General features: G+C 42.9%; 4 protein-coding genes and 1 long non-coding RNA gene across 6 annotated transcripts; 1 reads left to right on the plus strand and 4 right to left on the minus strand.

Annotated features, from left to right (window-relative positions):
- The first annotated feature begins 20,476 nt into the window (after positions 1 to 20,476).
- LOC146577954 (uncharacterized) lies at positions 20,477 to 74,602 on the plus strand. 2 transcript variants are annotated; one of them, XM_085268463.1, is made up of 12 exons: positions 20,477 to 20,531; positions 28,020 to 28,135; positions 28,220 to 28,321; positions 28,490 to 28,588; positions 30,117 to 30,293; positions 33,987 to 34,160; positions 34,313 to 34,486; positions 52,396 to 52,569; positions 68,938 to 68,984; positions 69,133 to 69,671; positions 69,761 to 69,807; positions 73,744 to 74,602. In XM_085268463.1, exons 2-12 carry the CDS (start codon positions 28,047 to 28,049, stop codon positions 73,835 to 73,837), a joined length of 1,716 nt encoding a protein of 571 aa, XP_085124589.1. In that variant the 5' UTR covers positions 20,477 to 20,531; positions 28,020 to 28,046; the 3' UTR covers positions 73,838 to 74,602. The 2 variants fall into 2 exon arrangements, with proteins under 2 accessions (XP_085124589.1, XP_085124588.1); XM_085268462.1 differs by lacking the exon at positions 73,744 to 74,602 and adding an exon at positions 71,348 to 73,595.
- On the minus strand, positions 36,718 to 45,453 carry LOC146577955 (uncharacterized). Its single transcript, XM_085268485.1, has 2 exons — positions 44,849 to 45,453; positions 36,718 to 40,606 (listed from the first exon to the last, which is right to left on the minus strand). The coding sequence occupies exon 2, from the start codon at positions 40,320 to 40,322 to the stop codon at positions 38,760 to 38,762; it is 1,563 nt and encodes a 520-aa protein (XP_085124611.1). The 5' UTR covers positions 40,323 to 40,606; positions 44,849 to 45,453; the 3' UTR covers positions 36,718 to 38,759.
- LOC146577956 (uncharacterized) lies at positions 46,261 to 50,185 on the minus strand. Its single transcript, XM_085249753.1, has 2 exons — positions 49,029 to 50,185; positions 46,261 to 46,272 (listed from the first exon to the last, which is right to left on the minus strand). Exons 1-2 carry the CDS (start codon positions 49,998 to 50,000, stop codon positions 46,261 to 46,263), a joined length of 984 nt encoding a protein of 327 aa, XP_085105879.1. The 5' UTR covers positions 50,001 to 50,185.
- A 4,889-nt stretch (positions 74,603 to 79,491) lies between the features above and the next one.
- Positions 79,492 to 94,931, minus strand: LOC146577957 (E3 ubiquitin-protein ligase TRIM21-like). Its single transcript, XM_085268484.1, has 2 exons — positions 94,815 to 94,931; positions 79,492 to 82,179 (listed from the first exon to the last, which is right to left on the minus strand). The coding sequence occupies exon 2, from the start codon at positions 82,168 to 82,170 to the stop codon at positions 80,512 to 80,514; it is 1,659 nt and encodes a 552-aa protein (XP_085124610.1). The 5' UTR covers positions 82,171 to 82,179; positions 94,815 to 94,931; the 3' UTR covers positions 79,492 to 80,511.
- Positions 94,932 to 113,782: 18,851 nt separating this feature from the next.
- LOC146577958 (uncharacterized) lies at positions 113,783 to 117,114 on the minus strand. Its single transcript, XR_014891459.1, has 3 exons — positions 117,046 to 117,114; positions 114,538 to 114,582; positions 113,783 to 114,456 (listed from the first exon to the last, which is right to left on the minus strand). It is a non-coding gene; the product is annotated as an uncharacterized LOC146577958 (long non-coding RNA).
- Positions 117,115 to 124,080: the final 6,966 nt, after the last annotated feature.

Genomic DNA, 124,080 nt, shown 5'->3' on the forward strand with positions numbered 1-124,080 from the left:
AATTAAACTCAGGACCTTCTTGCTGTGTGGCAACAGTGCTAACCATGCTGTCCGGGATTAAGAATTAATTTTGAAAAAATGATTTAAAAATAGTGTTTGGATAAATAAAATCATAAAAAATAATTTGCAAATGCATAATTTATTTTAGATTAAGCACAAAATTCTTTATTTTGATGTGTGGCTCTTGTCATCCTCCAGAGTGCTATGTCAGTGTAATGGATCTAAAACTGTTAAAATCTTAAAGAACAACTTACAGTTGTAGATATTTCTGATATTAACAGCAACTCTGGCCTTCTTCTGTAAAGAAGAGTGCAACTGGTGTCTTCTCTGTCTACAAAAAGATAAGAAAAACTAAGGAGTGCTGAATCATTCCAATATGCACACTGAGAAAAAGGGATTGGCCAACTCTTGGATTTACGTAAGCATCTTGCGTGTATTTAACATAAGTGCCTCGTGCTTTAAAGTTAAGTGTAACTATATAGTGTAGAAACTACATGATATGCAGAGAGGCAGATTAAATTGTTCATATCATGTTCGAGTGAAGTAAGTCAATAACTTTCTGCGACACTGCACGGGATCTCAGTGGTTTCAGGAAGGCATCCATCTCAGGCAAGTCGAGCAGCCGCCTCTACTTTGTTTGGTATACCGAAAAAAGTAAATTGGGCGGTTGTTACATTAAAAAAGTCTAACTTGTAATTTAAACACAATAATTTCATGTTTCTATGAACGTAATTAAATCATGAAGGATCTGTATGAAAGTCAACAACTTAATTTGTTCTTGTTGAGATGACCTGATACAATCTAGTGAGAGTGGTTATTTGCTGAACTCATGAAATTCACAGGATCGCACAAGATGTCAAACTGCAGGAAAATCACTGGCGTTATAAGAGGCAGACAGCTACACACACACCACGTGTTTGCTATCGCTATTTATTGTGGTTTAACCTGTCAAGAACAAAAACGTACAAAAAAATTCTGCATCAAGCCTTGAAATCATAGCTTTCCTACTACTGCCTGTGTAGCATGCAGTTCAGAGTAAGGATGAAGTCAAATGATTCAGTAAAATTATTCTGTGTTGAAAGTAGAAACACTAAAAGCTTTACCTGTCTTGTTTCCATGCTTGAAGATGCAGATCCTTCCTGTTGAGGTAATTGAATGAATTTAAAGTGTGCTGCACTCTCTTTAGTGTTACAGACACAAAGTGAAGGTGATTAGTCTAATTAAGAATGAAAATGAAAACTTGCAAATCTCATAAACACATTATATTCACAGTGAATCGTGGAAAACATAAAATATTTAACCTCAGAAAATAGTCCATCTTATGCAAATTATTATTATAAAAAACCACAACGATAAGCTCAGTGCTTATCTGTAATATTTCGTCCTCCTGAGTGGAGCAATACATCTCAGGTTGAAAACTGCACTGGATTCACCTTCCAATCGTAGTCTAAGGAGCCTGGAAAGAAAAGCGTCTGGATGTCTTTAGGTTGCTTGAAGACTTGCTTCTCGGATGAGAGGGTTAGGGTGGTGTATGCTGTACAGTGCAGCGAGGAATGCCCAGACCTCTACATTGGAGAGACCAAACAGCCACTTCACAAGCGCATGGCACAATACAGAAGAGCCACCTCCACAGGACAAGACTCAGCAGTCCATCTGCATCTAAAGGATAAAGGACACTCTTTGAGGATGCCAATGTTCACATTTTGGACAGAGAGGACAGATGGTTTGAAAGAGGAGTGAAAGAAGCATCTATGTCCACTGTGAGCGACCATCTTTGAACAGAGGCGGGGTTTACGACCAGCGATGCGAATAACGGCGTTACAAGTAACAATGTTACTAAAGGCATTAGTTTTTTCAGTAACGAGTAATCTAACTAATTACTATTCCTATCGTTACAACGTCGTTACAGTTACTAAGAAGAAAATGCGGTCCGTTACTAGTTTTCAACAATCAGACGTTGAAGCTGTGTTCAGCTTCCTGCAGCTTATATCAGCTGCAGGAAGTAGCTGTAAGTAATCTGGACGCTGCAGCTTTAAGCAGCTGCGCGCTCCCGCGGACGGTGATCACGAGCACTGTCTGGAGCTCAGGGGGCAAAACAGTTACATGAGTGCTGCTGTTTGACTGAAGCAGAAGAATAAAGTAGTCGTGGTAAGTCAGTCAGATGACCACTTAAAGACGAAACAACAAGGTGATATATACCAGTTTATAAATTGTGTTCATAGGCCACGTAAAACCAGAGTCATGATGAACAAGATACACGCGGCATTTTCTGTGATGTTTACTGTCTAAGGAAAGCACCAGCAAGCACTCTCTGCTTATGATTTCCCCCTCACATTATAACTCATCTTTTTGACCTACTCATGTTGTTGTAGAGACCCACCTTTTAGCACATCCCAGCACACCCACTCACTTCACCAGATGCACCTTGTTTAGTTCTCTCACCTTTGATTGGGTGTGGTGCTTGTCCTTGATTGCACTCACCTGTCACACATTATATGTCACACAGTATATAAGGACTGCATTCACTTTTGGCTCACTCTTTCCGCACTTCCACACGGGGCGGCAGCTGAGCATTGGCAGTCCATGTGTGTCTTTGTTTCCTTCCTTTTTTGCCTTATTTATTTGAGAATAAAAGGAGTACCCTGAAAATAATTCTGCATTAGATGGCTGCTTTTCTTATTCTAACCAGATGAGCCCATGAAGCTGATTGCTTCAGCCCTGAACCTTCCTCCCTTCAAAACACATGTTAATTATTATGTTCTTGTATGTATTTGTTTTTATTTCCCTGATTAAGAATAAAAACCTGCAGGTGAGAAACAGGTGTCAGCTGTCAGGCAGGTGATGAGTGAAGAACAGAACAGAATCCATTTGCTCTTCAAACTGCTGTCAGACATTATCTACTGATCACATCACTCAGACCAGCTGCTTTCTACAAAGTCTCATCAACAACATCTTTAGAAACAAGCATCAACAACCAGGAAGCAGCTTCACCTCTGATCACACACACACTCACCTGGAGGATCAACAACACTCAGGGTGGTGGTGTTGATATACTGCCATAAGTGTGTTTCTGCCATGAAGACACGACACTCGTATGTTCCAGCATCATTAATCGTCACATCCTTCAGAATCAAAGACACGTCTCCATCCTTCATCTGTCTGTGCTGCAGATCCACCCGGTTCATAAAAGATGGATGCTGGAGATCTGGATCAAATCGGCCATCTCCCAGGTCAGCTCGGCTCCACTTTACAACTATGATGTTGTTGTTTGGAGCTCGACGTGTCAGAGTGACGTCCTGTCCAGACTCAGCTGTGATGGTTTTCTGCTCTGAAAAAGGAAACACGGAGCAGAGAGGTTAAAGGTCAAAGTACAAATATTCACTTCTACTGCAGCCAATTAGAGTGAGGCGAGTGAAATAGTGATGGGATTTCCGACTCCTTCGGCTCAGAGCTGGCTTTGTTTTTTAGTGTATACACCGATATTTGTTTACGTTGCTTTTTCCCATCTCGGTTTAATCCTTGAAAGGGAGACCTGGCCAAGACGGGCAGCAGCAACTGTCTCACAGTTATAAAAAATGACTCAATTAAACACAGGCAACAACAACACACATGCAAAAATAAATGAAAGAAATAAAATAAAATCAGAATCGTGTTTATTGGCCAAGTATGTGTGCAGACACATACAGGGAATTAGGTTCTGGTAGATGGAGGCTCTCAAGCACAGCAATGTAAATCACACACACACACACACACACACACACACACACACACACACACACACACACACACACACACACACACACACACACACGTGTCTTTATATACACTGTCAAAGGATTTTTGTTTTTACAGGTTTTTATTATTCATATAATAATCAGCTAAGAGTGTTTATATTTCTGTTTGTACTCAACCAGCTGCACAATTAACCGTTGGCTCCTTGCTCTATAACGGAAACTGTTTGCCATCACATTATCTGTCAGCAGCAGGAAACCAAGAGTAAGAAACGACCTTTTAGAGAACACAACATTTTGAGAAGTTACACCAAGATAAGCATGTTATTTCCTTTTTTGTATGCTTCATGCTGTGTATAAATAAAGGCAGAGAGCTACTGCAGGGTGTGAGTCTCCGTTGAGCCCTCACCCGAGCACGTTAAACTGCTGAAGTGTCTGAGTGTTATTTTATTATATCTGAGTGCTTGATAAGAGAATATCTCTCACATACACATACGTACACAAAGCTGTGTAAACCAACTATAAATAACGAATCTAAACTTATACAGGGAGTGCAGAATTATTAGGCAAGTTGTATTTTTGAGGAATAATGTTATTATTGAACAACAACCATGTTCTCAATGAACCCAAAAAACTCATTAATATCAAAGCTGAATGTTTTTGGAAGTAGTTTTTAGTTTGTTTTTAGTTTTAGCTATTTTAGGGGGATATCTGTGTGTGCAGGTGACTATTACTGTGCATAATTATTAGGCAACTTAACAAAAAACAAATATATACCCATTTCAATGATTTATTTTTACCAGTGAAACCAATATAACATCTCCACATTCACAAATATACATTTCTGACATTCAAAAACAAAACAAAACCAAATCAGCGACCAATATAGCCACCTTTCTTTGCAAGGACACTCAAAAGCCTGCCATCCATGGATTCTGTCAGTGTTTTGATCTGTTCACCATCAACATTGCGTGCAGCAGCAACCACAGCCTCCCAGACACTGTTCAGAGAGGTGTACTGTTTTCCCTCCTTGTAAATCTCACATTTGATGATGGACCACAGGTTCTCAATGGGGTTCAGATCAGGTGAACAAGGAGGCCATGTCATTAGTTTTTCTTCTTTTATACCCTTTCTTGCCAGCCACGCTGTGGAGTACTTGGACGCGTGTGATGGAGCATTGTCCTGCATGAAAATCATGTTTTTCTTGAAGGATGCAGACTTCTTCCTGTACCACTGCTTGAAGAAGGTGTCTTCCAGAAACTGGCAGTAGGACTGGGAGTTGAGCTTGACTCCATCCTCAACCCGAAAAGGCCCCACAAGCTCATCTTTGATGATACCAGCCCAAACCAGTACTCCACCTCCACCTTGCTGGCGTCTGAGTGGGACTGGAGCTCTCTGCCTTTACCAATCCAGCCACGGGCCCATCCATCTGGCCCATCAAGACTCACTCTCATTTCATCAGTCCATAAAACCTTAGAAAAACCAGTCTTGAGATATTTCTTGGCCCAGTCTTGACGTTTCAGCTTGTGTGTCTTGTTCAGTGGTGGTCGTCTTTCAGCCTTTCTTACCTTGGCCATGTCTCTGAGTATTGCACACCTTGTGCTTTTGGGCACTCCAGTGATGTTGCAGCTCTGAAATATGGCCAAACTGGTGGCAAGTGGCATCTTGGCAGCTGCACGCTTGACTTTTCTCAGTTCATGGGCAGTTATTTTGCGCCTTGGTTTTTCCACACGCTTCTTGCGACCCTGTTGACTATTTTGAATGAAACGCTTGATTGTTCGATGATCACGCTTCAGAAGCTTTGCAATTTTGAGACTGCTGCATCCCTCTGCAAGATATCCCACTATTTTTGACTTTTCTGAGCCTGTCAAGTCCTTCTTTTGACCCATTTTGCCAAAGGAAAGGACGTTGCCTAATAATTATGCACACCTGATATAGGGTGTTGATGTCATTAGACCACACCCCTTCTCATTACAGAGATGCACATCACCTAATATGCTTAATTGGTAGTAGGCTTTCGAGCCTATACAGCTTGGAGTAAGACAACATGCATGAAGAGGATGATGTGGACAAAATACTCATTTGCCTAATAATTCTGCACTCCCTGTATACATAAAATACAGAAATGAATGAGGTGGAATGAATACTACAAATGTACATAAGATCAAAAAGTCTGTGTGCAGGGTGTGAGGGGTCTGTGATGATTTTCCCTGCCCGTTTCCTGGTTCTTGAGAGGTACAGATCCTGGATGGAGGGCAGGGGGGCGCCGATGATCCTTTCTGCTGCCCGTACAGTCCGCTGCAGTCTGCGCGTCCTGTTTAGTGGCTGCTCCATACCAGACTGTGATGGAGGAGCACAGGACAGACTCAATGACCGCAGTGTAGAACTGGATCAGCAGCTCCTGTGGAAGACTGTACTTCCCCAGTTGTCTCAGGAAGTACATCCTCTGCTGGGTCTTTTTGAGGATGGAGTTGATGTTGGTCTCCCACTTCAGGTCCTGGGAGATGGTTGTACCCAGGAACTTGAAGATCTTCACAGTTGACACAGGGCTGTCTGATATGGTGAGGGGGAGCAGAGTTGACGGATGTCTCCTGAAGTCCACTGTCATCTCTACAGTCTTAAGAGTGTTCAGCTCCAGATTGTGCTGACTGCACCAGAGTACCAGCCGCTCAACTTCCTGCCGGTATGCAGACTCATCACCATCCTGAATGAGGCCAATGACAGTGGTGTCATCTGCAAACTTTAGCAGTTTGACAGCCGAGTTCTTGGAGGTGCAGTCGTTAGTGTAGAGGGAGAACAGTAGTGGTGAGAGGACACATCCTTGAGGGGCACCAATACTGAGGGACCGGGTTTCAGAGGTGATCTCCCCCAGCCTCACTTGTTGCTTTCTGTCTGTCAGGAAGCTGGTGATCCACTGACAGGTAGCTGGTGACACGCTGAGCTGGGAGAAATGAAATTTAAAATAAAATTTAAATGACAAACAATCTAATTGAAACAGTTGCATGTTATAGACTTGGCCTCAGGGATTCTTAGTTCAGTTTTAAAAGCACTTAATGAAATGAATTCAGTTCTTTTCCAGTTCTTCTGCAGTTAATTCCAAGCCAAGTGCTAAACAAAAGCTCTTTTACCAAGTTCAGTTTGGGCAAATGGAACAAAAAGCAACAAGCACGAAGAGAATAAATACTAGCACCTTTCATTGCTAACAGGGAACAAATATAGGAAGGCAGCAACCCAAGTATCGCCTTATATATAAAACTGTATGAATGAGAGTTCCTCCGACTTGCCAAAGCAGGCCGTCCTACCTGAGAGTATAACTCACAGTGGTGAGTCTAAAATTCACGGTTAGTGATGAACCTCAGAGAAGCATGATACACAGAATCAACCATTCAAAGACATGTGGTCAACCAGGAAGAAGATATTAAAACTATTTTTAAAAAATAATTAATTTCCTGTTGTCGGAAGATAGCACTATAGAAAAAAGGAGAAAAAAAGAAAAGAGAAAAAAAAGAAAGAAAGAAAGAAAAAGAAGAAAAGAGAAAAAAGAAAAAAAAAGAAAAAAAAAGGAGAAAAAAAGAAAAGAGAAAAAAAAGAAAGAAAGAAAAAAAAAGAAGAAAAGAGAAAAAAGAAAAAAAAAAAGAAAAAAAAGGGAAAAAAAGGAAAAAAAAAGGAAAAAAAGAGAAAAAAAAGAAAAGGAAAAAAAAGGAAAAAAAAAGGAAGGTAGCACTATAGCTATTGCTGAATATTGGCGTGTAGATGCGTTACGTCTTTAAATCGTATCATCCATGTGAAGATTGAGGTGCATTGGATGACTAATATTAAATTCATGTTTCATGAACTGAAATTTGCCATGCTGCCATGAAAACCCAAGAGATGTTACAAATAAATTTCATACATGATTCCAACATGGCTGTGGATTTGGTTTTAATAAATTTAATACAAAAATCAACTTTGACAGAAAAATTATTTAATTTTTCCCCAAATCTGATATTTGTTAAATATTAAATTTGTATAAATAATAAAACAATGATAATACTGATAAAGTAAGCAATTACAAGAGGACTTCACAATAATCATTAAGAAATGAATGAATTAAAAAAATAAAAGTCATCATGATGCAATTGTTGTCAGCTCTGATACTGTACATCATACAATACATAATCAGGAATTTGAAATATTTATAGAATAAAATCATCAAATGGAGTCTGCCAGGCTGCATTTACTGTGCCACTATTTTGTACACGTGGCACTAGTCAGCAGAATAATGTCATGTATGAAACTTTGTGGCTGTTCACCTTTAACTCCTTAAACTACAACATGATACACATTTAAAGTTCTGTAAGATCAGTTCACTAAATCTCACCTGCAGAGACAAACATGAGGAGACTGACGAACAGCAAAGTCGAGCAGAGCGATGCTTGTGCTCCGGCAGACATTTCCACGTTCTCGAGTTTGACTGACCTGATACTTAGTTTGTCTAAAGCAGACTGAATAGAAACTGAGTTAAAAACTTGACTATATGAGATTAAATTAAAGGTTTAAATAATGCTGAAAGTCACCAATCGGCAGATCTGTCATTAAGCCACTCGATCAGATTCTTGAAGTCGCATTAGAGGGACATTTAGTGGGTTGGACTTAAGGATGATTAAAAAGTTCGTCATAAGAGAAGAGGTGGACTCTAAAGCAGGTCTGAGTGTTTAAAACAGAAGAATACAAACATAAGCTATATCATCATCAGCCATCAGCTACATACTAAAGACCATCATCAGGACCAGTAATCTGCAAGGTTTAATCCTGCTTCAGATGGATACACATTAACAATTAATCCATTGAAGCTCACAGACTTCATCAACCTGTCAGATTACGTAAAAGGCTGAAAGACGTCATTTGAAACACTTACTGTTGTTCTGAAGGATCTGAAACCCTCAAACACTCTTCTGATCATCAGGATGAAAATTATCTAGTAAAAAAAATATGAAGCTATGTTGAGAGGTGAGTACGTTTTACAGTAAGTTCTACATAAAAAATCTCAAACAACATCAAAACAAATAAAGATTGATGTTAGAAATAAGATTTCTGTCAAAAATGTAAAGGGACCTCTGTACCCAGCAGTCCCGAGTCAGCTGTTATATATGACACACCTGTGTGACCTCAGCAGGGACCATAGCAACCACGTTTCCCTTGCTCTCCATGTATCAGCTGACGAAAGGAACATGTGCAAAATAACAGGGAGTGAACTTATTTTTATTGGTGTAGAGACACATGTCCAGTCTGTGTGAACCTTTCGATGGAAATGTAATCTAACAAAGAAAGCAAAAACCGACACTTTTAATAATCGATCTAAAATAAAAGCATTCCTCCTGAATCAAACAGGTAATAATTATGAATACATACTCAAACAACAAGAAAGAAAAAGAAATAAATACTTCAAATATAATGAGACCTGCAGGCCTGCACTCTTTTTCAACAGAACCACCCACAGTTGCTAAACCTGCAGGAAATGAAAGTGATCCTGAGCTAGTGTGTGTGAGCTTGAGAGAAATACTGATGGTACAGGCTCGATATGGTGATTCACAGCTTGGCCCGTGGAAGCAGTCTGCTGGAGAGGGTCTGGACTCTGCTCCAGTCAGGAGTTGTCACAGTGAGAGGCCTCCTGCAAAACACCACCCAGGTGAGATTTTTGCAGCTGGGAGAACAACATGCATTGTTGCATTTTTAACACTTTCTAGAATATTTTAAACTTACTTTAAAGACAAGTTGGATCACTTTAAAGACAGAGCTTTTCATGTGGAAGCAAGTATCCATCCTGTTCCAAAAACACATATCCTCTGTAAAAGTAAAGAGTCAGGCTACAATGACTCACTCTTGATGTTCTCTCCAGTGAGACGGTGTTGTTTGGGATCATAATTTAATCCAGTTCATAGTGAATAAACCTCCTGAGTTAAACCATTGTTGTTTTCTTCCTCACATCTCCTTTGAACCCACAGATAGTGTTTGATGACCTGTCCACTGTTCTTCATATCTTAATATGAAGCACTGCTGCTTCATCACAGAGGTTTGTCATTAATCCCAACTTTGCCACAGAATGAAGATGAATGAAGATGCAGAAATAATGTCAGTTTGTCTTTTATTCATTGTAATATTTAAGTTTTGGATGGCAGCACTCCTACCTTTGATGAAAGTGATTAAAATAGAAAGCCGTCTCTCTTTATTCTGACATTTAACTCATTCAAAAGATATTTCAATATTTATTTATCCAAAACAAAACAAGTTTACTCCAAATTGATGTTGTGCAGTAAAAAAAATGTTTCTATGTTTTCCCCCTAAAGTGTTTGTAAACATCTGGTTTCAACTGTCAATATGTCACGGGGTGAAACGGGACAAGTTATTTAGTTTTACTGAGCATGTTTTGCGATGTTTTATCTGTTTAATATTTTAATATTGTATATTGGGTTTGTTTGGATGAGTTCTATTGCAGGTTTTTATCCTATTTAATTGAACACCTGTCCTGTAAAGACTCCACCCCTATCTGATTACTAACTTGATTTCACCTGAGAGGTACCAGAGAGGCCAATAAGAGGGCCGCGTAGACGACAGAAAGGAGCGCTCTTTGAGGACGAGTGGGGAAGGAAAGCTTTGCTTTGAGGAGTTACGCTCGAAGGCTAGAGGCTGAGCGCCTCGGCTTCGGGCTGGAGGCTCGGAGCGGAAGAGACGAAAGAGAGTGACCGGAGTGACTGAGAAGCCGAGTCAGAGATATGGAGAGAAGGCTTGGGCTGTAGAACTGTGATTCACGGCTGCGCTTGAAGGCTAGAGGCTGAGGGCCTCGGCTTCGGGCTGGAGGCTCGAGACGAATGAGACCGCAGAGGCACCCGCGCGCAGAGAGCGACAGTACCAGCGGGGAGAGCGGAGACAGCACCAGCGGAAGGCACGGGACGGCTGTGCCGATTTGTAGTTTTAAAGAAGCGGCGGGCGGAGTTGAGAGCTCTGCCCACCCGGGGTAAGTCTCTCACTTATCCCTTTTTATGAAGTAAAACTGTTTAGAAGAATAGTGACTGCCGCTCCTCCCTTTCTCCAGCATATCGGGACGCGCAAAGGAAGGAGAGGACTCCGCTGGGTTTCCCTTTTTATACTTCGCTGGATTTCTTAGCTCCCTGGGACTTTTAGGTCGCGGCGCAGGCCACAGGACTTTTAATGTTGGTTTATTGATTGTTTGTGTTATCCCTTGGCCAAGGTTGTTTTAATTTATTTTAAAGATAATAAATCAAATTTTAATCTGACAGTTGTATTGTGTGCTTCCCCTCGGTGGCTCCACTGCTCAACCCGGTTGGAGGAAGATTTTCTTCCTTCGCACAAAACCCACGGTGGTAATAAAGTCGGGGCTTTCTTTCCTTTCTTCCTTTCCACGCCCATTCGCGCCCCGCTCCGCCGTGACAAATACACTGCTGTGTATTGAAATCCCTCTGGTGTTGCATAGAAATGAACTGTAATGATGGTTAAATGTTGTTTTACAGTGGCATGTTGGTTATCTCTGCACACTGTTGTTATTTCTTTAAGATGCATGTTTGGTTGTGCTGCAGGAAAAAGGGAGTCAATGTGTGCAGGTGTAACAGAATCATAAATAACATTGTTATAATTACACAAAATGTGTTCTAAACCTCCAAACTTCTCCTTTTATACCTGACTTTTAGGACCTCCAAGCCTGTAGTTGTGTTCATTATCAGTTAGAGCCCCTCCTCATTCTTTTCTTCTTCTTTGGTGCAATACTATAAATACAGTGTACCCCTTTTGCCTCTCCCCTTTTTCTACTATTCCCCTGTGGGAGAGGTGGGTGTCATTTCTTTCCAGCACCTTAAAGCACACATAATTCATATTTAACCACCCTGATGTTTATGATTGCGATTTTAATTCAGTTATTGTCATTATTGAGCCTGTTTTTGTAAGATGTTATAAGTGTGTAGTATGTGTGTGTCATAAATGTGTTTTAGGCGCCATAAATGATAGCATGAATATGTATTCCTTGCTAGCTTGGGAGCTGTGGTGGGTTGAGCTAATCCTCTTCCCCACTGTCTGTATTTGGTCGTAGGAGCTGGAGTGGGCAAATTATTTACTTGGAGGTCTTTCTTTCTTTTACCTTTTTTATCAGGTATGTCAGATTTCATGTTGTTTTTGTTTTATCTTATGTCAAATATGTTACGTGTAAATGCATATTTTATGTTTAATGTAAAAATAAATGCCAACCCCTTTTTCTACTATTCCCCTGTGGGAGAGGAGCTGGAGTGGGCAAATTATTTACTTGGAGGTCTTTCTTTCTTTTACCTTTTTTATCAGACACAACGCAGAATCACACCGGTTACACTTGGTGCCGTGACCCGTCACATCGCCAATCCGCGATCCACCCCTCCTCCTTCTGCTGCCGCTGTTTTCCCGCCTCCTCTCTGCAGCTGTGTGCCAGAATCCTGTGCCCTGCGCTTTGACTCACAGGTTTTTATATCGCGTGTGTGATCGATGCCCCGTAATTTGGCTTGCAGGCATCTCTGTCACGTGTGAACTTAAAGGGCAAATACGTAGGTGATCATTTCTGTCACTGTTTCATATTGTTGCCTCAAATTATACAGGCACGGATTGTAATTTTTTTTCTCTATTGATATTGGCTTTTACAGCCTGTTTTAATTGAGAGGAGAAAACAACATTTTATTTTCTATGGTGTTTTGATTCTTTGATGTTTTTTTCTTCTCCCCACATTTCATTGTTTTGTGAAGTTTTGCATAATTGTGTGTGGGGGTTAGGCTCGTTTTTTTTTGCTGTTGTACAGTGATATCTCACTTGGGCCAACATGTTAAGTGAGGAAACTGTGGATAGCGCTTTGCCTGATCTGTTCTCTGCGGGGAGTAATATGACCTTTGGTTTAGGGAGGGGTCATCAGATTGCTCCAAAGTTTTTTGGGAGGGGTAGGCCAGTAGTCCCGGGTATTGGTGCCCACACTGTAGACCAGCCAGTGATGCACTCACCATTAATGCCAGCAGCTAGCTCCACACCAGCTGCTTGCGAACGCCAAACACACACCCAGGCTGTCACTAGTGACATGTTGAGCAGCTTGATCACTGACTTAGCAAAGCAAATTGGGGAAAATATCACATCCTCTCTTGACTCTATGCACCAGCCAGCCCCCACCCAGCCACAGTCTCCCCAGAATGTGCCCTCGAGCTGCAATGACCAGTCCCAGCTGAAGGTTGTTGTTCAGTCAGACACCAAAGCTCCACCATACTTCAAGGGTGACAACACAGATCTATTTCCCATCGGTGAATGGGAGGACATGATGAGATGTTATCTGCACAGAATCAGCTGTGACACAGATGAAGAAATGTTTGCCATATTAATGTCTAGACTAACTGGCAAAGCCAGAGATGTGGTCAAGGTGTCACTTCGTTGCCGCCCTGAGTTGAATCGGAATGATCCTATTACTGCTGTGTTTGACATACTGAGGTCTAACTTCAGCGACTTGACATATTCCAGCCTGCCCATGAAAGATTTCTACAGTACTGTGCCACGTCCAGGTGAGAACGCCATGGATTACTGGATCCGGTTGAACAAGTCTATTGATGCTGCTGATGAGTGTCTCCGCAGGCGCGGCAAGATGGTAGAGGACCCCAGTAGTGAGGTTGTTTCGATGTTCATTAATCACTGTCCTGACCACAGTCTTACGTTGTCTTTTCAACTGAAGGCCCCTGAGGAGTGGACTGCAGCTGAGGTTCAGAGCCGTCTGGACAACTATGTGAGGAAAATGAGACAGTCTAGTGTTTTGTCTCATAATACAGCAAGTCTGTCCATCCCGCATCAGAGCCCTGTCGCTGTTAACAGCCAGCCCCACTCCAGCGGTGCTCAAGCAGTCCCAGTAACACATGAGCCAGCCTCGTATCCTATGCCCTCTGTTCCCTCTGCAGCCACATGTCAGCCTCTCTCTTCTGATGGCATGGTAAGTGTGCAGCAGCCCTCTGCTTGTCCTCCTTTGACTCTACATGTCATGCCCCCATCTTTGCCAGTTTCTGGCCCTCCAGCTGAGCCAGGTGTTCAACAGATGGTAGCACTGTTTGACAAGGTTCTGTCCATGTGCACTGCATCACTAGCCACTGGTCCTAGGTGCCCACAACCCACAGGTCATTCCCATGGGCACCGCAATGCTCATCGTGCTTCGTGCAGAGTGTGTGGCTCACATGAACACACAACCCATGTGCATTGTAGGCTGTACAAGCTATGCCACAGCTGCTTTGACCCTGGACACATGAGGCGTGAATGCCCACAGTTGCACCAGAAACCAAGCGTTTCAGTCCCTCCTCCCACCGATGCTGCTTTAAACTAGCCAGCCCATGTAACGAGAGGGGTAGCATGGGCAGTGTTGATGAAACCCTCAGAAATGCAACAGACCCAGAAGCCATATATGTTAACTGCTGTAGTAGCCTCTCTGATGAGAAGACTGTTATTATGGGTTCACAAAGAGTTGGCAGGGCTAGTGAGTTGTTTTACACTCCAGTGTCGGTCAGTGGCCGGTGTTCCCTGACAAGCATGCTTGATTCAGGAAGTATGTCATGCACACTAAGTGAAGAGGCTGATAGCAAGCTAAGAGCCGCTGGTGTTGCTCTGATTCCGCAGCATATCCCTGAAAATGTGGTGCTGGTTGGTTGCGGTGGCCTTCTCACACAACCGAAATGCATCTATGATTTGGACATTGAAGTATATGGGACTAGCTTTCTTGTACCAACATTTGTGGTTCCTGGGCAAAAAGATGAGCTCATCGTGGGGAGCAATGTGATCCGGCCCATCATTCAGAAGATGAAGGCTGATACAAAGTACTGGGAGCTTATTAACTCCAATTACACTGGCACTGATTGTGAAGACTTCCTGCAGTTGCTGAGCTGTATCTCACGGTGGTCTGCTCCTGTGTTGCCAGATAAAGTAGGTACAGTCAGGTTGCGGAAGAGTGTCACTCTCCTGCCACAAAAAGAATATGTAGTTTGGGGAAAGCTGCCACCTTCTGCCCTCGTGTCTCCAGGAAGTACTGTCGTTGTGGAACCCACGTCAGCCCGTTCCACTCCAAAGAACATAATGGTGGGGCGCATTATAACACCCATGTGGGGAGATCGTTGGGTCCCTATGAAAGTCCTTAACCCAACAGAGAGCCCTGTGACACTTCGTCGCAATGCTAAGATTGCGGATGTCTTTCCTTGTATTGCTGTGGAGGACCTGCCCATCACTCAAGGTCTCTGCGAGACTCTGACTGACCAGCATACCAGTTTTCCCCCCTCATCAGACTCTGTGCCTGACTCTGCACAGCTACTCAAAGATGCTGGGTTGGCTGACATTGATATTGAGGGCTGTGAAGTGTCAGATGGGTGGAAGAGGAAATTGGTGGAGCTTGTGTTGACTTACCAAGATGTGTTCTCTAGAGACAAACTGGACTGTGGTGAGGTGAAAGACTTTGTCCATCGTATCCACCTCACTGACGACCGCCCTTTCAGGCTTCCCTATCGCAGAGTACCCCCGGCTCACTATCACAAGTTGCGAGAGGTGCTGTCAGACATGGAGATGAAAGGCATCATCAGTAAGTCCACCAGCGAATACGCCTCGCCACTGGTAATGGTTTGGAAGAAGTCAGGTGACTTGAGGATATGCACTGACTTCCGCTGGCTCAATGCCAAAACCATTAAGGATGCTCACCCACTGCCCCATCAGGCTGACTGTCTTGCTGCCCTTGGTGGGAATGCTTTCTTCAGCACCATGGACCTCACATCTGGGTTCTACAACGTTCCCCTCCATGAGTCTGACAGACGGTACACTGCTTTCACTACACCTCTTGGCCTGTATGAGTACAACAGACTTCCCCAGGGTCTATGCAACAGCCCAGCATCTTTCATGCGGATGATGCTCAGCATCTTTGGTGATTTGAACTTTTCCAGCCTCCTGTGTTATCTTGATGACCTGCTGGTGTTTGCGCCTTCAGAAGAGGAGGCCCTAAGACGTCTTGAGATTGTTTTCTCTCGCCTGAGGACCAGCAATCTGAAGCTGGCGCAGAAAAAATGTCACTTTCTCAGACGCTCTGTGAGGTTTTTGGGTCATGTCGTGGATGCTGGTGGTGTCTCGGTTGATCAGGATAAAGTGAGGGTTATCGCCAATTTTCAGAAGACTGACCTTATGGATGGTGACGGTTGCACCCCTTCTCAGAGGAAAGTGAGATCCTTCCTTGGCATGGTGATGTTTTACCAGCATTTTATTCCAGGGTGCTCTCGTATTGCGAAGCCACTCTTTGCTCTAACTGCCGGTCAGAAGAGGACTAAAGGCTGCCATGGGAGTCGGAAACCTGGAACTTTTCGCAAGCTCACCCCTCAAGATTGGACTCCTGCTTGTGAGAAAGCATTTGAGGGACTCAAAGGTGCACTCCTCAGCTGTGCGGTGCTGGCACATCCTGATTTTGAGAGGCCATTCATCCTTTCAACTGACGCTTCCATGGATGGGCTGGGTGCTGTCTTATCCCAGGTGCCAGCTGGTGAGGAGAGAGCAAGACCTATAGCCTTTGCTAGTAAGTCTCTCAGCCGCAGTCAGGCCAAATACCCAGCACACCGGCTCGAATTTTTGGCTCTGAAGTGGGCTGTGTGCGATAAGTTCAGCCACTGGCTCAAGGGTCATCGGTTCACTGTCTGGACTGATAACAATCCTCTCACATACATTCTGACTAAGCCAAAGCTGGATGCCTGTGAACAGCGTTGGGTCTCTAAGCTTGCACCATACTGCTTTGAGATCAAATATGTTCCTGGAAAGCTGAACATTGTGGCAGACACCCTGAGCAGGGAACCGTTTGTGAGGCCGTTGGCCCAGCGGCTCCTGTCGGAGCCCTACTTTGAGCTGCTAGAGCAAGTCAGTGGTGTGAAAGATGCCAGTGTCCAAGATGCCTTCCGTTTGACCTGTCAACCTCAATCGATACGCAGTGCTCCACCCTCTGCTGTGCTTGATGTGTCTCTGTCAACTGATGACGTGTCTTCTCTCATGTCTTCGCTCTGTGAGTGGGAGTCTGCTTCTCGCCAGCGTGCAACATCCCTCGCTGGTCACCTAACCTCCATCAGTCCACCTGACTGTGATGTTACTCATGCGCTGTCCCGTGCTGATCTCCTGTCTCATCAAACAGGGGATCCTGTGATCTCCAGAGTAGCCCGCTATGTTGAGCGTAAGCGCAGACCCTCCAGACGTGAGCGCTGTCATGAGAACCAACATACGTTGCGGCTCCTGAAACAATGGGATAAGCTCACATTCCTCAATGGTGTCCTCTACAGAGTCGTGAGGGACCCACTGACCAAACACAAGAGATTCCAGTTTGTGGTACCTGACTCCCTAAAACAAGTGGTGCTGTCTGGCATACACGACAATGCTGGTCATCAAGGTCAACCTCGCACACTCTCCTTGGCTCGTCAGCGTTTTTTCTGGTATGATATGGAGAAGGATGTGCGCGGTCATGTGAGAAATTGCCGCAGGTGTGTTCTCAGCAAGACCCCAGAGCCAGCAGCTAGGGCCCCGTTGGAAAGCATTAAGACCTGTGCTCCACTGGAACTTGTGTGCATTGACTTCTGGTCAGCTGAGGACAGCAACAACAAGTCTGTGGATGTCCTTGTGATTACTGACCACTTCACAAAATTAGCACATGCATTCCAATGCCAGGATCAGACAGCTAAGAGAGTCGCTAAAAAGCTCTGGGATGGATTCTTCTGTGTGTATGGCTTCCCTCAGCGCATTCACTCTGACCAGGGAGCTAGTTTTGAGAGTGAGCTGCTTGCAGAGCTTCTGGTTTTGGGTGGCGTTGCCAAATCCCACACTTCACCATACCACCCCATGGGTAATGGTACCACAGAGAGATTTAATCGCACCCTTGGAAACATGTTACGGTCCCTCCCCCCCAGATGTAAGCAGAAATGGCCGCAGATGATACAGTCCATGACGTTTGTGTATAACTGTACGGCACACGAGACCACCGGCTTTGCGCCATTCTACCTGATGTTTGGGAGGGTGCCAAGGTTGCCAGTTGACCTCATGTTTCGGGATGTCCTTCATGATGACACCATTTGTGACTATGATACCTATGTCAAGTCACTGATGGATGACCTGCGCTCTGCCATGCTCCGAGCCCAGGAACACAGCACAATGGAGCAGAGACACCAGTCTGACCAGTACAACAGAAAAGTGAAGGGTCTGCCTCTTTCACTAGGGGACCAGGTGTTGTTGGCAAACAAGGGAGTCAGAGGAAAAAGGAAGCTCTCTGACAAATGGGAACCTGTTGTGTACACGGTAGTTGACTTGGATCCTGCTCTTCACATCTGCCGTATCAGAGACAAAGAAGGTCATGAGCGTGTGGTGCATCGTAACCTGCTCCTTCAAGTTAACTTTTTGCCCTTGGACACAACACTGAATGACGATGCTGCACATCCTGCTGTGAGCGTTGTCAGTGGCCCCGCTGAGTCTGACCTGGATGGGTCTGTGACATCTTTTGGGGGCACAGGAGCTGTACCTCCTGCCACCTGGACTGTGGATTCCGTCTCCAGCATTGGCGAGTGTGATGACCGCACACTATCATGGATCCATCAGCAATCTGCCGCTGACCCGGTCGAAGATGGCGTTCATGGGACCCCTCCCATAATGGGTGTTTCTGATCTTGGTGGGCTGGCTGGTGATGGAGCCTCCCCAGGCTCCCCTGCTGCTTTCCCGTCCCACACTTTTCATTCTCTTGAACCCAAAAATGTGGACGTGGATCAAGGACTTACCACACGTTTTGGTAGAATCATTAAACCAGTTCGTCGCTTGATTGAATCAATGGCTCAACTTGAAACACTCCTTGGTGTTGAACCTGTTCAAGCAGCGGTTATTGATGTGTGAATTTGCTTATTTCTGTATGTTTTTCATTGCTATTGTTTTTGGAAAAGAATAATACAGGCACAGAGTTCATTGTATTTTGTCAGTCTGTGCAGTCTGATGGTGACGCCCATAGATATTATGGCCTGTTTTGTGTGGTGTAAATGGCACCTCATTTTGTCTATAGAAAGTCCTGGGATCTTGCTAGGCGCCGAGCAGGTCTCAGGTCTCTTATCCTCCTTGGAGGAAGCTATGTTGCTGATCTAATTCATTGTATATGTGATGTGAATTTGTTTGAGGCCACTGTATCTGTTATTGTGGGTTTATTTATTTATTTTTTGGTGTACCCTTTAGGATTTTGTGTAATTCTTGGGGGGTGAATGTAACAGAGTCATAAATAACATTGTTATAATTACACAAAATGTGTTCTAAACCTCCAAACTTCTCCTTTTATACCTGACTTTTAGGACCTCCAAGCCTGTAGTTGTGTTCATTATCAGTTAGAGCCCCTCCTCATTCTTTTCTTCTTCTTTGGTGCAATACTATAAATACAGTGTACCCCTTTTGCCTCTCCCCTTTTTCTACTATTCCCCTGTGGGAGAGGTGGGTGTCATTTCTTTCCAGCACCTTAAAGCACACATAATTCATATTTAACCACCCTGATGTTTATGATTGCGATTTTAATTCAGTTATTGTCATTATTGAGCCTGTTTTTGTAAGATGTTATAAGTGTGTAGTATGTGTGTGTCATAAATGTGTTTTAGGCGCCATAAATGATAGCATGAATATGTATTCCTTGCTAGCTTGGGAGCTGTGGTGGGTTGAGCTAATCCTCTTCCCCACTGTCTGTATTTGGTTGTAGGAGCTGGAGTGGGCAAATTATTTACTTGGAGGTCTTTCTTTCTTTTACCTTTTTTATCAGGTATGTCAGATTTCATGTTGTTTTTGTTTTATCTTATGTCAAATATGTTACGTGTAAATGCATATTTTATGTTTAATGTAAAAATAAATGCCAACCCCTTTTTCTACTATTCCCCTGTGGGAGAGGAGCTGGAGTGGGCAAATTATTTACTTGGAGGTCTTTCTTTCTTTTACCTTTTTTATCAGACACAACGCAGAATCACACCGGTTACACAGGAAGGGGAGAGGGGTCCTTGTTGTTGTGTGACTGTGCGGGGCTGAAGTGAGGGGCTGTACGAGAGCACTCTCCCGGAGTTAGCGGCCCGTTTGCCTGTGTTACCGAATAAACGGACAACTGAGATCCAAACGTCTGGTTCTTGCGAACGTTACAATACTGAACAACAAAGCATAATGTGTGCATTTGTTAGCTCACCATATTCATAAACGTCTTAATAATAAATTCCATATTCTATCACCACATTATTTGTGATCAATGGGTTTGCAGGGTTAGGGGTGTTGGGGGTGTTGGGGGTAGGGTCTTAGGCTTTGGCCCCCACCCCTGCCACCAGCATATTTTTAAGCAATTATTTCTAACTTTTATTTGAATATTCAGTTTCCTACCATCTGCGCTTAAAGGGTAACCCGCCCTCCCCTTCGCACACATGACTATATGCCTCGGTGCTCTTATAATTACGTAACTCCTCGCCATCAACGTCTTTGGAAAATACAAGTTAATTAATAATGTTGATGTAGCTAACATCGGGCCACAGTTTCATGCCATCTACCCAGTCCGTGAGAAGTGACGGGTGAGGCGCTGTTACTGAATTGTTCTCGTCGCCTTTTAAAACATGTCTACTGTGTATCCACCTGCCGGAGGTTTGGGAGTTTCCGAGGTTTACGTGAACGCAATCCGTAGTGTTTGGATGCTCCCGAGTGTCCTCAAACGCATCTTTGGCTGTTTCCTTCTTTCGTCTTTGCTGAGCTTCGTGGAGTGGAGCTTGTTGGTGTGAAGAAACTGTAAGTTTGCTTCGTTTCCTCCTCTAACAGTTTGTGTTTAGCAACTTTACTGTTTGTTCAGCTCGTGTTGGAGTTCTTCACACAACAAACTGTGTGTTTGTATTAAAGTCAGTGCGTAATGTTTTCTAACGAGGCCGAGTGTGTCCGCCTCTGTCTGTGTGTGATCAGACTCCGGGAGTCAGGCTACGTCCACACGTACCCGGGTATTTTTGCAAACGCAGATTTCTCTGTGCGTTTGCACCTTTCGTCCACACGTAAACGCCGTTTTCGGTCACTGAAAACGGAGATTTTTAAAAACTCCGTTTGTTTTTGTTTTTTTGGAAAGAGGTGGAAGCTCTTAATAACTGTAAACCATCTCTACCATCAACTGCTGAAGGTGTTTCTGGGGCAGATAACATTGCAGCATTATGGAGACAGCATTACAGTGCGTTGTTTAACTGTATAAAAAGTGAACCATGTGAGGACAATCTTGACATGAGTAATGACACAATAAGTGTAAGGACACATGAAGAATATGAAGCCATTCAAATCAAATCAAATCACTTTTATTGTCACATCACATGTGCAGGCACACTGGCACAGCACATGCCAGTGAAATTCTTGTGTGCGAGCCCCACAAGCAACAGAGATGTGCAAACACAACAACACAAACGAGCAAAATACAAGAATGGCCAACCTGAAACTAATAAATATATGTACAATATATAATAGTGTATGCATTCCTGGATGTGTATACTAAATATTTTCCTGTGTGTGTGTGTGTGTGTGTGTGTGTGTGTGTGTGTATACACATTTTTACAAATTAAATAGTAAAAAAATAAAATAAAATAATAATAATAATAATAAAATATATAAAATATACAGAGTTGAATATGTGCAAAACAAGTGGCATTTATATACAGTGTGGAGTGCATAGTGTTGCAGTTCCAGTAGTGAAGCTGAGGTGTCTATGACGTGTTCAGCAGTCTGATGGCCTGATGGAAGAAGCTGTCTCTCAGTCTGCTGGTACGGGACCGGATGCTGCAGAACCTCCTTCCTGATGGAAGCAGTCTGAACAGTTTATGGCTGGGGTGACTGGAGTCCTTGATGATCCTCCCCGCTTTCCTCAGGCAGCGCTTCCTGTAGATGTCTTGGAGGGAGGGAAGCTCACCTCCAATTATCCGTTCAGAGCACCGCACTACTCGCTGGAGAGCTTTGCAGTTGTAGGCGGTGCTGTTGCCATACCAGGTGGTGATGCATCCAGTGAGGATGCTCTCAATGGCACAGCGATAGAAGGTCCTGAGGATGCGGGGGCTCATGCCGAATCTTTTCAGTCTCCTGAGAAAGAAGAGGTGCTGCTGCGCCTTCTTCACTGTTTTGTTTGTGTGTACTGACCACGTAAGATCCTCAGCCAGATGTACTCCAAGGAACCGGAAGCTGCTCACTCTCTCCACAGCAGCGCCGTTGATGGTGATGGGGGTGTGTACTTCTCTGCACCTCCGGAAGTCCACTATCAACTCCTTTGTCTTTGCGACGTTGAGGGTGAGATGGTTGTCTTGACACCAGTGGGTCAGGGCGCTGACCTCCTCCCTGTAAGCCGTCTCATCACCGTTGGTGATAAGACCCACCACTGTAGTGTCGTCCGCAAACTTCACAATGATGTTGGAGCTGTTAGTGGCTGTGCAGTCGTAGGTGTAGAGTGAGTACAGGAGAGGGCTCAGTACACACCCCTGTGGAGCACCAGTGTTCAGTGTGATGGGGGATGAGGTGATGCTGCCCAGTCTGACCACTTGGCGTCTGTCAGACAGGAAGTTAAGGATCCAGCTGCAGAGGGAGCTGCTCAGTCCTAGATCCTGCAGTTTCCTGTCCAGCTTCGAGGGAACGATGGTATTGAATGCTGAGCTGTAATCTACAAACAGCATCCTCACATACGTGTCTCTCTTCTCCAGGTGTGACAGGGCAGTGTGTAGTGTCAGGGCTATGGCATCATCAGTGGACCTGTTGTGGCGGTATGCAAACTGTAGAGGGTCCAGTGAGTCGGGTAGTGCAGAGCAGATGAAGTCCCTGACCAGCTTCTCGAAGCATTTGCTCACGATGGGGGTCAGGGCTACAGGTCGCCAGTCGTTCAATGAGGAGATGGTGGAGGATTTGGGTACAGGGACGACGGTGGCCATTTTGAAGCAGGCTGGGACTACAGACAGAGAGAGGGAAAGGTTGAAGATGTGTGTGAACACTCCAGCCAGCTGAGCCGCGCATGACCTGAGGACGCGGCCGGGAATCCCGTCCGGACCAGTAGCTTTGCGCGCGTTCACCTTCCTGAAGCACTTCCGCACATCCTCCTCAGACACAGTGTGCGCACTGACGTCATCCGCGGTGCGCACACTGTCCGGTCTCATGGTGTTCGCTGTGTCGAATCTAGCGTAGAATACGTTTAGATCCTCACACAGAGAGGCCGTGGTCTGCGGTGTGCTGGTTTTCCCTCTAAAGTCTGTGATCGTGTTTAGACCCTGCCACATACTCCGAGGGTTGTCAAACTGTTGCTCCACCCTGTCCCTGTACTCACGTTTGGCTGCTTTGATCGTCTTCCGGAGTTGGTAATGTGCGTGTTTGTAGTCCGATGTGTTCGCGGAGGCAAAGGCGGTGTTCCGTGCCGCGCGAACATCTCCGTTAATCCAGGGTTTTTGATTTGGGAAGGATTTGACTGTTCTGGATGGGACGACATCTTCCACGCATTTCCTGATAAATCCACAGACTGAGTCTGTGTACTCATCAATGTCTCTGGCGGCCACGTGAAACATTTCCCAGTCCGCGTGATCAAAACAGTCCCGCAGCGCAGACTCCGATTGGTCCGTCCAACAGTGCACCGCCCTCCGGGTTGGAGCTTCCTGTTTCAGCTTCTGCCTGTAGGCGGGCAGGAGCAGGATGGAGCAGTGATCTGATTGGCCGAATGGGGCGCGGGGGAGGGCTTTGTACGCATCCCGGAAAGAGGTGTAACAGTGGTCGAGTTGCCGGTTTCCACGTGTGTTGAAAAGGATGTGTTGATGGAGTTTGGGTGAGACTTTCTTCAGGTTTCCCTTATTAAAGTCTCCGGCTGTGATAAACGCTGCCTCTGGGTGTGCGGTTTCCTCGCTGCTGATCGCGCTGTACAGTTCCCTGAGTGCACGGTCAGTGTCGGCTTGTGGGGGAATGTAAACAGCCGTTCATAGGTTGTCTGATAATAAATCCTCTGGTTTGGATCACATCACTGCAGAACATTTAAAACATGTAGCACTCTGCTTCACTGGGTTTATGATTCATGCCATATTACCAGACTCAGTGCTGTGTATTTTACTGGTACCAGTTATGAAGGACAAAGCTGCAAAATGGGGAAGCAGTATTTCTGCCCCTTTGGTGTTAGACGGGGTGGGATTTTGTCTCCAATTTTATTTAATTTGTATGTTGATGATTTGTCCATACAGCTGAGAGCCTGTAACACTGGGTGTATATTAGGTAAAGCACTGATAAATCATCTCATGTATGCAGATGACCTGGTTGTTTTTAGTCCAAGCAGTGCTGGGTTATAGGATCTTCTTAATGTCTGTACTGAATATGGTGTACAATATGACATTGAGTACAATGCTGCTAAAAGTGCTGTTCTGATATGTAGAACCAAGCAGCTAAATTTCCCTTTGTTTAAACTGGCACAAAAAACTCTTGAAGTTCATAAAAAGGTGAAATACCTCGGTCACTTTATTACTGAGCAGATGAATTATGACATATACAGACAACGGTGTAAGCTCTATGTGCAGGCAAATACTATTGCACGCAAATTCAGCTGTTGTTCACTTCCAGTTAAAGTGGCTTTGTTTAAAGCGTATTGCACACCGCTATATACTGCCCCCTTGTGGTCATCCTACAAACAATGTAGCATGCAGAAGCTGCATGTTGCATATAATGATGCGATGAGAATCCTTTGTAGGATACCTAGAAGTGGTAGTGCCAGCCAGATGTTTGTAGCTGTGGGTGTCTGGACTTTTAAAGCACTTTTAAGAAAGTTAATGTTCAATTTTAGAGAACGACTGGATGGTTCGAGTAACAGTATAATTTTAGCACTCACAGATCCAACAGTGAGTGCTTCCCGTTAGTTTCTTGTCTTGTTTTTATGGACATGAAGTCTGCCAATAAAGATTGAATTGAAGTTATTGTTTCGGTGAAATGAATTTCTACAATACTGTTAATTCTACTCTCTGCAGTGTTTAAATGCTTACATATACACACAGTTACTGTCCCTCCACACATACGACCCCAGCTTGGTTTACTTTTTCCCACCGAGGCTTCTAGACTTCTGATTGGCCAACATTTCTGCACGGTTAGGAATCTAGCGCCACCTGCTGCTTTGGCATGTTCATAGCAGCGTTTTCCTTCATTTCTGCCTTTATGTGTGGACGGGATTATTTTTTAAAACGGAAACGGAAAATCTCCGTTTTCAAAAACACCCGTGTAGCCTCAGACTGAACACCCTTAATGTGGTCTGAGCTCGGCCGTTTATATTGACAGGGGCAGCGGGAGAGCGGAGTTTGTAAATGAACATTTAGTACAGATGTGTGTTAGACGTTAATGTTATATAAAAACACTGACAGCTCAATATCTGCCTCAGTCACTCTCCCTGATCCAGCTGAGTCAGCAGTGGGAAAAATCTGCTTTTCACAGGAACTTGGTCACAGCAATAAGAGAATACGTAGTTTATTCCAAGAAGATATCGTCTCTCTCCCATATGTAAAATCTTATTGGAACTGAAATGTTCCAGATATCACCTGGAAGACAGTCTGGATGGTCCCCCATAAATATTTGATTGTAAACAAGGTGAAAGGAGTCTCATTTAAAATTCTACATAAATGTGACCCAGCCAGTCACTACATGGTCACATTTATAAGGGACATAAATACTAATTGTACTTTCTGTGGGGATCATCCAGAAACTGTGACACATCTTTCTTGTTCTTTTACAGAGATTCTGGAAGAATTTAGCAGCTTTGTTATTGTCCATATTTTAAGGGAGTTTTCTTTACGATGGAAAATGTTTTATTCTGTTTCTTTAAGTTCCCCAAGAAGTATGAGAAATGTTTTTTATGATAAATTTCTTAATACTTTTAGCTAAAGTTTTTATCCATAAATGTAAGTTTACTAACAAAACACCACATTTCTGTCATTATTTAAGGATGTGCAAATGCACATACAATCAATATCAGACTGCACCAACAAAAAACAATATTTATGTGTATTTTTGCATGTATTCATATAATTGTTACCTTTTTCTTTTACCCCTGGCTTTGTGTGTTCATGTTCTGTCCTTTTGTATACTTCATCTGTTCGTATGTTGTATACTCATTTTTGTTAAATAAAGTTCTTTAAAAAAAGTGTGTTAGACACAGATTCAACATGTCGGTCTTGAAAATACTGCGTCACAAACTCTAGAAGTGTTACAAAACACACAAGTTATTGTAGTTCACTAGAACTGAACTCAACTAAAACTAGATGTGGAAAAGTTAAAACAGAAATAAAAACTAAACACAAATTAAAATGAAATTATTGATAATGATCAGTGAAATTGGAAAATTAAGTTTGGCAAAATGAAAAAACATTACCAGATAATTAGACATCAGGTAGGTCAACAGGTGAAGTCAGATGTTCAGACAAGTCATGATTCTTTATTCGTATACAAGTACAACACGCAGTGAAATGTAACCTGACTGCTCGTCCACTTGTGCAAAAGGGGGAGAAGAACATTATATATTATACAACCCTCGAGGTTAAAAATCGAGGCCCTCGTGCTTCTTATATTAAATCCTCCATTAGGAACCTTGGTGTTACCTTTGACCCAGCTCTGACACACGTTAAATCTTTGGTTCGCTCTTGTTTTTACCATTGAAGAAATATCACTGAGTCCCATTGTGTCACGCTCTGAACTGGAAATGATTCTTCATGCTTTTGTTTCATCTCGCTTAGACTATTGTAATTCCTTCTTTACTTGCTGAAGTAACGCCTCCCTGGAACGACTGCAGGGTGTTCAGAATGCTGCTGCCAGGCTTCTGATAAAGCATCACAAACACTCCCATGCCACGCCCCTGCTGATTCAGCTGCACTGGCTCCCTGTCAAGTTCAGGGTCCAATTTAAGATCATAATCATGACTTATAGGTTCCTGCACGGTGTAGCTCCAACTTACTTAAGTGATCTTCTTCTTCCTTATCACCGCAGCAGGTCCCTGGCTTGTGGAGAGCCCACATGTCCGCGGCACAGACGGTCAGCAGAGTCTGAGCCCAGCATGGCTCTCAGTTAAAAACCTTCTCCAGGAACTAAAGGCAGTACAGTACACAGCTGTTTCACATCTTAAGCTTCACACTCCCAGAGTCCTCGAAGACACAAAAGACTCTTCTGTGGAGTTCCTGTTTCCCCCAACATCCTTACTACACCCCCACCATTTGTCTAATGCTGGGCTCACACTGTGCGATTTTTGGCCCATTTTGAGCCGATGAGTCGTGCGACCGATTTGGTGATCGGCCCGATTTTGGCCTTCATCGTGCGTCGTGTAGTATACGTGGGGTAACGAGACGCGATTAGCACCTCACGACCAGCTCGCGATCATCAATCGCTCGGTCATAAAAAATTAAACCTGTTTGAAATCCTCGCGACCGTCGTGAGGGTGTCACCGCAGTTTGTCACACTGCACACGCACAAACACAAATGTAGGTGAAAAAGACGGAGCAGCACAGCTGTGCAGCGTGTGATCTGGACACAAGCGATGGAGGCACAACTTGTAGAACTGTGTCTGTGTGAGTGAAAGACAGAGAGGGGGAGCGACAGATTTTCTGTTATAACCTTCATGTTATGGAGGCACAGTGTGAGCACTCAGGTCGATCAGAGCATCGGGTGGTATAGTGTGACCCTGCATCGTGACCTATGACCTTCTAACCCCTGCGAGTCAATCGTGCAGTTTGAGCAGGAGCTGAATAACGTGACTGAAAAAATCGCACAGTGTGAGCCCGGCAGTAACATCTGAGTGTGAGACATGTTAAAACCCAGTGGCACCAAGGCATCATACAATAAGATAATGTGATTAATACATCAGTAAAAGAATTTCTCATACACACTATGCTGAATATTGTTAGACTGATAACTGTTTTCAGCAGTGAAGCAACTTTAGTAACAACTCTGGTTGGCACTCACATTTATCCTGACCACAGAGATATTAGTGTGAAGCTTTTGCAAATGTTGTTCACACATGTTGGACTGACTGAAGCTTCCAGTCACAGTGCATCAGTGTGTGTCAGTGAATGCATCGTGTGTGCTTCAGGCTCCATCTAGTGGCCTGATAGCAGAGCAGCTGATGGCAGCTTCCTCTGCCTCACACTGCTGTCTGACTGCATCCAGCTGACACTGAGATGAAGCAGGAAAGAAGCAGCTGATGTTTGGACAGCACACATGATGGACATCAGTTGATGTGCACATGAATGATTTGTGTTTCCTCTGCAGGTAGAAAGTGTGTGTGAGCTGAGCAGCATGGATCAGTGTGAGGACAGAGAGGAGGGAGTCCCTCCCTCTAAAAGCACTCTGTGTGGGGAACATGAGAGCCAGACCAAAGCTCAGAGGTGAGATGACCATCTCTAACTGTCCATGACTCTTCTCCATGTCACAGCTCAGCACTCACATCACTGCTGCATCATTATTCACAGGAACCAGCCTGGACCTCCACCCAGCTCTGTGTCCTGTAAGAGTGACTGGTCTAAAGATTTCTCCATTGAATTTGAATCCCAGCCTGAGTCAGCTGCAGAGAGGTGAGCTGTTACCGTGTAAAAAACAGTTTACCTCTGGGTGGCGCTCTGTTCTTCCTTTTGCTCATGCTCAGCCTGCAAACAAGTTTATTTTTGGAACAACGAAGGGATTCTGAGTCTTCATCAGCTTCTGTGGCTGCAAATGAAAAACACGTTTTCCTTCTCTAACAGTTTCTACAAGAGACCTGCTGAACCTCTACACAGCTGTTTTTCTGACTTCACCTCCAGTCGTAACACCAGCTTTAGAAGAAATGTCAAACCTGCAGAGAGGTGAGCTGTTAGCAACATGAACTCTTTGATTAAACTGCTTGATGTTGTTGGACATAAACTGCAAACACGTCGTTCCCTCAGTCCATTTAAACTGTCTCTTTAAAACAACTGAAAATCAACTTCATCAAACAGGAAGTGATGCTCGTGCTCATGGTTTCTGCATCAGTCATGCTGTGGAGGAAGTTAGCGGTAAACTCAGTTAAGCATAGAAATCACTTATACTCAAAACTCAACCATCAGTAATTACTTCTTAGATTATAGATTATATTATATATATTTTATTATAGATTATAGATCAGTTTGAGTTTCATAGAAAACAACAGTAAGCTGCTGTCTGTCTTTAGTGCCAAGAAGACCGTTTTCTACCAGGAAATAAAATCACAAGACAGTTTCTAAAGAAATTAAATACCAGCTGTTTATCAAACCGGTTCACAATCAGGGGATTTGTCTTTAAACACAAAGGAATCAAACTTTGTCATAAGAACCGAACATCTTGTCTAAAGACCAAAGAGGAGAAACCATCCCCAACAATCTTCTCCCCATTTGTCCACCATTAAAATCCACTCCAGTCAATAAAAATGAAATAATCGTTCATGCTGCCTGTTGGACGTGCGTTCTACTTAACGAGCTGTTCAGTAGGATTAGTTACCTTTGATGCTTGAACCAATCCAGTTATCAGCACCAGAAATTCATTAGCAGTTCCCAATAATTTGTTTTTCAATTCATTGCTTGCCCTGAAATAATAAAGTATAAGATTTAATTGAAGACACATTTATTTACACACAACACAACATCTTTTGCTTTAGGCTTTGACACAAGCAGTACACTGCATGTACTGGACTTCCTTTAGTTAAGTCCAGAGACGTTTCTAAGTTCCATTGACTGAATGCTTGATTTATGCTATTTTGCTCTTTGAGGAAGGAACTCTGAGAAATATGTATGCAACGTGGTCGGTCAAAAACCTCTGACTCTTACATGATGAATCCAAAACAACAAAACAAGACTCGCTGAGAGGCAGAATCCTGGTTACATTTGTGATGACACCACCTCATCTTAAAAGCTGCTCTGGTTGTAAATGATCCTTTTATTAGGTTACACAGACAGAAAGGGTGTAACACAGACAGTGGAGCAAGTACACGAGTTATTTCTTTCCAAACTAATGTACAGACCCCTGAAAAATATATTTATCATTTATTTTTTATTAAAACATTTACAGTTAAATAATATAAACAAAATTTATTTCCATTGAAAACATTTTATTGAATGACAGGTTGAGTTTAGATTCTAATCAAAAGATTAAAATATGCTCACAACAAAAATCAACTGACTTTCTACTGTAAGATAAAATGTACAATATTAGAGAGACAACAACAATCAGGTGATCTACTATGAGCAGCACCTGGTGACAGTGGGAAGGAAAAACTACATTTTAACAGGAGGATAGTTCTAACAGAGCCAGGATCAGGGAGGAGAGTAGAGAAAAGCTTCAGTGGAAAATGACTAACAGATGTATTTTTCTCTCTGTCAGAGCCGAAGAGAGTTCCTTGTGGTCTTCCTCTCCTCTTAGAAGGAAGGACTTTTCTGAAACAGAGTATGGATCCATGGGAAGTGATCTGTTCCTGGGAAGTGCTCGGCCTCTTCGAAGTGCTCGGCCTCTTCGAAGTGCTCGGTCCGTGGACTCTGTACCGTCCTTTGCTACAGAAACGTGAGTTATAACTAAGTTGTGAATGTGACATTCATGTGTTAAGTGTTAACTGCTCCCAAGTATAAAATGTACAAAATAGATAAATTATGCATATAATTAAAGAAGTTATAGTATATTATAAATATACAGTGGGGCAAAAAAGTATTTAGTCAGCCACCGATTGTGCAAGTTCCCCCACTTAAAATGATGACAGAGGTCAGTAATTTGCACCAGAGGTACACTTCAACTGTGAGAGACAGAATGTGAAAAAAAATCCATGAATCCACACAGTAGGATTTGTAAAGAATTTATTGGTAAATCAGGGTGGAAAATAAGTATTTGGTCACCTCAAACAAGGAAAATCTCTGGCTCTCACAGACCTGTAACGTCTTCTGTAAGAAGCTTTTCTGTCCCCCACTCGTTACCTGTATGAATGGCACCTGTTTGAACTCATCATCTGTATAAAAGACACCTGTCCACAGCCTCAAACAGTCAGACTCCAAACTCCGCCATGGCCAAGACCAAAGAGCTTTCGAAGGACACCAGGAAAAGTATTGTAGACCTGCACCAGACTGGGAAGAGTGAATCTACAATAGGCAAGCAGCTTGGTGTGAAAAAATCAACTGTGGGAGCAATCATCAGAAAATGGAAGACATACAAGACCACTGATAATCTCCCTCGATCTGGGGCTCCACGCAAGATCTCATCCCGTGGGGTCAAAATGATCATGAGAACGGTGAGCAAAGATCCCAGAACCACACGGGGGGACCTGGTGAATGACCTGCAGAGAGCTGGGACCAAAGTAACAAAGGTCACCATCAGTAACACACTACAACGGCAGGGAATCAAATCCCGCAGTGCCAGACGTGTTCCGCTGCTGAAGCCAGTGCATGTCCAGGCCCGTCTGAAGTTTGCCAGAGAGCACATGGATGATACAGCAGAGGATTGGGAGAATGTCATGTGGTCAGATGAAACCAAAGTAGAACTTTTTGGTATAAACTCAACTCGTCGTGTTTGGAGGAAGAAGAATACTGAGTTGCATCCCAAGAACACCATACCTACTGTGAAGCATGGGGGTGGAAACATCATGCTATGGGGCTGTTTTTCTGCCAAGGGGACAGGACGACTGATCCGTGTTAAGGACAGAATGAATGGGGCCATGTATCGTGAGATTTTGAGCCAAAACCTCCTTCCATCAGTGAGAACTTTGAAGATGAAACGAGGCTGGGTCTTCCAACATGACAATGATCCAAAACACACCGCCCGGGCAACAAAGGAGTGGCTCCGTAAGAAGCATTTGAAAGTCCTGGAGTGGCCTAGCCAGTCTCCAGACCTCAACCCCATAGAAAATCTGTGGCGGGAGTTGAAAGTCCGTGTTGCTCGGCGACAGCCCCAAAACATCACTGCTCTCGAGAAGATCTGCATGGAGGAATGGGCCAAAATACCAGCTACTGTGTGTGCAAACCTGGTAAAGACCTATAGTAAACGTTTGACCTCTGTTATTGCCAACAAAGGTTATGTTACAAAGTATTGAGTTGTATTTTTGTTATTGACCAAATACTTATTTTCCACCCTGATTTACCAATAAATTCTTTACAAATCCTACCATGTGGATTCATGGATTTTTTTTTCACATTCTGTCTCTCACAGTTGAAGTGTACCTCTGGTGCAAATTACTGACCTCTGTCATCATTTTAGGTGGAGGAACTTGCACAATCGGTGGCTGACTAAATACTTTTTTGCCCCACTGTACATACCTGTCCGCTGGTTAATTACATAATCAGGTGGACTTCACAGCATACTCCTAACCTATTATATGATTGTGTTGTAGCACACCATTGTTGTTCTTGTGACATTACCAATACGTTTGATGTGTCACATGACCCTCTTCCTATTGCAAAAACAAAAGTTGTATTCAAGATGGCCGACTTCTAAATGGCCACCATGGTCATCGCCCATCTTGAGGAGTTTGCCCCCTCACATATACTAATGTGCCACAAACAGGACTTTAATATCACCAACCATTCCCATTTTATTACAGTGTATCCATAGAAATGGCCCACCCTGTACATTGTTATATTTAGTGGGGTTTTTTTTATTTATATATAAAAAAACATCAAGAAGTCACAAGAAAACGGAGAACACACAATGGCACATGTTTATTCATCAAAAGTATTTATTATTAAATCAACATAACACAATTTTTTCACCCCTAGAAAAAAACACGAAAAAACATTTTCATATCAGCCCGATATCAGACAGAAGCTGTCAACTCAGCTCTGGAGAGTGGGCAATCATAATGTTTGCTCTCAGTTTTGAGCCCTATTAAAGATTAATATCAGTCTGTACATGCTGCAGATAGTTTTTCTACAAATTCTTTATTTCTCTCTCGCTTTTGCAACTTTGTACTTTTGTGTTACTCGCAGCAACAACTCCACCTCATTGTTAGTCCATTTAAAAAAACTCGCTGCTTTTCCTCAACATTTTGCAGCGACGTTGCCGGTAAGTAAATAAGCGACAGACAGAAATGAGGCAGGTCGAATCGTGTTATGTTTCACACATGCGCAGTCCCGGAACATAAGCGTTTCAGTTGTTTCAGTGTGGACGAACAACTGCTTGGAAACGCGTCCGGAGCGTTTTTAGACAAAAACGCCGTTTTCAAATCTATCCAGATTAGTGTAGACACATCCTTTGTCTTTAAGACATTCCTGCAGTTTAACTAATTGGTGTGTGTTACCTGGTTTCATGGACAGATAGAGCTGGGTGTCATCTGCATAGCAGTGAAAATGTATGCTTGTTAGCTCCACCTTGATTTCCAGCACTCTGTCCTGGGCCTCCTAATTGTTGACGTGGATGGTTCTGCCTCAGGCACCTTTTTCCTCAGCTTTCTGAGGGTTTATGTTCCATTTTGCCTTCAGTGTGGTCTACTGAGAGGTTTTGCCATCATGCTTTTTCTTTAGACTTACCAGTTTTGGGTCACTCATTGACAGTCTTGGTCCAGAAATGTTGTTCCTAATTTGTAATGTAAACTTTAGTCTCTGCTTTACTTTTGGTGTTTCTTTAAAACAATAACTTTCCACTGAAGTTGAGATTTTAGCTCATTTGCTTTGCGTACAACTTTTAAGCAGAACACTTTTTATATGGTCAGTATTTGAAAGAATAAATGCAGTGTTCTGACGCAGACTAAGCAGGAAATGACTTTGTTACTGAGATGTCGTATTCCAGAATCAGGTTCTAAAATTTGCAAATGGATCTGAGACCTTTCCTTTCTTTATCATGAGCCAGAAAATATGTTTTTAGTAGGTCTACAGTTTGCTTTAACACATTCTAAGCCAGCATGTGAAGATACAAAGACTAAGTGCTGAGTATACCTCCTGAAACTAGCCAAAGGAAAAAAGATGTTTAGGGAGGGTGGGCTTAAAGGGAAGAAGCTAAAGTTTGTTCAGTCAGGGGTCATTCCTCCTGATCTATTTTTTCTTTATTTTTTTAACAACCTTTTCTCCACCACTATTTCCAATTGAATATTAAAAAGTATATATTATGTTCCAAAGTTCACTACGATGGCAATTTACCAGCTCCTCATTGGTTTCCATTTAGCTATAGTCTTATAATTATGTTTTTACTAGTGGGTTTTTCTCCAGACTTAAATCTATTTTTTTAGTTAACCATGAATTGTATTCTCCACTAACACTTTTTATAATGTTACTTTTACAGACGGAATCTCTGTAACCTGTCAGAGGAACGCTATGAAGCTCTGTCCTCAGCTCTCAGCTCCCAGTCCTCCTGTCTGAGAGAGCTGGACCTGAGTAACTCTGACCTGCAGGATTCAGGAACAAATTTTCTTCCTGATGGACTGAAGAGTCCACACTGTAAACTGAATATTCTCAGGTCAGACCAAACTATATTTACATAAGTATGTATGCATGTGTATCAACTGACAGAATGAAGAAAAAAAACAGGATTAAATATTACTAAATGTAATAATGCCTCATTATACTTAAACAAATGTGTTGTTTTATTGTTTATCTGTTATTTTTCAGACTGAGTCACTGTAACCTCTCAGAGAAAGGCTATGAAGCTCTGTCCTCAGCTCTCAGCTCCCAGTCCTCTAGTCTGAGACAGCTGGACCTGAGTAACTGTGACCTGCAGGACTCAGGAGTGAAGCTTCTGTCTGCTGGACTAAAGAGTCCCAACTGTACACTGGAAACTCTAAGGTCAGATTTAAAACCTTTCTGCTGATGATCATTTAAAAACGTTATATTGTTGAAATATGTCTGTGAAGGTTCTCAGTCATCCAGGTCATCGTAGTCAAAGGAGCTTGCAAAGAAAAGCGTCTGGACTTCTTTAAGTTGCTTGAAGACGTTTCACCTCTCATCCGAGAAGCTTCTTCAGTTCTAAGGTCAAATGGTGGAGAGTCCCAGATATAAACCTAGTGGGAGTTTCCCCCCACAGAGGGACAAAAGGACCCCCTGATGATCCTCTAATCGCCTGAGCCAAGGTGTGAAACTGGGTGTGGGTCACAATCAGCCAGAGTTTCGGGTGTGTTCATTGTGAAACCTGGCCCCACCTTATCATGCGAATTCCTGAGGTCAGATGGCCCAGGATGTGAGTGGGCGTTAAGGCGTCTGGGAAGGATCTCAAAACTGGATTATAGATGGCAGAGAGTTGGTGTCGTAAGCCCCGCCTCTGTTCAAAGATGGTCGCTCACAGTGGACATAGATGCTTCTTTCACTCCTCTTTCAAACCATCTGTCCTCTCTGTCCAAAATGTGAACATTGGCATCCTCAAAGAGTGACCTTTGACCTTTAGATGCAGATGGACTGCTGAGTCTTGTCCTGTGGAGGTGGCTCTTCTGTGTTGTGCCATGCGCTTGTGAAGTGGCTGTTTGGTCTCTCCAATGTAGAGGTCTGAGCATTCCTCGCTGCACTGTACAGCATACACCACATTGTTAAGTCTGTGTTTAGGAGTTTTGTCTTTGTGATGAACCAGTTTTTGTCTGAGTGTGTTGCTGGGTCTGAAGAAGCTTCTCGGATGAGAGGTGAAACGTCTTCAAGTAACTTAAAGAAGTCCAGACGCTTTTCTTTGCAAGCTCCTTTGACTACAATGACCTGGATGACTGAGAACCTGCACAGACATCTCAGAACTGGATTTTAGATGTTAGGAAGTCCATAGATGCAGGGTATGGCATCCCCTGGGTAAAGGCGGTGATATGTGAGGCGGTCAATGATTTTGTCCTTTTCAAAGTCTTGAAGGCAAGCTATAACTTTCTTTTTGTAGCTGCTTGTGGGGTCTCGCGTTAAGGCTTCGTAGGTATTGTTGTCACTGAGGAGAGTAGTGATCTTTGTATGGTAATCTGTAGTGTTTAGGACCACGGTGCATCTTCCCTTATCAGCTGGTAAAACAGTGATGTTGTGGTCTTTGCTCAGGGAAGCGACGGCCTTCTTTTCTTGTATTGTGAGGTTGGATGGAGGGACTTTGGCACTGGAGAGCGTGGCTGAGACTTTCATCCTGATTTGCTCTGCTTCTGTCTGTGATAATTTATTAATCCGTATGGCAGATTCTGTGGCTGTGATGAGGTCCACTATGGGCAACTGTTGAGGAGAAATGGCAAAATTGAGTCCTTTGGCTAATACTCTCTTTTCAGGTTCAGTGAGAATCCTGTCTGAAAAGTTCTTAACCCATTTCTCCTGACTGACTTCAGGTGTATTTCCTTCTCTGGGTTGTGTAGGTTCAGGATGAGGAGTGTGTGTTTTTGAAAGCAAGGTGTGGAATTTCCTGCGTTGTCTTTCTTTTCCTTTAGAGTGTTGGGCCCGCTGAGCCTTGTCCACAAACTTGTAAACCTCTTCTAAGATTGGAGAGGGTAGAAGGATTTCCAGTTCCTGCAGGGTCTGGCTGATCTTGATCTGGAGGGCATCTATGGTGAAATGGACCTGTCTTATCCTTTCACTTAGAAGCTGATTTTGTGCTCGCCCTAAAATTAACTCTGCTCTGTATCCCCTGACTGTGGATCCAAGGCCCATACTCCTTTGAACAACTCTGCTTTGTCTGCATCTTAAGTTGAAAAGGAGATGGTCCCTATAATCCACTAGTTATTGCATAAAGATCTAACTTTTATAGAATTACCAACTGACCTTTCATTTGCCTGTGGGCGGATTACTTGACTCTTAATTATTGGTTTTTCATAATGAGTTTTTTTACATGTTTATGAAGCCAAAATTACACACACAGTCATCTTAACCAGTTACTGTCCCTCCATTTACAAAGGCAGAGGCGTCACAGTGTGATTATTTTACATGTAGTTGTTTTTCCCTGTGTAATAATGTTCAACATTACTATCAATACATTTTTCAAAAAATGTCTCTCTGTGCAAAATAGGTTTAAAAACACAAACAACTGTGGGATACTGTTTGTAGTGGCAATTCCTTTACTTTTAAAAGTTCAAACGTCCCACAACTTAAAGTCCACAAGCCACTGCTGCATTGAGGTATTATTTCGTACGCAGGCAAAAGAAGTCCATTGTCCAAACCTTTTAGTTGAGAGTTTTGGTTTTGGTTTATTTATCCATTTGGCAAGCAATAACAAAATCCTTCCTGCTGCTTCTCCTGCTCTGGTAAAAAACCATAGGCCCACCCCAATGCATGCTGGTCCTATACCAGTCTCTTTATTTATAGAAACAAAATGGCCCTACAGCTCTTACTGACTAATTTAACAAAATAACAACAAACAAACAAATCATTTAAAACAAAATATTAACCGACAAATAAACCCCAAAATATAAATAAACTAACAAACTTTAACTAATTTCAAAATAATAAAAAATAAAGAACAAATAGCTCCAACACTCCGGCCCCTAATTGTGCATACTATCACAATTACTTTAAAGTCCCAAAAGGAGGAGCTATTCCCTTAAACAAATCCTTAATTTTCATTGAGGATTTTCTTCACGATGAGGCTTCCAGTAGCAAAATAAGTTTTGTCACTGGCCTTTCCAAAACACTGGTCCTTGTTTGTAGTCTCACAGAACGCACCAAGCCTTTTGCATCCTGGTTTACATTTAAGACTTTCGCCATCATCCATGATCCTCTTGGAGCTGTAGCGTCTGCAATTAACACAACATCTCCAGGTATAAGACATCTTTTAGTCCTCATCCATTTTTGTCTTTCTTGCATCAGAGGTAGGTACTCAGAAAGCCATCTCTTCCAGAACAACTCTGCCATGTACTGTACCTGTTTCCACCTTTTCCTGACATGCAAATCACTTGGATGAAACAGTCCTGGTGGAAAAACTGGTTTATTTTTCAGCAACAACAAGTGATTGGGTGTCAGTGCTTCAAGATCATTTGAGTCATCTGAAACTTTAGTAATGGGTCTGTCGTTCATTATAGCTTCAACCTCACAGAAGACTGTTTGGAGTCCTTCATCATCCAGAACTTGCTCCTTAAGAACTGAGGCTAAAATATTCTTTATTGAACGAATGAGACGCTCCCACACACCGCCTTGGTGAGAAGCTGCTGGGATGTTGAAGTTCCATTTCATGCCATCCTGAACAAAAGCCTTTTGAATTTTGGCATGGTCCAGCTCAGTCAAACTTTCTTGAAGAATAGCTTGTTCTGCCTTTGCCAAGTCTTCTGGAGTGAGATTTCCTTTCTTCAAAGTGGTCTTAAATCTTTCCATTCTTATCTCCACTTCTTTCTGACCTTCCGGATCATTCTTATTCAAACCTGCAGCAAGCAACTCTTTCCTCTTCTGTGCCAACAACACCAAGACCTCTGTTGGGGGAAAACTCTGTAAAAGACCCAGGAGAAATAAAGACACAATGAGACAAAGTTACTTTCTTTATCAAACGTGTACACGGGTGAGCTGCTAAGAACAACTCACACCATGCACAGTGGCTTGGTAATTTTTATAGGAAAGACAGTGAGAACAGGATAAGAAAATACAAAACAAATAAAATAAACAACTCCATATGTGGCGCTAGTCTCGTCAGCAGAGAGCTGGGAGAAGGCTGTGAGAGATAAAACAATCTAAAACAATATGTCCCAAAACAGTATGTCTTTGCTGAGAAAGTCTAAAAAGATTATTCTAAACTAATCTAACCATAGGCAAAGGGCAGACAAAAGGCATCTTTGTACATTTAAAAGAAGGTAAAGAAACATAGAATCATTTTTCCTGTAACATTCCCCCCTGTTTAACTTATTTTAAATGTATACAACAATTGTCTATGAAAATTATTTATTAAGTATGTTAGGCAATTTTTAATTTCCAAAATCTTCAAAATGTCATCATAGCAGAAATGGCAGTCATTTGGTCTAAAGAATAAAACAAAGGAAACAATAAAAAGAAAAACATAATAAAACAAAAGAAAATAAAAAGAAAGACTTCAAAAAAAAAAAATAAAAGCATGAAAACTTGCATAACCTACTAATGTTTTAATCAGTGCATGATCACTTGACAAGTCATTTTTAATCACCACGTCATTTATTAGCAGCTAGTACAAGTTCTCCTCTAACAGAATTGCAACGGGATGTTGTTCTTCTTCAGGCACGGCAACATAAGCAGTCATTGTAGTTGTTATCATCTTTGAAATCATTACTCTTAGGCATGGCAACACACACAACACTAATATGAGCAGTGCTATCATGATGAGACCTAGAAGAAAAAATGGCTTTGCTACAGCAGCCATCCATGAACCGCTGAACAGCCAGTCAAGCCAGCCTTGTGCTGTAGCTGCTCCAGGTGTGTGGTCAGTGACATATTTTTGCAGAGCGGTCAAATTCTGCAAAGCTTCATAAATGTCTCCTCCAGTTTCGTATCCATCAGGGATAAAAGTGCAACATGTTTCCCCGATCAGCTTGCAAACTCCTCCTTGTGATGCTGTTAGCAGGTCTAGTGTCAGTCTGTTCTGCAGCACCATCGTTCTGATGGCCTGCTGTTCTCCTGCTAAGGCAGTTCCCAGGGTCTTAGTCAAGTTGATGTGTCGTAGCAGAGCATATCGGTTGATCTCCACATGATCCCGCACCTCGGCAACTCCAATGCCGGGGATCAAGCTCTGTAAGAATTTCACTCCTCCTCCCCAGATGCGAAACTCTCCCGGCACTCCAGTGTCCACGGTAATGCCGAAAGAATTGGGGGAGGCGATGTCCACTTCACGTCTCTGCCGGCTGCTTGGGTGATGTGCAACACTTTGCATGAAGAAAACGTGATCTGATAATTCCACCAGGGCGCACAGACCTCCCCAACCTTCAGGGAGTGACAGATAAGCCTTGTTGCCACATAGGAAGTACCAGTCAGCCAAAACTCTGGTTCCTCTGCTGCTGGGTGCCGTCCGTGCACATCCTGTCTGGTACTGAGTCTTTGTTTGTAGTGGCATTCGGTAGCTGTAGTCGGAGCGACAGTTTAGGCCCATCAGCGTCGTGTTACTGGCACAGGTGGCGTTGATTGAACAGGCCATACACTTCCTCTCGTTCCTTGGTGGGCAGAAAGTGTATATGGACTTACATAGGTGAGTAGGCAGCTCCCCCACTGCCCGCGAGCCATTGTTCATCACACATACTGGCAGTTGTGATGCGTTCAGTTTGTTCAGTAGAATTACATCAGGCAGTGGGTCTGAGACTTGGGGCCAGGTCAGTAGGTAGGTCTGTCCGGAACAGTTCACATTTGTGAGTGATGATGACCTCCAGGTCGCTTTTGCTGGGATGCTGTAGTTGGCTTTGGACCAAAGAGTACCGTAGCCTGGATGTGTTGCCAGGCCCAACAGGCACCAACTGCGATCTTCAGGTATGCTGTACGGCCACAGGCCAGACGTCTGTGAGGATAGGGGCATATGGGTACATGCATAGCAGTCAGTTTTGTTATTCAAGTGAGCTGTAGTGTTCATAAACTGCCACCAGAAGTTAGTGGCGTAGCCATGGGGAAACTTGGTGTACTTTCCTTTGTCATACAGTGTCTGCCTTTTCTCCATATAGCGTGACTTGTTGTCCCTCATGGAAGCAAAGGTGAGGAGCCCGGCCATGGTCAGGGCCGCTGCAGTTGATAAGAGCCACCACCTCATGACGACGGAACACACCCTCCTGTCGCGAGTAGACCCCCCGGCCAGGAAAGCTGACCCCTCCACCGGGCGAGATCACAACAAGTGGGCCGTCAGCTGTGTTTAGATGGCTTCACTGACTCGCCTGCAGTGACTCTGATGGATCCAGGATGGTCGTTCCGCAATTTTGCAAGCGGTCGGTGTAGTGAGGAGGACTTGGTATGGCCCCTCCCACCTGGGTGTGCTCCAGTTTTTCCTTTGGAGCACCTTGATCAGAACCCAGTCACCGGGCTTTAGTCTGCAAGACACTGGAGAAACATCATCAGGTTGTTGATTATGTACAACGATCTCTTTGTTTTCTAACAGCTTAGACATCCACTCTGCTAATGTGTTTTCTCTGATTGCTTTGTCTATTGGTTGACTGGTAATGGGCAGTGGAAACGGCCTGCCATGAATGATTTCAAATGGAGTTAGTTTATGGGAGCCTTGTGTTAAGCGCATCCACATTTTCACTAAACCCAAACATTCAGGCCACGGCCTTCCTGTTTCTGCCATGCATTTCCTGAGCCTTTGTTTTATAGTGCCGTTAGTTCTCTCTACAAGGCCTGCACTCTGAGGGTGATAAGCACAGTGGTGTTTTATGCTGAAACCGAGTGCTTCAGAGACCTTAGTGATGACATCATTTACAAAATGAGTGCCGTTGTCTGACCGTATCAAAGCTGGGATGCCATATGTGGGTATGAAGTGATTGCACAGGCACTTTGCTACTGAAATTGCATCTGCCTTTTTCACTGGATAGATTTCCGGCCACTTTGAGAACACGTCTATAACCACTAGGGCGTATTTTGACCCTTGACATTCGCTTAGTTCAATAAAATCCATATGAATTGTGTGAAAAGGATGAGGCGGAGTTGGAAAACGGCCTCTTTGTGGTCGCAGGTTACCCTGAGCATTATATTTTTGACACGTCATGCACGTTCTGACAAATTGTTTTGCTGAGGTATCAAAATTTACAGTGTAGAATTTACAGTGTAGAAATGAGAGTTGACAATACTGGTCAGTCCCCCCGTTGACAAATGCGTACAGCCATGAGTCACTAATGCCGCCATTTTGTGGGGGAATTTTGGCAACACTGGCTTGCCATAACACATCATTAAGTCGTTTGTCAGAACTGCACCGAGTTTTAGCCATTTTGCCTGCTCTGCTGTGCTTGCTGCTTTTTGTTCATTTTTCAACACATCCAGTGGAATCTGTCAGCAAAATTGTTGCCTGTAGTAATGAAAGAGTCAGTAGGCGTTGTAAGAGGTTGGCATGCTGGTTTGCCAGTTGGTGTAATCATTCCTCTGGTTTTCCAGATTTTTTGCAAAATGATGCACAGCAGAGAAAACATACTGGCTGTCTATATAAATGGTTATTTGTTTATCTTTGTGTATTTCACATGCGCAACAATCTCGTGTGAAGTGACCTTCCTCTCCACGGTTCTAGCAGGCGTTGTCTCTATGTTATCTGCTGTTTCTGCGTGGCTGTCTGCAGCCTTGGTGTTTGTGACTTTGCTCGCCTCTCTGTTCCTGATAGCCACCTGTGGATTAGTGTTTTAGTCTGTTGTCAACAGTCAGCCTTATTTTTAAGTTACAGAATGCTTCTCCCTTTTTTTGTTTTTTGTTTTTTTTGTTTGGGAGAATAGATGCAACTCTACATTTTCACTTAAGGCAGTTTTAGATAATTTCTAGTTTTTCAAACAATTCATGGATCTCACACATTTCAAACTTTCAAGTTAGGGTTGTTTCCCATTTATACAAATATATATATTTAACTTTGCATTGCTCACAGCTCATAGCTCACAGCTCTAAACCTAGGCATTTTTCAATCATATGCCTAATCACTATGTGTCACTGTGATTCTCAAGTATGGTCACAAGTTCGTTTAAATTCGTTTCCAAAACCAACAAAATAATCAAACAAAAACAAAAAACATAAACGTGTCAGGACACAAAAGAAAAAAGAAAAATGCTGCCACCCAAACAAGGCAGAAGTCTGCATATGTTGGCTTGTAATAGCATGCAGCTTGTAACATGGTAGACTAATGTGCCTGTGTTAATTCAGCTCCATATTATTGTGTGAAGTTGCACTGGGTTGGGAGTGGTTTTGTGTGTGTCACATTTTTGGTGAGCCAATGGCTGGAATGAGGTTGGACTAATTAGAGGCAGGTGTACTTGATTGCACTGATACACTGGTCTACTTATAGCCCACACTACAACCACTGCTGTTGTGTTTTGTCTCTCTGTGCAGGTATGTAATGTGATGAAATCAGATATGATTGGGATGGATTGGTTTTGCGCTATGAATTTTATATTAGGTGTGTCGTTTTGTCTCTCTGTGCAGGCCAGGGCCTATTATATGCCACAGCCTAAAGGCAGCAGAGTTGCAGAGGCTGGAGTGACCACTGACTATATGCTTGCAGGGTGGTGGGTCTCCAAGGACGACTTCTAACCCTGTTAAAGGCAACATGTGGAGTGCAACTTGGCTGTGTGTATTTTTATACAATTCATAAGTGGGACACTGGACTGTTTTATCTTTTATCTCTTGATATATTTTTCATCAATAAATTATCTTTTAGAATTTTATTGACTGTCATCTTTTTCCCACGACTGAAACGGTTGGTCAGACCTAGAGTCTTTCTTTGGGTGTGTTACAGCAGCTTCTGCTCTAAAAGAAACAAATAAATAAAAAGAAAAGAAAATGTGGAACATGCTCATCAGCTTAGCAGTGTCTACATATTTAATTCAGCTTCTCAATCCTGTAGTTGTAGCTGTTGTCTACAGGGTTTTGCTTATTGGTTGTTATTATAGGTGTGCTCTATATCTCAGCAATGTGTCATTCTAGGATGATAGGTTTCAAGCTGGTCAAGTGCCTCTATGCACTTCATTAGTTTAGTTATTCTCTGTATTGTCTTCATCTCACATGTCATTACACTGAGTTTCAGCAAACCTTAAGCTTGATGCAGACTACTGCTTAACAATTATCCACCTCACATCATAACAGATTAAGGTGCCTCTTCATATTAATATTGTCATTGTTAATATTATCCTCTTTGTCTTATATGACAGCAATAGCATATTATAATGTTTTATCAGTGTGTACCATTATACTACTCCTGAGCCAATTTGTTAGTTAGATCATCTTATTCAGCAAACAGATAATTTAGAATTCATCCAATCTGCGGTCACATTTGTTCTCTCTGTTGCATGGTGGACCAGGCAGTTCTATTATAATATATTATTCATATTTTATTTTGTATCCATCAAGGGCTTCAGATGACCTGCAGAATCATCCTTTTCCCAGGGTGGAGACAGTTACCTTTTCACACACTGTCCTTGGCTGAACAGTGACACAGCCTTAATATACCTTATTTATTTTATTAAAATATTTTCGTGTGAATTATTTGCTTTATATTCATTTTATACATGCTGGGCATGGTCATCATGCCAACTGTGTTTCATTGTTAATATCACTTTACAGGTTGTTATCCTTGCTATTATTAATTTCAAATATTCTAAAGATAATTTCTACTGTAACTTTCCCTTTGTTCATCTTTATTTCGTACTTTTTATATTTATATCTACTCAGTGGGGTCTGTTTTCAACCCTTTTAAACTACTTCAAACTACTGTGATCTCTAGTTTTCACTTAATAAGGGATTATAAAGTTCTTCCTGATATGGGTGGTGCTGCAGATGCGGCTGCAGGAATGAGTGATGGCTTTCTAAAAGGGTTGTGGGAACTGCACAGTGTCTCGTCTTCTGGTTTTACTAAACTGGCAGTTGAGTTCTGTTCTACTGACTGTTTATATTTTGTTTTCTTAAATCTCTCAGTTTACAGACACTGTTTTTGTCCGGCGTCTGGACTTTTCTTTTCTCACCACTGCTCGTCAGCAGGAGTGAGTTTTAATTTCACTTGCTTGTTTATCCATCTTATTTATGTATTTACTTATTTTTGTTTAAGTAATATATACACGATACAGCTGCTATCACCTTCGCTGGTATTAGAGACGAGAGTGGTTGCTCACACGCCCTTCTACTTTCGGACTATTTCCAAAAGCGGTGTGAACTTTACGAGACGGAACTCGACCGTTCTCTCAACTCACCAGCACGTCAGTGAATAGCAGTAAAAGAAAAACACAGGAGCGGCTCAGTCTCTTATCGGACCGTGAAAATTCAGCTTGCTCCGTTAGTTACAACAATACACACGCATACATTCACATTCACACTTATTCGCGCGATCGGAACCCTTATAATAAAGGGGAGCTGCCAGTCTTTCTGTAGACGAGCTACTTATTCCCTTGACCCAGCTGGGGGAGCTACCCAGAGCTCCAAACCTAACCCACAAGAGTGGGGAGCTTCCAGTCGACGAGCTCCAAGCTACCAGCCGACGAGCTACTTTAAACCCACAGAAGTGGGGAGCTTCCAGTCTCGACGAGCTACTTTCGCTATTTTAAATTCTCTGAATTTAAAATACGATTTTACGCAAGATTGTGTCAGTGTGTCTGTATCTACCTGGTCAGTGTCGCCGGGTCTGGTCCACCTCGATCGGGCCCCACCACCGTGGGTCGCTTTCTAAGAACGTTGGCCAAGACTCGAATTTAACGCCCTTGGTCTTTGACCACACACCTAGTATGTGGGCTGTCGACAGACGAGCAACGTGGACTGGTCACGGAGATGGGACACGATGGAGGCGCTCCGGCTCCGAAGGACCAAGAAATGTTGGGGGAAAACTCTGTAAAAGACCCAGGAGAAATAAAGACACAATGAGACAAAGTTACTTTCTTTATCAAACGTGTACACGGGTGAGCTGCTAAGAACAACTCACACCATGCACAGTGGCTTGGTAATTTTTATAGGAAAGACAGTGAGAACAGGATAAGAAAATACAAAACAAATAAAATAAACAACTCCATATGTGGCGCTAGTCTCGTCAGCAGAGAGCTGGGAGAAGGCTGTGAGAGATAAAACAATCTAAAACAATATGTCCCAAAACAGTATGTCTTTGCTGAGAAAGTCTAAAAAGATTATTCTAAACTAATCTAACCATAGGCAAAGGGCAGACAAAAGGCATCTTTGTACATTTAAAAGAAGGTAAAGAAACATAGAATCATTTTTCCTGTAACAACCTCTTTCATCTTTAAAAGCCAGGCTACAGAGATTTTAAGTTTTGCCCAAGACGAGAAGTAGAGGATAAACTAGCTGGTAGGATTTTGTAATTCCCTCACAATGGCATTCATTGTCAGGTCCCTTTTGACCTCTGGGTCATCTGCAGAAATTACACTGTACTCCACATCCAGTTTAGGCCATTCCTTTTCTGACTCATAGAGAAATTCTGGCCCTTTTATCCATCTCCTACATTTGAGGAGATCCCCAGCTCTCATACCTCTGGATGCGTCATCTGCAGGATTCTCCTTAGAAGAAACGTATCTCCACTGATTCACATCTGTTGCTTCCCGAATGACAGCAATTCTGTTTGTAACAAAAGTATTGAATCTTCTGGTTTCATTGGAGATGTATTTCAGTACTGTTGTACTATCAGTCCAAAAAACTGATTTTTCCAACCTGACCTGCAGCTCCTTTTGCAGAAGCCTATCCACCCGAACTGCAAGAACTGCAGCCGTCAATTCCAACCTGGGAATTGTAGTTTGCTTGAGAGGAGCAACTCTAGCCTTTCCCAGGATAAAAGCAACATGCGTGACGTTATTCTTTTCCAACTTTAATACCCATCTTGACTTGCATCAGAAAAATGATGAAGTTGTGCCCTATCTGGTCTTCCAAAGCAATTTGGTTTAATGCAACGTTCCACTTTAAACTTTGAAATCATCTGGAGATCCTCCAGCCAATCACGCCACCGCTGGGAAAGAGAGTGGGGAATAACTTCATCCCACTTCAAATTTTGTCGGCAAAGCTCTTGTAGCAACAGTTTAGCTGGCATACTGAAAGGAGACAAGATTCCCAAAGGATCATACAGTGAGCTGACCACAGACAAAATGCCCCTTCTGGTTGTTGGACGGTCCTGCAGGGAGGTTCTGAACTGGAACTTGTCTGTTGCTATGCACCACTGTAGACCCAGTGCTCTCTCAACTGGAAGTTGATCTGTCCAATCCAGATCCTTAATTTCCTTTGCTCTTCTTTCCTCTGGGATTGACATGAGCACTGTGCGACTGTTGCTGATCCATTTTGAAAGCTTAAATCCTCCTTTAGCGCAGATATCTGTCAGCCTCTTCACCATGTGCACTGCCTCCTCTTCTGAAGCAACAGATTTCAAACAATCATCCACATAAAAGTTTCTTTCGACTGTATCAACCACTTCAGCTGGAAACTGTTGCGCATTATCATCTGCAGTTCTCTGTAGAGCATAATTTGCACAACTTGGCGAAGATACAGCTCCAAACAAATGCACTTTCATCCTGCATTCCTGTGCAGACCTTGAAGTGTCGCCATGTTGCCACCACAGGAAACGGAGAAAGTTGACATGTTTTTCTGAGACGTGAACTTGGTGAAACATGGAATCAATGTCCGCCATTAATGCAACAGGCTCTTGTCTAAATCTGATCAGAACCCCAACCAGCGAGTTTGTGAGATCAGGTCCCTGTAGAAGCTGACTGTTCAATGATGCTCCTTTATAAGTTGTTCCACAGTCAAATACAACTCTTAATTTGCCCTTTGTGGGATGATACACTCCATGATGAGGGATGTACCACACCTTTCCATCATCTTTGTGCAACTCATCTACAGGCACAAACTCGGCATATCCTTGTTCAAGCATGTTGTTTACACATTCAGTGCATTCATCTTTATAATGAGTATCCTTTTCAAATCTCCGTCTGAGACTCTGGAGACGCTGCTCCGCGACACAGAGGTTATTTGGCAAACTGGAACCTTCTCTCCTGAAAGGCAAATCAATGTGATAATGATTTCCAATAAGCTTTATTGAACTACTAACAATATCCATGAAACACAGATCCTCTCTAGACATTTCAGTCTGCTCCTCTGATGATCTTTCATTAAAATCATGATTGTACTGTTTAATCAACATGTCTTCAAGACGCTCAACAGAAATCCTATTGGCTGTTACAGCAGTGCAGTTGGTTTTATTTCCACTGTTACTTCCAGTGCGCAGGGGACCATTTATGACCCAGCCAACTTTTGTTTTTACAGCATAAGGTCCACCTCCCACACTGTTTATCACCTTCCATGGCTCCAAAACATTGGAAGCATCAGTGCCTATCAGTAGCTCCACCTCTGCATTAACGTTGTGAAGTTTAACAGGTTTAAGATGAGGCCACTGATCGATGTCGCTTTGCTGGGGAATATTAACTGTAGAAACTGGCATAGTCTTTTGAGTCAAAACATCTGGCAATGGCATGAAATCATTTGCTTCCAAACCAGACAGAACTTGTGTACTAACAATCCTATCTTGACTCATTGTTCTCAAAAAGATATTGGTCTTTTTACCTTTTACATTCAGTCTTTTTGCCAGAGTTTCTGTACAGAATGTACCTGAACTTCCAGGATCCAAAAACGCATAGGTTTGCACAATTTTATTGCTCTTTTGGCTCTTAACTTGAACTGGAACTATAGAAAAAATTGCATCAACTTCATGACCAGCCCCAATATACCCACATGTCTGAGTGGTTGCAGTTGAAAAGTTGACATTAGAGTTTGTCCTCTGTTGAGTTTGTTCCGAAGACGCACCTGGATCCTTTCGCTCTATATGAAGAACCCCTGGGTGCCTTTGGTGACACACGTCGCAATCCAAACGACTCCTACAGTCTTTGCTTGTGTGACCAACTTTTAAACAACCAAAACAAATTCCCCTTTCCTTGATAAAAGTCAACTTATCCTGATGCGTTTTACCTTTAAACTGCTTACAATTCTCTAGTAAATGATTGCTGTGTGAACAAAACAAACAACTATGCAGAACGGCGGAAGTTGTTCTGCTTCCAGTTGATTGAGCTTTGATTCCTGGCACTGTACTGACATTAGTGGCAAAACTACTTCCCTTTTTTCTTTGCTTGGTAGAACTTGAAGCTTTAAAGCTGCTTCCAGATTGTGAGTCTTGGATGTTGCCAAACACTGGATCTGATGCTACTTGTACCTGTTTTATTATAAAGGCAACCAGATCAGTGAATACTGCTCTGTAACCATTTTGTTCCTGCAGTTCATAGGCAACAACTCTCCATTTTCCCCTCAATTTGTATGGAAGCTTCATAACAACCATTCTCATATTTGAGGGCAAATCCAACTCCTTCATATAAACAACTTGCTGTGTTAGATTCGAACATCCTTGAAGAAAAAGAGAGAATGACTGTAGACCTTTCACATCCTCACTTTTAATAGGTACCCAACTCACAATCCTCTCCATATATGCAGAGGCAATTTTATTTTCGTTCCCAAAATGTTCTTCAAGAAGATCTTTGGCTGTGGAATAGCCCTGCTCAGGAGGTAAGTGCTGACAACTATGCACCAAATCCCTAGGCTGCCCCCTAGTGAACTGCTCTAAAAAATGCAGACAGTCGCTCCAGTTATCAGTTTTAGCTTCCACTCCATTTTCAAAGGCGTTCATAAATGATCTGTACTGTAAAGGGTCTCCATCAAACACAGGGATGTTTCTGGCGGGGAGGACAGAAGATAAGTTTTGTTTTACAAGCAAAGTAGTGATGTCATTTTGTTTTTGCATAATATTTACAATCTCCTTCGTGCAGTTCCCAGTCAAAGTAGGAGACTGAGGCTGTGTTTGCTGCGTCACTTGAGCTGAATCATCAACCTGATGTTGGGTTTGACTTTGTCTAGGTACGATTACTTGTGATTCAGATGCAGAATTTATACCAGAGTAATCTCTTGATGTTGGAACAAATGTATCGGCACAAGGATTTAAACTAGGCGCTTCTTGTACGTGCCCTCTTTCAAAATAAGAGTTCATTCCACCAGAATGCTCAGAGCTACAAACTGAATTTATTTTTAAGACACGAAGCTTTGCATTAGTGGCTGCCAGCTCTGTTTCCAAGGATAATGTCTCCTTTTCTTTTCTCAGTTTTTCCTCTTGCGCTTCGATAGAATGTTTTTTCTTTAATGCAGCGAGTCGCTCCATGAGCGCTGCCTTGTCAGCCGCAGCTTTAATGCATGCGGAAGATGTTGATGAAATTCGACTTTGCTGTGACAAGGTTTTTGAAGGTGGCTTTACACTTGAGATATTAGAGACACTGTCTTCAGGTTTTATTTCATCCAAACTTTCAACAGCTTTATCATTACGAACAGTATTGCTTTGTTCAGTATACGGCTCGCCCGCCTCCTGCAACCAAACCTTTACTTTGTCCATAAAAACAGAGAATGCTGTCACCTTCGACTGAAAATGTGCAACTTGCCTTTTCACTTCATCTTCTGGCAGTGGCAAACTTAAAAAGGATTCTTGCAAAGCGTTTGCATCTTGATAGCATTTAATAAACTTCCCAAATTCAGAAGACACTTCCTTAACGTTTTCATGTGAGGTCATTAAAGCGGAAATTTTCCCCATGTACTTAGATGCTTGCTTACACATTGAACTGCGCTTTTCTTGGCATGTCTTTATATACAAATCCAAACCTTTTGGCGTAAATTTAACGCTTCTTTTCTCTGCTTGCATCTCAGTGTCATCCTCTCGTTTACTCTTAATATCCGACATTTTTATTGTCCTCTTGGATTATTTCAAACTTTATAAAGATGCACAGCACACTGAGAGTCCATAGCCTAAAGTACAAACATGACATCCATTTACCTGCCTTTTGCAGCGAACAAACATTTCCACAGAGGGCGTTGGCATGTTTCAATTAGCGATCCAATTATGCACCAATTTAGTACGTCAAAACTCAGTTCATCAGTCTTTGTAGTGAAATTATGTCTTTAAACTCCAATAGCTTCACCGTTTTCCTTTACGGCTTAAACAATATTATCACTCACCAGCTTTGACGAACGAGTGACATGTTGATCCAGGCTTCAACATCAAATCCGTCTGGATTACTCACCAGACGATCCAATAACTTTTATTCGAGTTCGACGGTGATCCTTGAAATCCTTATATCCATTAATGAAGGATTATTCCTTTGTCCACGGGAAGGTTTTTTACTTTGTGTAGTGGCAATTCCTTTACTTTTAAAAGTTCAAACGTCCCACAACTTAAAGTCCACAAGCCACTGCTGCACTGAGGTAATATTTCGTACGCAGGCAAAAGAAGTCCATTGTCCAAACCTTTTAGTTTTGGTTTTGGTTTATTTATCCATTTGGCAAGCAATAACAAAATCCTTCCTGCTGCTTCTCCTGCTCTGGTAAAAAACCATAGGCCCACCCCAATGCATGCTGGTCCTATACCAGTCTCTTTATTTATAGAAACAAAATGGCCCTACAGCTCTTACTGACTAATTTAACAAAATAACAACAAACAAAACAAATCATTTAAAACAAAATATTAACCAACAAATAAACCCCAAAATATAAATAAACTAACAAACTTTAACTAATTTCAAAATAATAAAAAATAAAGAACAAATAGCTCCAACACTGTTAGTCCGTGATTTGAGCAAAACTGGGCGGGATCAGCCTGGTGTTGTTTGTATCCTGCTGTAACTTTACTGTATAAAGAGCAAACATCTCCTAAATGTCAGGAGTAGTGAGTCATTACAGGAAGTGTTTGTGCACTAAAAATCAAGAATGTGGGATCCTGTTTGTGATTTGAAGAGCCCAGCTGCTCCTGATGAAGGGAAAACCAATCCTGCAGGGAGACCTACCTCGGCACCTGTGCAGGTGAAGCCAAAGGGAAGATTTGCTTCACCATATTTTCTAGTCTTTGGCTTAGAATGAAGTTGGTTTGGAAACATATTCAGCGATGCTTCATCTCCTGCTTTGGATTTGTGTGGGCGCCCCAAAAACCTGTCCATTATGCTAGCAGTGTCCAAGCAATTTGGTTTTTTTCCTTTTCATACGGCCTCATGTAGTCCATGAATTTGGACCAAGCTACAATACCTGACACAGCTGCTTCTTCTTCGGGGTTTAACGGCAGCTGGCATCCTTGTACATGCAGTGCTGCCATCTTCTGTTTCAGTCCGTTATTACACTCTTAAATCCTGCTACTTATTCCTGCGTCTTTCAGGATCTTACAAAGCTTCAAACGACGCGTCGACTATTAAATCAGTCGTCGACGATTTTGATAGTCGAAAAATCATGGCAGCCCTACTTTTTGGATTTTTATATTCAGAGCCAGTGAGCACTTTCACAATAATCATGATTTTAAAAACTGTGATTAAAATAATTGCTGACGTTAATCAATTAACGAGTTAACGAGATAATAATAGGTTAAGTTGCCCTAATAATTAGACTTTGGTGACAAACTGATATGATGTCCATGTTTCCTTTGTTGGACTGTGGGCGAGTGTCAGAGCTGAATGTACTGAGTAACATGTAGAGTTTAAACATGTGTCAGTTCCAGTTTTAGAGCTCTAAAGTGCAGCTATCATGTTAGGAATATGTGAGGAATAGACAGGAACACTGAGCACACTGAGGTCAGATCTTTATTTTACCACTCGCTGCATTCTTGATGTTCATGAATTCAGCAGGTTCATGATTGTCTGCAGCATTAATCTCATATTTCCATCTAAAGTGTTGAATTTGACTGATGTTCTTTATGATCTCTGGCACCAGTTCATCTGTAGGCTGAGCCCAGTCCATCCATTTAGTGAAATGATGTTTAAAGGTCTCCTTGTTCTGTGAGCATGCACAGATCCTGAAGCAGGAAGCCTGGGTTACAGAGAAATGATCATCACTGTGATGATGCTCATCATCTCTGACTGGGATTTGAGGTTTTGTCAGAGCAGCAAAGAAAGCCTGGCTATGTTGGACTGGGTGTGGCAGCAGCTCCCAGTTTGAGTTCAGGAGACAGACACCCTCTCTACTTTGAAGATCAGCTTCTAACTTTCCTTTTTGATAAAGCTTATAGTTCGAGCTGGATCAGGTGACCCTGAACCATCCCTTAGTTATGCTGCCATAGAGATGGATAACAGACGGATTGTTGTTTTGTGTGTCTGCAGACTGTCAGGCTGTCTGATCACAGAGGAAGGCTGTACTTCTCTGGTCTCAGCTCTGAGCTCCAACCCCTCCCATCTGAGAGAGCTGGACCTGAGCTACAATCATCCAGGTGACTCAGGAATGAAGCTGCTGTCGGCTGGACTGAAGGATCCAGGCTGGAGACTGGACACTCTCAGGTATGGAGAGAATGTCTGATAGAGGAGGAAGAGCTGGAAACATTTTCTGTGTCCTTCACTCACTTCCTGTTTGTTTCCTGCAGATGAGACATGAACAATCACACATGCAGGAATATTTTCAGGGACAGACACACTAGTCTAGCTGGATAGTACATGGATATTTATGTAGGGGGTCTCCAAGGAGTCTGTTTGCAGGAGCATTAATGATAACTGATATGTTGAGAGTTTCATTAAAAGTAGACCTACATTTAGGTCCATAACTATTTGGACAGAGACAACATTTTGTAACATTACATGCACTTTATTAGGTCACAGGTGTACCTGAGATAGTGGGCACTGTGTACCTAATAAAGTGTCAGCCATGTGTATGTTTCCCATGCTGTATGTCCACAGTGACAGAAGGATGAAACAAGGCTGTGAATCATTTCAGTCTGTGTGTGTGTGACAAAGACGCAGACAGGAGCAGCTAACATTTGGAAATGTTCTCCATATTCTATCGCGATATTTCATTTTCTTATCGTTGCCTAACATTATACCGGTATTACCGTGGATGGTATAATGTGGCCCGGCCCTAGGCGCACTCAAATAACACCGCAGTTTTACATGTGCACTGTTTGGTGGGGGAAATTGCTGTCCATACAGACAATATTGATTTGCAAATGATTAACAAACAATCTTATCAACACATAGTTCTTTATTTGGAGTACATTTCTACAAGAAAGACAAGTTACTGAAAAAGTGCTTGTGCTTAAAGTGCTTTGGCACTCTTTGTCAATATTGTAGACAATGTTTAACTTAATCATCACATCGGCTCCTCTGACGACCTGTTTGCTGCTGTGTGCCGCTGAAAGGCAGTGGGGAGAGGGGACACTTGGGCAGTGCATTTATCGCAGCATATAATGTGTTTTCTGGATACACTGCTGCTTTTTCAGTGTTCACAGATTGATGGCTCCATGTCAGAGCACTGGCTATGAATTTCAGACGGATCAGGCCTTAAAGAAAAGTTATCAATAGTTCTTTTCATCTTTTATTACCCACAGCTACATCCACTCCTGTCGGGCCTATATTGCTCAGTACGGCTGGGTATCATCACTGATTTCTGTAATCCATTTGATTCGATTCAATTTTGCCTCAGAAACTCAGAAATATTTCATTCTCATTCTGTTATTTGACAACAATAACAGAAAAATATGTACTTGAGAACACATTTATTGTGGATTCAGCTGTGAATGTAGAATTTGTCAGAATACATCATGGTCACACAAATCCTTAGCAGAGCAAAGTGGCCTACTTAGCATTAGCTGCTCAAGTTGTAGAAAGCAAGGCAAAACAGTATTAGCATTAGCTACTAATGGCAGCCTACTTAGCATAATCTCTTCACATCGTTATAACGCAAGAGAAAAGTATCACTCATGGCTAGGGCTGCCACGATTAGTCGACTAGTCACGATTACGTCGACTATCAAAATCGTCGACGACTGATTTAATAGTCGACGCGTCGTTTGAAGCTTTGTAAGATCACAAAAGACGCAGGAATAAGCAGCAGGATTTAAGAGTGTAATAACGGACTGAAACAGAAGATGGCAGCACTGCATGTACAAGGATGCCAGCTGCCGTTAAACCTTGAAGAAGAAGAAGAAGAAGCTGTGTCCCAGAATTCATAGCGCAGCCCAGTTCAGTTTCCAACAATGGCGGCAGCTAGTTAGTTTTAATGTTACTCTTATTATTCTTTCTGGGTCACAAAATAAACGTTTAACATATTTTCAGGCTTGAATGTAGCTGTGTAAACCTCAAATATCTGCTCAGTTTATCAAGACACCACATATTTTCAAAAGCGCTCCGACGTTTTCGGAGACGTCTGTTACCCACTAGCTCGATAGCTAGCCGGGGCCTAGGTCACTAGCGCCGTGAGAACACCGGACTCCCGGCAGATCGTTTTCAAACCCACCGCCGTCTTTCACTACTCAGGTTAAACATGATATATAAGTCACTTAGATAACTTAAACATGTTACTGTTTGGCTTTTTTCAGTATTTTATTTGTTCCTGAGTAAATCGGCTGAGTTTATTAAACTTCACCAAAACAATCTGCACATTTAATTTAAAATTTAATAAACTACCATCTTGTCTTTATTGTTAGTTAGCACATACCTTAAACACTTCAAGCTGTAAGCTAATGATAGTTATATAAGACCAGATGCTGCTGGTGCAATAAGCTGTACGTTGTACGTCCAATGGATGATGATCTGATTAGTCGACTAATCGCAAAAATAATCGGTGACTAGTTGACTATCAAAATAATCGTTTGTAGCAGCCCTACTCATGGCAGCCTATTTACCATTAACTTCTCACATCATTATGACACAAGAGAAAAGGGTAATGGCGTTAGCTACTAATGCTTATTTATCTCAAATTAGCTTCAGCTGCTCACATTGTTATAAGGAAAGAGAAAACGGTATTAACATTAGCTGCTAATAATTATTCACCCCTAATTAGAATAAGCCACTAATGGCAGCGTATTTAGCATTAACTCCTCACATCATTGTAACCCAAGGGAAGAGAGTATTAGCAATAGCTACTATCATTGTTAAAAAGTAAGAGAAAACAGTGTTAGCATTATTGAATAATGCTAACTCGCATTAATTTAGCATTAGCTATTAACAACAGCCTACTTATCATTAGCCGCTCACATTTTTATAATGCAAGGGAAAACAGTGTTAGCATTAGCGCATGATACTAATTCACGTCAAAGTAGCATTCGTTAATAACGGCAGCCTACTTAGCATTAACTGCTCTGTACTGTTGCACCCAATGTGACCCAGTGTCCTATATTGAGATTCACAGCCAGCTAAACTCTCTTGCATCACTTCCTCCAAGGAACAGGCACGTGTTGTATTTCAGGGGTGTCAAATTCAAATACACAGTGGGCCAAAATTCAAAACTGGAACAAAGTCGCGGGCTAACGTTAATATTTATTGAAATATATTTATTCCTCCAGATATGAGAATGAATCTTTTCTTATGGACTCAAACAGGTTTTGCTGAAAATGGAACAAGCAAAGCTTAACAGAGGTGTGGACTCGAGTCACATGACTTGGACTCGAGTCAGACTCGAGTCATTAATTTTATGACTTTAGACTTGACTTGAAAAAATGTTCTAAGACTTGTGACTTGACTTGGACTTTTACACCAATGACTTGGGACTTGAATTGGACTTGAACCGGTTTACTTGAAAAGACTTGATATTTTACCCCAAATATAAAATTTAACATGCATATTATATAGAGATTGAAAATGTGACGTCATTCACGGGTAGAACCGCAAAGGATTCTGGGAACTCGTGGCAAGCGGTACTAGCGCACGCAGGCTTTCAATTGAAATCAGTTATACAGCAATAAAAAGAAACACAAAAATGTCAAGAAGCTGTTGTATCATTAACTGCAATAGCCGGTCGCATGACAGCCACGGAAAGCCGACGGGTAAAGAGATCGGTTGTTATCGGATTACGTCGTTGAAGAGAAATTGTTCGAGCCATGTTTCCGAAGTAACAAAGACGCGACTGGATTGCAGCCATTCTAAGACCAAATATAACGTCCCAGAACACTCCAGCTCACAGGTTAGTCTGCTCCAAGCATTTACACGAAGGTCAGTGTTTTTTAGTAGTTAATACGTCATTTTCATAACATAATTAGTGATATAGGTTACAAGCAAGTCTGGCGCTGAACAGAAATTGTCGCGCTATGCTCCTTTATTTATTGTGCATAAATAGTGAATTGTCCTGACACAATATTGCGTTTCGCTTCTGTTATTATGGTACATTGACAAAAACATATAATTTTATTCACAGGATAAAACAGGTTTTTTGTATCACTAATTGCCCAGTACGATTACAGCATACAATATTATTGTCACTGCTACATTTCTGTGATGGGTACCAGAAATGATTTCCACTGCTAATTAATTACCGTTGAGCTCAAAGGTCCTATTAATAAACGGTTAACGAATGTGTATTTATGACGACAATTTGTGAGACTGGTAAACTTATGATACGTACGATGGTCTTTACTTTCTACACGGTGCATTTCAAGGTCCTGCACCCATCCGTCGGTAAACTGTACCTGGGCTTGTTGCAGTGACCTGAAGTTACTAAACTTCATGAGTGTGTGCACTCACTCCAAGAACCGTATGATTATAAATATGCATATAAATATGCTAAGATGAGATAGCTGACTTCATCTAACTAGCAAATGTTGTCCAGGCTACGTTGGTGATACAGTTTTTTTAATGTGTATGATATTTTTGTCATGCGATTTTAAAGCCGGTCCTACAACCGCATCCAAGAATAACATGCAGCTTATCTCAGAACTGTCGGTGAAAATTATTCTTGGAGCTAAGTTTAATTGAGCTGCATTTTAAAGAGGTGCAATTTCACAATTTGTGTATATTTTCTACGTTCACTTTTGTCATGTGTTGAGAAAAACACAGATTTAAAATTACATGGTCTAATATTTACATTTAGCATATAACTGCAACATTATTTTTTCGTTTTTTTTTTTTTAAAGACTCGAAAGGACTTGAAATTCAAAGTTTCAGACTTGTGACTTGACTCGGACTTTTACACCAGTGACTTGAGACTCGACTCTGACTTGCCTGACATTACTTGAGACTTGACTTGAGACTTGAGGATAAAGACTTGAGACTTACTTGAGACTTGCAAAACAATGACTTGGTCCCACCTCTGAAGCTTAATACTAAACTATATATAGCCTATATTAGCTGTATAATACCAGTAGGCCAGCTCCGATAGTAATTTGGTATGGCTTCGCGGGCCAAATGTAATTAGGCTGCGGGCCAAATTTGGCCTGCGGGCCAGAGTTTGACACCTATGTTGTATTTGGACAGGATTTAATGCAAAAAAGTGTGAAACTGAAATGATACAGAATACAGAAATGTCACATAAACATTAGCTTAGGTTGAACTTAAGTGGACATATAAAACACATCAAAAGTTTCCAAATCACTTCAATAATGTCATATACCCTCTCTTAAAGGTAAACACAATTAAGAAACTTACTCATATTGCCACTCAAAGGGATTTAACGGAGTGGATGGCTTTGGATCGGAGGAAAACACACCATGTCTTGCTTCACTCATGAGCAAACACTTCCTATCACACTTCTTTTAGTGACTAATTGGCTCAACATAGCAAACTGTGCAAACCTGCGCCCCCTATAGGCCTGGAGAAATAACATACAAAACGGTTCCAGTACATGCTCACTAATATAATGCTAATCCACATCAAATTAGCTGCTAACATCAGCCTACTTAGCACTAGCTGCTCACATTGTTAAAAGGAAACGGAATATGCTATTAGCATTAGCTGGTAATAATTATTCACCCCTAATTAGAATTAGCCGCTAATGGCAGCCTAGCATTAACTCCTCACATCATTATAATGCAGGGGAAACGATTTAGCATTGTCGATAATGCAAATTCACATCAAATTAGCATTGGTTAATACCGGTAGACGTCGTATCATTAGCTGCTATCATTCTTACAAAGCAAAGGAAAACAGCCTACTTAGCATTAGCTGCTCAAATTGTTATAAATCAATGTGAGCAGCGTTAGGTGCCAATGGTTATTCCCCTAAAATTAGCATTAGCCACTAATGGTAGCCTAGCATTAACTTCTTTGGGAGGACCTCTTTCTGTGACTGACTAGAGCAGGGATCAGCAACCTTTAACACCCAAAGAGCCATTTGGACCCAGTTTCCACACAAAAGAAAACTCTGGGAGCCGCAAATACTTTGTGACATCTAAAATGAAGATAACACTGTATATATTCTTTTTTTCTTTCTTTTTTTTACCTTTATGCTTTGTGTGAACAACTACAGTGTGTTGCTTATGAAATCCATGAAGTGCTACAGAGAAAATTACATTTTATTTATGTAATGAACACATTTTGAACTGAAAGAAATATAACAAAAAGGAAAGACCCAGCTGAACTAACTCGGCTTCCACGAGTGTGATGCTTATTTTGAGCGAAAAATAATAAAATATAATTTTATTTTTATATTTCAATATCACAGTAATCTTTCAATTTAGAACTACAAGTTTAAAAAGAACTAAAACACTTCAGGTAAATACTTGTAATTTATTTTCCCAAACCATGCGGAGCCGCAGTATAAGATCCTCAGGTTGCCGACCCCTGAACTAGACGATTCAAACCAATCAGATGACAATATTCACATGACTCCCACTCCTTGAAGTGAATTTCAAGGAGTGGGAGTGGGGCGATCATGGCTCAGGAGTTGGCAGTTTGCCTTGTAATGGGAAGGTTGCCGGTTCGAGCCCCGGCTCCGACAGTCTCGGTCGTTGGGTTAGCTGCTCACATTTTTATAATTGCCCAAGGACAAGACACTTCACCCGTTGCCTACTGGTGGTGGTCAGAGGGCCCGGTGGCGCCAGTGTCCGGCGGCGCCAGTGTCCGGCAGCCTCGCCTCTGTCAGTGCGCCCCAGGGTGGCTGTGGCTACAATGTAGCCACAGCTGCACTGTCACAGTCGTCCACACACTGTGAATGTGTGGACAACTGGATATGTAAAGCGCTTTGGGGTGCTTAGGGACTAGTAAAGCGCTATACAAATACAGGCCATTTACCAATTTTGAAAATGTTGCACTGTTCCTTTATCAGTGTCTTAACAGTATGTTTATGAGAGCCATGTAATGTCGAGAGAGAGAGAAAGTTTCGATACGTGAGAGATTTGTGATGTTTAACGTGTTTGGAGGCTTTAGTTAGTGTGTAGTTGGTGTGTGGTTAGTGTGTAGTGTAGTCGTCGTTGTGTTTTGTGTGTCAGTTCTACTAGTAAACATCACAGTTGCTGCCTTAAAGCCACCAAAGGCAGATTGCAGTGTAAACGCTGTCTCCACATGGAAAACAGGAGTGATCCACCTCCTGCTGTCAGACCTGCAGGTTTATCCCTGTGCTGTTCTCCTCTGTTTTATAGTGACACAAACAATTTTTTGCACTGGCACAAATCATATGTGTGGCTTCTTATTTGATGCAAACATCTGATTGTTCTGTGAATAGTTTGAAATGGTTATATTAAAACCTCCTGAGGCCTCGGCTGCATTATTAGGGAAATAGTTGCAGAGTTGTTGTTTGCAAAACTTGTTCAGCGTTTTTTAAAATGTACAAAATGATTGGTTAAACATGTTTGTGGTTTTTCCAGTTAAAATCTGCCTTTTTCTCCTCTGATATTTCCTCCAATGACTGGAGATATGGTGTTGATGAGTGTGTCAGAACTAATACAAAGATATAACCCTGTGCTGTCTGGAGTAATGGCATCATCCAGTCTGTCCTGTTTCCATCAATCACTGTCTGCTTGGCCTCAGTCATGAGGCATGGCGGGCCAGACAATAAGGTCTTTAGAGAGGCTCACAAACACATCTCTACAGACCTTTCACATCATGGAGATAAACTGTTCACATTTCTTCCTTCATCCAGACGATACAGAGTGTTGTTAACAAAAAAACAGACACCACAGACAATTCATTCCCCCGGGCTTTCACTTTGATGAACACTGTCAATGTTCATGTGTATGAGAGCCATGTAATGTCCATGTGTGCATGCTGACTGGCTTTGGGTAAGGCAGACCATTGTTCCATACTGCTGCTGCCTGCATACAGACAAAGGCTGAAACAGGAAAAACCAGCTTCCAGGGTCATCTACAAATGAGACAGTGAGGCTGAGGAGGTCCTACAGGACTGCTTTGACACAACTGACTGGCAGATTTTTGTGGATGCAGCTGATGGCAACATCAATGAAGTCACAGACTCTGTCATTGGATATATTGGAAAGTGCATGGATGATATCATCACTAAAACCACTGTCCGCATATATACAAATCAGAAACCCTGGGTAAATAAAGACGTTTGCGCCAAGCTAAAAGTGCGGACCTCTGCCTTTAACTCCGGGGATGCTGATGCATATAAAGCAGCCAGGTACGACCTCCGGAAGTCCATAAAAAAGGCCAGAAAGGACTACAGGGACAAAATGGAGTCCAGCTACCACAGCTTTGACACCAGGTGACTGTGGAATGGACTGACTGCATCACTGACTACAAGAAGGACAACACAGGCAGTGTTCAGCCCACGGCATCTCTCGCAGATGAGCTCAACAACTTCTATGCTCGTTTTGTTGCAGACAACAGAGAGCAGATCCTCTACCCTCAGGAGGACAGTGAGGCTGCAACTCTAACTCTGAAAACAGAAGCTGTGAGATGGACCTTTAAAAAGGTCAATCCTCACAAAGCTCCAGGACCAGACGGCATCCCAGGCCGGCTACGCAGAGTGTGTGCAGACGAGCTGGCAGGGGTGTTCACCAGCATCTTCAACCTCTCCCTGAGGCAGTCAGTGGTCCCCACATCCCTCAAAGCATCCCCCATCATTCCTGTTCCCAAAAAATCAGTGGTCTCCTGTCTGAATGACCACCGTCCTGTTGCACTGACATCCGTCATCATGAAGTGCCTGGAGCGGCTGGTCAAAGGTCACATCTGCTCCTCCCTCCCTGACACACTGGACCCTCTTCAGTTTGCCTATCGGACAAACAGAGCCACAGAGGATGCCATCGCCCTGGCAACACACACCACCCTCACTCACCTGGAGTGAGTGAGGGTGGTGGCATCCCACCCACAGGTTAACCGGCTCATCATCCACATCGGCACCAAACAGCAATCTGAGCTGCTGAAGTTGGACTTCCTCCAACTCTTCAGCCTCCTTGGTCAGTTGCAGGTGAGTGCTTTTATCTCTGGGCCCACCCCCACCTGTGGCAGAGGGATCGGCCGTTTCAGCCGGCTGCTCAGCCTTAACACCTGGCTTTCCTCCGCCTGTGTCTCCCACGGCGTGGGTTTTATTAACAATTTTGATGCCTTCTGGGAGAGGAGGCATCTTTTTGGGGCAGACGGGCTCCACCTCAACGCCTGGGGACGCTGTTTGCTGTCCGCCAATTTGGCATTTGGCGTACAGCACTCCCGCACATCGCCCTGTCACTACCCCAAACTGACATTACCTGCTGATCTGTCTGCCACTGACTGATGTTCCCCTGGTCCCAGCTCCTATATTTGTTCCACTTTTAACAGTAATACACAAAACTCTGGACTCGGACCTCTCTCTCCCACAGTCAACACAATACCCGTCATAATCACAAACAGAGAGCAACAGAATCATCATAAATCCAGTAACTCCAAAAACATTAATAACCTCCGGCCTCTTCAAAAATATCAACATCCATTCAACTCTATTGTCAAAAATCCACCAGTCTCGATCAGTATGGCACTTTTAAATGTCCGCTCTCTGTTGAACAAGTCTTTTATTATTAATGATTTAATTTTAGATAATAAACTTGACTGTTTATTTTTAACTGAAACATGGCTGGGCTCGGATGCACCAGTTGTTCTCACTGAGGCCTCCCCAACAAATTTTAGTTTCTCTTTTTCTATTAGAAGTGGTGAGAGAGGTGGTGGGACGGCATCTTTAGCCAACAACACACTCACCACCAAACAAATTTTATTTGATCATTTTACCACTTTTGAATTCCATGCTATTGTTTTCAGCAGCCCTCCAGTTTTATCTGTCACAGTTTATAGACCACCTAAAGACAGCGCTGCTTTTATCAAGGAATTCTCAGAATTTTTAACAAACATACATTCAAAATATAACATGATAATTTTAACCGGTGATTTTAACCTGCACATAGATAATCCTTCTGACCCTGCAACAAAAGAATTCTTAAACATTCTTCACTGTTTGGATTTTACCAGCACGTCACGCAGCCGACTCACAACAGAGGACACACTCTGGACCTGGTCATCACCCATGGGCTGTCCACCAGCGTGTCCTCTGTTGTTGACTTGGCTGTCTCTGACCACTACTGTGTGTTTTTTAACATCACCGGTTTTATTCAGCGGGAGACCTCGGTGCGAACTGTGAGGAGGCGCTATCTAACCTCTGAAGTGGCTGCAAATTTTACCAGGGTTTTAGACGAATGCCCCCCTGTGATTTTACCTGCACCCTGCGATTTGATTTTTAGTTATTTTAACAGCAAACTGAAGAAAAGCCTTGACTCTGTTGCTCCACTCACCACCAAAAAGATTAACGTAAAACATGCATCACCCTGGAGAAACGAAGAAGTCAAAAAACTCAAAAGAAATTGCAGGGCAGCAGAAAGGAGATGGAGGAAAAATAAAAATAATATCAACCATCAAATATTTTGCGAGCAACTTAAAATGTACAATAATACATTAAGGAAGTCAAGAAATTCATACTTCGCCAAAATAATCAGTATTAACAAAAATAATCCCAAGGTCCTCTTTTCCACCATAGATCATTTATTTAACCCTGATTTTAAAAGCTCCCAAAGAACCCCACAGACTCGCTCTGTGAGCAGTTTGCAGACCACTTCAGGGGAAAGATCAGCGCCATCAGATCTGATATTTTATCTAATCGCCATATGATTTTAAACACATCTGAGGGCTCGATTGTACCTGAGGAGACACTGGACAGCTTTGTCCTGGTTAATGCTGAGAACCTGCAGAAAGTTTTCTCCACAGTGAGACCCACCACATGTCTTTTAGATCCAATCCCCTCTTCACTCTTTAAAACACTTTATGGATTTTTTGAGGCTGAGCTTTTATACATGATGAATTGCTCTCTTCAGTTGGGTGTCTTCCCTGCTGCCTTTAAAACGGCGGTGGTGAGGCCCCTTCTGAAGAAGAGCAATTTGGATTGTAATGATTTTAATAACTACAGACCTGTATCCAACTCACCATTTTTAAGTAAAGTCTTAGAAAAACTTGTTTTTACTCAGATTACTGATTTTCTCAATGATAGACAGATCCTGGAGATATTCCAGTCTGGATTTAGGGTGAACCACAGCACAGAGACGGCTCTCCTAAAGGTTTTAAATGATCTTAGATGTAACTGGGACGCCCAAAAGCTCTCAGTCCTGGTGCTGCTGGATCTAAGCGCAGCCTTTGATACAGTAGACCACGCTATTCTTTTAAACAGACTGAAACACATGGTGGGCCTCTCTGGTGCTGTACACAACTGGTTCACTTCCTGTCTCTCAGACAGAACTTTTATGGTGAGTATGGATACATGCTCCTCTAAGATCCATAAAATGACATGTGGTGTGCCTCAAGGGTCGGTTCTAGGCCCTGTACTTTTTAATTTGTATATGTTGCCTCTCGGCAGTGTCATCAGGAGGCATGGAGTGAACTTCCACAGTTACGCTGATGACACTCAGCTGTACATCTCCGTGTCTCCTGATGACACCAGACCAGTGGATGCCCTCTTTAACTGTGTCTTGGATATAAGATCTTGGATGGCAGAAAACTTTTTACAGCTTAACCAGGACAAAACTGAAGTTTTAATTGTCGGTCCTGAGGCTCAGAGAGAGAAACTCTTGTCTAAATTACAGGCATTTTCACTATGTCCTTCACTACAAGTGAAAAACCTGGGTGTTATTTTTGACTCTGAGCTTGGTTTTATCCCACATATTAAACATGTAACCAAAATTGGGTTTTATCATCTAAAAAATATAGCCAGAGTCGCCCTATTCTCTCTCGGGCCAACACGGAGATGCTGATGCATGCTTTTATTACCAGTCGCATTGATTACTGTAATGCCCTGCTCTCTGGTCTTCCTAAGAAGAATATTTCAACTTTACAACTCTTGTAAAACTCGGCAGCCCGTGTGCTGACGGAGACCAGAGGGCGGGCCCACATTACACCGGTTTTAGAATCGCTGCACTGGCTCCCCGTGTGTTTCAGGATCGATTTTAAAGTTCTTTTATTGGTTTTTAAATGTCTTAATGGTCTTGGGCCTTCTTATCTCTCAGATCTGCTTTTACCATACGAACCCTCGCGGACCCTGAGGTCCTCTGGTACTGGCCTTTTGATTGTCCCTAAAGTCAGGACACATACTCACGGAGAGGCAGCTTTTCAGTGGTATGGTCCTCGTCTGTGGAACAGCCTGCCGGAGGAGCTCAGGGCCGCAGAGAACGTACATGTTTTTAAGAACAGGCTCAAGACCACCTTTTTAATTTAGCTTTTACTTAGCGTTTATTTATTTTATGCTTATTTATTCTATCCTGTTATTCTATTATTAATTTAGGCTTTACCTAATATTTATTGATTTTATTCTTATTCATTTTTTAATCTTGTTACTCTATTTATATTTATATTTATATTGTATCCTGTTCTTATTTATTTTATCGTTTTACCCTGTATATAGCCTATTGTGTCATATCTCCAGTGTTTCCTCGGAGGGCGCTCTCTGCACCGGGGCTGTGATCGACCGTGGCTGCTGGGTCTCTGGGGGTCCTCTCAGCCTGGCTGGGGGGCTCCTTGGCCTCCCTCCTGCTGTGTGCCCAGCCCGGAGGCTGCGGTCTGTGACCGGCTCCCGGTGCAGACGGCTCCCTGTTATAGTGTTTCCTCACTTGGCTCATGAAAGGTGGAAAGGTTTTAGGAATATCACCAACTACAAGCCTAAAACCCCCCACTCCACTGATGACTTGCTCTTAGCCAACACCCTTAACGACTTCTACTGCCGTTTTGACGAGCCATCAGGCAGCCTTCACACCTCCAACGGCCCCAACAATAGAGACACTTTGGACACTCATTCCCCCACCTCTCCCCCCTCCATAGAGCCATCACCACCTTCAAACTGTTCACCTACAACACCCCCCTCCTCACCCCACACAAAAGAGGATTTCACACCACCTCCTCCCACCACAACTCTTCATATTCATGAAGCAGATGTGAGGAAGCAGTTTAAGAACCTGAATGCTCGGAAAGCTCCCGGCCCAGACGGTGTGTCTCCTGCCACCCTCAGACACTGTGCAAACGAGCTGGCCCCAGTGTTTTCTGGCATTTTCAACTCCTCACTGCAGGCATGTCATGTGCCTGCCTGCTTCAAGTCCTCTACCATAATCCCTGTCCCCAAGAAACCTAGGATCACTGGACTAAATGACTACAGACCCGTGGCTCTGACATCTGTGGTCATGAAGTCTTTTGAGCGCCTAGTTCTCTCCCATCTCAAGACCCTCACGGCCCCCCTCCTGGACCCCCTGCAGTTTGCATATAGAGCCAACAGGTCTGTAGACGACGCCAGCAACATGGCCCTACACTTCATCCTGCAGCATCTGGACTCCCCAGGAACCTACGCCAGGATCCTGTTTGTGGACTTCAGCTCTGCCTTCAACACCATCCTTCCAGACCATCTCCGAGGCAAGCTTTCCCAGATGAATGTGCCTGATCCCATCTGCCGGTGGATCACTGACTTCCTGACGGACAGGAAGCAGCATGTGAGGCTGGGAAAGAATGTCTCGGACTCCCGGACCATCAGCACCGGCTCCCCTCAGGGCTGTGTTCTTTCTCCTCTGCTCTTCTCCCTGTACACCAACTGCTGCACCTCCACCCACCAGTCTGTCAAGCTAATCAAGTTTGCAGATGACACCACCGTTATTGGGCTCATCTCGGACGGGGACGAGTCTGCCTACAGGAGGGAGGTTGAACGTCTGGTGTCCTGGTGCAGCCACAACAACCTGGTTCTGAATGCCCAGAAGACAGTGGAGATTATTGTGGACTTCAGGAAGCACACAGCCCCACTCCCCCCCATCATCCTGACTGACACCCCCATCACCTCTGTGGACTCATTCCGCTTCCTGGGTACCACCATCACCCAGGACCTGAAGTGGGAGCCCACCATCACCTCCGTCATCAAGAAAGCCCAGCAGAGGATGTACTTCCTGAGGCAGCTGAAGAAATTCAACCTGCCAACACGGACGATGATGCAGTTCTACACCGCAATCATCGAGTCCATCCTCACCTCCTCCATCACCGTGTGGTACGCTGGAGCCACTATCAGGGACAAACAGAGACTGCAGCGTGTTGTGCGCTCTGCTGAGAAGGTGATTGGCTGCAGACTCCCATCTCTGCAGGACCTGTACACCTCCAGGACTCTGCGGCGTGCAGCTCGGATCTCAGCTGACCCTTCTCACCCTGGACACAGTCTGTTTGACCTGCTCCCCTCAGGCAGGAGGCTCCGGTCCATTCGCACCAGAACCTCTCTCCATAAGAACAGTTTCTTCCCCTCTGCTGTTGGACACATGAACAATAACCATATGACTGTCCCCGCCACTAACACATGACCCTACGCTGTGTCACTGCATCATTCCATGTTTGGCACTGATCACCACCTGCACTCATGTATATATCATGTATATATCTTTCTACGTAGCACTTTAATTCTTATTCTAACTTTTATTTATTTTATTTTATTTTTTCATGTCTATTTAAGCGTAATTTATGACAGCATGTTTGCACTGAAGCACCGCAGCAATTTCCTAATGTTGTAAACCTGCTCAACATTTGGCAATAAAACCCTTTCTGATTCTGATTCTGATTCTGATTCATGTGAGCCCAGCCCAATTTTTACTCTTTAAGTGTGTGTGTGTGTGTGTGTGAGTGTGTGTGTGTGGGGTGGGGGGGGGGGGGAGATATGTGTGTATTCACATCGTTTATGTTAATGAGAGTGTGGGGAGTGAGTTGGAGGGTGAGGTGGGCTGCTTTTAACCATGTAAAGCACTTTGTGCTACATTTTTTTTGTATGAAAAGTGCTTTATGGCGACCGTGGCTCAGGGGTTGGGAATCGCATCTGTAACCGGAAGGTCGCCAGTTCGATCCCTGGGCTCTCTGTCCTGGTCGTTGTGACCCTGGGCAAGACACTTTACCCTACTTGCCTACTGGTGTTGGCCAGAGGGGCCGATGGCGCGATATGGCAGCCTCGCCTCTGTCAGTCTGTCCCAGGGCAGCTGTGGCTACAACTGTAGCTGCCTCCACCAGTGTGTGAATGTGAGAGTGAATGAATAGTGGCATTGTAAAGCGCTTTGGGTGCCTTGAAAAGCGCTATATAAATCCAATCCATTATTATTATTATTTATAAATAAAGATTGATTGAAAAAGGGAATACATATGCAAGGATGCTCTTCATCGACTACAGCTCGGCATTTAACACCATCATCCCCTCAAAACTTGCCTTGTAGCTCGTCAACCTTGGGCTGGGAACACCGATCTGCAGATGGATTCTAAACTTCCTCACAAAAGGCCCCAGGTGGTGAGAGTTGGTAAGCACACCTCCTCATCACTCATCCTAAACAGAGGTACGCCACAGGGTTGTGAGCTTAGCCCCCTCCTATATTCACTGCTCACACACGACTGTGTTGCCAAACACGATTCCAACATCATCATCAAGTTTGCGGATGACACAACCATCATAGGCCTCATCACAGACAATGATCAGACGGCCTATAGAGAGGAGGTGATGGTGCTGTACGAGTGGTGTCTGGAAAATAACCTGACTCTCGACCAGTCAGGGAACACCAGCCCATCCACATAAACAGTGTCAAGGTCGAAAGGGTCAGCAGCTTCAAGTTCCTTGGAGTCAACATCACCGAGACTTCTCCTGGACCCTTCACACAGACACTGCTTCACACAGACACTGCTATCAGGAAATCTCGCCAGCGGCTTTACTTCCTGAGAAGGCTGAGGAAGTTTGGCATGAACGCCAACATCACCTCAAATTTCTACAGGTGTGCGATCGAGAGCTTGCTGACGAGCTGCATCACAGTTTTGTACGAAGCTGCTCTGCCAGCAGCCGTAAATCACTACAGAGGGTGAAGGCAGCAGAGCACATCACTGGCACGAGGCTTCCTGCCATTCAGGACATTTATCTCCAGCTGTGCCTCCGTAAAGCACACAGCATCATCAAGGACCACAGCCACCCAGCACATCAGCTGTTCTTGTTACCATCTGGCAGACGTTACAGGTTCTGTCTGCTCGGACTACAAGACTTAAACACAGTTTCTACCATCAACCACAACACTTAAACACACACACACAGCACTCAGAAGCTGCAGCTTCACAAGTACTCTGTTTAATCTGCACTGGTCACTTCACTTTATTGATATCTATATTTAAAAGTGCAATACTGTGATTTTCTGCTGCTCATTCCTGTGCAATGTCCCATCTGCCCCCCCGTCATGTTTCTTATTTAATCACTAGTGTACATATATTTATATTTATAGATACATATATATTTAGTCATCTTTTCTCTTTTACCACGTCTCTCTAATATTTGCTCCTTACTATTTTTCTATTTTATTATTTTATTTTATTTTCTCCTACTGTATCATGCTGCTGAGTGACTGCTGCTCGTCAAACACATCTCATTGCAATGTTGACCCTGTGCTAACTTGCATATGACAAATAAAACTGAAACTGACTGTGCTGCTCTGACCCCCCTCCTCCTTTCAGGGTGGAGCCTGCTGGAGTCCGATGGTTGAGACCAGGTCTGAGGAAGTGTAAGTGTGTTTTTAATGGGATTCATGAAAACAAAGCAGCACACATTCAACCATCTTCATCATGTCAGGAGTCATCATCAAAGTGTCAATCAATGAACAGATGATGGATCAATAACTGCAGCTGGATTGTGTTTGTTCTCTCCATCAGATTCCTGTCAACTCACAATCGACACAAACACAGTGCACACAAAGCTCCAACTGTCTGACAACAACAGGAAGGTGACACGTGTGGAGGAGGTTCAGTCATATCCTGATCATCCAGACAGATTTGATGTTTATGAACAGCTGCTGTGTAGAAATGGTCTGACTGGTCGCTGTTACTGGGAGGTCGAGTGGAGAGGATACGTTTATATATCAGTGAGTTACAGAAGCATCAGAAGGAAAGGAGGCAGTGCTGACTGTGTGTTTGGATTCAATGATCAGTCCTGGAGTCTGAGCTGCTCTGATGATGGTCCTCAGTCTGTCTGTCACAATAACAGACAAACATCCATCTCCTCCTCCTCCTCCTCCTCCTCCGTCTCTAACAGAGCAGCAGTGTATGTGGACTGTCCTGCTGGCACTCTGTCCTTCTACAGAGTCTCCTCTGACACTCTGATCCACCTCCACACCTTCAACACCACATTCACTCAAACTCTTTATCCTGGGTTTGCAGTCTGGCATACTGGTTCCTCAGTGTCCCTGTGTGCAGTTGAGTATCAGCAGTCTCGTCCTGTTATAGAAAACCATCAATTGCGTGAAGTCATTTACTAATCTCTTTTTTACTGTCCACTTTTTAGGATTTCAGAAAAGCACAAATGACTGAGGCTGAAAAACCTTCATACAGGTGACCAAATTATAATTATTTTATTTGTTATTTAAAAAAAGAATGGGGGTCTTTTTTGGATTTATTTGATAGGGACAGTAGAGACTGACAGAAAAGCAGAGGGAGCGAGAGAGGGAAGACCAGGGCCACAGGTCCGACTCAAACCCAGGCAAGCCACTGTTCGCCAAACGGCATATGTCCGCTTGCTCTTCCCATTAAACTAAAGGTGTGCCAGGTGACCATAATTACTAAAAAACAAACTCAACCTGATGGAACAGATTATGTGATAACTCACTTTACGGTTTACATTGCTTCTGGTTAATTACAGTTTAATTCAGATCCCTCTAACACACACCACCAGACAAGTTTGTCATTTAAGATGGAAGAATTAATTAATGGCAGGACTTCTTTGAGCAGTTTTGTAGGAATGGGGTCTAAAAGACACGTTGATGGTTTGGAGGAAGTAATTATTGAAGTTAACTCAGAAAGATCAATTGGAGAAAAAGAGTCTAACTTAACATCAATGGTACTAAGAGTAGCTGTAGATAATATTACATCTGTGGGATGATTACTGGTAATTTTTTCTCTGATGATAACAATTTTATTTGTGAAGAAGTTCATGAAGTCATTACTAGTTAACATTCAGATAGCTGCTCTGCTCTGTGTTGGTACAGGGCATTGGAGATGATAACAGTGGGTGGATTATATTCTTAAACTTAGTTACAGCACTTTCAGAAAGACATCTACTTTGATAAAGTCTACTCTCCACCGCTGTGTAATCAATTATTGTAAATGTAAATGTTATCAGGAAATGATCAGACAGGAGAGGGTTTTCAGGAAACACTGTTAAATGTTCTGGTTCGATGCCATATGTTAAAACAAGATCTAGAGTGTGATTAAAGTGGTGGGTGGGTTCTTTTACATTTTGAGAGAAGCCAATTGAGTCTAATAACAGATTAAATGCCATGTTGAGGCTGTCATTTTTAGCATCTACATGGATGTTAAAATCACCCACAATAATTATTTTATCTGAGCTCAGAACTAAATTAGATAAAAAGTCTGAGAAATCAGAAACTCTGTGTATTCCATGTTGCTTGCAGTGTCCTGTTGTGAGATGAAGAAAAATGTCACTGACTGGCAGATGTCCTAGAAAATGTCCTTTCATCCAGTTAAGGAAGACTGGGTTAAGAAATTTCATAATGTGTTCTTGGTGGATCATTATTATCTCTCTTCGGCCTGGTCTATCTCACTGTCAAATAGTGTTGTGTCAGTAATTAGCCATATGTTGACGGAGCACAGCAGCCACAGAGACAGTAGAGGAGGTGCTACAGATCGCCTCAGAACTTACGAAAAGTAACTGACCTCAACACTAAAAGGACCATATGTGGTCTGATTTAAATTTGGTGACATACATTCTTCACAAACTTTGTGATTGCCTGAAATTTAATAGTATAATAGAGAAGAACTTGAGACTTAGAAGTCAGGTTACTAAATTAAACTGTGAACCTATGAACTACAGCAGATACCAAAGTAAATCGTCTGTTTCCACACTTTCTCACAGTCTACTGGTAACTGGGTCTCCTGAATGCAGCAATGAAGAAAAGCTTGAAAACCTGTTGGGAGCTTCTCCCTGGCAAGCAGAAACCCATCCAGATGTTGAAAATCATACAGGAGAAACACCTGTAGGGACTGAGTTTAATTCAGTGAGCAGCACCCTGCCACCAAGCTCCCACCTGCACATCTGCTCCACAGCTTTCTGCTGCCTGACTCGCTCTCAAAGTCACTCATCTTTATTGAGCAACGTACCAAGGAACAACTTAACACGGGCAGCAAGCTTACCATCCATGAAGTTACATGAGTATACACCCAACATCAGTGTTGATGATTTTGGTGATGAAACCTACATGTTCCAGTGCTCCTGTCCAGGCCTGTACCAGTGCAGTGTGACCAACCTGATGTTTGTCATGAAGGGAGAAGGAGATGTGGTTTACAGGACTGTCCCTTGGAACAGAAGGCTGCTGGCCCAACACCACAAGAAGCCTGCAGGACCTCTGTTTGACATCACGTGTCCTCAGCAGTCTGTGTGTCAGCTTCATATCCTACACTGTGAGGTCATCTCCACAGGTGGAGGCCAGTTCTTGCAGGTTGCTCATGTGAAAGATGTGGGCATCGAGTTTATCCACCCTCACCAGATAACCAAAACTCATGCTATTATAAATATCGAAGGGTTTTCTGCTTATGGTAATGTCAAGGATGAAGACTCTCCTCCCGACCCAGTCCAATCATTGGTTCTGCTCTTCTACAAACCCCCAAACGATTGTAATCCCAGATCTGTCCTCAGTGTGTTCATGTTGCCACGTAATGTTGTGTTCCCCAAAATGCGGCGTGACAGGAAGAAGTCAGACAAAACTGAGATATACATCGAGACAACCTCTGACTGCAAACTGCATCCAAAGCAGGCTTACACTCTGGCCACTGATCCTGAACATGACCTCATTAAAGTTCTACCAAAACAAGCTGATTTTCAAGAGGAGTTCTTCGAAAGCTACTTCCCATCATTTCAGGTGTTCTTAAAGGAAGTCTTTACAGATATTAACCTGTGTCTGAGAGACAAGAGCAGCTCCACCTGTGTTTGGGAAACAGAGGTTTGTCTTTTTCCTACTGGAGGAACAACTGGTACTGTGAAATCTTTGGATGCTGGTCCAAAAAAGATACGGAGGAGCTTCATCGAAAGTATATCAGGACCTGTTCTCAGGAGTCTGCTGGACCACCTGCTGGAAAAAAAAGTGTTAACTATAGATGAAGTGGACGAAGCAAAAACAGTGAAAAACAGAAAAGATAAAGCTAGTTGGGTTTTTGACACTGTGAGCAGGAAAGGTGGTGATTCAGAAATGTTTGAGGTTCTCCGTGAGGAGGATCCCTTTCTCTATAAACATCTAGGTTTGAAATAAAACGGAGAGCTGTCACATACAGATGATCTTGCTAACAGCCACTGTCACTAAACATAACATTCTCAGTGCTCCTAGGACAGTGCTGTCCAAACGCTGAATTTGTACCTACCTAGCTGTTAATCTCTTCAAGGAGTAAAGAAAAACGCATTACTCATCGATTTATTCTTATTGACTTGTAGCATTTTGACACCATGAATTTGGGTTATGACACACAATAGTGCAATAATCTTTTCTGGCATCGTTGTATTTTTACTCAGTTGTATATAGCATTCATATTCTATTTTTATCTTATTGTATATTTTTATTCTATTTTATTCTACTGTATATAGTATATTATTTTATTCTATTCTGTACAGTTGTGTACTGTATTTATTCTTATTGTATTCTAATTTTTGCCTCATAACTTTTGCACTGTCCACTTCCTGCTGTGACAAAACAAATTTCCCACGTGTGGGACTAATAAAGGTTATCTTATCTTATCTTATCTTACAACAATTATAGATGTGTAATTTTTAACTTTTTCATGGCATGATAGTGTATTTCTTAACAATATCTATTTGTTTCATGTAGTTTTTAATATTATATTTAAACATTTTCATTTAAACCTTTCACCAAATGTGTGATTGCAAATTTCTGCATGTTTTTTTGTTTTGTTTTAGAATTTGATTTTTTTTTTCCTGCATACTTCTGATGTTATAAGTTTTAATTTAATTTTTTGTTGGGTTTTTATTTTTTGGTTCATGGCAATGTCTGCAGGATATTTTCTGATATATTTACTGTATAATTACTGATTTTTCCCTTGTCAGATTATTGTAAACTCTTTCACTTTTACCAACATAAAATCACATCTTAATTAAAGTGCTGAATCCAAGTATTTTCATGTAGCTATTAACAAGTTTTCACTGGCAGTGCCTGAATGGATTGCAATATAGTTTGAAATGTATGAAGGGCTCAGGTGAAATTTTGTATAAAAACCCAGAGTTTGTTACTCTTATGTTTACTTCAGTTTGCCTACCAGCCTGGCATTGGAGCGGATGATGCCGTCATTCACCTCCTACATCGTTCCCTCGCTCACCTGGAGACCGCTAGAAGCACTGTGAGAATCATGTTCTTTGATTTCTCCAGTGCCTTCAACAACATTCTTCCCTCGGTTCTGAAGGACAAGCTGGTGAACTCTGGAGTGGACCATCACCTCACTACCTGGATCCTGGACTACCTCACCGACCGACCACAGTATGTGAGGACTCAGGGCTGTGTGTCGGACAGGGTCGTCTGCAGTACGGGGGCCCCACAGGGAACGGTTCTGGCTCCGTTCCTCTTCACCATCTACACTGCAGACTTCTCCCACAGCTCCACCCAGTGCTTCCTGCAGAAGTTCTCTGATGACTCTGCAATAGTCGGCCTCATCACTGATGGGGACGACAAGGAGTACAGAGGATTGACCCAAGACTTTGTGGACTGGTGCCAGCAGAACTACCTCCAGATCAATGCCAGTAAAACCAAGGAGCTGGTGGTAGACTTCCGCAGGCACAAGCATTCTCCACTGCAACCACTGAACATCCAAGGTATGGACATTGAGGCTGTGGACAGCTACAGGTACCTTGGTGTTCATCTGAACAATAGACTGGACTGGACTCATAACTCAGACGCCCTCTACAGGAAAGGGCAGAGCAGGCTGTACCTGCTGCTGTACCTACTGCACATTCCAGGGTGGCCTCGCAGGAATCCTCCATTATTCTCAGGATTACATTTCCACTTGCAGTGTGATCGTATAGTGGTAAATTTATACAACCAAAATAGAAAAACTTCAACACCATTAACATTGCATGTTAAATTTCCCAAATGAAAGGAATATAGAAATATATTTTAAAGCTGTACATGAAACAATGTAAATTCTCTAAACAGTGTGGCACAGTCACATACCTGCATTCACAACAATTCAATTCAATTCAATTCAATTTTATTTATATAGCGCCAAATCACAACAAAAGTCGCCTCAAGGCGCTTCATAGATACAGAGAAAAACCCAACAATCATATGACCCCCTATGAGCAAGCACTTTGGCGACAGTGGGAAGGAAAAACTCCCTTTTAACAGGAAGAAACCTCCGGCAGAAGCAGGCTCAGGGAGGGGCGGGGCCATCTGCTGCGACCGGTTGGGGTGAGAGAAGGAAGACAGGATAAAGACATGCTGTGGAAGAGAGACAGAGGTTAATAACAGATATGATTCAATGCAGAGAGGTCTGTTAATACATAGTGAGTGAGAAAGGTGACTGGAAAGGAAAAACTCAATGCATCATGGGAATCCCCAGCAGCCTACGTCTATTGCAGCATAACTAAGGGAGGATTCAGGGTCACCTGGTCCAGCCCTAACTATATGCTTTAGCAAAAAGGAAAGTTTGAAGCCTAATCTTAAAAGTAGAGATAGTGTCTGTCTCCTGAATCCAAACTGGAAGCTGGTTCCACAGAAGAGGGGCCTGAAAACTGAAGGCTCTGCCTCCCATTCTACTTTTAAATACTCTAGGAACAACAAGTAGGCCTGCAGAGCGAGAGCGAAGCGCTCTAATAGGGTGATATGGTACTACAAGGTCATTAAGATAAGGTGGGGCCTGATTATTTAAGACCTTGTATGTGAGGAGCAGGATTTTGAATTCTGGATTTAACAGGAAGCCAATGAAGGGAAGCCAAAACAGGAGAAATATGCTCTCTCTTTCTAGTCCATGTCAGGACTCTTGCTGCAGCATTTTGGATTAGCTGAAGGCTTTTCAGTGAGTTTTTTGGACATCCTGATAATAATGAATTACAGTCGTCCAGCCTGGAAGTAATAAATTAGCGTCACTCTGAGACAGGATATTTCTAATTTTAGAGATGTTGCGCAAATGGAAGAAAGCAGTCTTACATATTTGTTTAATATGTGCGTTGAAGGACGTGTCCTGGTCAAAAATGACTCCAAGGTTCCTCACAGCGTTACTGGAGGCCAAGGTAATGCCATCCAGAGTAAGAATCTGCTTAGATACCATATTTCTAAGATTTTCAGGGCCGAGTACAATAACCTCAGTTTGATCTGAATTAAGAAGCAGAAAGTTAGCGGCCATCCAGGTCTTTATGTCTTTAAGACATTCCTGCAGTTTAACTCATTGGTGTGTGTTATCTGGCTTCATGGACAGATAGAGCTGGGTGTCATCGGCATAGCAGTGTAAATGTATGCTATGTCTTCTAATGATGCTGCCTAAGGGAAGCATGTATAATGTAAACAGAATTGGTCCTAGCACTGAACCCTGTGGAACTCCATAATTAACCTCAGTGTGTGAAGAGGACTCTCCATTTACATGCACAAACTGGAGTCTATTAGATAGATATGATACAAACCACTGCAGCGCAGTACCTGTAATACCTACAGCATGCTCTAATCGCTCTAATAGGATATTATGGTCGACAGTATCGAACGCTGCACTGAGGTCTAGCAGGACAAGCATAGAGATGAGTCCACTGTCAGAGGCCATAAGAAGATCATTTGTAACCTTCACTAAAGCTGTTTCTGTGCTGTGATGAGCTCTGAAACCTGACTGAAACTCTTCAAATAAACCATTCCTCTGCAGATGATCTGTTAGCTGTTTGACAACTACTCTTTCAAGGATGTTTGATATGAAAGGAAGGTTGGAGATTGGCCTATAATTAGCTAAGACTGCTGGGTCTAGAGATGCTTTTTGAGTAAAGGTTTAACTACAGCCAGCTTGAAGGCCTGTGGTACATAGCTGATTATTAGAGATAGGTTGATCATATTTAAGATCGAAGAATTAATTAATGGCAGGACTTCTTTGATCAGTTTTGTAGGAATGGGGTCTAAAAGACACGTTGATGGTTTGGAGGAAGTAATTATTGAAGTTAACTCAGAAAGATCAATTGGAGAAAAAGAGTCTAACTTAACATCAATGGTACTAAGAGTAGCTGTAGATAATATTACATCTGTGGGATGATTATTGGTAATTTTTTCTCTAATGATAAAAATGTTATTTGTGAAGAAGTTCATGAAGTCATTACTACCCATATGGAAAAGATATATATAAATCTTATAAAGTTTGTATCTGTCTTGTGTGAAACTTGTATGAAAAGCATATAAGAGTGAAAACAGATATAAGATGCCTTGAAAAATTATATAATGAAACTTGTATGTGTTGGATACTTACTAAAACAATGTATGAAAGTAATGCGAAAGTGGCCACTTTCATGAGTAATCACATATAAGTTTTTACTATTTCTTTTCCGTATGGGTAGTTAACGTTAAAGGGATGGTTGGCTCAACAGAGCTCTGACTGTTTGTCAGCCTGGCTACAGTGCTGATGAGGCCCTGATGGTAAAAAAAAACAACTACATTTCCGCAAAAATGACGTCACTTCCGGTTTCGGGCAGGTGGACATGCAAAAAAAATGCGCTGACGTTTATTCCAACGTAGGAAGTGTTACAAACAGCTGATCGGATCGGCAAAGCGTGTTTCTGGAATATTATGTTTTTGTTGCTGCAAGCGCTTTTTATGCAGTTTTTGCAAAGCCATATGTGGAAGGAAACTGTGACCGAGGACAAGCTGATGGCATAAGATGTCAGTACAACTCCTCCGGTTTCATATGCAAAAAAATGTATTGCGCTAGCTTACGTGGTTGAAGAGCTACCGGGATTTAAAAATAGTTACGCAAAACAGAGCGTGCCCGCTCCGACCGGCTTTAAAGGGTTAATAGCCTCAATACTTGAAATGTGCAGTTCACTTGTATTTTTATTTTTATTCCTATTTATTCTATTTATCCCCTTCGTATATTTTATTTATATATGTCTCTGTATTTATATATGTGTATATATATAATATTCTCTGTAACTTCTGTCGGTGCTGTGCTTTTGGAAACTGAATTTCCCAGAGGAACCCACCCGAGGGATTAATAAAGTTTTATCTTATCTTATCTAACATGTTTGTACTCTCTTGTTACCTCGACCAGGTCCGCGGCTCCGAACCGTGGAAAGGAGACCTCTGGCTAATACTTTGGGTTCCGTGTTGGGCTCGTAGCCGGGAGCTAGCTTTACTGTCTGGGTCAACTTTGCTAGCGAGAGACAGAGAGAGGCATTGAAAGGCTGAACTTACTTGTTTTGGAGGAAAACACAAACACAGTGTACAGTCGAGTCTTAATAGCTTACTTACAACTTGGATCGTGAGGCACTCTTTTTGGCTGCAGTGGTTATTATTATATTTACATGCTTCCATCTCCCGTTTCTGGGCAGTAGCACCTCATACTTTTCATATTGCCTTTTTCTCCCTCCCTTGTGCTCACACACACAGGAGGGGCAGTCCCACATGTTCTTCCTGGAGCAAGGACTACACCACCCATGAGGCTACAGTCTGAAAGGGCTATGCCTGCCTAACACTCTGCTCATATTGCCTTCATATTGAATCATTTTTTGAATAATAACTTTGTAAAATATTTCTTCACATCAAAATGTGGGCCGCAAGTAGAGGTGAAGTGGGCTGCAAGTTTGAGTCCCCTGGTTTACAGCATCCTGCCATGCGATTGCATTTGTCTCTAACCATCAGGAACCCTCATGTAAACTTTTATCAAGTAGAAAAAAGTTAGCATTGATCCTCCAGCTTCACTGTGTTTGTGTTATGCTGTTATGCTTGCGATCACATAGCACATCATTATATACCAGCTAGCTTCAGTAACCCTACCAATGTCACTGCTGTTTAGTTTTCTGTCTTCATTTGATAGCAGTGCTGTACGTTTGAGTTTTTTCAGAAATTTCTCAGTCAGAAAATTACATATTATGTTTAGCTTCTTCTAACTTCTAACTCTGTTAAATGCAACAAATTCTGTTTTCATGGATGCCTGGATGTTAAACTTAATAGTTACACCTGGTAAAGCAGCAACGCTGATCTTTTTATTACAGATGAAAGAATTTAGTCAGTTTGTAACTCTCAGTGACGCAGCAGTGTTTGTTTGACTTTAGGACCTGAAGAAGACGGCTGATGTTTCTTGGGGCTTCTTTGTCTGTAGGTTTTCTTACTGAAGCTTTCACACGGTAACATCCATCAAACATTTCAAGCACTGCATCTTTTCATGGAGACGGAGTTTTGGACCCAGATTATTGGCCCGGAATCTACGGTGAGTGTAGACACTGTAGACTTGGGCCGATAGGAGCGCTGAATCCCACTGTAGACGACCAATCGTCTGGTCGATGGAAGATACGTCACGAAAACAACAACACGCAGCGGAACAGCGAAGAAGCCGGTGTTCCAGATTAACTGGTGTTGCAGATTAACTGGCGTTGGTCGAACAGATGTGTGGTAGACTTGCTTTTCAGGAGCCGCTACCGACAAAACAGCAAATAAACACCAAATGTGTCATCTGTGACACTTGTGAGGTTACCTCAAACACACTCCGTCAGTCTTCATGCTGTTGAACAGCAAAATGTTTTAAAATGTCGTGAGTTTACCTGGTGATATTCTCATGCGTGACGTGATCGCGAAAACAGCAAACAATTAACACTACGCCGATCCTGTTCACAGGACAGCAAGAGTAAATCTTGTCTTCATTATCGTTCCCCTCGTATGTTTTATTTCTCCGATTTCAGCGTTTCTGCTTCACAATTAAAGTGTGCAGTTTACTTTGTGTGCAGTCAAAATGGAGTCGAGTCAACCAGCACCACCTCTGGCCAAGTGCCTTTTCCGATTCATTTTGATGTGCTGAGAATAAATAACCAATACTCAGAGCAGGTCCAGTCAAAAACAAATATTTATTAAGCACATATGTGGTAGATCCACCCGACACCACCCAAAGTGCAGTCTGGTAGATCTCAAAGAGGAAATACACAGCTAACTTCCCCCCTCTAAGGCACCTCACTTACAGTCTCAACACTCTTTCACCCCAAGCTGTTTCCTGTTATTCTCTCTTAGCAGCATAAAAATAGGCGATGTCCTGTGCAACTCTGCACAAAGCTTCCTGTTCTGCACAGTTTCAGTCTGGCTAAATAACTTAACCCTCTACAGCATAGCATTGCCCTGAGGCAACAAACCACATTTTCATGCCTTACACTGGCCCTTCAAAAAAAGACAACACTTTTTTTTTGTCAAATAATGCTACCAGACACATCTCTTTCCAATAAAATGATGAGTTGAAGGTGGGGTGACTTTCATTTTTTTTTTTTTTTTGGGGGGGGGGGGGGGGGGGGGACCCCTTTCTGCAAGCTGTACTACATGAGAGACATCTCCATTAGGAGGCAAGATAAAGATCACTATTTTACATGTTTATAGTGAAATAAATGTATATTAAAATATACTTGTATGTGCATGAATATGTTAAGAAGCATATTTGATTGTTTGTTCTACTTTTTAAAATTTACTTATACAATAAAACTGTTCATTTTCATTCGTTGCCTCAAGGCAACACTGCGCAGTTAGCCCAATTTTTTTCAGGCAATATAATGCATTTGCATATGTGTGTAGAGATGTGTTTGTGTGCATTTATATGATCATAGTCAATGTTTTTTACTTTACAATAAAGCTCACTGTCCTCACTTTCTGAGCACAGAAAATGCACATTCCCTTTATTGTTGCAGTTTCAGAAAATGAAAGAACCAGTAAACTTCTTAAGAGCTCATCTACTTTTTGGAGTTTCTGGGTTCATGTTTAGCTGTTTGGATAGCTAGTCAGACTTCTAGCTAGGTCAATTCAGACACTGTAGAGTATTTACACTCAATATGTTCATTTCTTCCCTTCAATAAAAATCAATCATTCATCAAATAAAATCAGTCGTTGATGTCGTTTGATTGACAGGACAGATGATCAGAGGTGCAGAGTTTTTACCACAATAACTTAGACTTGGACAGAAGAATGGGTGGAGTTTGTGAGTGAAGGAGCAGCCAGTAAAGGAGTACATCAGAGCTGCAGCACCTACATCATAAAAAGAGACCAGACCCTCCTCATAATCCACAAACACCCCCACCTTCTCAGGACCAGGAAGAAGAAAGAGACGGACTGGAGGGTCAGCACATGCTATGTACTCATTTCCATTTCTCAGCACTACAGTCCAGAAACCATTCTGAGGACTCAGTGTGATTTTTCCCTTCCTGTTGATTGACTCTGTGGCCACTCCTAAATCCCATTTAGTCTTTCCTTTAACCTGAACCTCAAAGTAAAATCTGCCTGAAGAGAAACTCTGCTCTCCTAAAACAATAGGACAGTAAGAAAATCTCTCTGAGTTGTCTGGAAGGTTCTTCCTCACATCACCACAGTACACTTGTTTTCCATCATCAGACAGGATTAGATTAGTTTGTGCTGTATCAGGATCCAGAGTCACATCCACTGCATACTGTTGGACCCTCTGCAGCTCAGCCTCAAACAAGTCATTCATATATTTCCAGACTGTCTCGTCCAGCTGAGCCACAGCTCTCACCACAGTCCCCTCATATGATGGTGGATGAACTCTGACCTCTGTCCAGTCCTTGCTGGGTGGAGCTTTCAGGGAGGAGAAGCTTTGGAGGAGGTGGAGGTGGTCTTCAGAGCGTGAGAGCTGCTCCACCTCAGAGCTTCTCTCCATCAGCTCAGAGATTTCCTGTTCCAGATCTTTGATGAGACCTTCAGCCTGTTTCTCTGTAGCTTCCTGTTTGTCTTCGATCTCCTTTATGAACTTTTTCAGGCGTCTCTCAACAGACTCCATCAGAGCCGTGAAGACCTGAACACCTTCTGCTTTCTGTCTGTCTGCAGCATCTTTACTCATCTTCACCGACTCTGTGATCTCCTGAATCTTCAGTCGTCTCTTCTGGATCATCTGCTGAATCTCAGCCTCTGTCTTCTCCAGCTCTGCCTTCTTTCCTTCATATTCTTCTCTCAGAGGAACAAACTCGTGGTTCTTGTGGTCTAAAACAGAGCAGAGCGTGCAGACACATGTCTGGTCGGTCTTACAGAACAGCTCCAGGAGTTTATCGTGCTTCGTGCACATCCTGCCTTCCAGGTTCTCCACAACATCAATCAGCTGATGTCTTTTCAGAGCTTCCTTTTTCTGATGAGGCTCCAGGTGAGTCTGACAGTAGGAGGTCTGACACACCAGGCAGGACTTCAGGGCCTTCAGTCTGGTTCCAGTGCAGAAGTCACAGGGAACTTCTCCTGGTTTGGCAGCTTGTTGCTCTGAGCTGCTGCTGCTGGCTTTCTGCTGAGCTTCACGTCTGAACTGAGCAACCACCTCAGAGATGAAGGTGTTGACCCTCAGCTGAGGTCTAATGTTGAAAGTCTCATTACACATGGGACACTTACAGCTCTGATTCATGTCCCAGTGCTGACTGATGCAGGTTTTGCAGAAGTTGTGTCCACATGGTGTAGAGACTGGATCAGTGAACACATCCAGACAGATGGAGCACAGAAACTGATCTTCAGATCGCAGATTGCCGGCAGCAGACATGTCTGCACTCTGAGGGAGAAAGAAAAGAAACACATTTCATTCAAAATTCAATTTAAATTTCATCTTTTAAAAGAGAGAAACAAGCATCAATAGTCTAAGAAGCTTGGAAAGAAAAGCGAACAGACTTCTATAAGTTTTAAGAAGTTTTAGGTTTCTTTAAGTTTAGTCACAAACTCAGGATAAGGAAGAAGATGACCTTTTCCATTCACTTGATGCGATACATCATTAATATTATTCTGGATCCATTTCTCATAAAACATTGATTTATTTTTGTCTTTAAAACATTTGTTTGTCCAAATCAAAGATTTATGCTTGTAGAGAAGAAGCCTTTGATAAAGCCACCATCATCTATGTTTGTGTCTGATGACATGTTTGATCCAGTTTACCTTGAATATCTAAGCTGATGTATGGAACTTTAACCTATTTAAACCCTTGATTATCAGGATGATTTAGTAAACATCTGTTTAAATACTGAGATTTATTTTTCCACACAAAGTTATAAAGTGCAGCATCGACTGTTTTTTGAATGATTTAGGAACATCTATGACTTTTACAGGATACACTAAGTGAGATAAGTCCTCTGTTTTAGATAAAAGGATTCTACCTTTCAGTGATTGATCGCTCAGGAGCCACAGATCAAATCTATATTTGTCATTTTTGGAATTAAATGTTAAAAATGAGAGATAACCCTCTGAGACTGACATTCCCAAATAAGTCACTTGTTGTTTGACAGGAATACCTTTGATTTCTTTATGGACACAAGCCTATCTGAACAGGACACATTTTATGTTTAAAGTCAGACCTGATACTTCAGAAAAAGCATTAATGCAGTTCATCATTTTTGATCTGAACTCATCTTTAATGAAGACAGCTGTATCGCACAGTTACGGTGTAACCTTGGTTCTCTTAGTGAGAGACTATCTCTCCACACCGTTACATATTCCATATGTAAGGTGTTACGATCCCCCTTGGTCGTGGCGTGTGGATATGGATTCTTTAAGACACTCCGGCACGCCCGTCTACGTCCCACAGCTCACGTATAAAACAGCTGTGCAGACGTGACACCGGTGATAGTTTGATTGGAACGCGTCTCAGAGCGGCGGAGAGATAGTCTCTCACTAAGAGAACCAAGGTTACACCATAACCGTACATTCGCTAGCATATCGAGACTATCTCTCCACACCATTACATATTCCATATGTACGGGGTAACTCTGTAAGACAACCAGTGAGCAGACAGTGCAACCGAACTGCCGTGAAGATGCCGGGAGTCAATGACAACGCACCCTAGTCAGGGCTTCGTAGACGCAAAGGCCGAGCCAGGGGGTGGAGGCAGCAGTCTGCAGACGCCAGACTGGCCCGAACCGGTCGTGCAGGACGCAGGACCGCAGGTGATTGGCCGCTCAAGGTCTATGAAGGACCACAAGAGCCACGCGCATCGAAATAAAAAATTCTGTGCTTAATTAATGAATTGTAGAATAAAACCTGCATTTGTAAATTCATTTTTGAATTCAAATTTAATAAACTGATTTTTAAAATGCTTTTTAAGTCTTCATTTCAAAAAACATTTTCGAATTCCACTTTAATAAACTGCATTTAAAAAACCTTTTTTGAATTGCACCTTAATAAACTGCAGTTCAAAATCCATTTCCCTCTCCTGTTCGCTCAGGAATTAACATGTGGATTAGCATTTGGATTAGCAGTTGGATTAACAACTTCATTTTAAAAATCCTGCTGCTATTCAAATTAGCCACACCGTGGGATGTAAGGAGCTCTCTGATTGGTTGGTCAGACACAGGCTGTCTGCCAGCTTGGATTTTTCTAGCTCATAGCTTCGCCCTGCTACAAATTGTGTGTGCTTGTACAAAGGCCGTTCAGCCTCGGGATTTACACTCGGCTCGACACGGATAAGTTTAGAATGAAGGGACCCTGCAGCGAAACGGAGAGCTCAACATCTGACTGAGTGCCTGTTTTCACAGTCTGACCACCTGTTTAATGGTGAACAACAACTGGTGCAACAGTGCGAACGTTGTTCCTCTCACACGCTCCTGCACACCAAATCTGGAACTACTGTCCATCATGTGTCGTCCCTTTTATCTACCTCGGGAATTTACATCGGTCATTATAAGTGCCGTTTATATTCCACCACAAGCGGACACGGCCACCGCCTTATGCGAGCTGCATGAGGCACTCACACAGCACCAGACACAACACCGGGACGCTGCGCTTATTGTGACGGGGGACTTTAATAGTGCCAACCTCAAACGCGCAGCGCCGAACTTTTATCAACACATCACCTGCCCCACCAGAGGTGAAAGGACACTGGACCACTGCTACACTACGGTCAAGGACGGCTACAAGGCACAATCCCGCCCTCCGTTTGGCAAATCTGATCACGCCGCCATCTTCCTCATGCCAAAATACAAACAAAGGCTGAAACAGGAAGTTCCGGTTCAGAGGAAGGTCGCGCGCTGGACGGATCAATCAGTGGCCGCGTTACAGGACGCACTCGATGACGCAGACTGGGGCATGTTCAGAAACAGCTCCGATGATGATGTCAACGTGTTTACGGAAGCGGTTGTGGGATTCATCGGGAAACTAGCGGATGATACCGTGGAGACAAAGACTATCACAACGTTTCCCAACCAGAAGCCGTGGGTGGATAAAACCATCCGCGACGCTCTGAGATCCCGCACCGCTGCCTACAACACGGGACTCACGACGGGGGACATGGACCCGTACAAAGCCGCGTCATATAACGTGCGGAGGGCGGTAAATCAGAATCAGAATCAGAATACTTTATTGATCCCTGGGGGAAATTATTTTTTGTTACAGTGCTCCATTTTAAACCAACATTAAGACAAGACAGACAATACGCTAACTAAGAATAGTACAATATATACATATATATATACATACATACATACATAAGTCACTTATAAATAAATATTTGGAAAAGAAACATGTGTAGTTGTAGCAGCAAACAGTGTGTTAAGTGGATGCGTTGTACAGGGAGATGGCCACAGGCAGGAATGATTTCCTGTGTCGTTCAGTGGTGCTTTTTGGTAATCTCAGTCTCTCACTGAACGAGCTCCTGTGACTGACCAACATGTCATGGAGTGGGTGGGAGGTGTTATCCAACATTGTCTTTATCTTGGACAGCATCCGCCTCTCCGACACCACCTTGAGGGAGTCCAGCTCCATCCCCACAACATTGCTGGCCTTACGGATCAGTTTATTAAGTCTGTTGGCATCTGCGACCCTCAGCCTGCTCCCCCAGCATGCAACAGCATAGAGGATCGCACTGGCCACCACAGACTCATAGAAAATCCTCAGCATTTTCTGGCAGATGTTGAAGGACCTCAGTCGCCTCAAAAAATAGAGACGACTCTGGCCCTTCCTGTAAAGTGCTGTGGTGTTTTTAGCCCAGTCCAGTTTATTGTCAATGTGTGTATTTATAGTCCTCCACAATGTCAACACTGACCCCCTGGATTGAAACAGGGGTCAAGTGTTTCCTGGTCTTCCTGAAGTCCACGATCAGTTCCTTGGTCTTTGCCACGTTGAGCTGCAGATGATTCTGCTCACACCACGTGACAAAGGAGTCGACCACAGCCCGGTACTCTGTCTCATCATCCCTGCTGATGCATCCAACCACCGCAGAGTCATCAGAAAACTTCTGAAGATGGCAGGTCTCTGTGCAGTGGCTGAAGTCTGTGGTGTAGAGGGTGAAGAGGAAGGGGGAGAGGACAGTCCCCTGTGGTGCCCCTGTGTTGCTAATCACCTTGTCAGACACACACTGTGGGAGACGTACATATTGTGGTCTTCCTGTCAGGTAATCAACAATCCAGGACACCAGAGAAGCATCCACCTGCATCGCTGCTAACTTATCACCCAGGAGGGTCGGCCTGATGGTGTTGAAAGCACTGGAAAAGTCAAAAAACATGACCCTCATAGTGCTCGCCGGCTGGTCCAGATGGGTGTAGACACGATTGAGCAGGTAGATGATGGCGTCCTCTGTTCCGAGACGAGGCTGATAAGCGAACTGAAGGGGATCCAGATGTGGTCTTACTATGGGTCGCAGCTGGTCCAGGATGAGCCTTTCCAGGGTCTTCATGATGTGGGAGGTCAGTGCCACGGGCCTGTAATCCTGGGGGCCACTGGGACGTGGCGTCTTTGGTACAGGGACGAGGCATGATGTCTTCCACATCACCGGGACCCTCTGCAGACTCAGACTCAGCATAAACAGTTTATGAAAGACTCCACACAGCTGGGGGGCACAGGCCTTGAGGACAAGGGGACTCACTCCGTCTGGTCCAGCAGACTTGCCTGAGTGAAGTCTCCTCATTTGCATCTCAACCTGGTATTGAGTGAAGGTGATGGGTGGGGGAGGGGTGTCAGGAATCTCACAGGAGGCAACATGTGAAGAGAGAGGCTGGCACAGTGGTGTGGCTCTGGATTCCAGGCTGACTGCAGGTGAGGTTGTGGGGGTGGGAGCAGACACTGTGGTGTCGAATCTATTGAAAAACAGATTCAACTCGTCGGCTCTATTCTCACCTCCCTCAGCTCCCCTGCTGTTGGTTGGCCTGAATCCAGTGATGGTCTTCATGCCCCTCCACACCTCTCTCATGCTGTTCTGCTGGAGTTTCCACTCCAGCTTCCTCCTGTAATTGTCCTTAGCCTCTCTGATCTTGTCCTTTAGTAACACCTGGACCTTCCTCACCTCCTCTTTGTTGCCCCCTCTGAAAGCCCTCTTCTTGTTGTTGAGGAGGGCTTTGATGTCCTTAGTCACCCACGGCTTGTTATTTGGGTAACAATGAACAGTCTGAGCTGGAACAATGGAGTCGGTGCAGAAAGTTATGTAGTCTGTGATACACTCAGTAAGCCCATTGATGTCCTCGGCGTGAGGCTCACAGAGTGTTTCCCAGTCGGTCACCTCGAAACAGCCCTGTAGTTCTGCTAAGGCCTCCTCTGACCACCTCCTAACAGTCCTGGTGGTCACAGGTTCCCTCCTCACAATTGGCACATAGCGGGGGGTGAGGTGAATCAGGTTATGATCTGACCTACCAAGTGGGGGGAGGGAGGAGGAGCTGTATGCATCCTTGACGTTAGCATACAGTAAGTCTAAAGTTTTCTCTCCCCTGGTGGGACAGTCCACATATTGTTTGAATGTTGGTAGTGTATTGTCCAGTGATACGTGGTTGAAGTCACCCGAGATCACAATAAAGGCACTCGGGTGCTGAGTCTGTAGCCGAGCTATGGCAGAGTGGATAGTGTCACATGCAGCTGTGGGGTTAGCAGAGGGGGGAACATAAACAGCCACCAAGATGACGTGAGAGAATTCCCTGGGTAAATAATACGGCCTGAGTCCAACAGCACACAGTTCAGTGTCCGGGCAACAAATCCTTTCTTTGATTGTTATGTTGGCAGGGTTACACCACCGGTTGTTAACTAAAACAGCAAGCCCACCTCCTTTACGCTTACCGCTAGCGATGCTGTCCCTAAAAGAGGCGAAGCAGCGCTACGGGAGGTAACTAGAGTCACAACTCCAACAGAGTGACTCTAGGAGCCTGTGGCGGGGACTAAGGACAATAACGGACTATAAAGCACCAACAACCGGTATGACGAACGCGGCCGTGACTCTGGCAGACGAGCTGAACACTTTCTATGCTCGCTTCGAGGCTGCAGCTAAGGACTCCAACGATGCTAGTGCTAGCGGCGCTAACGGCTGCAGACAGGAAGATACTGCCAGCACCGGAAACGTGCTCGTCATCTCCGAGCATGAAGTAAGGAGAGCCTTCAAGAGAGTGAACACCAGGAAAGCAGCAGGACCAGACGGCATCCCAGGTCGTATCCTCAGAGACTGCGCATACCAGCTAGCTCCTGTGTTCACGGAGATATTCAACATCTCTTTATCTCAGTCGGTGATCCCCACATGCTTCAAAGAGTCCATCATTGTTCCTGTCCCGAAGAAACCCGATGGTGATTTTCCGTTTTTATGGGCCGATGGGTTTTTTTTGTTTTTTTTTCGTAACGGTGTAAAAACTGAAATGTGGTGGATTGGCCAGATGCTGGGAGATGTGTAAAAATAACTCAATTGTTTGGTGGTGGCTATGGCGGAGCGTCCACAGATTCAGTAACATTAGCAAGTGGTGGAGGCCAGCGGGTGAGGCTGAAGGAGGAGAGACCCGAGGCGGCCGCCCGTCCGAGTGTCAGGTGAACTGAACTTCAGGTAAGAAGTTATGAGATACAGTCTATCTGGGTCAGATATAAACCAAGTTTAGGTGGAGTTTATATTCGTTATGCTGACTTTTTAGTCAGTTACAATAACTCGTACTGCGTGCTAGCTAGCATGACGGAGTTTCTATACAGCTGGGTGGGTGCTATGATGTTACTGATAGTGAACTTTATTTTATTCATAAGGTTAATTATTAGAGTTGCCAACCGGAAAAAATGGAATCGTCCCGTATTGAGAGAAAATATTACGCGTTTCGTATTGAGCTGAGAAGGAACACAGTTTGTCCCGGACTTCAGCTAGAATAGAAAAAGACACAAAGCTGGAGTTATTCTGTCGTTACGCTGCACAGCTGCCTCTTCTTCTCTCATTCTCCCCCCTCCCTCTCCTGTTTCTACTTCAATCATGAAAACTGATCAATGATCAGCTGATCGGCTCTCTTGTTTGTTTATCGCCCACTTTGCGCCAGAAAGAGGAAACCAGCGGATGTCGCGCTAAACAACAGCAGCAGGTTTAAGCTTGATCAGCTGTTGTTAGAATTTATTTAATATTAATTTCTAGTATCAGCTGATGTTTGCTGGAGCCACAGCTGTAAAGCTGCTGGTCATGATGTCGGTTTGGATATGTGGTGAGAGGGAAACATGAAGATGAAACCAGGAGATGTCCTTACTGGATCATCAGAGCTGTGATGGATAAACAGGTTTACCTTTTAGGTGACATGAATGAGTTGAAGTTATGAACTGTTTCTGAGAGACAAATAACACCAGGATCCTTTTCTACGTAGCTTACAGCTGGTAACTGTGCAGGGGCGGGTCTAGAAAGTTTTGCCAGGGGGCCAGGCAGGGCATTAACAGGGAAATACTTTTCTTTCTTATTCTCATTTAAAACGTCTAGCTTTTAATAGAAAGGAAGTGCACTTTATTGATCCCCGTGGGGAAATTCCTCTCTGCATTTAACCCATTCACTCAGTGAACCAGTGGGAAGCCATTGGGCACCCAGGGAGCAGTGTGTAGGGACGGTACCTTGCTCAGGGGTACCTCAGGGTAGCTGTTCAAGGGAATCGAACCCCCGCCCTTCCGATCATGGGGCCACCACTCTACCTACTGAGCTATCCCTGCCCCAATAAGTAATTATCTGAATCTTACATCCAAAGTTTTTATCTGATATAAAATGTACATCATACATCATACATATACCAACAAGACAGTGTACATCACTGTCACAACAGCCTTCGTTTTCATTCAAAGGCTTTATGGCTTTTCCTATAATAACTGGTGGGCCGGTCTCTAGTCAAAATGCCTGGGCCGATTTTTTGTCCCAGTCCAGCCCTGATGTGTGGTAAAGACAGAGGTGGGTCGAGTATCCAAAAATTGTACTCAAGTAAGAGTAGCATTACTTTAAAATATTATTACTCAAGTAAAAGTGAAAAGTAGTCGTCAAAAAAGTTACTCAAGTAAGAGTAAAAAAGTACTTGGCGAAAAGACTACTCAAGTAGTGAGTAACTGTTTGAAATGTCCGATTTATTTTATAAATAAATGCTATCAGACAAATAAAAATAAATAAATGTACAAATTTTAGTATTTTCAAAAGGAATATATGTAAAAACATCAACAAAAATAAGGCACAACAATTCTAATTTCCAGACTTCATTTTTTCACAACATAAAGCTTTTTTCACCAATACCTGCAGTAAATAATATAAATATATAAACAGTGCAAACAATTTCCAGTGACAAGATATGCTGTAAACTTTATATTCATTTCTGCTCCAAATGGCACAGCAGCCTCAGGTAAAAACATTAGCATGAGGCAACTTTAACATATGTTCATACAAGGCAGCTCAGTTTACCATAAATTGTATGGGTTTGCATTTATTTCTGCATATTTAGCAATGCAGGGAGAGCTGTATTGACTTTGATCGACAGCTTCTTGATGTGAGGAACGCCATGCAATAGATCCACACCTCCAGTGAATGGACATGAAAGGTACCTCTCCAGCCCTGCTTCTGGCTTTCCTGACCCCATGGATCCATCATCTTCGTCGGTTAGGCCGCTGTTTGTGCTGGCCTCATCCAGCTCTGAGTCTAGGTGATGTCTGATGAAGTTGAGACCTGTGGAAAGATGTAAGGTTTTCAAAAGAATTAGGTCTGGTCATTATAGTGCTGTATACACTGCCAAGCTGCAGATGTTTGTTTGGAGCTAGCCTCCAAAAGCTGGCCATACACTGTATTTATATTGTGTCTGTGTGAGTGAAAGACAGAGAGGGAGAGCCAGAGACAGATTTTGTATGATAAGCTTCATGTTACGGACGCACAGTTTGAGCACTCAGGTCGCATCAGAGCATCAGGCCGTATAGTGTGAGACCTGCATCGTGACCTATGAACTTCTAACCCCTGAGATTCAATTGTACAGTTTGAGCAGGAGCTGAATAACGTGACTGAAAAAAATCCCACAGTGTTTGCCCAGCTTAATGTAGACTGTTTAAACTAAACAAGCTGCTGCTTCACATAATAAACCCTGTCAGCCGCAGTATTGCTTCTGTTTTAACAGTTAAAGCAGTAGAGACGAGCTGTTTGCATGTGCGTGGAACTCTAGCGTCATTAACCAGGCTAGCTGTTAGCTTATAGCTCACGCTAGCTAACCAGCGAGCCGTTAAAAGACAGCTGAAGCTGCACAAAACACCCACAACCTTATCTCACTACAACGTAGCGCCGAAAATATGACTCGCAGCTCGAGCTCGACACAGCTGCTGTAACATCAGACTGACATCCAGCAAACCACAGCTAAAAGATATTTAGAGAAAACTTACCGTTTCCTCAGGTTACACAGCTGAGTTGTTTCACGCTGAAAAGTTGTTGTTTTGGCTCTCACTGAAGACACCGACGCTGAAGACATAGCTGTTCTTTTGTACTGCTTTTAAGAGAAACATTCTTAGTATATGAGGCCAAGGGTGTTCATCCTCTTCAGCTCTAGCGTAGACAACTGGCTCTTCTTTCCGTGTGTCCGCTACTTTGAAACGCTTGGGCCGCTCTGCCCGCCACAGTTTCAAACTGGTCATGTGACTGCATGGCCACATCTGATTGGTGAAAAAGTTACTGGAAACTCCACTGGCAGCATGTTATCTAATGTGTTAAACTAATTATTTTTTTTAAAAAGTAACGAGTCGAATTTTGCAAATGTAGCAGAGTAAAAGTACAGTTTCTTCTTCACAAATGTACTCAAGTAAAAGTAAAAAGTATCGTGCAAAAAAGGAACTTTAAAAGTAAATTTTTTTCAAAAACTTACTCAAGTAAATGTAACGGAGTAAATGTAACTCGTTACTACCCACCTCTGGGTAAAGACAGATAATGAAATGTAATTATTAATACAATATACATCATGAGAAACAAAAGCTGAAATTGATTCATTTTAGTACTTTTCTCTGTATGCTCTGTGATCATAAAGGCCTTAAATTCTGTGATATATACTGTAAATGGTTTTCACAGAGGTCTTAAAGTAGTTAAATCACTGCTGATAGTCTGGTTGTTTATATTTTGACGTTTTTGTGTCAGTAGGGCTGTTTGATGACGATTTGGACTCCTCTGGGAGATGAGGACACACCCACATCTGTTCCATACTGCAGCCATGGATGGTGTTACGGCTCTGAGGCAGTGGTGTGGCTAATTTGAATAGCAGCAGGATTTTTTAAATGAAGTTGTTAATCAAAATGCTAATTCACATGTTAATCCCTGAGCGAACAGGTAAGGGAAATGTTTTTTGAAATGCAGTTTATCGCTCAACCGATGATGCCATCTCCACTGCACTCCACTCAGCACTCACACACCTGGACAAAAATGACTCATATGTTCGAATGCTGTTCATAGATTTCAGTTCAGCATTCAACACCATAATCCCCCAACAGCTCACTCAAAAACTGGTCCAGCTGGGGCTCAACACCTCACTGTGCAACTGGATGTTGGATTTCCTCACCGGAAGACCTCAAGCAGTACGGGTCGGCAGTAATACATCCAGCACCATCATTTTAAACACGGGGGCCCCGCAGGGATGTGTGCTGAGCCCCCTCCTCTTCACTCTGCTGACCCATGACTGCACTCCATCACACAGCTCCAACCTCTTCATCAAGTTTGCGGACGACACAACGGTGGTGGGTCTCATTAGCAACAGGGATGAGACCGACTACAGAAGTGAGGTGAGACGCCTGGCCACGTGGTGTGCTGACAACAATCTCTCTCTGAATGTGGAGAAGACGAAGGAGATTGTCGTGGACTTCAGGAGAATGCACACCCAACATGCTCCTCTGACCATTGACGGAGCGTCTGTGGAGAGAGTGAGCAGCACCAAGTTCTTGGGTGTGCACATCACAGAGGATCTCTCCTGGACGTACAACACCACAGCACTGGCCAAGAAATCACAGCAGCGTCTCTTCTTTCTCCGCAAACTAAGAAGAGCAGGAGCACCAGCCCCCATCATGCACACTTTCTACAGAGGCACCATCGAGAGCATCCTGTCGAGCTGCATCACTGTGTGGTTTGGAGCCTGCAATGCGTCCTGTCATAGAACCCTCCAACGCATAGTGAGAGCTGCAGAGAGGATCATTGGTGTCTCTCTCCCCTCCCTCCAGGACATTTACAGCACCCGTCTCACTAAAAAAGCCCTTTGCATAGCGGCTGATCCCACACACCCAATGCAAAGCTTCTTCAAGCTGCTGCCGTCGGGGAGGAGACTGCGGAGTCTCCAGGCCAGGACCAGCAGACTGAAGGACAGCTTCATCCATCAGGCTGTCAGGAAGCTTAACTCCCTCCCGATTCTGCCCCCTCTCCCCTCTCTCCTCCACGGTCCTACTGAACTCTGTCACACACACACTCACTCTCTGACGCACTCACTGGCCTGCTCCAGTCACTTTGTGGAGCATTGGACTGCCATTACCTCATAAGACTTTGTTGTTACACTTTCTCTTACCGTACACTACTAAATCTCCATTTGCACTATTTGCCTATTTTGCACCACTATGCCTCCTTACTTGAATATTGTATATTGCATAGCTTTTTTTTTGTTATACATAAAACTGTATTGTATTTATTTAAATTTTTACTTTTTAATTATTTTATTTGCATTTTTCTAATCACTAGTGTTTGAGAGTAACGCAATTTCTATTCTCTGTATGTCCTGTACATGTGGCAGAATTGACAATTAAAGTTGACTTGACTTGACTTGACAGATGGCCCCGCCCCTCCCTGAGCCTGGTTCTGCCGGAGGTTTCTTCCTGTTAAAAGGGAGTTTTTCCTTCCCACTGTTGCCAAAGTGCTGCTCATAGGGGGTCATATGATTGTTGGGTTTTTCTCTCTATCTACTGTACAGTATAAAGCGCCTCGAGGCGACTGTTGTTGTGATTTGGCGCTATATAAATAAAATTGAATTGAATTAAATAGCGCTTTTCTACTCTGCCTGAGCACTCAAAGCGCTTTATACAACTAATTCACTCACTCAAACCCATTCACACAAGCACTTCTTCTAAGCTCCTAAGTGCTCTATCTAAGATTCATACACATTCACACTCCGATGGATGCATCGGAGAGCAACATGTGGTTAGTAGTTTGCTCAAGGTTATTTGGCATGCAGAATGGAGCAGCCTGGGATCGAACGACCGACCTTCTGGGTAGTGGCTGACCTGCTCTGATACCTCAGCTACAGCCACCCACTTCAAAAACACTTCTTAGAATGACAATCAGGTTTTAGCTCATTACAGTTCTGTACAGTTACAGAAGGATACAAATAATTATCAGTCAAACTGTTTGTTGAAATAATCCCATCCGATAACACGTGAGAACAATAGATGTGTCACATTCTTTTTGTTATGATGATTTGTGATATGAGGTTCAGTTCTACGGTGGTGATCGCAGGGTGTGCACAGGTCAAGTGCCACTATGACCCTCCAGAAAATAACGAGGACAGGGGATGATCGTTCAGCTCTTTAATGGCAGATTTAGTGTGGGTATGTGTGTGTGTGTGGTTCTACAAACAGAATGGAAAATAGAACACAAATTACAATCAAATTATAGACAACAATAATCACCATATAACATATTACAGCCACATACTTGTCTTATAGGCCCTAATACTAAGCTGGCGGCTTTTACTTATAGTCTGAACCATATTTGACAACAAAGAAAATAAACATCTTCCCATCACTTAACTCTTGTGCCCCACTCACTTATGATGCCAACTAAAGAAGGCAAATACACATAACAAATCACCAACTCAAACTGAACTCAGTTTGGCCTAGGCGAGCTTAGCTTAGCTTAGCCCGCTTAGCTTAGCGATAACTTAGCTTATAGAAAATGTACAAACAGAGGACGTCCAGAGCAATAAAACATACAGGCTATCCTTCTTACACAAGAAATATCCTGTAACTCACCAGGCTTATGGACGCACACTCTCATTGAACCCACATAAACTGCTCCCGAGCATAACTTGTGATTGACACTGCCTTCATGAACACCATTTTCCATCCCAGTCAAAACATTACTCACAAAACGGCCGCGCCCTCTAGTGGCGAGGCAGAAAACTGCATCACAGTCCTGCCTTCAGAACACTTTTGTAACCCACAAACTGAACGGTCACTCTCATTTTTCACATTTTCACTAAACTAAATTGTATTTTATCTAGTTGGTTGTAGCGGAGGCGGAGTCAGTTGGATCCGCTCTCCCTGCCCAGCGACGCAGGGGAAACTAATTCTGTCAGGGATACCCACCTTGGCACAAGACTGCCCATGGTCTTTCCACACTCACCACAGTAAATGCAGTGCATCATGTTGTCAGTGTTACTGTATCTTAGCCAGAGAAACTGGTCAAGCCACTTTCTTTTCTCATTACCCACAGCTACATCCACTTCCATCAGGCCCAGGCTACTCACCTCTCTCTATCCGCCTGCACTTTCAAATGCGCCCACACACAGGAACATATGGACCACAGCCAATCACAGAGGTGACTATCTCTGATTGGTTTAGACCACGAAATGGGCATAATGTGTGTCTGTTGGTGACCACTCGGACACTTTCAGAGACTTTTTCTTTTACTCGAATGGCTGGTCGCACCAGTAAAACCTAGGATTTTTTTTTAGTCGCACCATTGAGAAATGAGGTGGCGCTCTAGAGCCCTGAACAGAGTGAAGATTTGTGTAGAAGCAGGAAGTGTGATCAGCTGCACTCACCACTGTTGCTGAGAGGAACCTGATGGACTCCAGTGAATCTTCTTTTAGAGACAAACAGGACTCGACTGCAGCTCTGCTGCTGCTCTCTCACACTGTCACTTCTGCAAAATGACGTTGGGCTTCTTGTTTTTCAGCTGTTGCTCCGCCTCTTCCTGCCTCTCCCTTTACAGGAATCAGCCGGTCTGTACTCAGTGACTGTGTGCAGCGGGTGGGAGGAGTGAGGAGTGGTGTGTGGGTTCACACAGTAATGACGGCCTCAGGTGATCAGCAGAAACTCACCTGGATTTCCTTTTTCCACAGCAGACTGAGAGCTTCAGCTGGACCCTGAAGGAGGTCTCAGACACAGGTGGTAAAAGTACACACAGTGTGTACTGAAGTAGAAGTACTACTGTTAAAAATACTCCAAGTACTAATTCAACTTCTTTACTCAAGTAAAAGTAAAAAGTACTGTCTGTGAAATGAGAGTAAAAAGAGCTGATTGAAGAACATTTCTAACACGTGTTTATACAAAGCTAACTGAACCATGTGCTGCATCAACGTGATAATAAAATAATATTATTCACTTTGTTTCTAATAAATATTCCCAGCTTGAATCAGACAAGTTGAACATGAGCAGAGAAAAAGAAGCAAATCCAAATATTCCTGTGTTCAGTTTTCTCCATTTACAGGCCGACTGTGCCTCTAAACAGGAACATGAGCAGGAAGAGGCTGAAGTGGATTCAGCAGGTGGAGGATGCCTAACATCAGCTGGAAAGATTTACTGTGACGTTTGTTTGCTGTTTTCGCCTCGTGCACGAGAACATCACCAAATAAACTCCAGACAGTTTTTAATATTTCACTGTTCAAGAGCAAAAAGACTGACGGACTGTGTTTAAGGCCACCTCACAAATGTCACACATGAAATATTCAGTGTTTATTTGCTGGTTTGTTGGCAGCAGCTCCTTAAAGTCTGTCACACATCTGTTTGACCGTCTCCAGTTAATCTGAGACACCAGTTAATCTGCAACAGCAGCATCAGGCGGCTCAGCTGATCTCTGGTGTGTAGCTGCTGTGCTGCGCTCCCATTCCTCAGTGAAAGCAACAGCAGAACAAAAACTCTCTCCATCCACATGTTTGAAAAGAAAGCTTTTAAACAGATGAACACACTCAGTAAAGGACAAAGAAATAAGTAAGAAAAAATTAGAGTAAAGAGTAAAAGCAGGAGCAACTGAAACAGGCTGCATGCTAGCTGACGCATGCTAGCTGACGCATGCTAGTTGACGCATGCGCACTAGACTTGTAGTAATAGTAATAAAGTACTAAAATTACTTTATTGTTATGGTTTTAGTTACATGAAATCCTGCATCAAAAAGAACAACACAGCGATCACAGACATGTTTCTGCCAACAAACCAACATTAACCCAGAAAAGCCTCTAAAACAACCTGCTGTGGTTTGGAGTAGAGATTCCTGAGTTTACCAGGTGCACCTGAAGGCAGCACAATTTAAACCGTAAATAATGATGTAGGTGCGCAAATCCTTTTCAAGCATCACACCATCAAATGAGCCGGCTTACGTTTGTTGCACTTCTACACCAAGTTTTACGCTCGCGTTTCTTCAATGTTTCTTCATTGGTGATTTTTGTTCCACAAACCAAAAGAACAAAGATTCAACCTTTAATATATTTTCATGTGTGTTTCAAGCACTGTGACATATCACACACACACACATGCTGAGTGTGTCACTGATAAAGCTGTGACACAGCAGCTCACTCAGTCCAGTCCAGGTAACAGACTCACCTGTTAGCAGCAGCTCTGCCCTCACAGAGCTCAGCTGCTTATTTCAGTCAGCAGGAAACATTAATATTATGGACTACAGCCGTCTGTCAGGGCCGTTCAAGGACACAACGTCACACACAGGTTTAAACTGTTAGACTCATGAATACCCACAACGTTCGATGCACATTTATCTTTAACAGGAGCAAACGGCCTGATCAGATAATATAAGAACTCATAAAAGCTCATTTATGTAAATCTCTGCTTGGACCAGTGAAACAGTCTCACACTGATTAAACACCATCACTACTTCAGTAATGACAGAGGGGCGTAGGCGTGCTCGTGGGACAGCTTCCTCCAGCTGTGGAAACCAGATGTGGAAGCAGACTCCCTGATGTTGCAGTCCAACACCAGCAGAGAGGACTCAGCTGCTGGGCGGAGCTTATCTTCCTGTCCTGTTCAAATCCAGCATGAAACTCTTCTTATGTTCCCTCTTCAGTCTGATCCTGTCTAACAAACATCACTGTTCACCTCCTCCTCCCTCTGCACTCAAAAAAATGAAACGTTGACTTTAATTAAAATTATTTTGTCAACAGGTTCCACGAAATTGCATTGTGTTAGTTTAAAGCAAAAATCTTTAGTTCATCTAATTTTAAAAAACTACTTAAGATTAACAAGAGATATTTAAGACTACCTAAATCAAGTTCTGTTGTATGAACATAGATGATATATTTACAGGTTAGATAGTTTAGTTACTTCAACACATTTCTTATTTGTGGCAGTAAAATGTTAAATTTAAGTTAGATTAATTCAAATATTACATTTTCAGCCACCTTGTGCTTTACTAATTAGTTTTACTTAAATCTATTTTGTCAACAGGTTCCACACAAATGAATTAAGTACATCCAACTTATTTTTTTAAATTTCTTTTATTGCCAACACATTCAGTGAGCATTTGTGTAAAACCGGTCCGAAACAAAACACGACAGCTCATTAGGGTTAGTAACTAACAGTATGTAGACAGATGCAACATCACGACTTTAAATTAAATGTCTGTATCTACCAGAAATAGAAAAAAATACATTGAAGACCACATAACACATTGATAAGATGACACTTGAGTTATGCACATGTGATGCTAGTAAGGTCTGGAGTGTTTTTTCTTTTAGTGTCTTAAATGAATAGCAAAGTTGCTATTTGCAATGATTGCTTAGGGTCAGTCCAGTAACACAACGCCAATGAAGTGCTTTCCTTTAACAATGCAAAGTGAAGTGTCCACCTCAACAGCCACAATAAAAAAATTAATGTAATAATAATAATAATAATAATAATAAATAGCCCACTGATATTAGCAATCAAAGAAAATTATATCACCATCCCAACTAAAACTTTAATAAAACATGCCAACATTATGGTCTAACAATAAAACAGCTTGTCAGCGTTCAGTTTTTTGCAACAGCACAGCAGTAACCATTTAACACTTGCCACTGTCAACGTTTATTTTACCAGTGTTTGGGCAAAAAGCTTGAGTTGTAAACATTTTAACATGGAAACAATTGTTCGTCTTTAAAAGTCCGCAAATTATACATTCATCCTGCATTCCTAACTTACCCTTATTCTTAGTATGTATTGCAATTACCTTTACAATGCATACAATGTAACACAAACTGAATATGAACATATTTCCACCTCATAACAATATGCCTTGAACGCTAATATACACACCACCCTTCAACATTTCTGGTGCAGTATCATCTCTCAATTAAATCCTTTGATTCTCAATTAAATCCCCCCCACAAGAGTAAAATCTCTCAAATTGTAGTAGTTTACAAACTTTTCAAAATTTTCAAAATTTCTCTTAAATGTAATTTTCCCTTTATCTGTCATTTTCAACAAATTACCATTTTATCCCATTCAGCCTCCGAAAAACTTCTGTCCATCTGACAGAACATTCATCATCCAAATTAAGGGTTGGCTTATTCATTCAGTTTATTCTTGAGCAACTGTACCTTGGTCAAGAGTCTGCTGACATACAGATGAAGGAAGAGCTTCTGAAGTACTTCAAAGAAAGCTTTCAGTCTTGAGGTTAACTGAGATTTAGTGCATATATCCCACCCATTAAGAGTGCGCATGCAGAGGCCAGGTCTTCCAGGTCATGCAGGACACACTAAATGGTTATACCCACATCGGCTGAAGGAGTGCTGGGATCAACTCTTTCGATGGTGAAGATAGCAAGGGTCATTTGTTCCAGCTCCCTCTGAACAGCTGTAGCGTAACTTAGACAAAAAAACATAGAAAAATGGCATCCAGTTTAATGAAGTAAACACACTATTAGGAACATGCACCCCAGTGAGCCACTACAGGGAGTGTAGAATTATTAGGCAAATGAGTATTTTGTCCACATCATCCTCTTCATGCATGTTGTCTTACTCCAAGCTGTATAGGCTCGAAAGCCTACTACCAATTAAGCATATTAGGTGATGTGCATCTCTGTAATGAGAAGGGGTGTGGTCTAATGACATCAACACCCTATATCAGGTGTGCATAATTATTAGGCAACGTCCTTTCCTTTGGCAAAATGGGTCAAAAGAAGGACTTGACAGGCTCAGAAAAGTCAAAAATAGTGAGATATCTTGCAGAGGGATGCAGCAGTCTCAAAATTGCAAAGCTTCTGAAGCGTGATCATCGAACAATCAAGCGTTTCATTCAAAATAGTCAACAGGGTCGCAAGAAGCGTGTGGAAAAACCAAGGCGCAAAATAACTGCCCATGAACTGAGAAAAGTCAAGCGTGCAGCTGCCAAGATGCCACTTGCCACCAGTTTGGCCATATTTCAGAGCTGCAACATCACTGGAGTGCCCAAAAGCACAAGGTGTGCAATACTCAGAGACATGGCCAAGGTAAGAAAGGCTGAAAGACGACCACCACTGAACAAGACACACAAGCTGAAACGTCAAGACTGGGCCAAGAAACATCTCAAGACTGGTTTTTCTAAGGTTTTATGGACTGATGAAATGAGAGTGAGTCTTGATGGGCCAGATGGATGGGCCCGTGGCTGGATTGGTAAAGGGCAGAGAGCTCCAGTCCGACTCAGACGCCAGCAAGGTGGAGGTGGAGTACTGGTTTGGGCTGGTATCATCAAAGATGAGCTTGTGGGGCCTTTTCGGGTTGAGGATGGAGTCAAGCTCAACTCCCAGTCCTACTGCCAGTTTCTGGAAGACACCTTCTTCAAGCAGTGGTACAGGAAGAAGTCTGCATCCTTCAAGAAAAACATGATTTTCATGCAGGACAATGCTCCATCACACGCGTCCAAGTACTCCACAGCGTGGCTGCAAGAAAGGGTATAAAAGAAGAAAAACTAATGACATGGCCTCCTTGTTCACCTGATCTGAACCCCATTGAGAACCTGTGGTCCATCATCAAATGTGAGATTTACAAGGAGGGAAAACAGTACACCTCTCTGAACAGTGTCTGGGAGGCTGTGGTTGCTGCTGCACGCAATGTTGATGGTGAACAGATCAAAACACTGACAGAATCCATGGATGGCAGGCTTTTGAGTGTCCTTGCAAAGAAAGGTGGCTATATTGGTCGCTGATTTGTTTTTGTTTTGTTTTTGAATGTCAGAAATGTATATTTGTGAATGTGGAGATGTTATATTGGTGTCACTGGTAAAAATAAATAATTGAAATGGGTATATATTTGTTTTTTGTTAAGTTGCCTAATAATTCTGCACAGTAATAGTCACCTGCACACACAGATATCCCCCTAAAATAGCTAAAACTGAAAACAAACTAAAAACTACTTCCAAAAACATTCAGCTTTGATATTAATGAGTTTTTTGGGTTCATTGAGAACATGGTTGTTGTTCAATAATAAAATTATTCCTCAAAAATACAACTTGCCTAATAATTCTGCACTCCCTGTATAGTCCGTTATTGTCCTTAGTCCCCGCCACAGGCTCCTAGAGTCACTCTGTTGGAGTTGTGACTCTAGTTTCCTCCCGTAGCGCTGCTTCGCCTCTTTCACCGCCCTCCGCACGTTATATGACGCGGCTTTGTACGGGTCCATGTCCCCCGTCATGAGTCCCGTGTTGTAGGCAGCGGTGCGGGATCTCAGAGCGTCGCGGATGGTTTTATCCACCCACGGCTTCTGGTTGGGAAACATTGTGATAGTCTTTGTTTCCACGGTATCATCCGCTAGTTTCCCGATGAATCCCACAACCGCTTCCGTAAACACGTTGACATCATCATCGGAGCTGTTTCTGAACATGCCCCAGTCTGCGTCATCGAGTGCGTCCTGTAACGCGGCCACCGATTGATCCGTCCAGCGTGCGACCTTCCTCTGAACCGGAACTTCCTGTTTCAGCCTTTGTTTGTATTTTGGCATGAGGAAGATGGCGGCGTGATCAGATTTGCCAAACTGAGGGTGGGATTGTGCCTTGTAGCCGTCCTTGACCGTAGTGTAGCAGTGGTCCAGTGTCCTTTCACCCCTGGTGGGGCAGCTGATGTGTTGATAAAAGTTCGGCGCTGCGCGTTTGAGGTTGGCGCTATTAAAGTCCCCCGTCACAATAAGCGCAGCGTCCCGGTGTTGTGTCTGGTGCTGTGTGAGTGCCTCATGCAGCTCGCATAAGGCGGTGACCGTGTCCGCTTGTGGTGGAATATAAACGGCACTTATAATGACCGATGTAAATTCCCGAGGTAGATAAAAAGGACGACACATGATGGACAGTAGTTCCAGATTTGGTGTGCAGGAGCGTGTGAGAGGAACAACGTTCGCACTGTTGCACCAGTTGTTGTTCACCATTAAACACACGCCGCCTCCCCTTGACTTCCCCGAGTCCCGTGTCCTGTCCATGCGGTGAACCGAGAAGAACTCGGCCGGCTGGATGGCGTGGTCCGGCACCGCTGGGTTCAGCCATGTCTCGGTGAAGCAGAGGAGATTGCAGTCCCGAATGTCTCTCTGGAACTTTACCCTGGCCCTGAGGTCATCAAGCTTGTTCTCCAGTGACTGGACGTTGGCGAGCAGGATGCTAGGCAGAGGTGTGCGGTGTGCACGAGCTCTCAGCCTGTTCCTGACGCCGGCTCGCTTCCCTCTAGGCCGCCGCCGCTTCCCTTTGTTCTCCCTCAAGATCTCACTCGGCCAGCTCGGATCCGGAGTTAAAAACTTCGAATTGTGAGTACATTGTAAACCAATAGAAACAAGAGTGTCACTGTCATACCTAATGTACCCAATGGTGATGATTTTGCCGATTTAGAAACGCTGAAAACTAACTTAAAAAACAAAGACAAAGAAAAAGTGGTCGGAGCAGTCGTGACGGCAGCCGACCTCACCGGCGCCATCTTCTCACCTACACCTACTCACCTACTCACCTTCTCATCTACTCCACACTCAACCAACGTGGAGACAGACATAAAGAGACGCTGTACACACGATCACACTCCCCAAGCGTACTCTAAGAACCGGGTCTAGGTACCCTTGCCCCTGGAGGGGGGAACTGCACCCAGACCCAGGTGGTGTTACCCTTTTCCCTGTGGTGGGGAGATGCAGACCGCCCCGACTCCGAAGCAGCAGGGAGGCCCCACACTCCAGACCGCAGTCGGACGGCCAACTCCTCCTCCTAGCCCCCCCGCTCCAGCAGGCCGTATGTACGTTCACGTTCTCTGCAGCCCTGAGCTCCTCCGGCAGGAAAATGTAGCACAAAGTGCTTTACGTGGTTAAAAGCAGCCCAGCCCACCCTCCAACTCACTCCCCACACTCTCATTAACATAAATGATGTGAATACACACATATCCCCCCCCCACACACACGCGCACACTTAAAGAGTAAAAATTGGGCTGGGTTCACATGAGCCAAGTGAGGAAACACTATAACAGGGAGCCGTCTGCACCGGGAGCCGGTCACAGACTGCAGCCTCCAGGCTGGGCACACAGCAGGAGAGAGGCCAAGGAGCCCCCCAGCCAGGCTGAGAGGACCCCAGAGCCCCAGCAGCCACGGTCGATCACAGCCCCGGTGCAGAGAGCCCCCTCCCAGGAAACACTGGAGATATGAAACAATAGGATATATACAGGGTAAAATGATAAAATAAATAAGAACAGGATACAATATAAATATAAATAGAGTAAGAAGATTAAAAAATGAATAAGAATAAAATCAATAAATATTAGGTAAAGCCTAAATTAATAATAGAATAACAGGATAGAATAAATAAGCATAAAATAAATAAACGCTAAGTAAAAGCTAAATTAAAAAGGTGGGTCTTGAGCCTGTTCTTAAAAACATGTACGTTCTCTGCGGCCCTGAGCTCCTCCGGCAGGCTGTTCCACAGACGAGGACCATACCACTGAAAAGCTGCCTCTCCGTGAGTATGTGTCCTGACTTTAGGGACAATCAAAAGGCCAGTACCAGAGGACCTCAGGGTCCGCGAGGGTTCGTATGGTAAAAGCAGATCTGAGAGATAAGAAGGCACAAGACCATTAAGACATTTAAAAACCAATAAAAGAACTTTAAAATCGATCCTGAAACACACGGGGAGCCAGTGCAGCGATTCTAAAACCGGTGTAATGTGGGCCCGCCCTCTGGTCTTCGTCAGCACACGAGCTGCCGAGTTTTGTAAAAGTTGTAAAGTTGAAATATTCTTCTTAGGAAGACCAGAGAGCAGGGCAGTAATCAATGCGACTGGTAATAAAAGCATGCATCAGCATCTCCGTGTTGGCCCGAGAGAGAATAGGGCGGACTCTGGCTATATTTTTTAGATGATAAAATCCAATTTTGGTTACATGTTTAATATGTGGGATAAAACCAAGCTCAGAGTCAAAAATAACACCCAGGTTTTTCACTTGTAGCGAAGGACATAGTGAAAATGCCTCTAATTTAGACAAGAGTTTCTCTCTCTGAGCCTCGGGACCGACGATTAAAACTTCAGTTTTGTCCTGGTTAAGCTGTAAAAAGTTTTCTGCCATCCAAGATCTTATATCCAAGATACAGTTAAAAAGGGCATCCACTGGTCTGGTGTCATCAGGAGACACGGAGATGTACAGCTGCGTGTCATCAGCGTAACTGTGGAAGTTCACTCCATGCCTCCTGATGACACTGCCGAGAGGGAGCATATACAAGTTAAAAAGTACAGGGCCTAGAACCGACCCTTGAGGCACACCACATATCATTTTATGGATCTTAGAGGAGCATGTATCCATACTCACCATAAAAGTTCTGTCAGAGAGACAGGAAGTGAACCAGTTGTGTACAGCACCAGAGAGGCCACCATGTGTTTCAGTCTGTTTAAAAGAATAGCGTGGTCTACTGTATCAAAGGCTGCGCTTAGATCCAGTAGCACCAGGACTGAGAGCTTTTGGGAGTCCCAGTTACATCTAAGATCATTTAAAACCTTTAGGAGAGCCGTCTCTGTGCTGTGGTTCACCCTAAATCCAGACTGGAATATCTTCAGGATCTGTCTATCATTGAGAAAATCATTAATCTGAGTAAAAACAAGTTTTTCTAAGATTTTACTTAAAAATGGTGAGTTGGATACAGGTCTGTAGTTATTAAAATCATTACAATCCAAATTGCTCTTCTTCAGAAGGGGCCTCACCACCGCCGTTTTAAAGGCAGCAGGGAAGACACCCAACTGAAGAGAGCAATTCATCATGTATAAAAGCTCAGCCTCAAAACATCCATAAAGTGTTTTAAAGAGTGAAGAAGGAATTGGATCTAAAAGACATGTGGTGGGTCTCACTGTGGAGAAAACCTTCTGAAAGTTCTCAGCATTAACCAGGACAAAGCTGTCCAGTGTCTCCTCAGGTACAATCGAGCCCTCCGCAAACTGCTCACAAAGAAGTTTTCTAACTTTTCATTTTCTTTTAACAAGTTACAAAACAAGCAGCTGTTGCTAGGTTAGGATCTAACAAAGCCTTAGACTCAAGTCACTCTTCTTTTTTCCAACTGAGTGGCATCCCAAATATGACAAGAACCTACATCAATCAGCCACAACATTAACACCATCTGGTGAACATGTGTCAAAAGTATATCCTTTATATATTTATAAATGCACCATGGGGGGCTTAGGGTGAAACAGCATTTCAGTACACTGTATACTGTGTATACTACTGTATTGTCAATAAAGCTCTTGAATCTGAATCTAAGACTCGTTGTAGCAGCTCCCCAAGTTCAGCAGCATCCCACCTGTTAGATAAACAGGTATGATGAATAAGGTAGCCCCATCTGTAACATTTATTCCCAGCCAGGAGAGTAGGGGGAGGACTCTGTAGTGAAGGTGAGGGTGGGGGGGTTGTGGGCTGGTCAAACCTGTTGAAGAAGTTGTTGAGTTCGTTTGCCTTCTCCACAGTCCCCCCCACTGTGCTTTTCTTGGTGTTGTGGCCTGTGATGGTTTTCACACCATTCCAGACCTCCCTCATATTGTTCCTCTCCAACTTCTGCTCCACCTTCCTCCTGTAGGTGTCCTTTGCTTCCCTCAGGCAGCGTTTCACCTCCCGCTGTGCTGCTTTCACCTCCTCCTTCACTTTGCTCCTGAAAGCCTTCTTCTTCATGTTTAGGACAGATTTGACTTCCTTACCCACGGTTTGTTTTTAGCCCTCTACTGCATGAATTTTTAATTTTAGGGGAAAAAATCTTTCTCCCTATTTTGGGGGAGCTTTAGGGTCCCTAAAAATATATGAATCATAAAATTTGACATCCTGACATACACTCTGCCACGACACCAGTTAGAAGTGTCAGCTTGATTTCAGATCCAGGCCAGGCTTGTTTTCTATGAGACTGGGCCACATAAACCAAACCACAATCGAGCCAGATGTGGCATGCCATCACATAGACAGTGCCATCTATGCCAGGCCTGCCCCATATCTGGATGATATACGTCTTATCATGCCAGGAGTCAGCCAACAGTGCCGGCTTGATACCATATCTGGGCCAGACCTGCTTGCTATGTGGGCAGTAGCTCCTCGGCCGGGATGTTGTGTCTCTTGCCGGTCTGTGTCTTTGTGTTTAGTGCCAGCAGCTCCACTCTTGAGTAGATGAAGGAGCTGGTTCCAGAAGTTTTGAAAAGTGCGTTATCCTTTGCTATATCTAAGAGGTAGAAAGTAAAATAACTAAAGGAAGGTGAAAAAGAGTTTGAAGGACTAGTCTAAAACAGTTAAAAGTTAAGAAACAAGTACGGTTTTGCAGAGCTACTTGGAAAGGCTGCCGTCACTCCAGCGCCATCTTGGTCTTATCATGGCCTGCAACATGTGCATATTCAGGCCGGATGAGTTAGCTGAAAAGAGACGCCAGTGCCGGACCCAGAAACCATGCCATGTAACGGTAGTTGCAGTTCCCTCTGAGGCCTTCCCCAAACCGCAACTCAATTATTGTTAAAGCCGTTCGTCTTTATCTAATAAAAACGCTCAAACCTAAAATGAGGAAATGGGCCAGCTAGTGAAAGAAAGAGGAATATTTAGGGATAGATTTAATGATGTCTGCAGCAGCACAAAGACTTTCTTAGATGGTAAAAAGCTGCTGGCTTTACTGACGAGGCTCAGAGTCAGTTTGTGACTGGAAGCTGTGGACAAGAGAATTTTGTGGCCTTATGTGTTTGTAAGACTTTCACTTTCAGGAGGAGAAGATTCACATGAGTCACAAAACATGAACTACAAAGTCTGTAACACACAATTTACTGCAAACTGCATGAAATCTGACCCTGTGGGGCGATCATGGCTCAAGAGTTGGGAGTTCGCCTTGTAATCGGAAGGTTGCCGGTTCCAGCCCCGGCTCCGACAGTCTCGGTCGTTGTGTCCTTGGGCAAGACACTTCACCCGTTGCCTACTGGTGGTGGTCAGAGGGCCCGGTGGCGCCAGCATCCGCCAGCCTCGCCTTTGTCAGTGCGCCCCAGGGTGGCTGTGGCTACAATGTAGCTGCCATCACCAGTGTGTGAATGTGTGTGACTGTGATAGGTTTGTAGCTTAAACCTATTCGCTGGAACGTTCAGGACAATTTAACTACACAGCAAAGCAAGACACGAGTAGGCAAAGTTCTTTATGTTTCTCGTGCACGGGAGAGAACTGGTCAAACGCCGTTCCTTCGCTTGACCCCAGTTGCTCTCGTCCGCTCCCCCGTAACACTGCTCTTTTATTGAGGTTACGTGAATATACATAGGTTCATTAACTGCTGGACTTCCAGACCAGCAGGTTTAGGGAAGCCGGTTATGGGGTCACACTCTGACCCCCCCCCCCCCCCCCCACACACACACACACACACACACTTACACAACGCACAGGCAGAGTGTGACCCCATAAAGACTTCCCTAAACCTGCTGGTCTGCAAGTCCAGCAGTTCATCTAAACAAAAGGCACTTAGACTAGAACAGACATAGATACGTTTATCCTACCACAAAACAATAAGAGAAGCTACGACCTCTCCCATGCTCCCAGGATGTGGCTGTGAAAGCCAGAACACTCTGGAATGCACACAAAGTCTTTGCAGACTATAGAGATTGACAGACCACGTGACTTTCGCGCATTGCATGCCGCAGGGCCGTGCAGAGAGGTTTGTGTCGCATCAGTCTGTGTCTCTGAGTTAACTTGTGTTTCTCCTACAGCTCCGGACCGGAAACAATGCGCGTGCTCTTTGTGAGCTCGTTCCCGGCTCGTAACCAGCGCGTTCTGCCGTCAAGGGCGATCATTGGTTAATAGTGATCATGTGACTGATGCAAGCCAGATCCTTTTATTTAGCAAAACTGTGATTAATAGTTAAATATTATTGTTGAGGGGCACAGACAGGACTCCGCACCCACACACACATTAAAAATAATAATAATAATAATTTTTTTTAAAAAAGTTGCCTCAACAAAAGGGCACTTTGAGCACCCATCAGGAAAGGGGCGGGTGCTCAAGCCCCTCTAGCCCCCGCCCTCTGCACGTGCCTGGCATGCCGGGAACTCGTGGCAAAACAATCCAAGTACCTGCATCAAATGCAAGCATTTGCAGCACCGCAAAACGTTCATTCTTCGGTTCCAATAAATTCTTGCTTTTTCTTTGCCCCCCAAAAGGGTATGTACAAAACAAAGGAGAACAATGCCGGTCCGTACAAAGACAGACTTGATGAAAAGTCAAAGAAAAGATACGAGGAAAAAAATCAAAGGAGTGAAAGGGTTAGACCCTTACGAGCACACAGAGGGACAAAAGACGTCAAGTGCCAGGGCGCGTGTGTGTTTGTTTGGGAAGCAGCTAGCAGCTAACCGCCGTGTCGACTGGGTGATGGAGAAAATGAGAGTACCACGTAGAGAAAAATCAACCGAGAGAACGGAAGAGAACACAAATGACGGCTCGAATGCCGAAGACATTGTCGAAAAGAAGGGCCGGAAAAGTTCCGTAGTGTGGAGATATTTCGGCTATTTGACGTCCGACAAAAAACAGAGTAGCACGCACTGTAAGTTGTGCCGACAGCATGTTCCCACCAAGACTGGAAATACAACTAACCTGTTTCATCACCTGAAGCAGTGCCACCCACAAGAGCACGCTCAATCTCTGACTGAAAGTGGTAATTTGTCATCGAAAACTACCAGGGGAATCCCTGCGAAGCAGCAACAGTCAATTGAGTCGGCTTTCTCCAGCGTCTTACCATATGACAAAAAAGGTAAGAGACATAGCGACATAACGAATGCCATAGCCTACTGTCTTGCTAAAGACATGCTACCAATAAACACGGTCGAAAATGAAGGATTCAAGCAGCTAATTAAGGTACTGGATCCTCGTTACCAACTCCCTGGACGTAAACATTTCTCTCAGACAGCGCTTCCAATGCTATATAGAGAGTGCCGTGAGGCTGTTGAGAAGGAGCTACAAACTGTATCGTTCTTTGCTACTACATCCGACATGTGGTCGAGTCGCACGTCAGAACCTTACCTTAGCCTTACTGCCCACTATATCGACCAAGACTGGAATCTGAAAAGCAAATGTCTTCAAGCTACCTACCTTCCTGACGACCACACGGGTGAAGTAATTGCATTAGGACTGTCAGAAGCGCTTGCATCCTGGGGACTGAGTGAAGACAAACAAGTCTGCATCACAACCGATAGTGGGACAAATATAGTGAAGGCCACATCCCTGAATAACTGGACGCGGCTGCAGTGCTTCGGACATCGACTTCACTCAGCTATCGGTAAGTTGGGAAGCAGAATAAAATTAAAAATGCCTCTTTTAATTGTGTTTTTGAGCCCATGTAAACATATTAAAAGCTAGAGATCTAAATCACTTCAATGGTTATTGTTAAAAAATAAACATCAGAAAGAATATTCTGTTAGCATCTTTATTTTAAAACTGTTTGAAAAGCTCAGCTATACAACAAGGAGAGATCGAGAATTTCCTTTTAGTTCTCAGTTCATTTGATATTGACAAAAGTTAGTCAATTTTGTCTGTTCTTCTGTAAAAAAAAAAAAACCCTAAGATTTATTTTTAGAATTAATATTTTGTTTCTAAGTGGAAGTGACAATTTAGTAGTCTGTTTTGTTAGTTCTATTTTCAAACTTAAATGCTTTAGCAGCTGCTTTTTGTTTAGTTTGCAATATTTGCCTTTATTTATTTGAAACTGAAGTCTCATGTTCCTTAAGTACATCTACCCTGTTTAAGTTATTATGGGAAATAAATATTTAAATCAAAACAAGCGGCTGATTATTTCATATTTTACTTGTGAGCAACGGCACATTTAAATCTTACAAATTTAGTTATTTGGCTTATATCGCGATATATATCGTTATCGACTGAAAAGAAAAAAACATATCGTGATATGAAAAATCTCATATCGCCCAGCTCTACATACAAGACCACTGATAATCTCCCACGATCTGGGGCTCCACGCAAGATCTCATCCCGTGGGGTCAAAATGATCATGAGAACGGTGAGCAAAGATCCCAGAACCACACGGGGGGACCTGGTGAATGACCTGCAGAGAGCTGGGACCAAAGTAACAAAGGTCACCATCAGTAACACACTACAACGGCAGGAAATCAAATCCCGCAGTGCCAGACGTGTTCCGCTGCTGAAGCCAGTGCATGTCCAGGCCCGTCTGAAGTTTGCCAGAGAGCACATGGATGATACAGCAGAGGATTGGGAGAATGTCATGTGGTCAGATGAAACCAAAGTAGAACTTTTTGGTATAAACTCAACTCGTCGTGTTTGGAGGAAGAAGAATACTGAGTTGCATCCCAAGAACACCATACCTACTGTGAAGCATGGGGGTGGAAACATCATGCTATGGGGCTGTTTTTCTGCCAAGGGGACAGGACGACTGATCCGTGTTAAGGACAGAATGAATGGGGCCATGTATCGTGAGATTTTGAGCCAAAACCTCCTTCCATCAGTGAGAACTTTGAAGATGAAACGAGGCTGGGTCTTCCAACATGACAATGATCCAAAACACACCGCCCGGGCAACAAAGGAGTGGCTCCGTAAGAAGCATTTGAAAGTCCTGGAGTGGCCTAGCCAGTCTCCAGACCTCAACCCCATAGAAAATCTGTGGCGGGAGTTGAAAGTCCGTGTTGCTCGGCGACAGCCCCAAAACATCACTGCTCTCGAGAAGATCTGCATGGAGGAATGGGCCAAAATACCAGCTACTGTGTGCAAACCTGGTAAAGACCTATAGTAAACGTTTGACCTCTGTTATTGCCAACAAAGGTTATGTTACAAAGTATTGAGTTGTATTTTTGTTATTGACCAAATACTTATTTTCCACCCTGATTTACGAATAAATTCTTTACAAATCCTACCATGTGAATTCATGGATTTATTTTCCACATTCTGTCTCTCACAGTTGAAGTGTACCTCTGGTGCAAATTACTGACCTCTGTCATCATTTTAGGTGGGGGAACTTGCACAATCGGTGGCTGACTAAATACTTTTTTGCCCCACTGTAGATATGATACAAACCACTGCAGCACAGTACCTGTAATACCTACAGCATGTTCTAATCGCTCTAATAGGATATTATGGTCGACAGTATCGAACGCTGCACTGAGGTCTAGCAGGACAAGCACAGAGATGAGTCCACTGTCAGAGGCCATAAGAAGATCATTTGTAACCTTCACTAAAGCTGTTTCTGTGCTGTGATGAGCTCTGAAACCTGACTGAAACTCTTCAAATAAACCATTCCTCTGCAGATGATCTGTTAGTTGTTTGACAACTACTCTTTCAAGGATGTTTGATATAAAGGAAGGTTGGAGATTGGCCTATAATTAGCTAAGACTGCTGGGTCTAGAGATGCTTTTTGAGTAAAGGTTTAACTACAGCCAGCTTGAAGGCCTGTGGTACATAGCTGATTATTAGAGATAGGTTGATCATATTTAAGATGGAAGAATTAATTAATGGCAGGACTTCTTTGAGCAGTTTTGTAGGAATGGGGTCTAAAAGACACGTTGATGGTTTGGAGGAAGTAATTATTGAAGTTAACTCAGAAAGATCAATTGGAGAAAAAGAGTCTAACTTAACATCAATGGTACTAAGAGTAGCTGTAGATAATATTACATCTGTGGGATGATTACTGGTAATTTTTTCTCTAATGATAAAAATTTTATTTGTGAAGAAGTTCATGAAGTCATCACTACCCATATGGAAAAGATATATATAAATCTTATAAAGTTTGTATCTGTCTTGTGTGAAACTTGTATGAAAAGCATACAAGAGTGAAAACAGATATAAGATGCCTTGAAAAATTATATAATGAAACTTGTATGTTTTGGATACTTACTAAAACAATGTATGAAAGTAATGCGAAAGTGGCCACTTTCATGAGTAATCACATATAAGTTTTTACTATTTCTTTTCCGTATGGGTAGTTAACGTTAAAGGGATGGTTGGCTCAAAAGAGCTCTGACTGTTTGTCAGCCTGGCTACAGAGCTGAAGAGAAACCTGGGGTTGTTCTTATTTTCTTCAATCAGTGATGAGTAGTAAGATGTTCTGGCTTTGCGGAGGGCTTTCTTATAAAGCAGCAAACTATTTCTCCAGGCTAAATGATGATCCTCTAAATTTGTGACACGCCATTTCCTCTCCAGATTACGAGTCATCTGCTTTAGGCTACGTGTTTGAGAATCATACCACGGAGTCAGGTACTTCTGATTAGAGACCTTAGTTTTCACAGGAGCTACAGTATCCAGAGTCGTACGTAGTGAGGAGGTGAAATTATTAACAAGATAATCGACCTCTGTTGGGGTAGCGTTCAGATAGCTGCTCTGCTCTGTGTTGGTACAGGGCATTGGAGATGATAACAGTGGGTGGATTATATTCTTTGATAAAGTCTACTCTCCACCGCTGTGTAATCAATTATTGTAAATGTAAATGTTATCAGGTTGTGTAAATTGATTTATTCTTGTACCTCCACACCACAGTGGCCCAATTCTTCACCCCAGTGAGGAGGTGATGATTTTCTCCTCTCATTTTAACAAACTGAGCCATTTGCTCTTTGGTCCCTAAAACATTACAAAAAGGTTCATTAAAAAAAAATCTAATTTGGCTGTATGTAAGGAGCAATACATGAAAAACTGCGGGACCCACCATACAAGCTAGGTTACCATTATTTTAATTAAAAAAACATGTCTATGCAGCTGCCCAAAGCCTAACAATACAACCAATATAAATATTTAACTTTGTACTGTGAGTAAAAGAAAAGAAAGCGAGTAAAAGAAAACATAATTAGAATATAATGTGCTTGACTTTGCTTAGATGAGGGGGTCCAGCTGTCGATCAGAGGAATAGGAAAGGATTTGTGAATGTCTGCGTGTTTTAGTTTGGTTTAGTTTTAGACCTGAGAGTGTGTGTAATTGTGTAGAGGGATTTATGGACACTGGGGGTAAGCCTGTCATAAAAGGAGACTCTCTTTTAGGTTTGCAGGAGACTCTCTACATGTTTAGCTGTAAAAGTAAGACAACAAGAGGCCGATGGCCAAGGGCAACCTCTTCCAGAAGGTGCATGCTACTGGGTCCGGTGTGGTCTCTGGAGACCTGAGGCGAAAAAGAACTGGGGTGTAACTGGTTTACGTAACAGTACCAAAAGATTATCATATACTTATATTTGAAAGTGTTTTCCTCTCCTGCTTCGACTGCCATCGTTGTCAGACAATGCCCGCAATGAATCCTGGGATATGGTAGGACACAAAGGATACACCCGACCCATGTCCTTATTACCTGTGTGAGTACATATAGGCTGTGTCCAAATTCAGGGGTAGCAAAGGCCACATTTTTCAGTAGGTCTTTCTTTGCTCTTTTTCCCGGCTTTCTTATTTTGTTTCTATTGTTCAATAACAACATAGACAAAAAAGTATTTTATAGTTTATGTATTCTGACAAAGGAATAGATAACTACATGTTGTTGGTGCATTGCAATCTAAATTCTCTAAGCATGACTGTGAACAAGCACAGAAAACAGACAGGTATGCAGATGTCTTTACAAGGATTAGATTTACGTTACAGAGAGCAAGAAACGTGGAAGTGGAAAGTCTAAAACCTGCTCAACACATCAGTCTGAGTCTGAATTAGTTTGTTAATCGAGGTAGCAGCAGGTTGTCTGTTTGACGGCTATGACTAAGACAGCTGCATCAATTCCTCTTTGCAGACAGATGTATAACAGCAGCTCACAGCCCTACAGTTAAACTGAGAGAAAACATTTTAAATACTGCTGCACACTATGCTGTGATGTTCTGCTTAGCACTGACAGACAAAGAGATGATCAGCAAGGGGTTGTGACTTGAATATTTAGCTCAAGTCCTATTGGTTATCTGTTTTCTCAAAGCCAGGATGCTCTCAGTGGTTTTAAAGCTGGAGACGGTCCAGTTGCCAGAGACTCTGGGGGCTTCGGATTTGAAAATTTTACACCTCAGAGTTTATAAAAATCTCATAACAAATTAGAAGTGGATTCTCAAGATATGCACTCTTTAAAATGCACTGTGGCTCACTGTTCAAGTACTCATAGATCTAAACTTGTGCTGAAAGGAAGAAGCTACACTATAAAGGTGGTGAAACAAAGCAGAACAAACAGCATATCTGGCAGAATCGAGTTACACTCAAAATAAAAGATTCAGGTTGGAAAGACGTGAAGCTCCTCCAGCTGTCTATCTTCATTTTCCTGTGTGGATGAAGCACACTGGATCAGTTGTGTCGTTATACAAATACATTAACGTATTTATATTTGGATCTGCTGAGGTACCTGCTCTCACTGATGAGTACACAACATCTGGATCAGCTGGGTACTCTGTAACACAACAGAGTACAGATTCATTCACTTGAATTTTATTTATAGAGTCAATTCATAACAAGAGATTGGGAGTGGCCTTAGTGGGCTCCGACATCATGAAATCCACTTTTAAAGATTCTAAAAGTATTACTGCAGCAGATTAATTAATATTACAGTAAAATCATTTACTCGTGGGTAAAAGTACAGAGACTCTTTTGACTAGGTTATAATAAAGTCCATTAGTCCTTTGGAAACACTGACAGGAAACTGAGATAATTCAAAAAGGCAAATTTAGTCATCTAGCCGTTGTAGAAATGGTCCTTACTTATGTTCAACCATCTAAAAATGTACATTAGAGAAATGTGAAATCATTTTTTTCTTCAGTAATTAGCTAATAAGGTGTGTTGTAGTACAGCTAACACAGTCACCTCCTGGACGGAGTCCTTACACTCCTCACTAGTTACCACCTCTAGTCGCAGATATATTGTTGCTCAGGATATAGAGAGGATTGTGAACTTATCAGGAAGTTGGTGGTACAATCACCAACTCCTGCCTCTAGATATTGAAATGCCCTTGGGCAAGGTATGAACCTCATATACCCCCTGAGGCATCCATCTTGGGCTATGCGTGAGAGTTATGTATAAAAACTCCTATTTAACAGGAAGAAACCTCCAACAGAACCAGGCTCAGGCGAGGTCGGCCATCTTTCACGACTGGTAGAGTAGTAGAACTCTACCCAAATAACAGATAAGTCCAAAAATATTTGGGGACAGAGACTGAAAAACAAGTGACAGAATAGAAATGCTGTACAGCATTTCTAGTAGTTGTGGTCTCTGTGGAACATAGACTGAACATGAACTGAAAACACCGGGTGAACAACCCAGGAACCCTGACAGTACCAATAGCAGTGAAGGATTCAGGGTGAGGTAAGAGAGGAGTAATCATAAGGAGTAGGCAAGATTTGTAATTGTTTCAAAAAGAGAAAGCAAGCGAAGCCAATAAGTATAAAAGAGTGCTCTTAAGATGAGTCGAAGATCGTCCTGTACTTTCCTGGGCATGAGGACTGGAAAGCAACATCAGAAGATTTTAGTGAGATGTGACAAATCATTGTTCAACCACTGTGAACATAACAATTGGATCTATAAAAATAACTTTTGCTGAATTGTTGTCTCAAAAGACTTGGAGGGCTTTTTGCTTTCCCCATGGATATTATTGCGCACAGGATGGAAAGGAGTTTATCACCAGAATGTACGTCTTCCCCTCCTCTCTCATTCATCTCAAGACCAATAAAAGAGATCAGCATCAGTATAGAGTTCATTTATGAGATTAGGATACAATTCTGGTGATTTAATTAAGTGATTCTTACTATGTGCTAAAGCATTTACATCGCCCATGCTAAATTGCTCTTGACCTGCAAGGTTACTCAGGCAGTCCTTGAGAACCTTCACACTGAGAACCTTCACAACCTTCACCGAGAACCTTCACAGACATCAGGCAGTCATTGTCAGAGGGAACAGGCTCATAACTGGAGATGGGCAGTTAGAGCTAGGCGAGTCTCCTCACTGGTTCAGTCCAGTTCCTTCATTATCTGTTGGGGAACACTCCTTGGAATCAGAAACTTTGACCCTTTAAATGAATGGCCGGTCCAGGTTTCCTGTACTAACTGACTGATCCAGCAGTCTGTGGGTCACACAGAACTCTACAGGCTAGGCAACAGCAGCCTGACTGCTATTAGTTATTGAGTGAAAGAATGAAAGTTACTTGTTACTGGCCCCCAAGCTCAGTTGACTTAAAACCAAGGAGGTCCATGTCTATGATGCTGTCAGGCATGCATACAAGCACATGGGGGCCATACAAACTGCACATCACCAAGAATACTGTAGCTCCTCACAAAACAAAAGCCTCTATTCAGGAGTACTCGACTCCTGAACACAAAGCTTAACACAAACGTGCACCTTAAAGAAGATACCCTGCAACCTGGAAAGCAAAATGTGTCTCACTGATATCAGTAACAGGAAGTCCCAAATTGTTACTAATGTGGTGTTGTCGTGGAGTCCTCTCCTAAATTTCTCCCGAACAAATGCATGTGTAGTCAGGAAGCATTCAGCGTGTACCTAATGGTGGGCGTATGTGCCCTGGTCAACTGTCGGCAGACAGTGGAACTCTGGTGTTAATAAATTTTGTGAATGACTTCCTCCTCACTAAAGCAGCACCTCTGTAAAATAACCCTTTTATTACTCTCTCTTTTTGAAATGATCTTCTTGTTATCAATCTACAATCAAAGCCCATTCCTCTGAATATAATGCAAAACAAATGGTTTGTTGAGGCTGTAGTCGTCCATCATGGATCTTCTTTAACCATGTTTGCAATGAAACAATTTGCTCCTTTGTGGAAACCACTCCAAAAACTGATTCAAAGGAGCCAGAATCACCAATGATTTCATCCTATGGTCTATGTATGAGTGGATGTTGCAGAGGTTACCAGTATTTCTGCCCGCAGGTCTCTGAGATGTGATTTGAACTTGGCCATAAGTGACCTCAGAAGGGCCTGTGAATGAGAGAGATGATGATGATTTACTGAACAGAGAAACAAGGTCACGCAGAAACACTGACACTCAGCTAAGGAAATGGACCTGTAAGAGTCAAAGTGAATGTTTTGTTTATTTCTTGTGGTGGTGCAGGTGTTTTCCTGCACCTCAGCTGACTGCATGGGGGTGTGATCGCATGTTATTTACCTGACACGGGTGAACTCAAAGGGGAGTTTTTCACCTTTAAGTCCTTATTACAAACGATGTAAGTTAATACATCCATTATTTGTTTTGTATGAACGGAAAGTTTATTGGTTTAGTTTTAAAATAAAATGCACACAGTATGGCTTGTTGGAGACGCATCACAGCCCATCAAAGCATGTTTTACTGCATACATCAGGACAATGAAGAGGATTTCTGGATGCAGCTTTTGGAGTGACGATGCTTTCACATGGTGGGACACTGCTGTTGGAGAAGGAGATATTGGAAACGGCACCATCACAGTGGCACAGAGGAACGTAGCGCAATGCACACATCAGACGTGGTAGGACACGTGGATTCACTCTGTTTATTTTTGAATGCTTTGAACACAGTTTGGAAGCGTCACCCCTTGTCCATTGGGGACATTGGTTTGTGTTGTGTGTTGGCATATGCTTGGTTTAATGATTAATTAAAGCTGTTTTATATACACATTGCAATGTGCTCATAAACGACTTGGCACTCTGTGATAGGAATGATATTCTTTAGGCTTAATGGGGTCCAAACAGGAGGCCGAATGGAGACATCAGGATGGTTCTTCAAAGGCCTTCAAAATAAAGGTACACAGAGCCAGCTGCTCATACCGAAATCTGCAAAATTGGATATACAGCAAATTTAAATGCGAGCAGTCGAAGTTCTCTCAGTCAAATTGTTCGGAACAGTGTTTATATAATATGAACTCCAAAAGCTCAAGAAACAGTCTTACTTGTAATAATCTGTCGTCCACCTGTCCTTAGGGAGTGTCTAAGTGCTGTAACTAAGTTTAAGAATATAATCCACCCACTGTTATCATCTCCAATGCCCTGTACCAACACAGAGCAGAGCAGCTATCTGAACGCTGCTCCAACAGAGGTCGATTATCTTGTTAATAATTTCACCTCCTCACTACGTACGACTCTGGATACTGTAGCTCCAGTGAAAACTAAGGTCTCTAATCAGAAGTACCTGACTCCGTGGTATAATTCTCAAACACGTAGCCTAAAGCAGATGACTCGTAAGCTGGAGAGGAAATGGCGTGTCACAAATCTAGAGGATCATCATTTAGCCTGGAGAAATAGTTTGTTGCTTTATAAGAAAGCCCTCCGCAAAGCCAGAACATCTTACTATTCATCACTGATTGAAGAAAATAAGAACAACCCCAGGTTTCTCTTCAGCTCTGTAGCCAAGCTGACAAACAGTCAGAGCTCTTTTGAGCCAACCATCCCTTTAACGTTAACTAGTAATGACTTCATGAACTTCTTCACAAATAACATTTTTATCATTAGAGAAAAAATTACCAATAATCATCCCACAGATGTAAGCTTAATTAGTTTTACAGCTTTTTATCTAACCCCATAAACTGAACTAAATTTCAAATGTTTCATAATTTTGTGTATGTGCATTGTGTACCTGCAGCGTGTGTCCTCACAGCAGAGTAGACTGCATCTGGACCAAGAGAATGGTTTTCTGGAAGATAAACAGAGATCAAACAGAAACATGTTTCCTGTGATAAACTGCACAGTAACTTCATTCTAACCTTCCCAAAATGGCAGCTGAGCGCCTACACTCAGCTTACCTCGCCTCTTCTTCTTCTGTCTGATGTTGATATCAGCATAGGTCACTTCTTCAGGAGCAGGTGAAGTCTTGGTGACTGAGAAGGACAGGAAAATCAGACTCAAAACACTTTGTATGTAATGGTGCATTACTGCGTAGTGCTGGATCAGATGAGAAAGCTGGGGTGGAATAGGTCAGGGAGTAGTTGTAGGTCCTACTGGTTGATATAGCAAGTTACTAGCGATGTGAATCGATAAGAATGTAGTGATTCATTATTGGTATCACATATCAATTTGATTCCCTTATTGATTCTCACTGGCTTTGCTCTGGGAGTCGGCATCATCATTAAAGCAAAAATACATACATTTGTGTTAATTAATTACATGCTTTGGGTCAAAGGTTTGTACAGGTAATTATTAGGTATATTTGTCAATCTAATTAATTCGAGTCTTGGTAATTAATTCATCTTGATTAACTGAATTTAATCACACAAGAAAATTTGCCCCAAAGTGCAAATCTTTTTTCTTTTTAATTTTAAAGGGTTTTACTGGATAACAAAATAAATAATAGACATGGACATGAATATTTTAAACTCAAGCTATGCTGGCATTAGGTATTTTCTGTTCTGCAGTTTGCCCCCTAGTGGTTGTTTTTGTGTATTTCTTACTGATCCAGCCAGAGGCAGTTCCTACTCTGTTAATCTGTTGCCATCGACGCCTTCACAAGGTGATAAACGGCATCATCTGTGAGTAATATTGTTTGTTATCACTGAGACGACTTGTGTGCATTATTATTTGTTGTGAAGGAGTGATATCGTTTGCTAGAATTTAATTTGAATGCATGTATAACCTAAGCTAGTAAGGTTAAGCTAGCTCATATGCCATGTGGTTTCTTTAACATTTTGATCATGAGCGTGATTTCCTTTGATGTTTTATTCGGGCACTCACTAAGCAGATAAATATTTTGCTCATATTTTTGAATATGTGACTTACTGGTGTGTTTGTTATATTTTATATTGATGCAACATTTTTATTAGTTTATTTCTGGTTTTGTCAACAGTTTCACACTTTTTCCTTATTACATCATCCAACTCAACACATCGGCCTGTTCCTTGGATTTTGATTTAGAGTGTTTAGCTGTCTGTATAGCTGCGTCTACGTCCACGCGGACAACACGTAGTGAGGACAGAACACAAGCTCTTTTAATTCATGGAGGAAAAGCATTTAAACTGCATTTCAATGCCTGAGACACACAGCACGGTCCGGAGACACTGACCCACCACCAGATGGCGTTTTTTGAGCATAAAAAGTAAAAACTTTTTTAATGGCTTAAAAATAAAAGAATGCTATTTGATGTATAAGAAACTTTCTAAATAACCAATTAGTTCTTTTTTAGGGGAAAAAAAAGCAATGAACTAGCATATTTTTTGATGAATATCATATTTTTATAACTTTATTACTTTATTACTTCCTAGGGCCACAAAACTTTATTGGGGCCACAAATCACTCTGTTTGACATAAGGGGTATAATATCACTCTCTAAGGTGACTGAAGAAGAAAACTAGTGATGCGCGGATGGATATTGAAATATGTGCCTACTGCAACATACTGAAGTTATCAGAATTGGTTAACTTGGGAGGTTTTAAGTCTGTCTTAAGTGAATGAGAGAATAACTCTTTTACTCAGTGTGATTGTTTTTAATGTCACTCTTAAGTTGATCTTCTTTTGTATATTTTTCATGTGTTTGTATGGGATATTGCACATACTTATGTGGTATGTGTATTTTGACTTTTGTTGCCACGATGGCAGGTCTCTCTTGGAAATTAGATTTTTTACCTGGATAATAATAATAACAATGGAGTGGATTGATATAGCGCTTTTCAAGGCACCCAAAGCACTTTACAATGCCACTATTCAGTCACTCTCACATTCACACACTGGTGGAGGCAGCTACGGTTGTAGCCACAGCTGCCCTGGGGCAGACTGACAGAAGCCAGGCTGCCATATCGCGCCGCGAACTAATAATAATAATTAAGGGAGGATTCAGGGTCACCTGGTCCAGCCCTAACTATATGCTTTAGCAAAAAGGAAAGTTTGAAGCCTAATCTTAAAAGTAGAGATAGTGTCTGTCTCTTGAATCCAAACTGGAAGCTGGTTCCACAGAAGAGGGGCCTGAAAACTGAAGGGAAGCCAAAACAGGAGAAATCTGCTCTCTCTTTCTAGTCCCTGTCAGTACATTTTGGATTAATTGAAGGCTTTTCTGGGAGGTTTTAGGACGTCCTGATAACAATGAATTACAGTAGTCCAGCCTGAAAATAATAAATGCATGAACTCGTTTTTCTGTGTAATATGTGCATTGAGGGACATATCCTGGTCGAAAATGACTACAAGTCACTTATGGACTCCTTAGAGATTTTCTCCATCCCTTTGATCTTTTCTTGATGAACACAGAGATCATGTGTGCTTAGTATTGGAAAGATTATTGGAGAACAAGTTTGTTAAAGTAGAGAAATGTAATTTTCATTGTTTCCTATCTTTGTTACATAGTTGGAAAGGAGCAGCTCCCTTCCAACCAGACAAAGGTGCAAGCGGACAGAGATTGGCCAACTCCTGAGACCCGCAAGCCCTGGCACTGATTCTTTGGTTTTGATAACTTTTACTGCCATGTCACCAGAGACTTTAGAGACTTTTATTGTGGCCTTTCACTATCTCAACAAGTGTTTCTCATCAACTCCTGTTCTCTCTCAACCAGATCTCTCCAAACATTTCATTGTGGAAGTGGACCAATCAGACTCTGATATGGAGGCAGTTCTGTTCACCAGTGAAGAGACAATGAGAAAAAAAGCACATGGGTGCATTTGACCTTCAATCTGTTGTGAAAAATGCGGTGTGGACTCTTTGCTCTTGCTTTAGTGTGGATGTGAGAGGAGGCCAGCGGTTCTAGTGCCTGGACTGAGTTGTGCCTGTGGGGCATAGAGAGCTTCTGACGAAACACCCAATCATCGTGTGGCACAACCACAAAAACCTTGCACACCTTCAAGCTGCAATGAGACTCAATGTCTGGCAAGCCAGATGGTCCCTGTTTTTTCTCATTTCAATTTCACCATCACTTACAGACCCGGTTCTCAGAATATCAAGCCAGACGCACTGAACCGCCAAAACTCCATCACTGAGCAACGTCCAAGACCACCATCCTGTCCCCTGTTCTTTGCTCTCCAACCTGGGAGATGTAGTCAGCCATCCATGAAGCTCTACAGGCTGAACCTGACCCAGGAACTGGAACCCCTGGCCTCCTCCCATGTTCAAACTAGAGAAAGAGCTAATTAAATCCACTGGGCCCAGACCCCAAAATTTACGTTATCCATGAGCCAATCACACAATCTCGTTTCTGTGATGGTGGTTTTGGTGGAAATCCCTGTCTGAGGATGTCTGTGAATATGTTTCTACCTGTTCAATCTGCACCGAGAACAAGTCCACTAACTTACACCGACAGGATTATTCAGAACAGGCCCATAACTTAATGATCTCATTTGTCACCCATCTCTCTCCTTTCGAGTTGACCCTGGGGAACCAACCACTTGTGTTCCCTGCAATTGAAGTTGATCAAATTATTGGTGGGGACAATTCAATAATCACTGGATATTGGTGGGGACATGTCCCTTCCGTCCACGCCAAATCTACGCCCTTGCCACACCTTGTACATTTATAATGGAAGGGAAATGGACTTGTCGTGCCTCCTGAAGTGTCATGGTCCTTGGTCATTTGACCCAGTGTTTTGCGTTCTTAGTGCAGGCTGAGAGAGGTGGACCAACTGATTGAGTTCAGTTGGTTAAGAAGTCTTTGATCCAGGAGTAGGTGGTGGGGGGTATGAAGGTGATGAGAATGTCTGGTACTATGGTGCTGAACACTGAGCTGTAGTAAAAAGAAAGAAAAGTGCATAGCTCTTCCTGTATTCCAGATGGCTCGGCGTTCTGTGAAAAGTGAGAGTGATGGTGAACACCATGTCAGAACATAAGGGTGTCCATAAATGCACCTGTAATCGTATCATCAGATTTGTGGCTGTATGTTCGCGAATCTAGGGTGAAAGCAGGTGCTGGGCTGTCAACTGAGAGTCTGGGGATGATGGGCACAACTTGCCCATCAACAGGGTTAGGTCACTGAGCTGGTCAAAAAAGTCCTTGGTTGCAGGGTGGATGCAGTTTGCCCTGAGTTCATGAAGGCTTTTATGCTTCGGCTGCTGCCCCCGTGACCCAGCCCCATATGAGCAGGAGAAAATTAATGGATGGATTGAATTTTAATAAATATTTGATATGCCAAATAGTATGTGGAGGGCAGGATTTAGACCCAGATGCAGGACATGTAGAAAGTGAGGAAAACATAATGCTTAATAGGAAGATAAACTAAACACAGGACACAAAGAACCACAAAAAAACAAAAGAAAACAGGAGGAGAATAAGGAGATAAGAGAAAATTGACACAATTAAACTGGGGAGCAAGGAGAACAAAAGCAGGAACACAGAGGGGGACTGCTTACTGCATAATCAAGATACACAGAGACTCAACGGAAAAATAATCTAGGAAGTAGGAACTTCGAGGCAGAATACAAATAAAGACTGATGGAAGACAGACTAATATCATTTTTATACTTCTATTGACATCAAGAAAAACAGAAAGAATGTGACTGATAGAGTAAAACTCAAATAATGTGTACAGAAATGGAGATTAAAAACCCACAAAGAAACTCAAAACCATGGGTTCAAGACATGTTTCAGTGCTTTTTAGGACTTTCTTTTTTCTCAAATACACTGTGTCATCCTTTGCCTGTATAAGCTAGTTCAGGTGGACCAAATCCTAATCCGGCCTGATCACTAAAATGGTAAGAGCAGCACTTCAGTTCACTGTTTGGAGTTTTGAAACTCTCAGCAAACAGACTTCACGCTGACCAACACTCAGTTCATCAGAGACCAATCATGATTGTTAGTTTGTGTCATTGTGAAGATTCATGACTTCTTCTAAAGTCTTAGAGTCAACTACAGCTGACTGTGAACTAGAGCTGGGCGATAGAACGATAACGATATGTATTGCGAAATAACTTTTTCTCAATAAAAAAATTAAACTATTGCGATAGACCTCATCTCTCTTGTCCTCTTAAAAAAAAAGAAGAACAGCCGATCCAAATTAGGTAACGCAGAGTCGAAC

The sequence above is a fragment of the Mchenga conophoros genome, linkage group LG3 (assembly GCF_057382185.1).
Source record: "Mchenga conophoros isolate Kocher_MC1m ecotype Shallow Benthic linkage group LG3, M_conophoros_male_GT1.1, whole genome shotgun sequence".
Taxonomy (NCBI): Eukaryota; Metazoa; Chordata; class Actinopteri; order Cichliformes; family Cichlidae; genus Mchenga; species Mchenga conophoros.

What these genes read in the sequence shown, in the direction of transcription:
- LOC146577954 (XM_085268462.1), top strand. Translation starts at nt 28,047, where the DNA reads ATGGATCAGTGTGAGGACAGAGAGGAGGGAGTCCCTCCCTCTAAAAGC. An exon ending in CCGTCCTTTGCTACAGAAAC is followed by an intron (nt 30,294 to 33,986) that starts GTGAGTTATAAC and finishes TTACTTTTACAG; the next exon opens with ACGGAATCTCTGTAACCTGT. An exon ending in CCTCAGTGTCCCTGTGTGCA is followed by an intron (nt 69,672 to 69,760) that starts GTTGAGTATCAG and finishes TCCACTTTTTAG; the next exon opens with GATTTCAGAAAAGCACAAAT.
- LOC146577956 (XM_085249753.1), bottom strand. Translation starts at nt 50,000, where the DNA reads ATGTCGGATATTAAGAGTAAACGAGAGGATGACACTGAGATGCAAGCA.
- LOC146577955 (XM_085268485.1), bottom strand. Translation starts at nt 40,322, where the DNA reads ATGAGGTGGTGGCTCTTATCAACTGCAGCGGCCCTGACCATGGCCGGG.
- LOC146577957 (XM_085268484.1), bottom strand. Translation starts at nt 82,170, where the DNA reads ATGTCTGCTGCCGGCAATCTGCGATCTGAAGATCAGTTTCTGTGCTCC.